This window comes from Leuresthes tenuis, unplaced genomic scaffold (genome assembly GCF_036924035.1).
Source record: "Leuresthes tenuis unplaced genomic scaffold, fLeuTen1.0.hap1 SCAF_12, whole genome shotgun sequence".
Classification (NCBI taxonomy): domain Eukaryota; kingdom Metazoa; phylum Chordata; class Actinopteri; order Atheriniformes; family Atherinopsidae; genus Leuresthes; species Leuresthes tenuis.
The window spans coordinates 15,756,370-15,900,548 of NW_027325366.1; the positions used below are offsets into that span (position 1 = coordinate 15,756,370).

Sequence of the window (144,179 nt, forward strand, 5' to 3'; positions counted from 1 at the left end):
ATACGACCCTGCATCTGTGTCCTGAGTCCCCTGGTAAACTGACAAGCGCTTCATCCAGCTCCTTCTGTCACATCATGAATAATAATTGGTGAACCAATTGCATTGCAGGTCATGCATGTCCATGACACTGGTTCAGTGTGTTTTGCAGACTATGTTGTGTGGCTAGCAAATTTTTACCTGCTGAAGATAACATATTGAATTATTTAAAAAGATGTTAAGGGGGTGATTTTATGTGCTAGACGATATTTAGTGGTAGAAAAAAAGCAATCAACAGAATTTTACACACATCATCAGCTGTCTTTTAACATAACTTGCAGACAACAGACATCCTTCATGGACCATTGCAGCCACATATTTACACACACCACTGATACTGACACTCCTTTTTCCAATATTTGATTTGATAATTGTTTTTTTTCTTTTAATCAGTGCTCATACATAGTATAATAATAATTCAAATAAATATGTATTCACAGAATACATATGATTATGAAACTGTAAACCGATATTCGATTTTTGTTGTGGCTCTCGAGGGTAGGCGGACCTAAAACAAATGTGCAATTGCAGTTCTTCAGATCAGTGTTTCATTCTCTTCTCTTTTTGGGCAAGTGTTTTTTGTCTTTTTTTTTGTGCTGATAAACCATATGCTCAGCTGGAACTTCCTCGCCAAAAAAACAAAAAATCTTTAGCCTAACTGCTGAAGGTAGATGTGTCAGAAGTTTTTCTACTGAGGCAAAAGTTGGCATTTGGTTGTTGGCTGTTCAGATTTGCATGTTCTAACCACATGGATTAAACATGAAAATATCTTCAATCACAACTGATGTACTGATGACATACACAACAAAGCAAAAAAAAAAAAATACTTGTGAGAAGAATCATCCTTGAAAGTCATTCTGAGCCCAAAACACTGAACAAACATGCTTCTTCTTGGGTAAATGGGAATTTCCCCTTTCCACTGTCACTCTGATATACGATTTACATGGAAACAGATGAAAACAAATGATGGATTATCAGAAATAAGTGTGATATAAATGTGGGGAAAGAACATTTTAACATTGGTAAAATACACCTCAACTGGACAAAGTTGGTTTAAAAAAAGTCAGAAGTAAGGTAAAAATCAGAAAAGCAACCAATAAAAAAAAAATCTATCTGGTTTCATGTAGGTAGCTGAAGCCACATCCTCTCGTCAGGGCACACATAACACACAATGTGTTGTATGAAACCTAGATTTTCATTTCCCCAGATCATTGCTTCACCCCTTATTGCTCAACACCCTTGGGACTAACTCAGTCTCAAAAGAAGATATACATCGAGACAGTTTGGTGTCACATAGCGTTTAATTGCCATTTGGGTGCAATCACTAGGTTTCGTAAAAAAGAGTCTGACGTGGGATAGAGCATTTGAAAATGTTTTGAAACAGTGAGAGGGGTAAACTGACACACACCCTCACGCACAGATAAAGAGAGAGAGAGCTACAACAGGATATTTTGTCACTATAGTTACTGGCAGCAGATACTGATCTTGATGTCTGAATGTCATGCTGTTTGCACACCAGGCAGCTTGACTGTTGGGCAGCTCTTGTGAGAGTGATCAGCTTTGGAATAACATTTCCACGTCCCCTGGATCAGCGTGATTCTGGTAGCTCTATAGAGCAGCATTTTCCATCAGTGAGGTAAGTGTGTTTTCCTTGCTGTATTTTTCAAGGTGTCTGTAACTCACTGTGTATTTGTCCTTTAATTTGCAACAAGATAACTGGTACAGCTGTCAGTTTGGCTCATAAGAAATGTGAAATATATAAATGGCACTCCAGAGTCAGGTAATAACTGACGAGACTGTTGCACAACTATTATGCGTGCACTGAATATCATTTTATGACACCTGAAAAAGTTGTATGTTTCTGTGTTTCTTAGGTTTGATTTAAAAATAATATTTGGTGTTTTTGCTTTAATATTGCAGATTTATATCTGACTGAAAATAATTCATTAAAGTTCCAATATTTTGTGGTTGTTTCTTGACATTAAGCACCAACGTATCCTCAAACTTCAAAATTCAGATTTTTTGAAGCGAAAGAAAGCATATGAAAAAATGGTCTTTGCATGTTTGCTCAATTTGTGCGGTCGCTTCTGTTAATAGGGCAGGAAGAGTGTTTCTCTGCTGCATTGTACACAAGCACATTAGTAAAGCCTGTTACGATTTTGTCTCAAACAATTGAACTTTCCAACAGCCCCATTCTTCGCTACAATACTCTGGGGAAGTAGGCTTCCTCAAACACAAGGCCATCTCTTAACACCTTTTTTTTTTTCTTTTTGCAAGCATTGAGAGTGCTGGCAGAATCACAGAAACATAATTGTTCATTGACTTCCTTTATGACATAGTTACAAACACACAGACACACGTATGCACAGTAATACATAATATGTACATCAGTGGTTACTACTAGTGTAGTATGTTCTGAAGGTCAGTCATTCAATCCTCTCTGATTCACCATTATTGTGCCAATTTCCCGGAAACTACATTAGAAAACAACCAAACTCAGATTGTGATATCAAAATGTTTGAACAGTCCTTATCTGTGACAATATAATATGAAGGGAAATGGACAACTTGATGAGCGAAAAGGTAGCTTCAGACACAGCAATTCATATCGATTGCATTTAGACTTTTTATTTTACTACATTTAGCTTTCACTTTGAAAAATTGGTTCCTTAAAAACCTCACTTGAGTGAGGTTTTGGTTAGGAAAAACCACAAGATGGCACTACACACCATGCAGATCATATGCACTGAAAAGAAATATATATGTATGTGTATATATCCATCCATTCATTTTCTGTACCCGCTTAATCCAACTCACACAGAGACAAATAACTATCCACACTCACACTCACTCCTAGGGTAAAGCTAGTTACCAACCAACCTAACATGCATTTTTTGGGGCGGTTGGAGGAAGCCCAGAGAACCCATAGAGAACCCATGCATACACGGGGAGAACATGCAAACTCCACAAACAAAGGCCCCGGACGGAATTCAAACCAGGAACCCTCTTGCTGTGAGGCAACAGTGCCAACCATATGTATATATGAATCATACTGTATGATTTTATAATTCTTTGTATTTTCGGAAAATGAGACCAGCTCTGTAATAACATGCAATGTCAACATTTTTAAGGTTTACCATTTCTTTTGCAACAAAAAAAAAATGAAGCAATCAGCAGGCAAGCATAAGTAAAACACAAATGCTTGTGGATTTGAGAAAAAGGAGTAATGAGAAATACAGCAGTCTCTTTTACTTCCTTTTTGAAAGCAAGGTGTTAATTTGGGTTGTACAGGACAAGAGTTTCATTTCATCATGCTTGTTCGGTGTGATTGAACAAGCAGAAAATGAAAAAAAAAAAAAAAGCAAACTGAATTTAACAAAGATCTTGTTTCCTTTTTGCAGTTATTGGTTCCTGAAATATCAACATGGCTTCTATCACTGTGCCTGTGACCCTCACTACCTCAGCCTCCAACAATGATTCGAATAAGATGAGCTGCGACACCCTATACGCCCATCGAGACTATGCCCGAGTCCTCATACCGCTTTTCTACTCCATTGTGTTTTTCGTGGGGTTGTTCGGTAACTGCCTCGCCCTCCATGTCATCCGTCCCAATCTGAAGAAGATCAACTCCACCACTTTGTACTCTCTCAACCTGGTCATCTCTGACATCCTCTTCACCCTCTCCCTGCCTCTGAGGATAGTTTACTATGCTAGAGGCTTCCACTGGCCTCTGGGTGAAGGACTGTGTAAGTTTTCAGGCCTCATCTTCTACATCAACACCTACGCAGGGGTCAACTTCATGACCTGCCTCAGTGTGGACCGTTTCATCGCTGTGGTCTTGCCTCTGCGCTTTGCACGACTCAGGAAAGTCAGTAACGTACGCTATATCTGTATTGGTGTGTGGGTGCTTGTTCTGGCACAGACGCTCCCTCTCCTTGGAATGCCTTTGACCCAGAGTGAGAATGATGGCTTCATCACCTGTATGGAATACCCCGGCTTTGAAAAGGTGGACCATATTGAAACTATACTGATCGGTGCTGTCTTCTTGGGTTATGTTCTCCCTGTGATCACCATCCTTGTGTGTTATTCTGTCTTATGCTCCAAACTCCGGCTAAAAGCAAAGACCAACCATTTGACAGAGAAGTCTGGCCGCAGTCGCAAGGCCATTGGTGTGATCTGCTGCGTAACTCTGGTGTTTGTTGTTTGTTTTAGCCCATATCACATTGACATTCTGCAGTACATGATCCGTAAGTTGGTGTCAGCTGACCTAAACTGCACTGACCTTACAGCCTTTCAGGTATCGCTGCACATCACAGTGTGTCTGATGAACTTAAACTCTTGCTTGGACCCATTTATCTATTTCTTTGCCTGTAAGGGCTACAAAAGGAAACTCCTTAAGCTGCTAAAGCTGCAGGTCAGCATGTCCTTCTCCAGTGCGGTGAGGACGTCACCCGAAGGCTCCTCAAAGGACTTCATTGATGGCAACAAGATAAAACTCAACAGTTCAGTTGTGGGTACCAGTGAGAGATTGACGGAAAGGAGATCACATCGATCACACGAGTGAACTTAACAACTGAGACAAGACGAGGGGACACTTAAGTCTCAGTGTGCTTCTTTTCACAGGGACAGTGAGTGAAATAAACTGGTAAAGGACTAAGTCGTGTCATCACGGACAGCAAGAAGCTACTCATCATTTCCATCTCCTGGAATTCAGCAGATTATATTCCACAATGAAGGAATTCTAAGATAAAACATATTCAAAATGTAATGAAAACTCAGCACGTCTTGTGTTTACATAGTTTATTTTTGATATTCCTAAATTGTGGGGAAAACCTGAATAGAAAATAAAAAATGGGGGGAAAATACCCGCAACGTGCCAGCAAACAGTAGCTGAGTAGGTAAAGTATGAGGCAGATCCTGTTGGGAGTGTACAGGCTACTAATTTCACCATCTGGTTGGAAAAGTAATGACAGTCTGGTACAAGTATGAGGGGAATTAATTTCCTTCAAGAAGTGCACACACTTGAAAAAGACATTTCTCACAGAAACATCACAGCATTTATCTAACAGTCTGATAGTGATTGCAGCCACTGAAATGTTAAAGCAGAAGTATCTCTGCTACTAGTTTCATTCTGATATGAAATCTGTCTGAGTCTTAGTTAACTTTCTTTGAATTTCATTTCAACTCGCATCCGATTTCTCAGAAAAACCCTTGGAAGTGCACAACTATCACTCTAACTTCCTGTGAAATTAATTCACCCTAATTGGTTGGAAAAGCAGCATCTATTGTTGTTGAGTCTAAAATTGAATTTCTTTTGTTTGGACAAGGATGCAATTTGATCCAGTAACTTGTAGATGACGTGCAATTCATCTGTAGAGAAACAGTAGAGTTGTATTGTTTGTTGTCGTTTCGTGTGATCAAAAATAATTGACATCCTGGGGAACTGTGTAATGTAACACCGTAGAGAACTAATTGATAAGGTAAAGGTTTGTGTTTAAGGAAATGAACATAAAGGATATTTTTGCATTTACAGGTGGCTCTCAGTCGTAGTCTGCCTTTCGATCTGTTCCCTGTCAGCACATATCATGGGAATCTAGTCATTAAACTGCTGACCAATATCAGGTTGTTGCAGTTTTCTGCAAAAGATTTTAGCACTTCAGATGTGTGGATGCATATAAGTCATTCTGTGAGGAGCATGATGACTGGTCCTTAATTCTATCCTCCTCATAGCAATGAGCCATAACACACAGCCAGTGTGATAAACCTCTGTCCTTTGCCTCAAGCAGAACACTCCTGCAAATGCTACCCTCTCCTCCAGAAATCACATACCTCAGGTGCACTGGCCCTCACAGTGTTCTGATTGTAAAAATCTGAAGTCTCTGAGACAGATTTTAATCCACAAAGGAACTGTGGCAAGTCCTGAAAGGTGCTCGGAACACCTTAAAATACTGGATGCAAGACTTTGTTGTTGTTGTTGTTGTTGTTGTTGTTGTTTTGTACGCTGAACTACTCAGTATACAAAGTTAGTTGATACACACAATTTTCCAAGGATTTTCATTATTTGTTTGTCATTAAAACTTTTGGGTGACACATTTGTAATTTGTGTAAATAATGAATCTAATTCTGGCTTTTGTTAAGCAATGTTTGAAAAGTATCTGAAATAAAAGGAAGGATTCTGAACCCCGGAGTCATTGTTATTATGTCTGTTTCCCCCTTTGCCCTATAACCTCTCTACTACCACTATCTGTCTGTCTGCAGTACTTTCCCTTTATTCCGACACATTGGTGCTTTTTCTTTTTACATTGTTAATGTGGAACAACAGCTTCATTATGATGTAGAATGTTACAAACATATTTTGAATACATAATCAGGGCTAAAACTCAGATGTCTTTGCTTTAACTGAACGTTTAACTGTTTAAGGCGAAGTGCTGCGATCAGTCCTAGTTGTTGTTATCTTGGGCGTTATTCAAAGATCAATTCTGGGGCTTCTGTCATCCATCACTTCCACTTCGGCAGGTCACCAGTCCATCATGTTTTTGGTCTGCGGGGGGAAGCCAGAGTACTCAGAGAGAACCTGCACATACAGGGAGAAAAAGGCTCCAGCCAAAATGCAAACCGGGAACTTTAATTCAATCTGTTCAATCCGTTACACCCTCACCTACCATCACTTCACAAAAAAGTGTCAATTTACAGTACGATAGCACCTACTATAACTGAACTGTTTTCTACTTTATTTTTTGCATTTAGGTGTTACATATTCAAATTCATAGATTCACTCTGAGCAATATCATTCAATTATTATTCATGTGCTTTACAAGGATGCCAATAACTCCTCCAACGGAAACAGTCTTATAGATCATTTGTTCATACCCTTCCATTCAACTTCTAATTGTGTGATAAATTACCACCTTTACAAGAAGGAGAAAGTAGGATTCATGACTCTTTCCACATCAGAGCAGAAGTAGCTCTCAAGACCTCATAAAAAGAATAAAGAAGAGGTCAAAAGTGTAAATCAGCGTAGAGTTTTCTACCATGGGCCCTTGCATGACATGAGATTGAGGCCAACATATGTTCTGTCAATAACAACACTTTACTAAAACACTCATTTCGTGGCTGGATTCACTCAATACCATTGCTTGATTGATCATGGTTGGGCTTAAAATACATTCTATTCACATTGCAACCATCACCATGGATGCAGTTATACTGGTTGCCTTAGTTACGTGTAAATGCAACATATTACGACAAAAATCTGTCACTTCAAGGTTGTCTTTAGGCAGCAGCATCACTTGGATAGGGTAAGAACACTTCCACTGTTAGGATTAAAATACATTCTTTATACAATGCAACCATCACTGCCATTTTTATCCTTCTCGTGCGGTTGCTCTTGCACAACCACCACATATTCTTTGAATGTAATTACTGGCTATAACTGCCTGAATAAGCAGATGCCACATGGACATGTTCTGGGCAGGACAGTCTCCAAGATCAAGTGAAGCAAATCACAAAATACACATAATGATTGGCTTCTCTCGTCCCTTACAACTGGACATATCTGACTTAGGTCAAAATTGCTATTTGAAACTACTGTGTTACAGTCGAAAACAGAGACTGAAGCGTGTCAATTGCAAGCAATAGATCCAGAAATTTGATGGCAGTTCTGGATTCTGACATTTCTATTTAGCATTGTTCTCTGTGGTCCAATATGGGTGGTTGATTTTCTGAGATTAAAGAAATATACTAATCTTTTGATAAAGTTGCAAAATCTACAGCCAGTAAGTACAAGAGTTTCTTATGTAATATTACATTACGGTGTGTGACAGATGGCACAGTGGCAAGACACAACTGAAAGTATAAAAAAGTACCATCTCAGCGTACAGCAACCACTGCACAGGCTTCAGCAAAACCACAAAGTAAAGCTATGCACCCACTACACAAAGAGTTTTACAGTAAGACGAGGGGTTATCATTATACTAAATTTATTTTTTCTCAATGCACATTCTTAGGCCTATGAAGGGAGAGACAAGTAAAGAAGCCAAAACAGTGTATATAGCATTTTGCTTATACGGCTTACTTCTTACTACCTCATTTACAACTTTTCCCATAAAGAAAACAAGATTTTTCCTGTTATCAGTTATCTTTGAACATTAAATGTTATAGATCATATTACATTGCTATGTTGAGATCTTAAATAATAATTCTGGGGGACTTATCTTCTTAGTTTATAGCCATATCATCATTGTGTAGCATCAGAGGATTAAAGAGAGATTAGAAGTAGTCATTAGAATCACAGCAGCAGACAGGAGAATCAGTTGTTTTGATGCTTTATGTACTTTCTGTTTATGGAGCAGATGTTGTCAGAGTTACCATGCACTAAACAGACTTGCTGTCGTCTGTTACCTTATTGTCAGATGTACTGACCTAAAGCTGGCATTTTACATTTGGCAGTTTCTGTGAAGTGCAGTCAAACGGCATGAGTCGCTGACTTGAAGTGAGGATTAAAAAAAAAAGAGGTCTTATCTGAGTCTGCTGCTGCACTGCACCCAAGTAAGAGCGGAAAGTAAGAGGTGATAAAGCTGTATCATGTGTGCCCTTGCATTGTGAGACAAAGGTTCAAAAAACAAACGATCAGTTCCAGGAACCTTGCTGGTGTAAATGATCTCAAAACACGAGGAAACAGGTTAAACCACAGCACAAATACTGAGAACAGGGACTGAATATTTATCAATAATGAATTATTATAAAAAAGGAGATTAAAAACATTTTTGTAGCCACAGCTTAACAGACTCTCATATGTCAAGGAAATTGCAGTTAGCATTGCATGCCAATAATTAGAAAAAGAAGACCTGAAAAAATAATCAATACTGAAATATTTAAAGCTGAAAGCTGCTGTTAGTTGGAGTATGAATGAGAAAATGCCTATTCATATCTAAAGTATTTGAACATGAGCTAATACTCTGTTTTTATGATGCCATTCTGTTTCTTGGCAAAGTAGACAAGTTCCAATTTATGCGTTATGGCTAACAAACGTAGTCCACTACCGAATAATTCAAGCAGTGTATCCAGACCTCAGAGTAAGTTTGAATTTTTTTTCCTTTTTTTTTTGCAAATCTAATTTCTCTGAAACACATCCCTTGCCGACGGTCTTGCTGTTTTGTTTCCAATAAACACTGTAATTGCCATCTGCTTTATTGCTTTCTTTCTATCGCTTAACGTCTTTGGGGAATTGCGCCTCTTTTTTGAAGGGGTGGGCTGAATCCACGAAGAACCCTAGCGCAGCAAAATATATAACATGCAGTTATGCTAGTTTGAATAATGTGATGGCAGTTTTATTCTCCTGGTGAGGGACGTTTTCTATGCTCATTTTAAGTTTACATGCAAGTAGCATGTGAGACCTTTGATTTAAATCAAAGTCACCTTCAGGTACCACCTTGAAACAGAAAAAAAGAAAACTATACCGAACAAAATAACTGAAAGAAGGACAAAAATCGGACATATATATGGTCAGGTGCATCCATCTATCATTTTTTAAATTCTTTTTATCCACTTTGTGGTGTTGTTTGTCATGGGAGGCTTGAGCATATCCAAGCTGACACTGGGTGGGAGGCAGAGAACACCCTGAGTAGGTTATTGGTCCATCACATAGATAAGAGAGACACCCAGTCGTGCTCGCATTCACTCCCAAAGGAAATTTAGACTTACTGTGTACCTAACACATAGAGAGGCCAAGGGCAACCGATGGGGTCCAAACACAGAACATATCCACAAAATAAAGGTTCTGACCCATGTACTACTCAGTCGCTCTAACAAATAAATATAAAGTGAGTCTGGAACACCTAGAAATAAGAAGAAATAATAACAATGTGTGATTTTTGTAGTGGTGGAAACGCTGTAATACTTCAAATTGGCCTCTAGAGGTCAGTGTAAAACAGGGTAAAGAGATGATGATAAACCAAGTAATAACTGGCACATTGATTTCATTGAGGACTTATATTCATCTTTTTATGAATAATTACCTTTTAACTATTTGACTGTTACCCAATATGAGATTTAGAATAAATTCCTTAAGGTAAGAAACAAAACATGCACAGCTGTTGTAGTCTAGATCTGTTTAGTGAGTGTAATATAACTGTATTCATCACACAGGTGAATTATGGTGAGTTTTTTGTCTAGAGTGGGATACTTTATAACCATAGCCACATGACAAGTATCAAAGAGAGGAAAACATCACACAGACTGTTGTCATAACAACATATTGCAATGAACACCAAGTACCATCTGGTCTGAGATTTTTGAGGCACATCAAGAGGATGAGCCGATGGATAATCATTTCTCAGGAATAAGAATTGAACTCAACGATACAAACACAGCTCTGAAAATGCAGCGATGAGATTCCTGCTGGGAGCTCAGAAAGAAGTTGAGCGCCGAAGCTGACAAGTTTGCACAATCAAACAATGCGTGAGACCACAGATGTGATATTTAATGGAGGTCAGATACAGCGGTCAGTCAGGAGGCAAAATCAGGAAGTCGTGGGTAAGTATGCTGTCTGTTTCATAAAATCTATAATAAGAATGGAAAGTAGCAGTTAGGATATGAGGGGGAGAAGTTTTTATTGCATAATGTGCTTTGAGCCAAATGTCCTAATTCATAGTTGTTAGCAGCTCACACTCACATTAATCACACACATTAATCTGTATTCAAGCCTGGTTCAGACTGACCTTGAGCGTTTCACCTGAGGTATGCGCTTTGCATCCATTAAGTTGATGTGGTGTAAAACCATCTCACAGCATCAGCGTGAAGTGTCTATTACCACCGTCTTATTTCCTGTTTATATGGCAACTGCCTCAACATCCTGTTTTTAATTACTTCTCTCCAGCAGCAGATGCTTCTCACAGCAACCTGCTGTGGATTACTCCCCTGAGAACTAATGTGCTGTGACAGACCCCACTTTTCCAATCAATAACTCGCCCTAAATCTGCCATCTCTCTGCCTGCCAAACACACTCCCACTTCTAATGGCACATCATTTTCTTTAAGGGGGTGTAATTGCAGACTGTGGAAAGCTGTAGCCCTTTTCGTTCCGACTACGCAGATACTGTAAATGAATCTAAAAGTACAGAAACTGCAACATACAGGAAGTGATGGGGGCTTTACACTCTCGCCACCATTGTCATCACAGTTGAGAAAACGTTCACTTCCCTGTTTTGGCTGTGAAAGCAGACACTTCTGATAAATCTCCATGACCTTACTTTTGCTTCATAAACCTGTTGGTGCAAGCGTGTCAAGATGTTTGTTTGATTTCTGGGGTAAGTGTGCCATTTTATTGTCCAGGCAAATCTACGGTGTCAGCTTTACATTTGAGTTAGCCGGAGAGCGTAATGCTGGCAGACATGTTTACAGCTGAATGTGTCGTTTGTTGCTGATTTACATGATTTATATGTGTCATTCCACACCGCTTTTGTTCCGTTACTGTTTTGTTTTACAACTTTTTTTAATATTTGGGAAGAATGCTATGTCTAAATTATGTTACATACAAAGTATGTGGAGAGTAAAAAAAGTTTAAAAAAAAAGAGTAAAAGTTAAAAAAAAATAATAATAATAATTCTTGCATTTAAAATACTGAAGTCACATGATTTCTCAAGAATACAGACCTCCAGTTCCTCATGAATACAAATTTCACTTTCACCAGAGTTATTTTAAACATTTACTTTTTATTAGTTTGTTTTCCTGTTATTTAATTTTTAACCAAAAACTATCTGTTGTTGAAAGCCACGTATAGACAGACACGGTCTGCTGCTCTTCCTTTTTCTTTCAGAGTACAGCTGCACAACTTTTAAAAATAAGTATTCAAATCACCAACAGCAGGCTCTGGAATCTGCAAAACATGCATCTGTCCAAATTTACAGGCAGCCTCTGGCTATTTCTGCCACACTGTTTCAGCTGGAGATCGGATTGGTCCAGACTATGTGTTCTGTTTACCACATTACCTGAGAGGAAAATCCAGATTTCTGTGGAATTTTATTCTTTGTTCTTTGTTTTTTCTTAGATTTCACTCATTTGGACCGATGCCGGATTATTTACTCATAAGTAAGTTGTCATCCGTTCCTCATCAGGTCATCTGAAATCTGACTGATTATATCAGTAATTATTTGTTGATTTATTTGTTGATTCTAGAATTGAATTGGAGAAAAAGATTTGTAAATCATTTAAATCCTACATTCACCTGGAGATGGTGCAGAGACAGCACATCAAATGTTGAAACTGAGAAATGGTATTGTTTAGAATATGTTGTCGTTAGGGCCGTGGCAGCAGAGTCAGTGATTAAAAAAGTTTCAACTTTTATTTGTGGATGCGGCAAACAAACAAACTGTGTTCAGAGTCTGTGGTTTAAGGATTGACATTGAATATAAAATCATATAGAATCACATAGTGCCATCAGATGCCAGATGCCACCAGACTTATCATCTGTTTAAAGAGGTTTTTCTGAATCACACCTCTTTCCAAAGAGCCCCCCCCCCCCCCCCCCCCCCCCCATCTTTTCTTCTTTTACTAAATCATGCTATAGGCCTCTTGTCAGCTAATCTAATCAGCAGTGAGATGTTCTGCCAGGATATTATTTTCTTTAGCATTACACAACTTTTCCAGTCTTTTCTTGCCTGATCCCATCATTTTTTAAACTTGCTGGCTGGCATAAAATTTTAAATAAACATATGTATTTCCCAACGCTTCGCAGTTTCAACAAGTCATCTGGTGACTCTGAACAATTTTCAATAACACCAAAGGTTTAAAAGGTTTGCAAACAATTTGATAATGTGTCTATTCATTTTTTACACAACATTATAACTTTAGAGGTTTACTCAGTTTCTTGTTGGTCACTCTTCAAATAGACATACAGTACATAATGGTCAAAATATGTCTTTCCACTTGCTACCTAGCAAGAGGCAAACCGGTATTTTCATATCGGCGTATTAGCAGGCCTTCAGCTTGTAAGAGAGGATATTTAAACCTAAAAGTTACATCAACTGTATAGAACAAATAACAGTGACTTGTTGTCATCTTTTTCAGTATGAGGGTGGATTTAAACTCCTCCAACATGTCTTTGGAATCCGGGACTATGAAGCCGGAGCAGGGGCCTATGGAGTACCGCATGGCAGGCCTGGTTTTCTACTGCTTCGTCTTCATCATAGGAGTCATAGTTAATCTCACTGCATTATGGGTGTTTTCCCTGACCACCAAGAAAAGGAACTCTGTCACTGTCTACATGATTAACGTGGCCATGGTGGACCTGATCTACATCGTGCTGCTCCCTTTCAGATTGGTTTATCTCCACCAAGACTACTGGCCTTTTGGCGATATTTTCTGCCGAATCACTGCGGCTCTCACAATCTTCTACCCCTGCATGGCTCTGTGGCTGTTCGCTTTGATCAGCGCTGACCGCTACATGGCCATTGTACAGCCAAAGCATGGCAAAGAGTTGAGGAACGTCCCAAAGGCTGTGATGGGTAGTTTGGGGGTGTGGCTCATGACTCTGGGCAGCACAGTGCCTGTGCTCTTCTCCGACGATGACCCTGATCGCAAATCCAACTTCACCACCTGCATCAAGATGCAAGATATCATCTTTTTGCGCCATGACAACCCTATCAACTTTGTGCGACTCATCTTCTTCTTCCTGGTGCCTATATGTATAATGATAGGCTGCTACTTTGTCATTGTCGATAATCTAATCCATGGCCGCACCTCTAAACTCAAACCTAAAGTGAAGCAGAAGTCTATCCGGATCATCATCACACTCATTATCCAAGTGTTGGTGTGTTTTGTGCCTTTTCATGTGTGCTTGGTGGTTCGACTGTTGGGGGATGGCAAAGATGGGGGGTTTAGCACATGGGCAGTCTTCACCACATTCCTGATGAATCTAAGCACAGTCCTGGATATAATCTTGTATTACATTGTCTCCAAGCAGTTCCAGGACAGGGTGATCAGTGTGATTCTGTACAGGAACTATCTGCGAAGCGTGAGGCGAAAGAGCAGGCACACACACACAGGAAGCGTCAGGTCAATGAGCAACCTGACTAGTGCGATGATATGAAACTTCACTTCAAACAGCTTGCCGCAATTGTACATACTGTGCATGCTTTGGCGCAATGTAACACTGAATGCATCACTGTGTACTTTACACAGTTAATTATCGAAAGGAACCAAATATTGCAATTAATTTTCAAAGTGTAATTTACACTCACAGTATGGGAGTGCTGCTGTTGTGGCAAAAACATCTGTGTTCAGAGATGATTGACTCACCCATGAGACTTGAAATGTTTTCCATGCATCTTTCCTCCCTCAGACAAAGCACTGGAGTCTGTGACTCAGGTGCGATACGCGCAGGTGAAAATAAAGCTCCTAATCATGTAAAACAGCTCACAGTATCTTAGTGCTTGTTTTGTTATGAACAAACACTGAAACTCTTGTCAACCTTCTCACTACGTCAAAAAGGGTCTCAGCAGCCTCCGCAGGAAACAGTGGTGGGTTCTCAAAGGTTGCTGCTTTCAATTGTTGACTTAACCACAGCTAAACTCAGCCTCTGTGACTCATCAGTCCTACACGGGCCAAGTGAGCAAACGTTGCATGACATCACGTTTAACTCCTGCCATTTCATGTTTGTGGAGCCTGGATTTAAGACCAAACACGGGACATAATTACAACTCGCATTGCAAGCCTCCTAAAAGTTGCTGTAAATGTACCGACCAGGTGATGGCAGCATGGCACAGCTAAATCCCATCCACCTGCCAGAGCTCCAAAACATTGTGCTTTTTAAAAAACTTTAGCAAAGTGGACGCCACAAGAATTTTGTCTCTACTTCTTCTCTTGATACTTTTTGTTTTTGTACTATTTTCTTTGATGTAAACTGTTTTTTTAAATTTCAAACTGGTTTCAGTTTTTCCGGTTAACAACAGCCTTAACAGCTTCCTCAACCAGGAATCTGACTAAAGTGTGTTTATGGTGCAATGTGAATAGTATTGATTAGATGTTAAATGATTCAGTTGCTTGGAGTGCATTTACAGTAACATGCTCAAGAGATGTCAGGGAGGCTATTCGCTAGATTTACTGCAACCTTAACCTTTAAACAGAAAACCTTTTCAGCGCAGGGACATTTCAGTGTCAGGCCTCTGCTGCAGGTATAAAATGCAATTTATTCTTAATGTGTTTCTTAGATTAGAGACAAGCAATAAGTCAGTGCTGATTGGTGGCAGTTGTGTCACAGAGAAGAGGAAAATTTCAAAAGCTTTAAATGTGGTGATTTCTTGCACAAACTTCATCCAAGCTAAGAGTTAATCTTTGTCTGCCAGACCACATCCAGCAGACCTGAGGTTAAAAAACAAGTAAACCAAAGAAAATGAAAGAGAATTAAATCAGAAAACGTGTAAATTTTGTCTGAAAACTCAAATAAATTGAGCAAATGTGAACAGACAAACGAAAAAAAACAAACACATTTTGTGAGACACAACAAAACAGAAACGATGATAAAATTTCGCAGACTATCTTTAGATAGCCCGAAAAAACAATAGACTGTAACTTCAGAGAACAATACATTTCACAAAAACCAAACAGCGCACAAGAAAACTTTGGGAAATGCCACTTTTCTCACAGGAAAGAGGCAAACACACCAAGTTGTATAATACAGCATAACTTCTGGATACAGAACACTTCACAAAAATACAGAATCAGTCGATAGTTTTCCATTTTGTTTTCTTTTTGTTTAAGTCATTGTTCTGTCTTCTGAACTGTACTTCCTGTGTGCTTTTGCTTTTGCTGTGTTTTGTCCAGTGTTGTATTTTTTTCACCTCAGAGCCACCATACAAACACAGACTAAACTCAGTGCAGCTGGGTTACTATGTGATGTTTCTCTTTAGTTAGACAACTCTTGACCCTGTGGCATTACGCCATGTAACATCGAAGTGCTCATAACTCGCTGATCAATGGCATAACGTAACATATAAAAAGCAAAATAAAAAAAAAATTTTTTAATCTATTATCATAGATATCTAAAGAAATTCAGTTCATCTGAGAGAGAACCACAAGCAAACCCAGTTTCACTGAAACAAGTGAATGTAACATGTTGGTGAAATTAGAGACACACAGTTTCACAGAGACTCCATATGGTGTTTGGCTGCTTTGTGCAGTATTCATAGGTGAAGACGTGGCCACTCCATGTGATATAGCGAGGGTAGATTTACACTGTGTTAAATAAGAGGAGGCAGACTACAAGATTTCCATCTCACATGGAATATTGGCAACTGCACTCTATCATATGGTGATAGGTTTATTTGCCGGTGGACTACAAGTGGATTTATAACCAACAGGCCAAAGGTCGAATGAAACATCAGAGGGTCGTCTATCTGTCCCACCTGTTAGACATCAAAGAAAAACCAGTCATGCTGCTCACCGCAACTGGCATTTAAAACAATTAAGTTTCCTGTCAAGTCCCTGTGATGAATTATCCGGAAGCTTTAGCCGCCGTAATTCCAAATCTTCCCAACAAGTGCCTTTGTTGTACAGAAATTAATGAAAACAAGATTGTCTTTCATAGGAGCTGATCTAACAGCGCGACAGCCAGCTGCTCTTCTTTGGGAAGAAAAAAAAAAGAGAAAAAAAACAGTCAGCATTAAACACAGCTCTCACAAAATACTTTTTTTTCCTTCCACTCGTGTGGAAAACAAATCAGGCGGCAGGCGCAGTGGCCATCTGTTTTGTTATTTGATATGTGTGAATACATGTTGTAATGACTTTGTTTGTGAATCACTCTGCGCGGCAGAACACACGAGAGCTCTCGAAGTGCTGGAGTGTTCAAAGCTAATCATATAATTGGACACAATAGTCGATGACAAATGGAGACGCTTGGAGCCAGCCAGCTGGGGAAGTGAATATGTAATCATTGTAAAATCATATCATTTTTGCATATTTGAAGACAGCTTAATAGAGTTTGCATGTCAGCTCACCATCAAATGATGATCAGAGACAGTGTTGCTGCGATTGTTTTCAAAATCGTACTTTGCAGGGCTATTTATCTAAGTCTTGATTAAAAGTGTTTCTCAAGTGTTTGTGTCTCATGTGTTCATCTATGCACAGTTATGTTATGCTGAAGCAGACTTGGGACAAATGACCCCTTTGGGTTTCGAAACTGGAGTGTGATATAGAAGTAAACAACTTGCAGTAATTATTCCCAAATCGGGGTAGCGTGGAGCTTATCGAATCAAAAAGATTGTAAAAAGGTATCCACAAACTGCAACATCTGGCTCATATCTCTTATAAGTGTAATCATGAGCGTAAGTAAGCACGTTTGCAAAAAAACCTCGAACAAAATGATCATAGATGCAAACCACCAAACCATCCGAAACATGCAGTTTAACCATATGGAAAAACATTGTAATAGCGATAAATAATTCAAATGAACAGAACAAACTGAATTTGCGGCAGTTTGGGTTAAAGCACTGTTCCCCACACTTCCACCATACCGTTACTCTTCATATTGTTCCCATTAGAGATCACAAGGACATGAAAGAGACCCTATAATGTTATATAGATACAATACATATCCAGCCTCAGCTGGGCCTCCTCGTCTACTGTACAGCATTAGCAGTAAGCAGCTGCCTGCATTTACATCATTTAGTGTTTCTCTCAGGGCACTTTAATACACCCAACCTCTCCCCTGGTAAACTTTACAATAGGATGTTGAAGGATACTTCTGGACTGCGATAGGAAATGAGAGGCACATGTGCATGGATGTAGCTTTGCAGCAGCGGGTTCCCCCCTGTGATGCCAAGCTTAAGGGCTGCACAATGAGACTAATGGATTCCTTTTGCAGACAAAACTAGGTTAAGCACATGAGCTATTGTTCTTATATGTGGTAGATGCACAGTGATGTCTTACAGGAACAGTGTGAGGTGTTCTTTCAGTGCACATAGTTCTCAGGCAATCTGCGCCTGCATTGTCCTTCATCTCCATTAAAAGGAGATAATCTACTGCAAGAGTTGCAAATGCTATTAAACTGATTCCAATTGACCCTGTATTTAGCAGAGGATGGGAGAGTAAAGAAAATGTATGGCTTTGATTACAGCTGGGCATCTATTTTAGCAGATAGTTCTGTTGCTGATTCATACACACAGCCAGCCACCATTAGCAGGTATGAATAATGTAAGGCCCTCATTTCTCCCCGTGTGTCTCTTTTTTTTCCCCAACTCTCTGCTCGGTTAAGTGCACGTATGAAAACCTTGGCCTCCTCCTTGCCATGTTCTCCATAGATCAGATTCATTTTAAGTGTGTATAGCCACGTGTTCTCGACAGTGCTCAGTACGTGTTGGGATGTTTTTAAATGTATCATGTGAAGGTGAATAGGAGCTCTGTCGGAGACTGTGTCAGGCTGAGTTAATATTTAATCCGCTCTCACTTCGGTTTCTTTATGATCCACAGCATTGTAAGAAAACAGAAAGAGAATGCAACATTACACCATGGGCAAAGAGAACAAACAAAGACATTGCTGCTCAGGATGTAGTTTTATAAAAAAAAAAGCTTGTTAGGTCACTATTATGAGATTCCACCTGTGTCTATCTGCTCTGCCAGATCCATTGTGCCAAGTTGCCTGTACAGTAAGAAAGACGATGGCAGCTAATGGTAATGCACTTATTTCAGCTGATGTGCGCATGTAAACAGATGAAGAGAGGATCTGTGTGTGTGTGTGGGTGTGGAGGAAGAGACAGAGGGAGAGGGAGGGAAGAGGAGACTGAATGAAGAAGGAATGCATGGAAGAATGAGAGAGGCCCTTGACTTCCTCTGTTTGCACATCACGTCTGCTCTGCCTGAGCTCAATTACAGGATTGATACTCGGAGAGGAAACTTCATCATGTTGTACAGATGTCTTCACTGGGAGAAAGAGGGAGACGACACGTGTTGTCATTTCACGTTACATAGTCTGTGTTCACTCAAAACAAATAAAATGTGAAACAGTTGGAATATAGGCTTTATGCAAACAACGAGGACGAGCATAGAAATAGACCAAACTTAATTAAAGTGTCACAGAGGTGCCAAAAACACAGTAAGAAAGTAAAAAATATATAAACTTAAACATTTTTTTACTAAATGCTACAACAAACATCTCCGAAAACATGACAAAACAGCAAGAGAACAGAAAGAACAACAAAATATCTGAAAATGGAAGAGCTTAACAAAATGGGATTTTTCAGAAAAAAAGGTGGCCAAATAGAACACGCAAGAACATTACTCAGAACATGATAGGACAAGAAAAACAACAAGAAAAATGTTACGATTTTGAAAGCACAACGGAAAACCCTCCACAAAAGAAAACTGGAGAATATTTCAGGCGAAAGTTTCCAGAAACAGAAACCAACCTTTCTGAAAACACAGTGACACAAAGTCTCTCCCTCACTAAAACTGAAATTCACACAGAAAAATCTGAATTATGAGAAAGAAAAACAAAGGACGTCTTTAATTTCTTTGAATGCACAACGACAATTAGAGTCAAAACATCTCAGTCAACTCAACATTTAAGAAAATACTTTTTATTTTTCTAATTCTCTAATTCACGACTTGTCAAATGTTCTTTTTTTGGCGTTTTTTGTTGTATTTTCTGTTTTGTGAAAGGTTCTCGTTTGTTCTAAGACTTCTGGTTTCCCACTGTGTTTACCGCCTCAGGGACGGGAGACCACTTACCCAATGAATTGGAGGTCAGCGTGCCCATCGGATGAAGAATTTAACAATTGTGCTGAGTAAATTAATCTGAAACCATAACTTGTAAACAATAATACTCTTTCAGTGAGCCATTCAGCTCCATCACAGTAAACATCTTTTATAACCCAGACAGCTCTATAAAGTGCTTTAGGCATCATTGGGCACAACCGTCATTAGTCAGTGCCTGTGTGTAAATCTGAATAAAGCCACTGTGTTGGTGATGCTGCGCAGACACAAGCCCATATCTATTTTACACTGTTTCATTTCAAACGTGACACGAGCAGAGAACACACTCCACAACAATGGCCATGTTTTGCTTTAATTTGATTAGGTTTTGTCTCAGCAAATGCCAAGTCCTGTTTTGCCTCAAGAACATATCTCTTAATCACGTTCCATCCAGGCTGTGTCTTTCATCTAAATCTCATAGCCGTGGCTCACACCCAACTTTATTTTGCTGAAAGGTGGGGGGAAAAAATAGAAAAAGAAAGCTCACACACACACACATATGCTACACACGAATGCTCACATCCAACAAGGGGGAATACGATGACAAAAGCCCAGCTCTCATCTCTGCTGTATGAAGTGATGTTTGGTGTTTAGCCATGTGCACTAAACGTGTGCACGCACACGTGTGTGTCTGTCTGCAGGGCTCAGATCCATGTTGTTTGGTTTGCTTCTCCATTAAGAGAGCTGTAAAGGAGAGGGAACAGATGGCTGCTGGCCCGCTCTGTCCTGCATCCTCTCACAACTGCCACACTTCCTGTGCGTCCATTAATCTTCTCTCACTAGTCCTGCAGCACAACTTTATTAAAACAATTCAGGAGAGAGCGAACAACAAGCCCGCGCAGCTGTCAGGAGCAAAAGACAGAACCATTCGTCCACAGAAGAACGGCCTCGGATTTCTAGACGCATCTGTAAAACAGCTAGAGTACAATCTGGATGGCTTTGAAGCAGACTCTGCAAAGCACTCGCTGTAGTCGAGGCACAATAAATGCTGATTAGAACACCTCTGGAGCTGCTGTTGATACTGCGTTCACGGGTATAGTTTGTCAAACTTAAACACTGGAGGCTCGAGCTGCTTGCCTGGGATAAACTACTGTTTCCTCCTGCTCCAGACGCTTCTGAGAAATGCTGCGTAACAGTGAAGTTTGGCCTTTGACTGCAGAGAATCCCATGAACATAAAGCCATTAGGATTTTTGACCTGTTTGAGAAGAAAATGAATGACCTTTTACACAAAACACTGCATGAATATGCAATGTTATAACTGCACAGGGCCTCATTTTGTTTCTCCTGCTTCACACAGGAGGAAATATATATGACTATTCAGATACCCCGCGCAAATTTACACGTTGCACTTTCATGACAAATATTCTAGGAACACAGCTCTATTTGGCCATGCACTCCGTGTCCATAACAGTCAGTGGGTAAATTGAAAAATCAATTCCAATTTAAATTATTGGAATAAAGAACTCCAGGAGCCAGAGATGAAAAAAAGAAAAAAAAAACCTTCTTCTTCTAGATCCCCTTTAATTGGAAAGTCATTTCTTCAGGGTATTCTAATGGTTCTGAGGGAAGATTGCAAAATAAAGTTGATGAGCTCGGGGGAGGGGGGTTTGATAGCGTGTGCTTGTGTTTGTGTGTGTTCTACTGACCCTGTGTGTTGTCTTTGCTCCACCACACAGCGCTCAGTCTTCCCCTCCCTTATGACAGAGGCACCAAATGAAGACTAATCCAGTGGGCTCACACACACTCAGACACACACTCCCTCATGCCTGTGGTCACTCGTCTCATCCATCTGCTATCTGGAGGAGTGTCGGGGGCTCTTGGGTCAAACTAAATTAACCATCCCTCGTCACAATTGTAAAAATGTAATTGGCTTAATATAACCAACCCTGGTGATTTGGATACTCGGGCTGTGAGTGATTTTGCAAAACCTTTCAGATGCCACTTCAGATATGAAGCGGCTTCAAAGTCTGATGTTGTTTTGATAGATCAGGACATTAAGTGGCTGCATAAAATGCTAAAGTAAGCTTTGTGGTTCTAATTAATTTAAAAAATGACAACAGTACTATTGTAAGAGTAGTGACTGATATTGGAATGTATCTTTAATTATTCAAATACCTTTACTTATGTTTGCTGGGATGACAGGCAATTAGATTAATGGTATTTTCCTCGCATAGTGTATTTTAAAAACGTATTCCTTGATATGAATGGAAGGAACCACTCCAAGGACTGTAATCAATTTTTCCATTAACAGTGGATGACACGGTTACTGGCACTACTGCTGGCTTTTAGTAATGAACTCACATAGAGCTGTTGTCCATCTCATGCAGACACTGCAGCTCTCCTCAGTTCAACTAAACTGGCAACTTTCATTCACGGCTTATGTTTGTCAGTATGCTACAATGGCTGTTTTGGTTCACTCTCACAGCTCCCATGGTCGTGTTCAGCAGAAAGCATCAAAAACCAAAATCAGAACTAGAACAGAGCAAACCTTGTAAGATGCTTCCATGTATTTCTGCAAAATCAGAACCATAATTGGTCAGCACTTCTGGCCTGAGCAGTCACCACCCACCATCAACTCTATGAATACATTTGAAAAATAGGTGTTTAAATGGGTGCAAAATTAGTGGGTTTGTCTTTTTATATAGTTTGGTGTAGATTCTCAGTCATCCAGGTCATGGTAATCCTAAGAGTTTGAATAAAGGCAACTGAAGAAGGATTACAAATTTGGATCATTAGACATCCTGCGTCTTCAGTCAATATGTGCTTTGAATTCACACGTTGTGTTTATTGGTGTATGACTATGGAATGTGCTCAATGTACGGAATAAAAAGTCCTGTGTGAATGAGTCAGTTTGGCTTACAACGAGGGTTACTTTAAATAGTCAACAAGACTAGAAAAAAGAATGCAGTCCTTTTAAAGTTCCCTTTATGTCGTTGTTTGGCCACATTAGGGGTGTCACAACATAATGGTACTGACTGTGATAACTGTGATATTAAAAGAATCAAATGTCGATGATGTGTTGATAATACACATATGATGATATTGTGATTGGTCACATCTGATAGAATCACATTACTCAATAAAGATTCTTGTACACTTTTTAAAGTTTTTGCCTTTCAATTCAATTGCCAAAGACAGGAGACAAAAACCTAAAAAAGAAAGCTCCACTGGTCTGGAAGCACTGTTTACCCAAATTCTGTATTGATATTGCAGTGGCATCATCAGTATGACTGCCTACGCCATGATATTCATGTACTGAAAATTGGACATTGTGTCAGCTCAGTGCCAGATACTGAAATACAGATGATGTGTAGTTCCAGATAGCTTAAGCTACCAAAATGTGTTGGTCTTATGGTTACAGCCCAGAAGTATTCATGAAAAAAAGTAACTTGGGTGCTGAAACTGAACCAGATCGTCATCAAATCCAAATTCAGGTCAACACCCAGGGTTCAGTGTTGGTCAATTCAAAGCTCCAAGTGGAATAAACCTCCACACCCAAAATCTCACCAAATTAGACAATAATCGTTGGCACAGAGCTGGCATGGCAAAAGTGAGCTGATGCCAGAACAGATACTTAGCCACAATGGGTCTGAATCAGTGGGCTCCCAGGGACTGTAAAGGACTTCAACAGCAAACCTGACTTCATGGGCACTCCTCAATGTGTTGTTTCCTGTGTTTTCTCCTATTGTCTGTACATGCTATGAAAGAAGTTTACAGTAACAATGTCATCAGAAATGTAAAAAAAAAAATTATCATTACTTCTTAAGTATTTTAATTGATGCGCGGTCAGAATTCGACACCATCTTCACTATGCCTTTAATAGATGCAAATATTTGTACAAAGCCCGTTATCACCTCCATGATTCCAGCTGTTAAACCATTAACACTTCAGTACAGCACAAGTGGAAGCTTTAAATGGGTATGTCACCCTCCACAGGGATGAGCACTGCCTGGATTAAAAACAAAAATCAGACTTTAGAAGTTGATACTGTCTTGCATTGTATCAAAAGGGTGAGGCACACTAGAAAATCTTGTGTAAATCAAACTAAGTCTCTTTCAGCTCCTCACATGCCAAGCTAGTCTGAGCCCTTTCTCAGTCGCCTTGTTGACATTAAGGAAGAGCTGTGCGGAGACATTTCCATTCAAGAAACTTGTTGACATAGTTATCAGACATCAAAAGAGCCTGGTGTCATTTTGAAAAGGCCTTATGAGCGTAATGGAGATGTTAAAGGGCGTGTTGGCCCCAAATATCACAAAAGGATCAGACGATATGAACGAGCTTTGACTGAAAGACTGAAAGGGGAGAAAGCGTGGAAGGGGGAAAAAAAGAAAAAAAAACACCTCTAAAACACATTCTCTGGAGACAGACGGGGAAGCGCTCGGCTCCATTTCCGCCCAAGAAGAGCGGAGTTAAAAGGTGGCCCCTGTACAAATGAAACTCAATTTCACGCCACATTATCCCTCCCTGTTCTCTTTCTTGGCTTTCATTTTCATTAAGACCAGAGACAATCATAAATTAATAATTACTGCCGAATGTCTAAGCACAGGCCGCAGTCCTACAGCCCTCCTCTTGCCTCTGTGGTCTTCCATGTTCATGCTTGCAAAATGTTAATTTAGATAATGTGGCCTGGCCCTTGTCAGATAAAACTGTTTTGTAGTTTCACTAATACGTAATGGTCTGTCTGATTAGGTGACATTAGTCCTATCTTTCAGACGATCATCCTGAACCTTCCTAATGTCTCTCCACAGACTCAGGGCACCACTCAGCTATCAAGAGACGCGCAATAGTGCTGCTTTTGCTAAATGGTCATCTCCTGGTTGCTACGATGAGCCAGGAATTAGCTCAGCTGGGGTTAACAGTGCAGTTGACAATATCCTGAAGTAGAAATACAAATGTGCTTCTCTTCTGTCAAACTTTCTTTGCTTTTTTTGTTGTCCCAAAAGCCGCGTTTCTTCAGCTGGTCAAGCAAGCACAAAGCAAACAGCAAATTGTGCAGTGTGACATTAGGCGTAGCAAAAGGAGTCAGGATCATGCGGAATAATCACATCTGGATGATGTCTTTACGAGCTCGTCTCCACGTGAAGCCAAGTAAATAAAACGCGCAGCTCACACGGCTTCGAATGCTTTGAATATGCAATCAGCAATGTGCTTTCCACACTGCAGAGAAGGAAGTGCAACGCAACAACACATCTATAATGCACATTTGGTATTTAAAGTCTTCGTGCCTCGTGGTCATATTTGTACTGAATCGAATTTATTACTAAATGTGCAGTGATATGAAACATGTAGCTGCGGGGCCTCTTCTTCTCCTCACATGCCAGTGCAGGAAAAGGCACCAGAAAGAGAAATAAACAGAATATGTGAGTAATAGCTGTAAACAGCCCACTTCTCACGAGCTCACTGGAGGTGAGCGGAGGGAATCTTTCACAGCGGCAAACGGGAGCGATCGAGTCATTAAACGGATGAAGCGATCGTGATGTCAGTTTCTTTCAGTCCGGAGTGAGCTGAAGTTTTCCGAGTGGAGCTGCGACAGTCAGCACGAGCCCGAGAAGAAGCACGGTCTGGTGATTGATTGCCCATTGTGTGTCATATTGTTCTTTCAAGGTTGATTGAAACTTTAACCTCATTTTTAATAAAAAAAAAAGAAGAAAAATCTTGAAATATTTCAGGCCTTGAATTTTTACAATGCAGCACTGAATTATGCAGCAATCAGTCAATTATTCATCTCTGTGGCCGTGTTATGGCCATGCTTTAAAAAGCATGCAAAATGGGAATGGGCCAGGCATGCTGTGTCAACACATTTCACTCAGAATTGCTTACAGAAGAAATCTGTCCCCCAATGTCGATTTCACATTTTGCATGTGTGCGTGCGTGTGTGTTCCAAGAGCCTGTACCTGTTCTGCAGCGATCCCCGAGGACCACTACTGTGTCTCTGGAGCAAAACATTTAACGTCACCAGAGAGAAGTTTGTACGCCTAATCATTCAAAACATGTGGCAGGAGCAACGCGGAATTAAAATAACAACTGGAGTGCTGCTTAAAGTGCATGTCGTGATGCATGACGCCTCAGCAAGTACAACTGGTGAAAGGAGGGCTTGTTTATTTTCTGGGCATATATCGTGAATTAGGGCCATACAAGTAGAAGTACACATGAAATAATTTATTTACAGTGAGCTTGGTCACACCCTCATTTACATATTTTGTCTAGGATTAGCCTATGCATTTAAAAAAAAAAAAAAAACACACTCTCACATGCAGGTCAAAGCGCGCACGCACACACACACACACACACACACACACACACACACACCCTCTCAGAAAAAGAAAGGAAAACGAACACAAGATATTCCATATGATTATGCGTACATTATTTTTTTACTGCTATACAAAGCGAAGAACAATATGCTCATTCATTTTTCTACAGTACAGAATACCTGCAATGTCTTTTTTTTTCTTCCTTTTTTTTTTTCTTTTTCGTTTGGGCATACATACATAGAAAAGGGTTAAAAGACTGAGGGCTGATTGTAAATGTCTCAAAAACACCAAAAAACACAACAGTGATTCGGAAAAAAAGGGGAGGGGGGGGGGGGGGGGGGGGGGGGTGGGTGGCGGCGGCCGCTGCCCCGAAACGCTTCCATCTCCAGCTGTTCCGTTTCGCCGCCTCCGTGGTGATGATCCACGCGTTTTGTTTTTTTTTTACGTGTTAGTGGTATCAATCTGCATCTGGAATGTTACGTCTCCCTCAAACCGCTCCACGGCAACAGAACCGGGCTCGGGCAACATACTCTATCATCAACATGTTAACTTTATTTGAGTTTGAAGTACAATGAAGAGATGTTTTCGAGAAGCTATATAAGTTATCAGTGACAACAGACCTAGACACTCCATTGAGAACAAAAGGAACAAACACATCGTGAACATGGGACACTCCACTCCTGGCGTTCTTGATTGTAACACATAAGGTCTAAACTGTTTTGTAGTTAAAGGACTGACATCAGCTCATGACTAGAGAATATACACAGGTGTTTCATCACCACAATTCCATCAGAATACCATGAAACACTATAAACCAAAACATGTACTCGTGTAGGTTAAACAGGGATTTTGAGCAGTGCCACCAAACGGTGCTTTAGTTTCCAAAAGTTGCATCCTGACTCGATTGTTTCTCAGACTGGCACAGCATGATAAGTAGATCGGACACTTTTAAGAAAAAAAAAGAAACTCCCCCCCACCACCACCCCCCAAAAAAAGCTTTGAGAGGTGCTTGTTTCAGAGCGTGTCTCGTGACAAAAAAAATGTACAGTAAAATTCCAAGAAATATTCATCTTTGTTACAAAGATTACAGTACTATCAACAGCAAAAGTCTTTTATTCTGAAAGTGAATTGTTTTAATAATGGTTTCAAAATCGCCTGGGCTCGAGTGAGTCAACCCTAGTATTTGTTCAGCACAATATAGGATTTATTAAATATCATAATTCCAGGACACACATTTACATGCCTGCATGCTTTCTCACCGAAAATGGCAGCTATAGGAAAGAATGATGGCTCAGAGATAGAACAAAACAAAACTGGAGGTTTATATAAATGGTGGTATTGTTTGCCTAATAGCTCTACTGCATACACAATACCTCTTAACGTTATATACACATACCTTATCAATCCACTCGGGCTGGGTAGAGTGGGTTTGCCTATCATTAGCATCAGATCTTGTATGTACAACAATGGTAGAAAGGAAACTTGATTGTATTATCATCTAATTTAGAAAACATCAAAACCAAACATCAGTCGTCTCTTCTGATGAACACGTGGACCGACACACACACACCCGCCCCGCCCCCCCCCCCCCCCCCCCCCCCCCCCACCCGCCCAAGGGTCGTTTTTAGCTTCTTAGAATTCAATTTGAAATACAAAACAAAACTTCAGTCGGTTTTTCTATTTTGAAGCTTTTTCGCTGGCTGAGATACAGTATAAAAAATCTTCAGTGCTGTGAATTTACGAGTTATTACCACAATGTACCATGGGTACATTTTTACTGTGCTCAGTATGTTTGTTTATCCTTCGCCTCGGCCAACCGGTCGCGTCAAAACCTGCTTTACCAAACTACTTTCGCGTCGGCCTCCGTGATGAAAAAAGACTTCTTTACTCTACATTCAGACTCAACCTCCTCCAGCATTTGGGGTGAACACAGCATTTCCACCTACAAGCAGCTCGACTTCCCTCCATCGCTAAATCGGGCCTGGATAAGGGCTCCTTCGAATCTTCATGGGTTTTGTCTTTTTTTCGAGATTTTTTTTCTTTTTCTTTTCTCCAGCTCCTTTTCGTGGGATTATCAGTACATCACTGTGGTTTTCAGGAACAGTCTTCCATCTGCAGCAGAGGACACACAAACACACACACAGAAGCCAGAGATTAGCCAACAGCTAACATCTCGCTGATGCAAAAATGCATTACTCAGGATGTGATTGTTGGTGCAACTTTGAAATGTTGCCCTCTGGTCTTTGGGTTTTCGGCGGAGTTTGCGATGAATTCATAAGCTGATTTAAGGATAAGATCGAGTTTGGCTGCCGTGACAAATATGATTAAATATCAGGCACAGTAATTAACTTTAGTACTTGGAAAGATACAAGAACATTCGAAGCAGCTAACGATGCATTGTGAGATCATATCCAGTACTTTAGTCAGGATATACAAACACAGTTCCACTGTTACCTTCGCATTTTATCATGAAATTTAAAAAAAACACGCAGCAATGATAACAGCATTGAAGCTAATAGAGCTAAAGATCACACATGTTTAAGACAGCGCTTCTGATCTGCTTCTTTGAGCATAATACTGCATTGAAGAAGTAAAGTGCTCCCTCCAACTGACATTTCCTGCAGGGAAATAATGTTTATTGAAACCGGCAGACATTCCTCTGCTCCGTTATCTCCAGACACCTCCAACCTAACGAGCTTTGTCCACTGCCAGGGAACGCTCTTGTCGGAGTGTTCGCCTGAGCGAGCAGCCGCTGCTCCGACACCGAGCTGGTAAAAGCATCTGTTAGGCGCAGCTCAGGAGCCTGCTTGACGTTTATTACCTTCGCATTTTCCACTGCCTGAGAACGCCACAGTAATGCCTTTAAGAAACATACCCCTCTATGGCAGTACGCCTGAATAATTCAACGGTAAAGAGAAACCCACACAAAGACATTTAGCAATGCGAGTTGTTGGACATGACACAAGCAGCGCAGGTGCCTGCCTGCTGGAGAATACACCTGGTTCCAATCTCCTGGAGTACATCTACTTCTGCTGGGAGTCATCTGAGCGGCGGCTTTTTTTTCTATTACTAAAGAGATGCCCCCCCCCCCCTATTCTATCAATCAGAATTCAAAACTTGTTCTTGTTCAAAGTCTTATCTATACTATTGCATGATAAATATTTGATGATTTAGTGCTGCTTAACCTTTCAGGCCGTGTTTTATGTATTGCGTACCGACTCAGGAGACAACAAAAGCTTGTTGGGTGCGCATGAGTGTGTGTACAGTGTGTGTGAGGAGGAGGAGGGTGGTGGTGGTGGGGGGGGGTGTACAAACACACAGGCTAATTACCCAGCACTGCCGTAGGTCTCAAAGGCATTGCACTCTGGCTGCCTCTCTTCAAGCAACAACCACGAGTTCTGTGTAAAAGTCATTACAGCATGAACGCGGCGGCGTGAGGAACGTAACGCCGAAGAGGGGGCCGGAGAACGCCGAGAGAAGGGCGGAGCGGGACGCACAACTCGACGCGCGCGAGCCTTCCGCGACGAGAGAGGACGAAACGTCGCCTCGCAGCCTGCCCGGCTTCACAGTTGTGGCAATTTATAGGGGGCGTTAATGAAAACAAAGGCAATTTGATGATTTGACGGATGATGAGGTTTAATGCATTGCGGAGAAGGCTGTTAAATATCGCAGCATTCGACTTCTAAGAGATGGAGTTATGGTGAGGCGGGGCTGATAAAGCCGGTCGCACCGATTCAAACAGCAATCAGCGGGCAATATGAGCGCAAATGTTGAAACATCTGCTTTACATACGCGACGGGGAGGGGGAAAAAAAAAAAAAAAGGTGTCTTGACACACTGTTTTATGAGAGACTCATTAAAATATGTGGAAAGTTTAGTATTTTTATATTCAAATCGAGATGAAAAGTTCATTAAAGAGAATAAATATTTCATTAGATGCTAAATAAAACAAAGGGAATTTTTGTCTTCTCTCAGCATAAAATTCCTTTGAAAGATTAATTAATACATGTAAATTATGCAAATTATGCCCATGCAAATATTTTATGAAGACAATTAGGGGATCCATTAATTACAGTCTTTTTTGCTTCAGTGACATTCATTCATTTAATTTTAATTTCACTTTAACTGTTCTGATGTTTAATCTTGCAACAAAGAACTTTATCTCTGCGCACAGGGTCGTGTAAACTTGCCGAACACGTCGAAGGGTTGACGGGGGGGTGGGGTGGGGGTGGGGGGGGGAGCGGCAGGGAACCAGAGAAGATACTGGGGGAAGATATTCGCACATGCACCGTTGCCAGGCAGTGCTGGCGAGGTACGGTCCCAGTCGCTCGCCTGCCTGTGAAAAGAGCCACGTTCCCACTTGGACCCGATTCAAAACACTGTAAAAGCAATTAATAAACACAGACTGTGTTAATATCGCAGAATTAGAGAAGTGTGACAAAAGACAAATAGAAATAATTAGTTCTCTAAAATTATGCCCTCATTATTTTTTCCCTCTCCCCTCTTTTCCATTCGCCTCCCTGAGTTTGGAGTCGAGAATGCACCCACACATTTCTCTTGGCTTTCATGCGGGTGATAGGCTTGTTTTTTTTCCCTTCCCCCCCCCCCCCCCTTCTGCTTGTGTAATTTATCAACATCATTTTTTGCCATTTGAGGTTAATTATACGGCGAAGCTTGCAGAGCAGAGTAGAGGAGACATGGGTGGCAGACAAATGCTTCTCTAATTGAACAAAACACAAAAGTGAAGCCTGCTATTCGGTTTCATTCCACTCTTCAAGGCAATGATCAGAAAGACCTAAAAAAGAATGATGTGCTCCGTGGTCACAGTGTACTGTTTTACAGGGATTACATCAAATATATATGTATAAACTGACTACACTTCATACAGGACAATGGCTGCTGTCATTGTACAGTAAGTGAGAAGCTTCAGCACATTTAATTTGGTACAATTTCACCACAAAGAGCCAGCTCTTCATAGCAGATTTACTAATTTGCTATGAAATAGGGGGCTATAATTAATCTGTATCTGGAAGGTATCTTTGTATTCAAATGATGACATATGGATTTCCTTTTTTTTGGTTGGACATCAAACTGTTTCAGATCCCCACAGTGACTGAATGACATTTAATTAAGGAAGAGCCATCATTTCTCTAGGTGCGGTTTTTTTTCTCCCCTTATTTTTTTTTTTTTTTTTTTGCCCTTTCACAAAATATCAGTTCAAGTAGACTAATCGCACATTAAACAGTTAACGGGGGCCCCGACTTACTCTCGCGTGCAAAGATGAATATTTTGCCGCGTTTCACAGCAAATTACATGCAGCATTTTGCCAGATAAATTGGGACCTCTCCCACTGATAAGGGGCGGCTCTGAGCAGACGCAGCTGAGGCGTATTAAAGCAAGACGTTGGAGTAATAATGAGGATATTCAACCTCTGCAAGGTGTCTTGCATCTGGGTAAACACAGATAGCAGACAGTCTACAGAGGTTATCACTACGGCGCCCTTCCCCAAACACAAACTGCACCCCCAAGGCTAACAAACAAACAAACCATTAAAAATGTACAAGGCTTATTCATAAAATGGATTGATTTACCCTGATTATTACTATCGAAGGAGAGATTGCACTGCTTTTTTTGCCGTTTTATGACTCATTAATGCTTCCTGAGTTGTAAATAAGCAACTTTTCTTTCGTCGTTTTAGCCGAATTGCTCCAGTGGTCTGCCGGCTGCAACGCATTTGTTCTGACAAAGAGCTGTCTCCGAAAAGCATCGCAAGCACTAAAAGTCAAGCAAAAGAATAATATTATTCCGACAGAAAAACCAATGATCTTGACCTAGTGCTGTGGCCCAGATGGTGGTGTATGTCTGAACAGCAGGCACAGAAACACTAATGTTCATAAACTGAAGCTGTGCGCGTGCGTGTGTGTGGGTGTGTGTGTGTGTGTGTCGGGAGTGGGGGGCAGAAAAAAAAAAAGAAAAAAAAAAGAGCAAAAGTGAGAGCCAGGGAAAAAAGAGAGAGATTTATTGTCTCATCTGAGCCCCTGTACCTTGTATTGTCCTTTCAGCATCTGTTCTTCCACTGCTGCGGTCACTCTCCATCTCAGGGGTCAGAGAGTCTGCGAGAAGAGAGGGATCACCGCCGTTAAACATGCCTGACATCCACCTATCACCGTGCCACTTTCGCAGCGCCGCTCGAGCCTTCGAGCTATATATCTGCCGAATGTATATACCCCAAAGTGAGTGCCGGGCGACATTGGGTCTGTCGCTGGAATTATCATCGGCGATTTTTAAATAAAATATAAGTAAATGAACTAATAATCCATCAAATCAGGGCCCGCCTCCGAATGTTTGCTCTCATAAAGCTTGATAAAGGCAGTCAAATGTTTTAACATGGGAAAATTGCCCTTGAACTTGAAACAAACAGTCGTATTTTGTAATTGGTCTAATAACTCTGCGCTGCACACTGCTGGTGGCAGACCAATGAACTGATGATGAAAGAGGCAATGAAAAGCTGAATCTGATGCGCCAGAGTGTGCGAATAATACAGCACGACAACAACTGGCTTTATTTCAGTTCAAATGCACGGAATGAATGCATTCTACAGCGTGGTCAAGCCTGGTTTTCTCCATAAACTCTGCAAGAGCGAGCTGAAGCCACTCTGAGCTCGTCAGAGCTGAAACGATCAGTTAATAAATCAAACGAATGAACTCAGAATCAATCTGATGACCGGTTGATCCAGTGAGCCATTTCTCCGTCATACCGGCTCGCTACATTTGTGTTATTGTCACCAGGGCGAAACATTTCAAGATCACTTTTTTGGGGGATTTTAGAGCGACTTCAAACGACTGAAACATATTCAGAAGATGAGATGATGACGAAAATAACAGGAAGTTGTACAGTTGCAGCGTTTCCAGGACGTTTGAGCTAAACAGTCAGTTCTATAAAGATAAAAAAAACACATCTTTGCTATTTGTTGTCCTGATTTCTGCCATCAGACTGAATGTTGTGGTGCAGCGTCTCACTGTGGAGTGTCTGACCGTTGAGAGAACGCATGCTGTCAGAGGGCGAGGGCTGCTTCAGAGTCTGCTCCGCCTGCTCTCTCCTTTTGGATTCGTACTCCAGAGCTTCTTGGAGTTTCCTCTTGGCCTTTTTCTCCTTCTTGAGACGCTTCTGGATGATTGCTGCGACAGGGGAAAGACCACAGTGACAAGAAGTGAGATCTGGGGCGAGGAAGCGGAGCGTTAGCGGTAACGCAGATCTGATTATAGCCATAATCTCACAGCCACAGATAACAGCCTCATTTTCAAAACTACCACGGCGTCGTGGAAAAGTGGAAATCAATTAAACCTACATATTTTATGATATATAAAGATCTAAAAGAGGAAATCTGCACAAATACTGGCTGAGACTTTGCAAAGTGCTACAGGGAATTTAAGCTAATTGAAAAAATTCATTGGGATATTTTTCCTGGATTTCTCTCATTAAACATAAACGACACAGTGAACGTGACTGGTGCATTTTGCATGAGACCGAGCGAGCGTTTGTATGGGATGTATACTTCCAATCATGTTAACACGCGGAGAACAGGAAAAGCAGAGCTGTCAGTGCTAATGCGGAACCAAAGAAGCGCACGGTGGCTGGTGTCTGTCTCAATCAGAGACATTAAACATACACAGAGAAATTGTGTAAGTACATTCAGGAGCTATCACGTCGACACGAGCACAGGCCTGTGAAGTCTGAACGTGAGAACACGGCACATACTTACACGCTTGCCTGCCCAACCACACACACACACACACACACATGCAGTGCCAGGTAGTCGTCAGGTAATACCTCTGTTCTTTTGCTCCATGGCGAGCTGCTTCTCCAGAGTCTCCCTGAGCTCCCGCTCTCTGAACAGCTCCATCTTCAGCTCTGTCTTCTCCAGCTGGACCTGCTTCTCCTGAGCTCGTGCGTTGTCAATTGCCACTTTGAGCAGACCCTTCACACACACACACACACACAAATAAATACATAGGTGAATACAAAAATATCTCTCTCTCTACATATATATATATATATAAATCAATGTGTATACATGAGCGAGAGCAGGGAGAAAGTGAGAGTGATGTGGGCTATTAAAGAGCTTTGAGATGAAGTGACAGTAAACCACACTGAAAGTGTGTCACAGTCGCTCTCCGCACGCCCCACAGTGGTGAAGCAGCTGGCTACTGCTATGTGGCACCTTTCAGTCCACCTGAACCGGCCTTTTAGTGCACGCCGCTGCGCCACAGCTTCAACGAGGCCGCGCACACGCATCTATCGCACGGCTCTGACACGTCAATACCGCTTTATTTCCAATAAAGACAGCCCATAGGAGAGCACTGGGGAAGTCTGACCCCTTTTGGCAACAACGGTTAAATGCAAGTGTTGACAAAGAAGGTGCCATGACGACGCTACCGGACCCAAACGCCACGGGGAAGAGAATCTGGGTAAAAAAAGAAAGGGAAATGAGCAGAATATATACCGCTCCGCTCCTTTGCTAACAGCTGAGATAAGGTGCTTAACAGACTCGATAGATAAAGAGCGGAAGACGTGCGGATCGATAATGTTCGCTCTTGAATTGCTTTAATGTTTATATTTCACAACTTCTCTAAAAAACGCCACTTTGCCACTGCCGACCGCCGTAACAGGAGGTAAATAGCTAAATAACATCACTGCCGGGCGTCTCATCATGCCTCAGATGCATCTTCTCGGTCCTACATTCCCATGTAAAGGCTGCACTGTAACGTGGCCATTTCCATCAACACGATTCCCCATCCACACGCAATTACATCAAATGCACTAGGCTATAGCTTACTAATTGTTGATTCCTCTAACCCCCATTTATTCTAAGTTGCTTTATCTTAATTTTCTGCTTGGTTTCATTTTGTTGATTTGTATATAAATATTCAAAGCGAGGATCATTATCAAAGATGACTTAGAGGAGTGTTGGGAGCTTGCGATGGCTTTACTTGTGGCTCCCTAATTACCACGGCGAGCCAAAGGAGAAGCAGGACTCGGATGCCAACGGTACGAGTGCAATGAGAAGGGCAGCAGGGCACACACATCATTACACCCAGACAGAAGGCGAATACATTCATCTTTCTGATTGAGGGGGTTTGAGCTGAAGCCTAAATAGCACTCTGAGTAGATGGGTGGTGTTGTTATACACTGAGTCTGTCTGTGGTGCCTGCATGCATGTTAAGTGAAAAAGAAAAAGAAAAAAAAGGATGAGAGGCTTTTAATGACAACCAAAATATTTGCTCTTACACTGCCTCAATCGAGACAGCGACTTGCAACACACGTGCTTCAGCGTTAAGAGCCTTCGATTGTGGAGAAACTATGACTAGACTGGAGCTATTAAAGAAGCTTTGGATCAGCCGCAATAACTGTTTTACTTTGTCATGGCCGAGAATCACAAGCTCCATGGAGCATTTTTATTGATTAGGCCCCATTTTTGACTTGTGGGTGTCCTTGCCTGTGGTAATAGTGAAGCTACGCTCGGGCCACTGAAAATACGGGGTCAAGTCAAAAGGCTTTCCAAATAGACAAAACCCCTTTAAACATTCAACATGCAAAGATATTTTAAGGAAGGCGCAATGGACCGTTAGCTACAGGAGGTTAAAGGTGCATTGCAAAGCCATACTAACTGTCCCAAAATGGACAGAACTGAAGTGGTTGGACAGTACCTGTATGTTGGTGAGCAGGGTCTCTATCGATGACAGACCGTCTGGGAAGAGAAACGGCGAGGGGAAACCAGGAGGCAGGGCCTGTCCGGCCAATGACAACCGCTCGTAGCTGTCTCTCGCTGTTGGAGTGCACATCAGGTTGTCATCTGCAAAGAAAAAAGTAAAAAAAACACAAAAAGATTAAAGATCCAGGGAAAAAAAGCAACATTCGTTCAACCTGGAAAGAGCAGAAGTGGTGGAATATGCCAGTAGCTTTTGGCCATGCTGTCACCAGCTGACCAGTAACAATGACTGGGCTTGGATTGATCTCCAGAAGCCAAAATCCCAGCTGTCCCCACCTCTCAGGGACAAAAAGTAGTCTGACACGTCCCTTGGATCCCTTCGTTTTGTTTCTTCTTGAGGCCTGATGGGTTAAAACAATATCAACAAGAACATAAATCCAGCTACTCCTATTTAAGAGATGGGATGTGGACTCCAAAATCAGGAGCAGGCCAGCAGTTTGACCCCAGAGAATCGGGCTTCCTTTGTGCATGCACGCACGGGGGCCTGTCAAACTTAAGATGACATCATCCTCCATTCATCACCAGCAGAAGGGTAAGGCTCTGCCATCTGCTGTCCAGCCTCTCCATTGGGCCTCAGAGGAGGGAAGAGGAGCAGAGGAGGGAGGGAGCGAAAAGCAGGATGCAAACCGGCCGACACATGTACAGCCTGGTTAAACTAAAACAGTGTGTCAGAGGCTGCCGTTTGTTGCCCCGTCTGATCTGACGCGTGTTTTTTGTCCGACGAGCTTTTATCGAGCCAAGAACAGTTTATTTAACACATCCAGTCTAAAAAGGTCTCCCCAGGAAGTCCACGGCATCAACGGTTTGATTGTCGATTGAGTGAAACGGGGGAAAAGTTTTATTTGTAACGTGGAGCCGTGGCAGGGTAGAGCGGCCCCTCTCTGCTCTCATCCACTATTCATATCTGTTTATGTGGCAGGCTGAATCTTGTACAAACAGCGAGCAGAGCTGAGCAGCCCTGCCTCTCCCTCCCATCAATATTCACCAACGCCAGCCAAGTGCTGGGAACAGCTGGTCTTACATTAATTAGTTTAAAGTATTTATTTCACCCATCCTCAGAGCAGATTGAGCAAAAACATTGGAGATTATTTCAAGCATCTGCAAATGCCCTGGAAACATCCCGGCGCCAAAAGTCGAGTGTTAGGATTCACAGTTTAGGTTTGTAATTTGGAGAACATTTTTTTTTCCTTTCTTTTTTTTCCCTCTGAACGGGGAAGATGGTGAAATATGCACCGCTGGTCCGTGGAGAGCGTAAACAACCTTTCTCCTCTTTCAGATGGAGTTCACTCCTGTTGATTAATTAGAATGGATGGTTGCCTAATGGATTAAAATTTGTTTATAATTTGACTTCATGAAAATAATGAATTGCCTACTTTTAAGAAGCCACTCCTGTGCTAATTCATTTTGTTTGCTGCAGTCCTGTCTGCATTTTCAGGTGGGCGTCTGGGTGGAGACGTGAAAATGCACTCTCCTCAAACAGAGGCGCAACATGAAAGTCTCATTTTATCTCAATAAAAGAAGTAATCAAAGATCAAAAGCATTACAGCTGGCTCCAGCTCAGGTTGATCTAGATGTATTGCATGCATTACATGCATGCATCACGCACCTCCAATAAAATCACAGTAACAACTAGAGACGTTAGTAGACCTCGGGGAAAGGTCTGCCGTTGTAGCTTTGTAATTGATTTGTACTGTAGGCACTTTGTCCCTTATTTAGTGTTGGCATTAATCATAAATCATTGCTTTAACAAACTCCGGCTTCCCACTCAGCAGGCCTCCCCTCCAACACAATGTTGGATCACAGAGAATATTTGATGGCTTTGTTGCGGGGGAAACAACCTGTCATGCTCTGGGAAAAGCAAACAGCGTGTTTTGTTCGACACACTCAAACTGCCGTACAGCACCTCTTGTCAGATAACATTTCCACCAGGAGCTGTGCATAAACACGGGCATTTCAGGAGTAAAAGGAAGGCGAAGCTAATAAGTGGCTAATTTAATCAATACGATCAAAGGGGCTTAATGAAACTAAATGTAATGTAGATCTTTGGTTTCTCTGCTTCGAGTGTTATTTGCCCACACCCCCCCCCTCCCTTTCTCCCTGTGCCTGGCTGCAAAAGCTGGCATGTGTTTGCATGTTTATTTCTCACCATCGCTCCAGAATCATTGACTTCAACTTAATTACAGCGACAGGCGTTGGAGTGATGGGGGCCGGTGGAACGGAGTGCTCTGTTTTCAGGTGATATTTCTGCACTAGCGAGGCTGCCAACAGCAGCTGTGACAGCCTCCCGTGCTCACCGTACGGTAAAGGTACAGCTAAGGCCCCGGCTATGAAATACTGTGTGGAAAAACACTCGCAGGTCACCCCTGTCACAAAGAACATTTCATGCACAACTGTTTCGGCGGATAATAGGAGCCACAAATAAAAATGGGACGCTGTAAATACAATGCATTCTGAATGAAATGCCATAATTTAAAAACAACGCCGCCACAACCCCCCTCCCACCTCACGTCCTCCTCCACCCTGCTCTCAATAGCTGCAGAGGGAGTCCTTGACAGTGTGCTAGCAATGATGAATCACCTATCCAGTTAATTTTCTCACTCCTCATGTGTTGTGCTGCTAAAACAGGGGCCAGGAATTGACTTGACAAACTATGAATGTAAAAAATATCACTTGGAGGGATCTGGGCTTATCTCCAATTTACATGTTATTAGATTTGTGTTGCGAGCACCACTTGGTCCTAGAAAAGCTGAGGCAAAAGGGAACAAAAAAAAAAAGAAAAGATGGGGCACATGATAACAAGAGATAAAACATCTCTAAAACCCACTTGAAAGCCTTTGAAATGTTTGATGGAAAGTCACTGGGAGCAGAGAGAAGCAGAGGAAAAGTGGCCTGATTTAAAATGTGACAGACACACATTGCAATCTGTGGTAAATCTAGAAGAAACCTTGGGAAATTTAGCTGCAATCTCTGGATAAATAGCTGTAATTGACCTTGGGAGTTGAAAATGTGCCATATGTTTCTGGTTCCTGTGTTTGAAACTGGGTCCCTCAGGACATTTCAGCTGAGTACTCACACGGAGGCAGGGAGGAGAAGAGGATACACAGGGAAAGAGAGCAAGAGAGGGGATGAGAAGAATGCCAGGAATGAGAGATAGATGGCTGAAGACAGAAGACAGATGGACAGATAGGAGAAACATAGTCTGAGGTGGAGGAGGATGGAATAGAATGGGTGTGCACAGAGTAAAAGAGTGACAGAGAAGAAGAGAAATAGGGGGGGAGAGGGGAATAGAGAAGGAGAGCAGAGGTACATTTGGCTGGCCAGTCAGTGTGATATATTGACAGGTGAAGCCTTTGTCCTTGCAAACCTGTGTTCCTCCCAGCAGGAGAACTGAATGCTAAACTTGGAGGTTGTCAGCAGAGCCAACACAAAGCAAGGCACAGCTTTTCACTGCACAATTACATTTGATTTGACCTGCCAGGGCTGCGGAGAAACCAGCCTCCTTCAAATGGAGCCGTTCTGACCTCTCGGACAGCCATTAGCAGCCAACGCAGCAATATTCTACCTGCACTTAAAGCACTGCATTTGGGAAAATCTTGTCTTCTGCTACAAATGCAGCGATGCAGAGCTGGGCAGAAAAAGCGGTTGCATGCAATTTGAGCACGTGAAAAAAACATGAGCTTAGCTGATCGTGCAAATGATGTCTGAAGGGACTGTCAGGCAAATGGGGAAAAAAAAGCAAGCTTTAAGCAAGCTCTACATGGTTTTAATAACTTTTGGTTATATTCTATCTCTTTCTCTCATTAAAGAGCTATAAAACGGAGTTTGTAAGTATTACTGCGAGTCAAATCTTGAACGAGATGGTTTATGCTCCGATACTGTGGGGTTAAGACCGGATTGTTTGTGACCTGCGGGATCCGTTCCGAGGAAAAGTGTATGGCGATCCATAAAAGACAGATTCCTTTGGAATGACTATCTCTCGCACATGCTGTGCATGTGTGTGTGCAATACATTGTATACGCTGTGAGGAAAGAGCAAACACACTCACTCAGACGTCTGCAAACCAAACAAAAAAGTCCAAATCATATACACAATGATTGCACACACACTAATGTGCCCTCATCACATTTAAGCTAATTTCCTTTTCATCACGGAGAGAGGAAAATGAGTGTTTGCCCCATCCCTGCTGAGGGACAAAGTCAAGAGCCCCGGTCGGTTTGGGCTAGATTAACAGGTAACATTTGGCTCCCACTCTCTTATCACAGCATGAAAATCAAACCGCGTGTTTTCCTCTATCGCTCTCTCTTTCTCCCCTCCCTAATGTTCCCTTCACTTAGAGATGAAATCGCTTGCTGCACAAACCCATTTGGAGAGAGGAGAGAAGGTGAGTGGGATAATCAGGCTGGCCACTGGGCCGTGTTTCCTAAATGCTCTCCAAAACATTACTGTGCACAGGCATAAAATTAGCGCTGGGACCTTAAAATGTTGACATTTAGCATGACTTTTTGGAGAGTGACACCCTCATATTTTCTTGTAGGATATCATTAAGTTTCAACTGCCCTATGGCTGTGCCTTTCCATTAATAACCAATTCAGTGTGTCACTTCTCCCTCTTTCGCTCACTCTCTCGCTTGCCACCTTTTTAAAGTAATGAGTCCATTGCTTTGCCTTAATAAATTGAATCGTATTCTCAAGGCCATATGAAGATAGAGCCACAGATGGACAGGATGCACGGAGGAAATAACCATAAATCCTTTACTGTCAGAGAGGCAGTCTGAGGTGACAAAAGGAGACAATCACAAACCTCAACAGGGATCATACGGAGAAAGGTTGATCCCCTTTGTTACGACAGTTTTCTGATAGCCCGTCGACACTGGTACTTTAAAACGGTGATGCCTGCTAATGATTGAATATAGGAATAATTCATGACAGTTAGAATGCTGACAGACGATTTCCTGCAACCGCCACAGAGGATAAGGCAAAGAATTTCATCCCGCGCTGATGCACTGATTGCGCGTTACACCAAAAGTGACGCTGCAATTAAACACAATGAAGACCGATGGGATGGTTTTGGTTTTTTTTTTACCTGTTAGCTTAGAAAAAGAGGGAGAGAAAAAAAGCGAAAAAAGCGAAACAGAGCGAGCGAGAGGCAAGGGAGAGCAAAATCTGTGTTGACTTCCATTCAGGAAGAAGATATCTTGTCTTTTTATGCGGCCCATGTCATATTTATTGCATAAAGGTCAGAGTGTTCATTTGTTCAAAGTCAGCGTTTTCCCTCTCTCCTCTCCTCCATGTAATAAATGCAGGGGCTATGTCATTATCGGACCTCTGAGGATTACAGGCTTGGCTGACTGTGATGACTGCATAAAAGCATACAGGACTTTTGTTTCTGCCAGCGCGCACCTTCAAATGAGCTCTTAAAGATAGCAGGAGTGGAGACAAAATGGCATTTTGTGGAGTGACGAGCCCAGTTAGAAATGGACGAGGCAGAGAGGAGCGAGCTGGCTCAGGTGAGAGACCACAGCGCTAAATCCGTGACCTTAGATTTAAATCAGATCAGTTGGGGGGGGGGGGGGCACTCGAGAGGAGCAAAATAAACTTGTGGCTCAGGGGAGAAACAGGCAGACTCGAATAGATTTCTGTAATTCGCCTATTGACTGCGAGCCAAAACTGTCAAGAAAATAATACCTGGAGAAGGACATCTCTGTCAGGAACTTTGAGGGTGTTCAGATAGTCTTTGCATTTTGACCTCCATTGTCCAGGTCCACTTATTGACAGAAGAATCCCAGAGATTAAATTGGCCTCGACTATTGATTGGGTATTTTGCCCGAATCATTCACCGTTTCAGAAGGGGCTCATTGGTACAGTACACCCCCGCTAATCTGTCTGACCCACTAATCATCGAGCCATTTATGCCTCTCTCTTTGTTTAGTTCTCCTTTGTTTAGCATCTATTAATTCATTAGAGCAACTTCTCCCGCAGCTTAACTTCCGACAGCGACTGGGGAGTCCTGCTTCTATCCGATAGCGACGTGCATTCCGGCGGAATACGGCAGCCGACATCACAAAACACACGGCAATTACATATTGATAATTAAGCATTCAAACAAACAAACAGAGAGGAAATCCCCCATAATCACCAGGTTTTAATAGAACAAGTAGTAGCTTGGTGTGGTTGGCCAGATAGCCTGCTGCTAGATCAGAGCTGGAAAGAGGCATTGAGGGGAGGGGGGGGGGGGGGGACATTGGTGTCATTGCCTGGCATTGCAATCCTACAGGGAGAGGCTGTGCTGTTCTGTTGCTGTCGAACGAGTGTCGACAAAGACTGGCGCTAATCCAGACTGGATATACTGAGCTGCTTTTAAACCGAGATGAAAGAAACAAAGGCGGAAACGGGAAATGTAAACTTTAAAAGGCCTGGCTTTGGAGCACTTGCTCCGCGGCTGCCCCGTAGCGCAGGAGCTCCGAAAAACTGATGCGAATCCATTAGCGGCCCTGTTTTTCACAGTCGTGAAAATACTTAAGGGGTTTAAATAGGGGAGACGTGTTAAACGTGTGGAAATCTGTTTTGATAACATTATTCATCACAGTGGCTTTGCGCTGTGTGAATTAATAACACTTAATTTACAGACGGAAGAAAGCTAGCATGGTATTTCCAGTTAAAGAGATTAATTTTTAAAGACCTAATTGACAGGCTGGGGTTAGGCAGGATAAGCAACAGACTATAAGGCTGCAGCTGCAAAGTCAAGGTGACTGCAATACTCACAGAAAGGCTTTCAAAAAGCAGAATAGAGAGTAGAGAGGGAGGGAGTGAAGAGAATTAGTCCTCAAGCACTTTTCCCTCCGCCCCCTATTCTTCCTCTCTTTATTAGGAATGATTTACTTTCTCAGTGAAAGGATATAAAAGCTCAAGTATAGCGGTGTAATTATCGCAGAGTGAAAATTTAAAGGTTTGACTCACAATGTCCTCAAGTCAGCCAGCAGACTGCCAGACGATAAGAGCGACTGCGTTCAACACTCGGCATCCAATTGGCTGTGTTTTATGGGCTTTGCCAAGGAAGAGCACACAAACAGCACTCGGCTCCGCGAGTCTGTAAACATGATGGACTGTGGCAAACTACTAGGGCTGGTGTTTACCTTGGCAGAGCCTGGCCCTGGCATGTCGGCAGCATCACTTAATTACTGTTTACATGCAAATATTAAATGATACAAACAACCTCGCGGAATGCCTCCGAAAAAATACAGAAATACATATTCAGGGTCAACCTTATCTGTCCGCAACAGTTGCCGGCCGCTCGCACGGAAATCGCTTTGAATCGCAAATTCGCAGCATTGTACATAATCGTCCTAATTGTTTAATGCTGTTGTCCAAGGGCATTCAGGTAAATGCGTTCCCACGATCTGCATAATAGCAGATGCTCGGATATGTAAAGTGCGACTTGGGGGGAAAGAAAAAAAAAAGGAGAAGAAGAAGAAAGAAGACGAAAGGAAAAAAAAAAGAGGGGAAGGTTATTGTTCAACGCAGCTTTGTCAGGATAAAGGGCCGTGCTCATCAATGTCTCCAGTCAAAACAGATAGATGACTGCTTTGATTACAGGCCTGCTGTCCTGACAGTCAAGAGGAGCACATATAGCAAAGCGCCGGTGCCTGCCGTGCATCTCTGGTACGGCTGAGTAAAGCACTTGTTCATTTGCAGTGAAGGGTAACATGAAACAGGCCTCAGCCCTCTGATGGACAGGGAGATTTCACCTTCGCCAGTGAATGATAATGCATTATTAAATTTGCCTCTCTGCTCACTAGATACACTTAGCTGACCACAGCATATTTATCTCCCCATCCGAGGCTCACGTCTTGGCAGGAGAAAGCATTCTGTCACTTTTGAGGCATTTCAAAGATTAAAAAGAACCTCTCTCTTTTCAACGTCCCTAAAAGCATCTCTCCCCCCCCCCCCCCCCCCCCTCTTCAGTGAAATGTGATTAGCAGGAGATGGTGTCACGCAATGGAACATTCATGAGGGGGAGAACAAATATCCAAATGAACTCCCATGTCCTCGAGGAATAGCCCCTCTCTGCACCATCAGCAATCTCTCTCACATGAGCAGGGGAAATTTGATTGATCCTCTATTGAATTATTTTTTTGCACTCTTTCATTTCAACAGGACGCACTGACAAGTTGTTTGATCATAAAGCATTATTGTCTGCCAAGTCACATTTCAGGGTTGTGATGGCTAATGATCTTGCCTCCTGACTTAGGGAAAGTCAGGTAGTCAGCATGCGTTTGAAGCTCGCAATGCCAAGGACATCGGGAGGACTGAGCAAAACACTGAGCATTAAAGGCAGAGAGATGAAGAGAAGGAGCTTACACCGAACATGTCAAACTTTTAATGATACTGTACCGAGATACCATCAACGTGGGTGAAATATTTACAGCGTAAAAAAAAAAAAGAGCAGCGAGCTCCGGCTGTAACTTTCGCCTGACCCAAAGTCCCCTACCGGCCTCTTTTTTTTGTGTGTTTCATCGCAAATGCATATGCAAAAAAAAAAAAAAAAGGGAACAGAACAAAGACTACAAAGGCTGGAAATCACTTTTTTTTTTTGTCTTTTTCATCTCTTTTTCAAACTACACCCACCCCATCACTCTCTACAGGAGCCCATCAGCATCCACAGGTCCGTGCTCAAAGTAGCCAAATGCTAATTGGCTACGATGCGGGTACCAGCACCACTTCATCGTTCAAACCCTGCACCGGGACTGCAGACGGTCCAAGAGCCTCCACTGGACGTCTGCAGGCAAAGAGACGGTGGGGCGGGGCGGGGCGGTCCATTGCAGTCGCGCCCGGCGTGAGAAGCATCAGCGGCTGCTCAGCTGATAGCAGGTAAGAAAGGATGCGCCTGGAGGTGACATAATACACCACCGCCTTCCATTTGTGCTTCGGAAGACATTATGAGTGCATCTCCTGTTGTGTCAACAAATATACATCGCATTTACCGGGGGAAGTGCAAATATCACGTACAAATGATCCATCCGCTTTTTAAAACATGCTTTACGGAATCAGCCTGCGTCTGACTGTGGCGTCAGGCCTTTTAGCTCAGTGTGAAAGAAGTGCTGTGCTGCCGGTGGCCAGAGTTGTTGTCGAGTGGAAAAAAAACGCTTTTACTGCCACACGTTTTGAAACTCTTGAACTTCAACATATATACGGTGCATATGGGCCGTGTTTCAAACCCCCACCCCGAGGAAACAAAACGATATCCAGTGTTTGATGTCCAACGTGAGTTTACAGCCAAAGGCTTCCGTACCTTTTCAAATTTCCCCTTGTTTGTCAGCTACCTGCTGTTTCACGAGACAGAGTCTTGTCGGAAGCTATCGCCACAGACTTTCTGTTTGAAGCAATTCAATTAGTCACATGTGAGGCAGCATTAAGCTTTCTACTTGCCCCTCCTCCCATCCCCCCCTCCAATTCGGACACCAAAAATATTCAACTTCAAACAACAAAACCCTCTCCAAAAAAAGGGAGAAAAAAATACCATCTGGTGACACAAATTTGGAAATGATCTTTTTTTTCTTTTTTTTCTCTCACACGACAACAAACAGCCTTTGTCCTCCATCACCAGAGACGACGTGCAAAAAGAAGAGACGTGCTCACAGGATATGAGTGATGAGACATTATAGCTGCCGTCTCTGAGGTGTCTGGCTATTTAAATAGTCTCCATATGAGCCGCGGCGCCGCATCCTTCCTCTGCACCCACTGAGCTCTCTGCTAAGAGAGCATAGGAGGAGATTAATTCAATGCTCTGCCAGGATCATAAAGATCAAACAAGTGGAGAGATATCATTAAACCATTGGAATGTTATCTCATTTATCTAAACAAACTGATGCGATGAACAAGCCTAATTATAAAGCTCACCATAAACAAAGCAGCCTTTTCCCTCTTTAACAATGCAACGCCTTTATTTTTATTAATCTAATGTATCGTGTATCATATCATTACAGTTCAATATTTCTATCATTAATTTTATTCCCTTCACTTAAAGCTTTTATTGGAATTACTTTGGTTATTAGTTGGTTCTAATGTATTGGTTACCTCTGTATCTTGCTGCTACAATCTCTCTTATCTCGCTGCATAAACCTGTGCATGTTATTCAAATTGCCTCATTTATTATGATAGCTTCCTCATGTAAATTGTGCTGACTGCTCGCCCTTGCACAGTCCTCATTAGACTAATGAAAACCTTCAAACGAAAAAACTAAACAACCTGCCAAATAAAGGTCTGGGGTTATTATGAAAATTACAACTGTGGGAGCCGGGAGAAGCTCTCTTCATTAATCATGCTCAGCAAATTGGTAACTAATTTAGTTGCACTCCTCTGCATTAATGGGTTATTTTATAAAAATGTTTTCCACAGCCCGAGACCTCTGGCGCACACTCTGGAGAGCTCGGAATCCTAATCAAGTCCGGTGACATATTAGGAATTGACAATCTCAAAGATAATGCAGGCTGTTTGCGTGGAGCCGTGCGCAGGTCAACTGGTTGGAACTGCCGCGGACTGCGAGGTCATTTGCTTTCTATTCTGGTCTTGCTAAGAAATTAGAGTCATTTATGTTGATTACCTGAGCACGGAGGTGGCACTTCAGCTTAGATTTGAGGAAACATTCAGCTGATTTATGCATGCGAATACCCGGTTAAACCTCCTTCCTCTTGATTTGTTTGCATTACTCTTTGTTCGCGTAAACCTGCTCCTTCTCTCTCTCTTTTTTTTTTTATCCTTTACGCACGCGCTTAAACACACTCACATAATCAAACAGAGGCATACACAGCGAGACGTTTGTGACCCATAAATTCAGCTCATGATCCTGCTAATTATTACTATTCACTGCTTCACACCCTGCGTGTGAAGGTCTAACACTGATCTTCACGTCAGCCTGGCCAACAGGGAGCATACGGCCCAATGATTTCCATAGTGGTTTTAATATCATTATCAGCCTCACCCCACCCTTTATCACCCAGAACAGCACAGCTCTGCTACAAAACCAACAGAGAGCACTACCAAAAAAATCTATTATTTGCTTCATTTCATGTTTAATCCACAATGCTTTCATTTCTGCGTGTGAATTGAATTGAATTTAAAACCAGGACAACAAAATGGACTAAAGAACACGAACAACGACAATTTGGTTGGAGATTTCTATTGTTTTCAAGAGTTAATGCGGAGAAAAAGCACATGTGGGCGAAATTCGTAGCTCGGCGCAACTATAAAAAAAAGGGCTCGTTATCTCGAAAAATCGCAGAGTCAACGCGGAATGGGCCAAAACGGGAAGAAATCTGATGTGAGTGCTGCAAAATCTGGCTATTAAGAACCCATTTCCAATGCCGGTCGTAATTCGTTTCGCTCTTCAGTGCGATTTGTAGCTAATTGCAGGAAAAGACCTCAAAGAGCATCGCTGAGGATCAGCGTAGTCTCTGCACATCCAGCGAGCTGTAAACCCACAACCAACAGAACACACACGTCCACACTTATTTTCACAAATCACATACACATTAAACTGAGAAGCTTAGATGTACTTCGCCATTCTGGTTTAGTACTTTCATCGTGACATATTATACAGCTGGAGGCAGGTAGACTAAATACTATATTTATAAAATAAAACAAAAAAAAAAACTACTTTTCAGACAGTTTTGACAATTTCACGATGAGTCAGGTTTGTTTTTTATTCATAGTTCATTTTCTGATGAATACAGTCCAGCTGTCATCTAAAGGGCCGTAGAGATGGTCCCAATTAGAGAGATTCAACTAAAAAGCCTGACGTTTTAAAGTCTCAAGTATGTTATTTGCTAACACATTTAAGTGGGTGAGGCATAGAAACATTTGACCTGTGTACAGAAAACATTTTTAAGGCTCTAAGCAGGTTTTTTTTCTGCTGTAAAGGGGAGGACAGAAACACGGACACTGAGATATGGCACTGACCTGGTCTGAAGTAAGCCCCCAAGTGGCCATTTAAGGAACTGCATTTTTTGACAGCTTCAGTGTTCAGCCTCAGACATCACTGCTCGATTGAAAGCTGATTGTGTAATTGGACCACTGTCCTTGTCTCGGTATACATGTATGGGGGGGGGGGGGGGGGGGGGGGGGGGGGGGGGGGGGGGGGGGGGGGTTTGTGTAATTGACCACAGTATGTTTAATGCTGCAACACTGCATGAGAAACTGTGCCACTTCTAACTTTCTGTGTGGGAGTCTAACTTACATCTTTGTATAGCTGAATTCAGTGCATGGGTGGAATTTTCAACCTACTTGAATGATGATTTTGTTTTAAATCGAGAATGTTTGAAGTGGCCGCGAAACTCTTTAAGGCTGCTTTTTAGTCCCAATTTCTGACTAAAGTAATGCAAAAAGGACCTTCATCCTGGAATTTGGCTGCGTGTTCACTATTTTGACAAAAAGGACGCAGAAAGATGGAACTTTTGAGCTTTTGTCCATTTGAGACAAAGCGAACGCCTACACGCAGCAGTGATGTGAGCCTCACACACCTTTTCCGGTGTCAGTCTGGCGGCGAGAGCTTCGGCTTCATACGATATTAGGCTGGACAAACATGTTTACATGCAGTTCCACGGTCCAACTTTAGTCTTTTTCTCGTGTCATCTGAACATGCTGATTAATAGAAAAATCTAACTAGTCAATGAGATCAAGCTTATTTGCTTCTGTTTAACAGATTAAATTCTCCTCTTATCTCCACTTGTAGCTTATCGCATCCTTCTTGTCGGTTCAGATTTGGTTGGCTTTCACTTTTTGGACCTTCCATTGAGTTTTTTCTTCTTTTGTTAGTGATGGAACTGGACTCACCTTTGTCGGTGTGCATCCTCTTTGCTTCGTGGCTCATGTCGTGGGCCAGGTCTCCTTCTTTAGGCCCAGGTGCGATGTTGGGAGACAGGCCTAGCAGGGCTTGGTTCATGGACAGGCCGTTGTGGTGTGCTGCTGCAGAAAGGATGGCAAAACCAGCACTGAGAAACATGCACAGTGTTTCTCTGCCTTCTACGCAGCTCATTTTGGCTTCTTTTTTCTTTTTTTTTTTTACCCGTGTCATTGATTGCATTGAAATAATGTAAAAACAACGTACGTATCCTGTCTGAGGAGCTTTCTGTGTGGGCCGGGGAGCTGGACACACTGCTGCTGCGGTGGGATGATGGGTGACTGCCTGGCCTCCTGTTGTCTTCTAAGGAAGGTGCAGGCGATGGACTGTCGAGCACACGTTCCTGCAACCCCAACAACCACAAATACAGACACACACACACACAATATAAATATCCAGTGTGGGCTGAAAAGGAAGCAGCATCCTTCAGGGCATCGAGTGTGATAACATTCCCTTCTTTCTGTTTTAAAATTTACCTTTATAACAGAGGTGACCATTCTGGAGGGCAGACTCTGGCCCTGTGCTGCAGCAGCCATGTTTGCAATGGTGCTGAGGTGATTCATCTGGCTCATCGCCATGGTGACAGAGGCTGGGGGCAGGCTGACTGGGATCAGGGGGTGTGGCATCATCATGAAAGGGAGTTCCAGGCCTGAGACACATGAAGAGGTTGTTGGTTACTCAATGATGCATATTATGAGTGAGATATTCACAGGGGAAACTTGTGAAGCTCTGTCTGATAACTCAAGACCTGCTGCCGTTAATTCAGCCGTCAGTTTATTCCCACCACTGAGATACCCTTTAACGCCGGCCTCCAATAACCCTAAAGGTTTACACTGCCGTCCATTAAGAAAAGAATGGAATCATTTCAATGAATAATTTCTTGGGAATATTTCCATGTTAACATAATACACATAAATATTTTACTACATATGTTAATAATAGATACTGCTGCAATAATAATAAAGAAAACGGGGATGATGACTATATACACAGTCGTTCGAAGACCAAAGTTTACGCTGCAATAAAGACACATCAATTATTCTGCGATGAATAAAAAAGGGGGCACATTATGGAGAGCGTCTCAGTATTTACACACGAAAAAATATCTGTAAAGAAAAAATAGAGAAAAGGAAAAAAAAACAAGGGCAATCTCCAAAGTCATTACCCAAATGACTAGTTAAATGTGCTAATGACAAACAAGTACCATTAGAGTACAGTGTGGCACTGACTTCAGGCTAATTATAGCAGTCTGTATTTCACCAGAGAACAAGATACCAGAAAGAGTTTCAGACCGCACAAAGATGGGATTTTCAATCTTTTCCTCCTCTGCCATATGCACACAAATTACTCCGTTACAACATCAGAGAAATCGTACAAATGTTTTGAATTATTCAATTGCTCCGTGGCAATGGTTTCCTAATTGGGAGAAGCGGAGACATTTAGCAGTCTGAAAATGGAAAGAATGTCTAATAAAGATACCATAGGGGGTGAGCAGCTTGTCAAACTTTGGCCCTGGACTGTGCTTTTAAATAGCTTAATGAAAACAAGGCAGCTTTCAAAGGACATGAGCGCAGAGAGAAGGTCAAAGCTAGGTGTCTGTGCCCCCCCCCCCACCCTCACACAACCATGCCACCCCTTCCTCCCCCCCTCTTGCTCTGTGGGGACTTTGAACTGGCAGGATCAAAAGTGAGTGGAAAGAGTTTTGGTCTCGTTCCTACGCCACTCAGATGCTTTTCCTCAAATGCTTTAAAGAAAGCCTCATAGACACTATTGGATCTGACTGAGCCTCTCTGTTGATGTTTCACTCCTGTTTCCCTCTCTTCCTTGGCAGCCCGGTTCAAGGTAAAGGAAAAAAAAAAAAGAAGGAGAGAAAGAAAGAAAAGCAAAGCTCTGTGAAAGAAAGCAGGTGGAAAAAAAAAAAGAAAAAAAAGATACCGCACTACAGAGCGCCATCCGCAAAACAACTCTTCTTTTTGACAAAACATCAGTAGCCAAAGGGCAAGGAGATCTGCATGGCGAAGCCTCTAAAGAGAAGGACACTGGTGGAAAATGAAAGGAGATGAGAAGTACTCCTTTCTGTCATTCCACCTCCTTCCAAAAGAAGCGTTGATTTCCATAAGAAAGATGGCATGCAGTTTCTCAGTGGCGAGTATTCCCAAACAATATAAAGCAGGGGAGATTAAAGAAAGGCGGAAGCCAAGCAGCACCTTGTATCAGCGCCTCTGCCGAAGCTCAGGCTGAATCAATTACCACTCAGCAGGCTAAGCTCAATTAAAAAACACCACAGAGGGCCTGATTGTGGGGGTACTTACTGTAGGACAACATGGAGAGGTCTAGGCTAGCTATCAGCCTTTCAAGGCCACTCAAGGGCCAGAGTGAAGAGACTTATTCTGCCTTTCAGGTGGATACATTACAAGCATTCAATCAAACGCAGCTACGCGTATTGAGACCGATTTTTCACAACATCAACAAGGTTTTGAGAAATGGACGAAAGGTCCTCGACTCGTCTCATTATTTCTCGCAGTTGTTGGTATATGAATTCCGCCACGGCCTGGTGCAAGAACACTGGACTTCTGTTCACTCTAAGAGGGTATTAGTCTCGCTTTCAGTGCCCGTCCAGCCCCTTTCATGTCACCCCCATCCCAAAGCAATGTTTCTCCCATAAAGAGCCATTCAGGTCGCCGTAGGGGAATGTGCCACAGAGCAACAAGGGGTCCACCAAATCCCTTTATTTGTCGCTGAAAGGAGCCAGGTGAGGAAGGATATTTATCTATTCAAGGAATCTGGCAGTTCTGCGAGTGTTTTCATGCCATTCATATTCAATTGCTTCCCCAATTTGTCTTGTTAACGAAGCGCATTGCCACGAACACTTTCGAACTTGGCTCTTACAAGCTGGGATTTGAGTGTTTTTCTTAAATAAATGAAAAAAGAAAATCAAGAAACATTAGTCAGACTCATTAATCTCCTGGATATTGTGTAGGTATTCCATGGGGGGGGGGGGGCAAACTGCTAAAAACGTATTTATCAGTTTCCGTTTATCTCTGATAGGGAAGTTCAGGCCTGATGAGAGGTGAATTCCCGCAAGCATCCGAGCTCTCCTGAAGGGCATAAACAATGCATTTGGAGTAATTTACCTGAAGTGAGCCGGGGGGACCTGCAAAGGTGAGCTCCTATTTACCATCATTAAAACTACAAATCGCTTAATACCAATATAAACAGCTCAGCTATTATGTTGAGCAGTGCTGGAGTTCACGCATGGATGAGCAAAGATCCGAATCGCAGAGGATGAATTGAATGAATTAAAACAGCCTTTGGTAACAACGTGATTAAAAAGCTGTTACATCAGGACCAGGCTGCGTGGCTGAGGCCCCCCCCCCCCCCCCCCCCCCCCCCCCCAACGTCACTTACAAAAATCACACCGAAAGAAAAAAGTGATCGAATGTTTAAAAATGATTAAAGAAAGAGAGCCGTAATTCATTTCGATGACCAAAATGATCACTCGCAGTGATTTGCGCCGCAGTTAATCTCCATCGGAAAACGTGGCCTCAGACGGCTAAATCTGCAGAGGAAGAATTAAGGAAAAAAAGAAAGAACCGAAGCCATCGGAAAGGGTATGAGAAAGCAGCCGGCCCCCTTTACTCTTAACTCTGTTGTGGACAGATTTCCCCTGACAAAAATTAAACTAGCTCCTACTTGGCACTTTATTATCTCTTCAACTGAATGATTTATTGTTTGTGGAGAGAAAGAACCCAAGAAAAGGGGAAAGATTACACTTCCAGCCAAAGCTCAGGCTTGATCTCGTTTTTTACTCCCTCTGTCCAGGAAAAAAAAAAAGCTCCCAACAAACAATAATGTCAGCTGTAATTGATCAGAGGTCGCTGGCTGGGCCTGCAGTAAAAGCGCACTATTTAAGCGACAATCGGCCCCTCGCTCTTCAGACGCTGGCTAATGAAGCTGTCTGTCTGGGCTATTTACCTTCTCTTAAATGGAAGGGGAAAGATGTACTGTAAGAGACAGGGCTGGAGAGGATCTGCCTCCCGCTCCTGTGAAATAGGACCTGCACATGCCTCGGGAATGTATAATTGGTTGGCGCAGCCAAAGCTGGGGATCCGGTGCTAATTAAATGACTTGTTTAAAGCCTATCTGTCTTTGTTTGGGAGGCTCTGGGCTTCAGAACAATGCATTGTAAATGCTGTTGTCAAACAAACATTCCTGGTTATCCTCTGATTGGAATGGAACAAGACAAAGGGCTGATTTGCTCGTGGCTAAGCCTTTGGTTTTCAAAGTGTGGAGATGTTTTTCTTTCTCTGATCTGTCAAAGTGAACAGAAACATTCCAGTCAAGCATCTAAATGGAGCGGACGCACCGCACAATGCATATGCAGTCCACCGCCGCAAAACAATCTCAGTTTTCCTGCTAATTGGACTTGTAAAAATGCCCCCACGTTGTGTATGCATTTCTTCTACAAAGGAGAGACGGAGGTGCGCGCGCACGGAGAGTCTTTGTTGTGGTCGTATCAAGGATTTGCACACCGGTCCCGAAAGGAAATGAATGGCTCGTGAAAAAGTGTCTGTCATGCCGCAAGACATTTAGAGGCCTCTCTGAAGCCCTAATCAGCGATTAATCTTTTCCATAACTGTTAATCTCCTCCAAAATCAGAGGCCCTGCATGTGAGGTGGAGGAATCCTTCCACCCATTAGATCAAACGGAAGACACGGCCTCCATAAACGCGGCGCCTGCCATCGCGGTACCACTTAAGACAACACGAGCGCATGCTCACACGTGCACAGAAACAGAAACTTCAGCACGGACGCACAAATGCAAGCAAGACACACACAGATGGCAGGTTCAGTCAAGGCTGGTGAGTCCTGTTTCTCATTAAAACGGGAGGGGTGGGGGGGGGGGAGTGAGGAAGGTACCGAGCTTTGATGTAGCCACCCACAGCCCTTCAGTGTCATTGAATGAAACTTTGAAGCTTTTTGTGTTTACGCAGTTAATGTTGATAATAAAGCAGACATCTTGTCTTTGTTAAATACCTGCTCTGGACTCGCCCACACAGAAAGGCACATGTGCGCAGGCAAGCAACGTAAAAACAAGACACATAAAAAGAATGCATCATGCGGCGACACAGAGAGGGGAAAACACACACTGGAGACCCGGCGATGCCGAGCAGACCGACGCACAAAGGTAGGAACGCACGGGGCGGCGAGACGCGCCAAAAAAACACATGCAAACAATATGCTTTACATTCCAAGAGATTGGCTGCATGTCAAGCTAATTCACATCAACAAGCACAATGTGTTTTGCATCCCAGGATAAAGATGTACAGCGATTCAGGTGGGCAACGGTTCCCAGCCAAAATGCCTGGTGTAATACAGGAGATGGCATGATAAGAAAACATTTCTGGTTTGATGAGGTAACATAATTGCTTTCCAACCCAAATCGCTGGAGTGTAACATGTGGTAGATATTATCAAGGAGACAGACAGAGGTGTTTGTCCTTTAAGTGTATAAAATTGAAGGCAGGCAACTTTTATTGGATAATTTAAATCCTCTGCTCTAATGGCACGCATTCCTTATGAAAATTGAAAGATCCATCATCTCTGAGACAGATCTGTTGTGGAAGAAGTTCTTCCTGTCTTTGAAGAGAAAATGCCAAACACGTTTCCCTGGCCCCTCCCGCACCGTCCGCCCACCCGCGCCGGTCCCAGTTTTTACTTGTCCATTTGTCTCTTTGCGGAAAATGTTAACGAACAGGGCAATAATCAGGCCATATGCTTGCATGTGGCAAATCTCATTACAGTAAATGACCTTTACCAGCCAATGCCAACATCCTCGCGCTTGATAACATGGGGCGTATGGAGCGGGCGGGGGGGGGGATGATGGTGGGTTCGGTTAACGCAATCGACTGGGGCGGATGGCCAAGAGAGCCAGGCCCTTCAGGACGCATTAGCAAACGGCGCTCGCCTCTGTAATTTGGGTCGGAACCGGGCTCGCTTTACATTTGTCACGCATCACTCTCGATAAACGCACAAGATCCACGCGAGAGCCTCGACACCCGAGCACTTCCATAAGCTGTGGCACCGAGAGAGGAGAGCAGGCGGAGAGGAGAGATATTGCTAGCAGCTGTTACTACTGCGGTGTGCAATATATTCAAGTCCAATCAATAAAGCTCCTGCAGACAGTGACACCCAAGCAGACAGAGGAATCATTTTCATCTGATACTTAGCAAAGGCTCCCCTTTTAAAAAGATTGCTTTCAGTCAATGACAACCAGTTGTCATTTGACTAAGGCCCCTGAAATGAAATATATTGACGAGTGTTATCAATCACGGCCCACTCTGCCGTCATATCGCGTTAGTGGGCGAAGTGTGTGTGTGTGTGTGTGTGGGGGGGGGTTTGGGAGTCAGTTTGCATGTGGTCATCAGATCCTCTGTTTTAATTGCAAAATTAGCATCGCTACCTCCTCACTTCATCTGTTTTAAAGGTGCGACGTGCGGTCCGAGGGCAGCACGTGGGACGTTTCTAACGTGGTGAGCTTTTGCCTTTCATTTTTCTAGTTGGCGTTTCACACACAATCAGTAAAGAATGCAAAAAGTTGTGCTGATGGTGCTGAATCCCTTAAAAAAAAACACTTTGCGCTCTCTCCTCCTTCGTCTTGGTCCCAGAGGAGAGGCTTTGCGGCGGATAGGACGCCCGGACCCTGTGTGGCTGTTGGCTCTATTTGGAGGAGGATTCCTGTGTCATAATTGAAAAAAACAAAAAAAAAAAAACACAAAATGCCTTTGCGGAACAGAACTGTTTACTCTTTCTATTTGAGCCCTGATTGCTGCATTGGCAGTCAATGGGACACTTTCCCACTGTAATCACAGGAAAAGAGATTTTCATTTTGTTGTTGTCATCACAGTGTCATTGCTGCTATTGTGTACACTGTTATATCATTACCCGATGCCAATGGTTCCTCTTACACATAATCAGAGCAAAATGAGAGCCCATGATATCTCGGCTCTAATGCTGCACCATCTTAGCCCTGCATGCGAAAACCGCTCCTATTCCCCGCAATTACACGCCGTGCATATTTCACATTATTGCGACCTGCGAAAGCTCATCATCACTGAAAGGTTGAATGTCATTTATTACACGTATCACATTTACACCAAGTGACATTGTCTTTTCAAATTGTGTTGATCTCTTCACTTTCAAAGGTCAGCCCCTTCCCTGGCTAAATTCAACCTGACAGAGAATAGTGAGGAGGGGACAGCCGAACACATGCATCACCCCCGCATCAAAGCGTTCCAAATTAATCTATCCAATTAATGAAGAACGAGGCCTAATGTTGATGAGGGATGACAACTCGACTGGTCAGTTGTTTTTTTATAGCTCTGCTCCTGTTATTGTGAACTAACCGCAAGAGACAATCAAACAAATATTTCCACGACACGTGATTTGTCTCGCGTGCTGCCGATCCTCGTGTCCCTTCAGCTCTATAACACCGCAACCCAGCTGCCACTCAAATACGATACGACTCGATACGGATCATTACGCAAATAATGTTTCATCAATTCCCCCAGTTATTGCAATCTAGTTCTGCAGTTGTCTGCGTTTTGTGTGTTTTGTCGCAACATCGCTGCGTCTCACAATTTCCCAATCATGCATATTCAAGTGTTACGCTGATGCCTGACAGCGGACGCAACTGGAATTAGAACGAGGACATTAGACTTCATTAAAGAGAGGAATGATTATCAGGTTTATCTTTTGAAATGTCTATTAAAATGTGTGTGTCGTTCTTCACTTATCTGTCACCTGGCTCCCATGAGCCTGGCAGACTAATAGAGAGATGGTGAGGGGCCAAAGCCCAAGAGAGAGACGGAGACCCATCAAGCTCTTCACTCAGACTGGAAGGCTGCCTGTCTGCTCTGCCACTCTCTGTCTAACTCCGTGTCTGATTCTGTTACAGCCATTAGTTTCCATTTCCCAAATGGTGGCGGCTCTAACCGCGAAAACCTTGATTTAGGAAAAAAAAAAAAAAAAAAAAAAGAAAATCAAAAACAAGCCAGACTTTGAACGTATAGAATTAGACAAAACAATATGTGTAGCAGTGAGAGAGGTGTTACGATATGTTCAACAACTGAGCTCTTTTCAGCCTATGGCAACAATCTAGTCACTCTATAGAGCTTTGGCTGACAAAAGCTCCCATAAGAGCGCTAGAGAGGAAGATGGATGAAGTTGCCCCTAGACACTCATATCAGGTCAGTGTGTGCTTTATCCCCTAATGGTTAAGGTTAGGATTGAGTAGGGGGTGATACCAGATCTGAGCCTTAGGGCCGGTGTTCCGTCTAGAAGAGCAGGAAGCTGCAGCCATCCTCCATCATGGCCCATATTCAGCTGTGCTGGGCCACCAGCACCAGCGCAGCTAGCAGGTTGGAGCGCGGAGCTAGCTTGCTGGATGTGTCCTTCCGCCCAGAGAGCTTTATTATTAGAAAGGACATAAACAGACTAATTAAATCGCAGCAGTGGAGCTGAGCTGACAGCTGGCGCAGAGAGTGTGACCAAACAGATCCCTATCAAAGTGCAGGAGTAGGGTGTCTATATGTGTTCTGCTTTTTTCCTGTGCAAGACTGTGTCTGTTCACATGCACGTCTATGAATTCTGTACACATGCATAGGTTTGTGTCATTTTACCCACTGTACACTTGTTTTCTGCTATAAGTCATTTTCCGCTGCGATTTCCTCCATTGATGCATCTTAATGTCTCACGAACGAGCCTATAATACAGCAACAGACTCACTTATAAGGGCCAAAATGTTACAAATGCTATCCAACTGAGCTGTAAGCACTCCGGTAATTAGTGCATGGTATCCAAGCTGACTTCATTCCGCTCTGCAACATGGCCAAGCACGGACCCCATATAGAGAGGAGCCTAGTTATGCATTGATCTCAGAAAATTAGGGCTAACGGCCCCCAGACTGCAGCGTCTTGATGTACCTTCTGGATGAGCAATGTACTGTACTTGTATTGTTTGTAGAGTAAACAGGAGGATTTTGACTTGCTGTGCTTTAAACCGAATGCACGCTGAATAATTAATGGCGCGGCCCGTAAAGCGTCGTTATCTGTGTGCACAAACGTAAAACCACTGATGATGAGAAAATATGGTTTTAACAAGTCAATAATGGTGAGTGCAACAAGAACAGCCTAATCAATGGGGCTGCAACGTTTGCAAACAAGGACCTGAATTATAATGCCAATAATTGATCTCTTCCATTTTTTCCTCTCTCCGTCTTGTGATGTCATTGTTTATTGATTGCTTCCTGCCAGTGAGGGATGATGGGAAGTTTCAGAGTTTGTTTTTGCTATGACTTTTGCCCCCCACCACCCCCCCCCCCCCCACCCCCCCAGCCTCCCACCATGCAACCCCCCTCCCTCCATTTGAAATTTGCAAGCTGTAGCACCAGCTTAACCAAAAAGGATTAAGTCCCATACCCAACTGAGAACACAGATAATGCTCAGTAATTGGTAAAAAATGAAGATGAATGGGACAGCTAGATAAGGACCAATTAGCTGCTGGGAGTGTACAGCTGTGGTCTCCTCACAGAGCGCTCTCAGGGGCCAAGGCCCCCGTCTATCTCGCTCACGCGAAACACGCACGCTCAGACACGCGTACGCACGCTCGCAAACGTGCGAGCGCGGGGGTAGGGTTGGCGAAATTAGCCTGATGACCCTGGGAAGCGAGAACGATGCTTCCTCGCCGCCTCACCCTGAACCTCCTCTCTCGACTCTCAGTCAGGCAACACTCCAGGTACCTGTCAGCACCCGTCCAACTTCAGCCTAGCGTGTGACTTTCCACTCCCCGTTGGGGCGCAGGCAGCCTGGACCGAAGCCACAAATGCGAGACAAAAGGCTCACTCTCGGGTCTTTTTAAGCGCCGCTGCAGAGCGCAACCGCTTTCCGCGGCCCGCGAGATGTTACAGGTGTGGGAGGGACTGAAAATGGACGCTGAAATGGGAAAGGAAGGAGCGACTGTTGAGCCCTCTCCTCCTCCTGCGGAGCTGTTTGGTCGGCATGTTGTGGCATCATCTGGCTGATGACAGTGGAATTCCCATATCTAATTACAAACAGGATTTCAGCTCCATTAGAGTTGCGTGGTGAGGGGTAAGATGAGTGGCAGGGCAGCACCCAGTGGCCAGAGAGAGACAGAGGGTGAAAGACAAGAGACGGAAATGAGACGGAGAAAAGAAGGACGAGGGTGAACTCGGACTTAGATTTTCATCCTGCTTCTTTTCTGCAGGTCGGGGGAAAAAAAAACAACCCACTATTTCCTTTCTGGGGATGAAATAAAAGCAATTCCTTCTCTTGAAATTGGCAGGTGTTTGTTAGTGGGCAGCTGACAATATTTTTTTTTCCCCCCAGTAATGAAGGTTGTGGCCGGGGTCAATGCGCTGGGAGGGAATGGCGGGCTGTTTATCCCCCTCAAGGCCAAGCGCCACACGTGTTTTGCTTGGTCTGTGATCTGTAATTGTGGCATTTCCTGAGAGGCGAAGGAACAATCCACAATGTGCTTTGAGAGGGCGCCCGACTAAAGAGTGTGAGGGGGAAAAAAATCAAAGAAAGACCTCCACCACACACACACACCCCTAATTTTACCCGTCCTCACAATCCTACGTCTCTCTGTCGTCATGACGCTACTTCTTCAGCGCTTCTTGGACTTTTTTCACTCTTTCTGGCGATGTTTGGTGACTTCGGCGGGGTTGAACTGGCTGTTTTTTTTTTCTCCACCATAATTAATAACACTGATGCAAACAGGAAGGTCTAATTGTGATGAATATTTAATGCGAGGGAGAAACATTAGCCTGTTCAATTTACATCAACACAAAGACAGCGGCGGGCAATCCAACTCTGCAAACAGCACGGAGTGTCCTTCACTGGCTGGCTCTGTTGTGCTTTGCTTTAAGCGCTTCACAATGCAAGATCAGCCTCAGACAAACACCGAGATGAGGCACCTGTATTTCAGCCTGAGGAGGATTTATTTATTTTTCTTTTGTCAATGAGCTTATGTAGTGGCTCCTTCTGATTAAATGGGTCTACATCCTTCGTGGCATTATCCGAAGCGTGCTCATTATCATATCAATTCCTGTCTTGGTTGGTAGCATAATTTGTTTAAGTAAACACATCCGTTTGCGTGGGTTTAGGCTGGATGATTATAAAATGCCAGTTCATTTCCGTAGAACAGCTGTGGTCTAAGTCTGCTAAAGAGAGAATGAAGTCATTCCCCAAGTCGGCTCTCTGAACAACAGTTAGTTCAGTCCCAAAGCTGCGGCCAAAAGAACATTTCCCCTTCTGCCCACTATTTGCTGTAACAGTCCAATGCTTTACACATTTGGATTGCTATTGGACAACAGGCATGGGAGCTGAACATATTAGATGCTCAGACTCATAAATCAGACCAGACTGAGGCCCTTTTGGAATGTTTAAATAATCCTGCAATCAAGCTTTCCTCGTCAGCCAGATCTTATGTTTGCAAAATTACAAAAATGCTTCCATTCAAAGGCCAGATGAAGGAAGACAGCATGCCGCTCGCTGTGCTCCATGACTCTCCGGCGCAGAGCAGGCCATATATCTGCAGCGTATTATCAGGATGACTCCTGCTGGCCACCCTGTCACAGGAGAGTGCTTGATATAAACAAGAGATTGCTGCGACACCCGGTAATCAATATTAGGATGGTTTCAGTACCAAACATCATTTGTCTCTGTGACCATTCCTTTGACCAAACGAAGCATTAATTCAAATCATAAATCTGAGCTGATTTAAATCCGAGGAGAGTGAGGGAGAGAAAGAGAGAGAGAGGGGCCCCTGTCTGACTGCCTGCCCCTAATGATTTATTTTCTACATTTCTGCGAGCGAGAGATTTGTCCATACTCACTGACAGGTCACCTTCAAACGCCAGTGGCAGACTGTTCATCACCATGCAGACGAGCATCTCATCGCTGCGAGTAAATATTAAAGGAAAAGAATCCAATTGATTGTGGATGGGGCCGAGAGGCGTCACTGCCATATATTTCACTCAGGGAGCTAATGCTGTGGCCCGTGCACCCGCACCTAGAACCGCTCCCCCCTTGCCAGAATTATGATTCTACAGAGAGCCCGTGTGGCTGCCTGCGGACCCAAGGTTACAATTTAAATTGTAAAAAGATAAAACAGTTTCTTATTAGCTCCATTGCCACAGCCTTGCTGTTGCTACTCACATTTATCTTTATTTCTGTGACCTCGCGAGCTCATATTCTCCTTTTTACACACTCCATTCTCTCAGAGCGGTGACCTCACACTTCATGCATTCTGCATTGTTAAATCTGCTTTGAAACACATCCTGTTTTCATCTCGCACGCCACAAGCTCCGCGGTGTCAAGTATTATCGGAGCAATGCATTCAGAAGTCCCCGCCGCTTATTCCAGTAAGTGAATCAAAACTTCCATTTAGCAACAAAAGCTACAGGGATTACATTTGCTTTGCAATTTGGAGCGGGCTCATGAATCCACACTAACATACATTATCGCTCTTTTTAATTCACTAAGTGCTTGTGTGATATTACAGAAGTCCTTCTCCGAATTCTAGGGCTAATAATTAATTGAAATGGCACATTGTGGAAAAGCAGTGGTCTCGCAGCGATTCAATTAGACCCTGTTAAAAAGCTGGTAAGCTTTGGGACACCGTGTTCACAGTTTTACTCAGCTGTCGAGCTTTTTTTACTTCCAACATCAAACACTTTTCAAACAGAGAAAACGCGGCTTCGGTTCTACTATCACTGTTAGCCTTCTCGGTGCATCCATGCTAAGCTAAATCAAGCGTTTGGCATTTCAAAAAGCTTCTGAAAAACAACACAGTGCCCAGTGAACGCTGCAAATCTTTGCTTGGAGTGGAGTTCTATGTGTGGGATTCGGATCTCGGGATTCGGGTTGAAATCTGCCGGGGAGTGAGCAAGTTGCTGAAAGAAAAGGTGGCCGTTTCGGGAGGGGTCTTGAGTCTATGTGAACCTATCAGAGCAAAATAAGCCCATTCCAGCTCAAACACAAGCTAAATCCCTGTAACTTCTGTGACTGAACGCAATGACATGCTCTCCAGTAGAAACCAAAGGGTGGATATCACTAATCATCTGCAAGTCCGCAAAAAACCAGGCTTGAGCTTCAGAGTACCGCCTTATAATCTGTAGCCTTGTAAGTGTGCCCAAATATACTGCAAATATCAACAGAAGCACATTTCTAGCACCCAGTCTGTCAAAACCCGACGCTCCAGAGTGTCTTTCGTGGAACTCGATGATTTGAAATGCTTTTAATTATGAATTGTAAGTTTTTTTGTAGGCTAATAGCCAAAACAAGCTTAATTCATAAGTCATGGCTGTTATCAGCCTTGTCTGCTGCACAAAATGAGCATTTTGGGATAATGGGGGATTAATATGTAGATTATACTGTAAATGTCTTAACATTTGTCTGTTCTTAGCTTACAGAGTTGCAGAGACATGGATGAGGCTGGAGTTCTAATTCATGTGTCCGTCTGCACGGTCCAGGTCATCTAACGGAGGTTACGGCTCGCTTTTGTCTTCCTTTAACATGAGTGTTTGTGGAAGTGCGTTTGTGTCTGTGAAGGGCATCCTCACCGACGCTGGAGCTGAGGTCTCCGTTCTCCCCGTCGGCTCCGTGGTGGTTGGCGTTGCCGTGGTAGCCGCTCATCGCCTCCAGCTTGATCTTCTTGACCTTCATGGCCTCTGCGATGGCCGCGTTGGCAGCTGCCGCCGCGGCTGCTGTCAGGCCTGGAGAGAGGAGGCAGAGGAGACAGCGCGCTTACAGACTGCTACACGTCGGCGGAGGCTGAGCCGCGGCACCTGCAAAAAAACCTTTCACAGACCTGCCGTGACGAATAAAGACAACAAAGCAAAGGAACTTCTGAAACGCTAAAACTATGAATAATTTCATACACGATGGGGAACAAGCTCCTATGAGATCATAACTTGGTTTTTCATCTTCTGACAGGGAATATCTTCACAGCAGGTTATCATGCTGATGAGATGGATTCCCGTGTGTGCGGCAGCTTATGATTTTTATGAATGTTTCGCAGACTCCAGCAATCCCCGCCTCTATATTGATGTATTTGTCCCTTGATGGGAGCAGATGCAGTCAAGATAATAGTACATGATGCAAGCGTTTTGTGTGTACAACTCATAATGCACAAGGCATGTGCGTATATATATATATATATATATATATATATATATAAGAGGCTTTGTGATACAGTGTGACATAGGACAGTTCACAGGGGCTTCGGCGTGAGCAAATCCATACGGAGAACTGTGTCTTCTGAAGCCTTGTTGGGGGAATTTCAATAATAACTTCTGACATATTCATCAGATCTAATAAACCCAGAATAATGCCCAACTGTGGTGTTCAAATCACTCGGAGAAACGCATTGTGATGCCTCATAATAAGAGCGTTTCTTCTGACCGTCGAGGCGAGTTTTCGAGTGGAAAATTCATCAAGGACTACTATCTATTAAAAAGACATAACGAGCCGGCGTGCTAAACGAAATACTGCATTAAGCCCCGCACTGCAGAGGTTAGAAACCACCCGACACTGGGCAAGAACCAGGGAAAGACATCACAAAAAACCGAGGATCAATCATGCCGTAATGTGGCACTTTTTATGCTAACGCTGCCCGTAAAAAACATGCAAAGCAGTCTTTAAACTCAAGTTAGCAAACTCCTGAAACATCCGGTAGCTTTGCTGCAGCGACAAACAACGCGTCATCAAGTATGCAGAAACGCTTGAGCATTTCAGGCAAAATGCCAAACGGCGTTGAGAATTCCGCGTGCGTGCGGCTCGAGCCCAAGGCGACGGTTTTTGAATAGGCTAAGTGACTATTGACACCCCGTTTTGAAATAATCATTCAAATTTCCACAGCAATCTCAAAACGTGCACATAAAAAAAAAAAAGAAAAGAAGAAGCTAAATGTGACACAGTCGTCCACATCAATCAAGCCGAACTCGATATGATTGATACAGTGAGTCGGAGATTATAGACAGACATATGCTCGGCACACTGCAGAGATCATAAAACACTGCTTTGTCATTGTGGTAGTTCCAGGGTTCCGGTGTATGGAACGTGACTGAAATCTTTATTCATGAGGCTGGTCTCAAACAGCAGGGACAGATAGCGCCAAAGCTCCTCTAGGCCCCCGGTGTGTCTCAGGAGAATCCCACGACTCCTCTTGCCAATCCCAGCAACAAAATCAAAGATGGATGGCTCGCACAAAGATATGCACCTATTACTGTTATAACTCACATCAACACCGGGTTGTAGCGGCTGCCCTTTTACAGCGGCTGCTGGCGCTTGATATGCAGGTTTGCATTACGTTTTCACGCAGGACAGAGCGGCGAATGCGTTTATCACGTCTCGGCGACGGGACTCCGAGCAGCTATTAGCCACGCATTTGAGACGAGGCACAAGTACAAGAGGAGGCAGAAATCAAACATGCGGCTGTAATAAATACATATGAGCTTCTGCCGGCACAAACGCACACTGACAAACATGCCCGGGAGAACACACCGGCCTCAACACCTTCTCCCCTCATCCCCAGCTGATAGGCAGATGGTGGGAGTCACTCTGAGCCACTGACATGGAGGTGCATATCATTTAAAGCCTTGTTTGCATCTTAAAATACACCAGTACCATATTGACGTACAGTATACATCATGTCACCGAGGGCCCTCTCATTTGCAGTGGGCCCTGGCTGCTGTTCCATATGCATAGGAAGGCCAGAGAAAAGAGCGAGAGAGAGACAGACAGAGAGAGAGAGAGAAAAGAAAAAAGAGCCACTGCTTCATAAGAAGGTGATACTTCTTCACATAATGAATGTGGCCTCTGCCCAGTCTGAAGGTCAGCCTTCATTTGTGTATAATGGGCAAGAGTCAACTGTTTTCCAAATGAGACGTATGCAGAACAGACTGCCGAGTAAATATTGAAATCACCTCTGGGCTGTTTGTGTGATAAATTCCCCCCACAAATCAGGTGCCGCTCAAAGGAGTGCCGCAGTGGAGCCCTCCGACGCTCTCTAACTTGTAGGAACAGCATGGTTTATTGCACTGCAGCCTGTCTGTCCTCACCGTCTATTTTTTCCTCTGTGGACTGGACTAAACCGCAGGAGCCGTGAAACAAATAAAAAGGGAAAGGAAACCACGTCGGAGAAGGAAGGTAACAGGTTTGGATCAAATGTGCATCGAGTAAACGAAGGCTGAGGAATTGATTTGTACTACTGCGAAACAGATGGAATGATCCCTTTTGTAGTTTTCATTCATCACTCAGCTGCGACCTCCCTTCTGTCTCAGACTAAGTGGCGCAGTTCACAGATCGAAATCACTGTCCTGATGATTGTTTCATTTCACAGGATCAATTGTCATATCCACGTAACACACGCCTCAGCACAACAGACGTCACAAGGAAGCCCGGGGAGATGCAGTCGTCCTCCAACAGGTCTATTAGCCACCAGAAGTCTGAGCGTCAACAAGGCCAAGCCTCCTCAGTGCTAATCTGCATTCATTACTATGCAAACAAAACAACCCGAGCCTCGTATATTCTTTCAAAGTCACCTTTAGATTCAGACACTTTTCTGATATGGGAGCACAGACATCTCCGAATCCTCCTGAGCATAAAACAAACAGCGCCTCAGAGTCACATGTGGAGAGTCACACCAGTGAGTGAACAGAAAAGGGAACATTTCAACAAATAGAGACTAGCATGGCACTGTCACATGGGGAGCACAAAACAGCAAATAACAGAGACAAGGTCTGATGGTAGCCCTTGGAGCAGCTGTCATATTAAATAATAATGAAGGATCTATTAATATGCAAAGGAAGCAGCAGCCGACTGGCTTAACGCTGTCATGCCTCTGCATATTGTCAGGATCTTCATCATTAATTAACATGCTAGCTGCCCCATACCTGCGCCAATGTCAGAACATTCTTACAACAAACACCCCAATGCCTGTGCCCTCCGCAACTAACTCGTATAATTGAATTAAAATCAGATTAACTTCACATCAGCACACAAAAGGCCCGACTTTTACGACTTTGTCGAGCACCGATTGAAAAAAGAAAAGAAAAACAAAAAAAACAGCCAAAAAACAAAACAACGAGAGCTTATCTGCCGCGTCTCTGTTGTTGTTGCCGCGCTAAGGAGCGCACCGTGGGCGACAATGAAAACACACGTTATTTACCGGGGGCCAGAGGGAGAAATGGAGGAGAGAGACGCTCTCCATTTGGTCGCCTAATTCTATGCAAGGGCTGGTGGTGGCACAGCGACGAGGAACGGGGGGGCGGGAGCGACGCCACTCTGAGGCACACTGAACCACTTGAACTGTGCCATCCACATCATGGCAAATTTAGTATCAATTACAGGGTGTGCTAACCTTACGACAAGCAGGCGAACGGAAAGAGGCGGGGCAGAGACACACGAGAGACACGAAATTACCTGGTGCACGCCGGCTCTATTTCGAACTCGCTTGAAGTGGCGACGGACAAGACGATCCACTCAGCGGCACAAAAATAACACGCTAATTGTACATGGGAAGAGAGAGAATATCGCAGCAGGTCTCATCTGACGGCATTAGCAAGAAGAACCAGCCCCCACATCCCGCTTTGCAGGGAAGCAAAGGCAGTGCTTTTCTTGGTAAAGGACAGGATGCACCCCTGGAAGAACTAGGTGACACTCATTTCTCTAATGGTGAACGCAGCGCTCGTGTGAGTTTTCTTAAAAGATTGAAGCCATATCCAGGACATAAATGAATTATATCAAAGCTGCTGCTTAAGAAGTGGCCGGAGTGTGAGCGGAGCCCCCCCCACCCACCCTCTCTCCACTTTGAAGGAGATGTCATCTCGGTGTGGTGTCAGTCCACAGCAAATAATCCGATTTGGGCGCCAATCTGCCTGTAATGCATCAGCAACTGGAAAGGCTCCAGCGTAACCCCCCCCCCACACACACCCCTCAGGGGCATGAACGCAAGCAGTCAGACACTCACACACACACACACACACACGTGTGCTTTCACACACATATGAAGGTATTTCCTTCAGAGGAAAACTAAGCATATTAGGATGTCCTTTCCTAAATGGATCCGGTATCAAGGGCAAAGATACATATGTTAACACTGTGTTTCACATCCAATCTCTGGTCCCGTTGAGTGTAAAGAAGACATCTTTCCACCGTTTCATCGGCACTGATATGAATCTGAAATGATTTGAGTGCACGTCTTCTGCCTGCCCAGTTGCAGTCGACTCTTAAGAAAAAGTTAGCCGACTGTAGTTTGCTGATGGGAAAACCACGGCGACATTAAAACAACCCAAACCTGAGAGGAGGAGCGCCGAATGCTGCTACCTGGACAAGTTCCTGGCTCTATCGAGAGATAAGACATTATCTTAGCTCCTCTTCGATGACTGACAACCACAGAAGCACCGGCATCGTGTGCTGCAGGGCAGAGTCGATATGTTATTTTGAACAAATCACTTCATGTAACTCAAACTGAACAACGCAGCTTTTTCTTTTTGTCCCGAAGAATCGGTGAAGCTTCCGGAAAAACCCAAAAAAAACGTCAGCCCGAGTCTCATCTGTGTGTGCAGGCGTTAGCTCAGCTGAAAAATGAACTAATCCGACATGACACAGTCGTGTAACTATTCAAGACAGTTCCTCAGTGTCGTTTTTTATCATCTTTCAGAACATTTGGACATGACGGGAAGATCAATTAGCCGCCCACTTAGATGCTAACTTATGTGTGGTCAATTATACTCGATTACTAATCTGTCACTATCTGTAACTTCCCGAGACGTTTAATGCTTAATAAAAAGCATCAAAACAATAAATGGTTTAATTACAACACAGAGAGTGGTGTAGAAGTTCAGTCTTCCCACAGTTTGGAGGCTTAAGGCAGTTATGAGAAGACCAAAAACCTCAATTACTTTATCTCTGCCCCCTGAATACCCTGACTAAATGTCAAGATCAGAGAGTCCCTCTGGGCTTTAAGGGGATGATATCAAAAGGCTTTTCTGTTGCTTTATGTTCCACTAAATAACACGTGTCTTTCTCATCATTGTTCTCCTTCTGTGTTCACTTCAGCCTTTAAGTTCGCCGTCTATAGTGCAGCGTCGATAGCCAGTGACCTCACCCCGATCCCAGAGTTCAAAGCGCTAGCCTGAGCTGTGAGGGTCCATTGTACTGAAACGCATGGATGGACCTTTTTTATGGACCTTTAATGGTATTCGTAGATGCCACTCTGTTGCTTCTTAGGCAAAAAGAGAAAAAAGAGTCTTTTTTTCCCCTTCTTTTCTTTTACAGAGACGGAATTCAAATGTGTCTGGTAATTCAGGCAATTCACAAATCTGCTTAAATTGTTATATATCAATATCAAAATGGAAATTCGGCTTTGGTGGCTTGTTTCTTTGTCAGTTAATAGCTGGGTTGGATACTGTGCACACTGTACACCGGAGGAGCATTCAAAGAGCTGCTTTCGACAGCACAATATCATTAAAGACATATCAAGAAGGACAGCGAAATATGCAAATCAGAGCACTTAGAGCCACCGACATCAAAGCACTCACAATGAAGCCAGCCACAAATAGAACAAAAGCATTAGTTGCAATAAGACTTGGCCCGGGGCTAAGTTAGGGCACAAACGGTTGTTGTTGATTCTTGTGGCGATAAGCTTGCTTTAGCATCACCACTGCCTATGTACATATACCAGTGGAGTGGATTTAATCGCACTAATTAGAATGCACTCAAGGCAAAATGCAACATCTACTGGAATAATCTGAGAGAAAGGATTTCCAGTCCAATTTAATCTCCCACCCCCACCCCCACCCCTCTTGGTTTCAGGGGGTTGAGCAGAGGATCTGTTTTTGGTAAACGAGTGAGCGGCTGGTGTCTGGTGGTTGGGTGCATGTGTCACTTTGGACTGGTTGCCATTTCGAGGACAAGCTGCAGGGAGGCCACTCGTAGGGAGGCTCCATGTGTGTGTGTGAGAGAGAGAAAGAACTACAAGAGATCCAGACAGAGTGAACCAGAGCCTTAGCAACAGTGGTAGTGCAACGCAGACCACACCATACCTGTGGGAGGGATCATGCCAGGAGACATGAGTCCAGGGACCGAGTGGGGCATGATGTGGGGGTTCTCTGGCGATGTCACGCTCTGGGTTCTCTTCGGGGGCCGGCCGGGTCTGGAGCTGAAAAGGAAGAAAGCGGTGAGACATAAGGAGGAGACTGGGACCTGGAGGAGGGGAGGAGTGGGCAGCGGTGGTGGAGGACGGGGGGGGGGGGGGGGGGGGGGGGGGGGGGGGGGGGTGTTAACGGTTGGAGCACTCCAGAATGCAATTCCATTCCAAAGGGCTACCATGTACTGTAAATACATTTCTTTTCAAGGACAGTTGCTTTCTGCAGCTCAACATAATAGACTTCCATAACTAATTAGATTACACGGTGAATTCATTTCCTTTATTGAAGATCAACCACTTTTTGATGCATAATTCATAACCTGTACCTCGTTACCTGTTCCTCCGTATTAATATCCCCACACTATTTGAATTGCCTCGTTTGCATATGCTAAAATCCAGTGCACGGCCCTCGGCCTGGAAATTACATGTTAACTTGTTATAATTATTGCAGTCAGGCCACTATTGATTTATGAGACTTTTAAAAACCAAATATGTGTAGTTCTGGTAATGAATGATATTTTAAGGTTCTTCAGGAAATTAAAAGGCAATGGCTGCCTTAGGAAATGTTCTGCTTGCTTGATTTAATGCGTGCCTTAGCTGGAAGGTGGTGTGACAGAGTGATTCAGACCTGTTGGACGATTCTGATGGGGGAGTTTTATTACACCAAACGAGGGGCACAGATCCAGCCGTGATAAATGACTGTGCCACCTCACTGTGGAGGAGAAAAGGCCTTCAAAGCAGATACACCCATGACTTTCCACACATCTTACTCATTCACTTATTAATACAGCTGCGAGTTTCAATCAATACCTACTTTGCTGGCTTATAGTTACAAACACACACACAAAAAAAGGAAAAAAAAAGCCTACAGGGTAGAAAAAAAAAAGAAAAGAAACACAATGAGGCCGAGATTCTGCGGAGGCATATTCTTTATGAAGCAGCGGCTGCATGTCTCAGCCGAAGATGAATTACGGTGACTTGACACAGGTGACATATTGGCTTCATACATTATTTCACATAGCAGTCCGTTTCAAGCTATACCTGGATACCGCGTGCTCTCTTAAATGAGTCAAATCTATCTTTAAAACACAGGAATGTTTTCTATAGATTGCTGCGAATGCCGTCAACACAAACGGGGAAGTGAATTTTTTCACAATTTTCTTCTTTTCTTTTCGTGTCTTCGTTTGATAGATTTCGAAGAGGGCAGGCGGGAAAGCAAACAGCCCACGAAACTTTCGTACAAATACATTCTAATAGGCGCTAATCATATAGCAGGCATCATGCGGCCAGAAGAATTACATTAAACAGTTTTCTATGTTAAACTTTTTGCATGTAAGGTTGCTTATTACTTAACCCCTTCCTCCCCGGGGCCTTTTCTACACAGTCTGGCTGTGTTTGTGATAGAAAATGCAACAAATGTCATTTTTAAAGCTTTCCAAGCAGGGTTAGGGTCTATCCAGCCTGCAGAGACTAAAATAGGTACAATGTATCCATTTTGAAACAATCTTTGAAACAGACTCACTCGGACTCAAATATTTTGGCGAGTCAACACTACCTTTAGCCCGCTGATGAGGAGACTTATTGAATTCCAGATTCCTCTCGAGCGTCTTTTATCAGCAGAGCCCAAAAAATGCCTCACAGCCGCGGAGCTGTCACAGGCTGAATCTGGCTTTTTCAGCTATAAAAATTGTTGGTTGTAACAGCATTTTAGATGCATCGAATTGTTACCCACTGATAAGTTCTTCTGATCTGACGATAATGTCTTACTCTGGACTTTATCAGCCGGTACAGTCTGTGAAACTGTTTGTGTTACAGTACATTTCCCTACATTTCCCAAAGGCAATGTGTAAAAGGGTGATGCCGTGTTTTACCTCACATGCTGCACAGCCTTAGTAGATGAATTTATCCAGCCATGTCTTTTGAGGTTTATTTACCTCACTGCTGCTAATAGAGTGCACTCAAGAGTCTGTCTGAATGTGCTGACTCTCTCATCTACCGGCTCTGGAGGTTTTTAGGGCTAAAAGCAGACTTTCACCCGACTGTGTCCCTTTGCAGGGGAAACACACGGGAGAGGTGAACGGCAGAAAAGCGAGAAGGGCACCGAGGAGGAGAGGGGCAGAAAGAGAAACGAGTGCTCGTTCAACCCAGGAAGGTCTGGAAACGTAATTCCTATTTCTATAGAGGCACCTCTTTGATCTTATGAGAGGGCGAGATCGCAGACAGTTTTGCTGTCATCACTTTCACTTGTACTCTGGCTGAATTATTTATGAAAGACCTCAATGGAGGATATGTGATGGGTAAAAAGGCTTTTTTTTTTTTTTTTTTTTTACTAACAATACTAAAAGCAAAAAGGCTCTAAAATGGACAAAAAAATGTCACATCTACCTTAGATCATGGCAGAAAGGATGTGAACCTCGGCACAAAGGCCCAGTTAAGTAAAAGGTAATGTTTAGATAGGCTGTAAGAGAACCTGTCTGTGTGTTTAAAGGGATAGCATTTCAACCACTCTCTGAACACAAATAACAATAGCCAGCCATGAAAGCAATACAGCAACTGAAGCAGAGCTTTGAACTGAGGAACCTCCAAGCAACAGGAAAGCCTCTCAGAAATGAATGCTCCTGTCTCCTTTCCTTATTGCTGAGCTGGTGTCTAAATTTGCAGAAATAGCATCCAATTTGTTACCGAGTGGAAGCAATGGCTATTTCCCTCTTTTTTTTAATTTAAAGTCTCATTAGTTACGTTCTGTATACATTAAGATCGTGTGGCCTTAAAGCTGAGGAGTGCAGACTAACATCCGAGCAGATCTGCAATGGTCAGGTCCATCCAGGCTAATAAAGCGGGTCCAGAGAGGAACTCAACCTGGCCTCGAACAAAAGAGCCAGGCTATTTATCAAGCAGCAGATGCCGATTCCCTAAATAGCTTGGCACAGAAACTGCTCCAAACTAGGCCATTATTGTACCAAAAAAAAAAAGACAGCACAACTGGATTCGTGTTTGGAATTTTGGGTATTTCTTACCCGCTGTTGTCCTTTCTAATCTTACTGGCCTTCTGTTTGTTTCCTCTGGTCTACTTTAAGACGTCTCAGAGAATAAGAACCTTAAATCGGGCCTGTTTGGACAATATTAGTTCTGTTCTGGAGGTCAGTCATGAAAGAATGTCATGTCATGCATTATTTACACTGATACTAAAGACATTAAGCCCCCCCACCCCCACCTATCTCTGGCTTCAATTAAGGAAAACAAAATAGACCTCACCAGCTTTGGGCTAAGGCCACAAATATGTTACACATCTATTCTCTCTTTCTTGTTATGGTGCCACGGTGAAAAGAAAATAGTGGTGAACTTTCCCTGAACCAGACTTCCTTTAATGGCCCGGCCGTGTGTTGACCCAGCAGAGTCGGCTGGAACCTGATACCATCCAACACACTACGCTGCACAGGCAATCAGATTACATGGGGCCCAACAATACACTCCGCACGAGTCCAATTTCTGCACTACAATGCAATAAAAGCGCAATAATTAAATTCACGTTCTCGCCCCATTTACAGGAAGCCAACGCGAGGTGATCAGTCTAATAAGAGGTATAATATCGCATGCGATATCAGGATGGTTTTTGATCTAATGGCAAAATTCTGACATCTCCCTATCAGACTGTTTTTTTTTTTTTCTGAAGACGGAAGCAGTGACTGAGATCTTATTACCCAGAAGGCTGTTAATGCAGTGATTATGATCTGTTATAAATCAATTGAAACCACAAATGCAATGTTTAGCCCAAGTGAGCGCACTCCCTTAGTGGATTTAGTTACACACACGAAAAAAAAATCATCCGCTCCCTCCATCTTCGGATATCTTTCGGAATTCAACCTGATTACGCCCACAGTGGTTCTAGTTTGCAGGCAAAGAGCATAATAGTATTTCCTGGTGGCCATGATTGAGCCATTAACCTTTTATCTCAGTCTTTTGTTTGACGTTTCTAAAAGGTAAGGATGAAGATATTTATTCCATTTCCGCCCAGTTGGCCAAAACAAGCGAGTGAATCATTCGTCTGGGGCTTATGTAAACAAAAGGCCTCCTCAGGTCTCTGCCAATCAGGCCTTATAAAATATTAACCCAATGTCATTGCCCTTTTAAAATCTCTCACCTAGAATTCCCTAATTGTTCCTTTTCTTTATCTCTCCTGTGCAGAGAGTAAATAAATTAACAAAATAGCTTTTATCGCCCTGAGTAACCTTTTAACTGAAGGATTATCTGGGGTTTATTTTTCATTTCTCACACCGCGATAGCAGAGCATGCCCCATTGATTGGTTTGCTGGGGTGGTGACCAGCCATGAAAACAAGGTCTTATTGATAAAACAAAGCAGCTTCTTACCTTTTAAGTGCCAGGTCAGGCAGAAATTCAGACACCCCCCTCACCACCACCACCACCACCACCCCCCAAACCATCAGGGGCCTGAATATGCTGAGCTTATAGTTTTTTTTTGTTGTTTTTTTTTATTTGATTCAATCAAAAGGGTTTATAAATATGCACACAACTCCCCAAGAGGTCAACTATGTTTGTTGAAAGACAGCGAGAACACGTCTGTGGTGTGTTCCTGCTCATTTAAAATCCCCACAGGTGAGATAACGGCTCTGATTGGAAGGGAGCGACTAATTTCTTCAACTTTAAATGCAGGGATGGGTTATCTGAGGAACAAGCTCTGCGATTTGTATTCTTTTCTCTAAAGAAACTGCAGGATTCACAGTAAAGTTACGCTTTAAACTTAAAAGTGTGAAGTTAAGAAAATAAATAAATAAAAAAACGAGCAAATGTTTTCCCCAAGTTGAATTTGTGATGATAACGGAATTGTCAAATGAATAATTAGCTGATTAGCACGTGGTGGGTTTTCTTTTGCTCCCAGCTTAAATCAGCTTCGGGTGATATTTAAGAGCAATGCGAGCATGGCCGTCTACGTAAATATTCGTCTACGTAAATATTCGTTCTTCACATTTTCTCTTTGCCTTTCCACAGAGCAGAGATCGCGGCCAGGATCCTGGGCTCGAAGAGAAAACTGAGAAAATGACAGGACCGTGTGCTGCCTTGGAAAGGTTAAAAAAGAAAGAAGATGATTTATATTTCCTGCTGACCTTGGCAGTCTATTCGTTGTGATGATCATAATCTCCGAGTCACAGTGTGATACATGAGAATGTATTCACTCATCCATCTTTTTCATGCATCCATCTATCCTTCCCTTCATCTTGTATCTGTATTTGCATTGAACCTATTCTTGGATTATCTCAATCAGTTTCCCCTTGCACCTGTCAAACACTGCCTCGCACAGGTAGCCGCATTACGCTTATCTGATCTAGATAGCTGGATTACAGCGAGTTTGTGAGTGTGAGAAGACGAAGAAAAAACAAAACACTTTTATTTATTAAGGTTCGGAACAGCTGCATCCGCCTGCAAACTGTGAACCTTTGTTACGGAACAATATATCACAGATCAAATGGTGTGAAATCAAAGGCGGGAGAGAGTTAGCATCAATCCCACTAAAACCCCTTTTAAAGTGCTGTCTGTGCTCTGATCCCCGGCTGGACTGATGTGCAGGGTTGAGATCAGCACTAGTTGGGAGTGTGGTTGCCTTCCTGGTGCCTTTGTCTGGGCTCAGGCGCGATTAGAACCACGCTGGGTCGGACCATCGCGGCGTCTGATGGTACGGGAGGTGGGGGGGGGGACTCCGAGCCTGTGTGTGGTGCAACTGCAGCCACACACTTCTGGCGCGAACCATTCCTACAGTGGCTACAAAGGGCTCAGTCTTGTAATCGCATTCTATTAAGAGCCGTTTGAAGCCTCTCATCTGTGAAATAGATTCTATAAAAGATCTGAAACATGATAAATTGCTGATTATTCCCATGCATCATTAATGTTAAAAGCTGATTTCATAATTGTATGTCCCATAACTACAGAGTCTCAGATTGTTTAGTATCACATCAACAGACTCTGATAATGAGTAAGCAGACTTCCTACATCACGGGAACTGATGAGGAAAGCCTAATTGGTTGACTTTTCCATGCCTAATGGATGGTTCTCTTAATTAAAAAGACACAGTACCAAATGCTAGAAATCAGATAGTGCTTAAAGTAAATGCAGTTAATCAAATGTATAAGAATGAGTAGTTCCAGGAAAGCCTAAATGAGATTGGTAGATATGATTTTGCTCCAGTATTTATTAATTGCAAGTGCCTTTGGTTAGCAAAACAGAACAGGTCTTATCTTCAAACTGTGAGGAAATTTCATCTCACCACTCTCACTGATCTCTCCCCTTTTTTTTCATGAACTGCGATGCATATGAAACAAGTCTTCAAAACAAGGCTTTAAAAACTTACCCAGTCAGGGTGCCTTTGAGGATATTTAATTAAAATCTAATCCTGCATTCATTAAGGCTCACATAAATTAAGCTGTCATTCATAAGATTTATGGATTCTCATTTGCATATTGCATACAATTCATCAATTACTCAAGTATGAAAGGAGCGCATTTCCCTTGGAGCTGCCTGCTAGCCTGCCAACATTTGAAATGAGAGAAAGAGCACAACTGTCAGGCATTCACTGCAAACTTTTCCCCACAATGTCTGTGCACTGATTAATCTCATTTTCTAGGCATCCCTTACAAGATTGTACACAGTCCAGCTGCACTTTTCAATTATTTCTCCTGTCCTCTCAACTAACTTTGAGAGCAGGACAGGCTAAATGTGGACTGGGGGCTACTTTAGTCTTTATGTATATAACATGTCTTTTTGCCGGGGTAATCATAAATTAGAGAGAGGGGTTTTAGAGATCCTAATGGAAGGGAACTGTAGTAATTTTATTGCAAATCCCATCAGGCAAATATTCTGCATGCTATAATAGCATATTTCCTGTCACATTTAGGGAAGAATACATCCAGCAGGCACTCTGACAGAGGGAGAAAGCTCAAGAAAGAGAGAGAGAACGAGAGAGAGGGGGGGGGGGTGGATGGATGAGAGTGAGAGTGGCAGAGAGAAAACAAAAGAGAGGGGGAGAATCTTAGTGCTAAACACATAAAAACTCCCTTTTTGGACATGAGGCGATGGGAAACACAGTATGGAGTAAGTGCTTAAACCAAGCGGAGCGTGAACGCATCTAAGATAAAAAGGTCAGGCAAAAACAAACAGACCACTTGCGAGGACGAATGGAATTAATTGACTCATTAATATGCATGGCTAATAAAGCCCAAAATCCTAAAACAAAAATCATTGTCAACCATTCCCTTTTAATGGCTCTTATTTTCAGCTTGAGAAGACCTAGTCTACAGGGTGTATCAATCTTAGGAGGGGTGGAGTTCCTCCACCAAACAGGCTTGGGGTAACCTCGGTGTTGTACGCTCATGTCCTCCCCAGCAGACAAAGGCAGAGTTGTTCTGGTGGAGGGATTAATTGAGAATTAATCCCAGTTTCTGGCAGTGGAACAGACCGGCAGTTAGAAGTGAAAGTCATCCTGAAGGGTAGTTAATTGGTTCCCCATAGCAAGAGCTTTGGAGAACAGAAATCAAGCTGCATTTTCATTAATCCTCCCCATTGTTTTGTGAAATTGTTGTGGAGAGTGACTTCAGATAGAGTCAACAGTTAAGGCTTTTAATTTGCTTTTAATTCTGCCAGTGGGGTGACAATTAACAAACCCCAAAGAACAATAGCTGTGAAAACGATGCGTTCGATTGACTCTAAATGACTCTGAAATCAAAAACCGATAAGCAATTAATAAACTGTACTTCACAAATGTAAATACCACAACCTGCTCGATCGGCTCCATCTCACTCCCCATATATGTATCTATAGGTTTATATACATATATGTACACGTATATCTATGTGAAACTCCTCACTACTCGTGTGTCTGAACTTAGGGAACAGCACCACCAGATTGTCAGCAGTGATTAATTTAAAATCCAAATGGACACAAAAGACAGAAAGAGTGATGTAATCATAACATGAGGAGACACAGTGACTAACAGCAGAGATGGAGGAGGAAGAGGGTGCAGAGAGAAAGAGAGGGAGGAGGGTGTAAGAAGAAGAGGGAGGAGAGAGGAAGAGAGACAGAGCAAAAGAGACAGCTCACAAACAGGCTCCGAGTTCAAGCAAAACAGGAAGACCGTGGTGATTAGCATTAATTGCACTGAGGATTGGAATCCTGTGTGAAACATTAAACAAAAATTATCTACTGTTTATTCATTTTTTTCCTCTCCTGTTTTTTTTTTTTAAATTTTTTTTTTTTTACCCCCTTTCTTTTTTCTTTTTTTTCAATAATTAATTAAATGTAAATACTTAGAGGAGTCCAAAAAAAAAAAAAAGATCTGGGGGAGGAAAGGAAATTGTTTACATAACGGGGGGAAATGTTCCCGTCCTCTTTCTCGCTCTCTCTGCATACACGGAAAGGTTAGGGCTCGGGCCTGTCCCCCCCCCCCCCCCTTCACCAGCAGAAGTAGCGGCGTCTGTTCCCCCGAGTGTCGGCTGCTCTCAGAGTGTTTGCATATTTAGATACAGGCGGCCCTGTTTATGCGGCCCCACTCTCGGCTGCTCGAGTTCACTCCAACGCAAGCCCTGATCAATTTGGCCAGCTGTGCTTTAAACGCTGTTTACAACAATAACATCCCGGCCTAACTGAGCAGAGCCTAGCGTGCAAACTCACACTCTTCCCAGAGAGGGAGAAGAAGAAGAAGACGAGAGAAAGAACTTCAGAGGGAGCCCCCGGCCTGCGCATTCCCAGACGAGCATTTGTACTGCGTTAAAGACGAATCAAAGCCCGACTCCACTGCGAGACACGGAAGAATTGGATTCCGTCTGCGTGCATCTCTGTGATCCTTCCGGAAAAGAATCTCTGACTGTAAGCAGAGAGAGGAAATAACAAGAGCTCAAACTAGCGTCCCACCCTGAAGCGGACCAGACTGGAGGTGGCAGTTACAAGCTTTATGCCTCATCAGTGATTGGCACCAAGTGCAAAATATAATGTCAGGCGCACAGACACATGACAATTGCTTCTGACAAGCTGCTGTGCATTTCGCAAATAACCCTGTTTGGGGGCGAGGCGCCGCATTCCTTTAGAGTTGAGATTTCTTTCTGAAGCTAAAACTCCATTTGAGCCTGGCAGCAGAGCAAATAGGCCTACTCAGCAGATAGCAGCGAAGCCGCCGGTGTGCTCCGGCTTGATGATATAATTCTTAATGTACAGCTTGACTAGACATAAATCTTACCCAAGCATCACCTCACCTGAATTCTTTTCTCTCCCTCTTTCTCTCCCCCTGCTCATGATGAATTGTTTGCTACATCTCGGAGACTAAAACCCTTCAACCTCTTCAAACCCGGGTTTCTAATAACGCGTAGGTGCTGGGGAGAGGTGACAGCATGATGAATATCACAACAGACAGCTCCAATATGGGACAATTTTACCAGATCGATATCTCACAGCAATATCAGAGAAAAGGAGCTGATATTAGTCTACACAGTGTATTACAGATGGGGTACATTTCTTCTCCCTGCACTCCCTGTGAACCTAGGCTATATTTCATCCATGTCGCCAATGGTTTACACACTCACAAACGCCCTGGAAACTAATCATAGCCTGGTAGCCATGCCAGATGCATCTGCTTAAAAATATCCACGTGCGATGCGCCCATAACCCCCTTGTTCAACACGGCAATGGACTTGCAAATAAACTGTGAATCATATCAGAAGATGTTACAGATCGTTATATCTGGTGAGAACAAATTCTAATAGAGATCACAGGCGTCACGTGGGAAATGCCGCTTTTAAGGGGAAGGTTGATGCAAAAAAAGCGGTTCTCGCACTTAAAACTCGTCCGCGGCAGGAGTTTCTTTCCCTGCAACTTTTCACCGAAACGGCGGCAAATCCAAATCAGGTCCGTGGGTAAAAGTGATGGCACGCTGCCGGCCAAAGTGTCACTTTGGTTTGGGCTGAAACAATAAAAGTTGATTACAACAAAGACGAAGGTTGAGGTTTTAAAAGAAGATGCCATCATCAGGCAGCATATTCCAGCCTTTTTTTTTTTAAATGAAAGAGATGTTCCCGTTCAGCCGTAACTATCAACAGTTGTGCTTCAACCAAGATTAGCAAATTCCCATCTTAAAGGAGAGCAGGACTGACAGAGATTGAAACTTCACAAACAACAAAACAACAAAAAAAGGAGTCTGACGACTGAAATCTTGGGTCACGTGACAGATAAGCTGATTCTGCTTCCCGCAAAAACAAAACTAGCCAACGACAGCTTACATAAGCCAAACATTTGCGAGGTGTCGCTCTCTCATTCGTGGCCAAGGCGACTGGCTCCTTCGACATTTTCCTTCATATTCCCAGACGTTTCGCCTTCTTCTCTGTTCATTGCAACCATGACAACCCACAGCGCCCCCCCCCCCCCCCCCCCCCCCCTCGATGACACCACACAGCCTTGCTAACACGGCCGAGTCGATTAGCTCCAAACACAGAAGTATTTCAAAAGTTATTGTTTCTTTTCCTAATCTAATGCTACATACATGCTTGTGTGCATATCTGTGATTAGGGGCCTGAGTTTAATTTGCCGTGAGAGTAAATTATGGTGCAGGGGACTCGTCGCGGTGCAAACATTTGTCGAGGCCCAGATGAAGAAATCAATCACAAATGGTCTCTGACAAATGAACTGACACGATATTCTTTGTGGAGCTCCGCGCTAAACAGCACGGTCAAGTAATGTGTGGATGAGGAAATGGAATGAGACACCTTTTACTTCCAAGGGAGACAGATGCATATAGGAGGGAGAGAGACAGAGAGAGTATGTAAAGGAATGGAAACGAGAGTGAAGGAGGGAGCGGAGACTTCCTAACGCTTAATATCTTCACCCTCCAGGGGGCCGGGGCTGAGGGCCCCGCTGCTGTCAGCTGCAATAGGACCAGTCTTTTTGTGAGTGCCCAAGGTTCGTTAAGGGCTATTAATGGAACACAGCATCCCTTGTGCAGGGAACTTGTCAGTGTTTCATTAGAGACTGATAAACATATAATACACGAGTGTCAAACAGAGTGTGTGCGCTGTGACATGGCGGCAGAGCAGAAAGAGGACTTTGGGATTGCAATGCCCCACACGGACAATATTTAGGATTCAATCAAGAGGGGGGGGGGGGGGGCACAGTGGTCTCTGACATCAGGACCTGTTGGCATTACAGACAGCAAGTCTGTAACAGCGCCGCAGCATCTTTCCCTCCACATCAAGCCAATGGAAGACAAGCTGCACGAGCCCCAAAAAGTACAAAACAAAAAGCCATCGTATTCGATTAAAGTTTCTCCACCACAACCGAACAAATCTGCCCACAGCTGGGACTCTGGCTTTAGTTCACAAAGTTCTTTTGATCATTTTGCGCAAGTAAGAGAGTTTGGAGTCCCATGGAGTACGGGACCAAGCTGATCTTATTATGATAATTGGGATACATCAACTTCAGATGGCCCTAATGGAGCGAGATTTCAGTGATCAAGAGCGCACATTCGACTGTAGAAGCGAGTTGGCTTTTTTCAGAAGGAGGCATTATGCAACGCGCTGGTTGCGTTCCCAGTGGGCAGCTACTGAGACTGCCGGCAACCAAAGTATGCTTTCAGCTTTGGTGTCGGAAGCAATGTTCCACTGTGTGACGTTCAGTGCTGAGGAGAAGTGTTGCTCCGTTGAAGTTGAATCCATTTCCCCGCGAGTGGGTAATTAGTTACCACGAGCATTAATCAGTTAATCTTCTCCTTTTTCTTTACCCCACCTCTCTTCAACAGAGAAATATCAGAGGTTCAATAATTAAAAACGTGTCAGGTGAAAGTCCAGCGTGCTTCCTCACACTGTATGTTCTCACATTCCCTGCTTTGTTCATCTTATTAACCTCCTCTCCGCTCGCCGCGCCTTTAAATGAAATCTTTAGCCCCTTACATGTGAAATTAAAACTGCCCTCCCTTGAGCGCTTTTAATTATTTTTCTTCAGGAGAAACTTCCACTTCCACTTTTGTTCAAGGCGGCCTTCTTTTCTTCCCAGTCGCCTTTCCTCACTCCCACTCGCTGCCCAGGTCTGTCATGCTTCACTCCTCCCTCCAGCGCCCCCCCACCCCCCTTTTTTTTTTCCCTTTTCTCTTCTTCTGCGGGTCTGTTTAATTCTCACCTTGCTCTGCCCTTGTCATCAAGCCATTGAAGCACAAAGCCAGGAGCAAGGGAGTGTTTACTCATTTCCCCACTACATTACCTCTCCTATTAATCACCGCATGGAAACTTCTGGACACTGAAGCATCTCTGCAGTCGCTGCCCCGGCTGCCCCCCCAGTGCTAACAGGGCAAACTCTACATAACTGCCATTCTCAAAGATGATGTTGTTTAATTTCAAAGTGCATTTACACTGAATACACCCAGATCGCCAAGTCACAACTTGTCTTCTTTAAGGAAACACCCTCAAGCTAAGGCTGTCATTATTTTTCGAAGGGGTCAGCACGTTAGATATCGAACATTTTTTTCTTTCTTTAATGATGCAAAATGGTGTCGCTGTTGAAAATAATCAGAATCGGCGATCTTATAAGATTTAACTTTGAGACCAAGCAGTGGGTAGAGACTGAAATGCAAGGCGCATTAGAGGTAAATAGAATGGGCAGAGGTCAGTGTCTCTAATTAATCGAATTTAATTGCATGTAAATTGTATTTCAAATGGAGATGAGGAGAACAACAAACAGCTCTTTTTGATGAGGCGAACGCACCCTCCTGTTGCTCCTCGCGACTTCAATTTGTAAGATCAGAGCAAAGAAAGCAAAGCGAGTCGTCATAAGTCTATCACCGCCGTCTAATATGGAGGCTTGTAGAAACGGGAGATTGTTAAAGACAAGAGAAAGAACATTTCTACGCGTCCCGGGAAAAAAAACAAGGTAAAGCTTGTTCAAAGGATCCTTCTGAAATTCAATTAACGCACCGACTCCTTTTCCTTTCTCTCCTGCCCTAATTCCCACATTCCCGCTGAAATGACTGCATTCCCGGCGATTATGCTAACCGCTTGGAGTGCACCATAAATTCACAGGTCTGGGAAAGGCTCTAACGAGAGCTCCTTAAACATGGGAAGGAGACGTTTGAGGAGATGGATCGCCGTGGGCTAGTGGTCGACCGGCAGTGGGCACGGGGAATGTGTTTGTGCAACACATGCTACTCGCTGCTACACCGCTTCTAATGAGGCTATGGACATAAGCAACATTATCATTAATGATTGAGCCCCTCCTTTTCCGGCTTTCTTTTCATGTTCTTTTTTTTTTTTTATCTCCTCTTCTGCCACAGACCCCTGTCCTTTTGCAATTACTGCTTTGCTGGCTGGCCCCCGAGGCGGCGGGCTGCATATGCGTCGGCTATATATGGCAAAGAGAAAGGACCCAAAATATTTGAAATGCAAATAAATGAGTAATGTAAATAGTTTTGCGAGAGTTTACTCAGGGAACAATGGCCCCTTATGAGGCACAAGCACAACAGAGGGAGAGGGAACGGGACTGGTGGTGTGGGGATGGGAGCGGTGGGGGTTGGAGGGATGATCCAACACAATGTGGCCCTTCTCCTAAAGCAACTTGTTATCAGGCGCTACGCAGAGCCCCCCATTCAATCTGCATTTAAATACATTTCAGTTCACTCTCTCATTTGCATTCATTTCTCCCATTATATTTGAAAATGGCCAAATGTCTAGCCAGCACAATGTGGGAGCCTATCACCAGCCAGGGGAAGCCCACACCTGATGCCAATTTAGCCTGCTTGGATCTATTCATTGCTACGGCCCGATCTGACAACTCCAGCTCTTCCCCGTCCAGGAGACTTTTCAATTGGATCTGCTTGTGGTGACAAAATTGTTTTGCTCAAGATTTTTATTTTCTTTTTTTCCTCTGTTACTGCCCCCCCCCCCCCCCCCCCCCCCACCCCCTCCCTTCCATCTTGCTCTCCCTCTCTCATCGTAGCTCCCTCTGTCTGTGTGTCTGGGTGTCTGTTTGGGAGCCATGGGAAAAGGAGAGGCAAATGATTCTCAGTGGCTTCTGATTTCCACTATTTGTTCAGCATTAGGCCCACTTATCTCTGAAAGAAAAAGCAACATGTGGGGAGAAAGTGACAGGCAGAAATTCAGCCTCGCTAACAGGCCTATTGTGTGCTGAAGATCTGCATTCAAACATGAGGGGCCCTCAAACTCTTTCTCCCTCTTTCACTCCCAGTCTCTCTCACTATAAAATGTGCACATACTTGTGCACAGACCCCTGTCACAGTCAATTACTGCTGCTAATCTGTCCTGCAATGGAGAGTAAATATTTCATTACTTTTTCAAATAAACAGTTGGTCTGAGCCCATGAAGTGTCATCTATCCTGTGAAAGGAGCTGTGACGCTCGCATTCAATTCCACCATAAAACCTCCAGGCTTCTGAAGTAGAGTTTTTGTGCTGAGAGCACACTAGTAAAACCATTAGACTTGGTAGCAACATCTTGAGATGAAAAGCCGAGTTGAGAGCCCACCATTTACATTACACCACCTTTTCTTTGGCGCCAACAAGGCCCACTGAGCGCTGCCCCTTGCCTCCCCATCCTCTTCCTCCACAATGCACTCGCTTTCAGGAAAAGTCGGTGTCCAGGCAGCTCGGCAGAGACACACAAGAACGTTTTTTTTTCCCCTCTGTAACATACTAACTAAGTCGTGTTGTGTGAGATTAGCAGATGAAATAATGCAAGGAGTGGGGAGGGCAGGGCAGGGAGAGGGGACTGGCGGGGGGTTGACAGAGAGATCCCAGAGTCTACTGCTCATTAATCACTGCAGCGTCTTTGACCTTTCATTTGCCAAGGGCACAAAGAGAGGAGGAGGAGGGCGGCCGCGGCAGCTAAGGCTGCCGAGGAAAGAGGGAAGGCGAAGGCTGGAGAAGAAGCACGGCCATGGCTGACCGAAAGGTTGTGTTTAAGTCAGAGAAGACCCCAGAACACTCTTAATAAAGAGTGAAATTAATCAGCTTCACGGCATTTCCCAGCCCCTTAGGTGGTATCAGCTGCTCAGCCCTTTTTGCCAGGCCCGATAAAGACCAATAGGCCCCTTTCCCATTTACACGTGTTAATAAAAGAATGACAAAGATGTCTGCTCGGCCTTCTCCCTTCACACCGGTCTGCTCTTTGGGAACCGGGTGCTGGAAGTGGCAGGGGGGTGTGACATTAGCGTCAGGCATATTTTTAGCATCTGGATGCTCAGCTCTTAGCTGCCAGGTGGGATGGGATGACTGATAGCAGCCAGGGACAAGTGGCGGTGAGGAAAGCTTGACACGCCACAGCTACTGAAGACAAGTGTCTGAGCTGAGCTGCGTGTGACCAAAAGAGAGCGTTGACCGAGAAACTCACTCCTTTGATTAGATAATGGCGTCTCAGTGTTTCACAATTAAAGTTGCCAAAACAATTAGGCAACAAATAAGCTCGAGAGAGGAAAAAAAAAATGATAACGGAAGCTAATCAAGTGAATATAATGCCACTTATGATGGGGAAAGGAGTGATGCAGGAGTCGTATGGTTGGGCATCAAATAAGCTGGGCAGTTCTTAATATACATTTAAGATTATTTTTAACTCAAATTGATGTTCAAGGTTAATCTAATCAGTCCAATTGTACCTCTGAAGAGCCTGCTCCAGTTTAATTGGCTATTTTTATTGCCTCAGTGCGATTTTAATTGAAACCAAAGGGGATCTAACAACAACTGTGACATGTTGATGTCTGGGGGATAGTTATAAATATATGACAAAATATGTGCATTATTAATGTGATTTCTTAATGTATTATTGTAATGCATCCCCAGAAACAGATATCACTTCACGCAACAACTAGGGCGGAGGGATGAAAACTCAATTCATCGTGAATGTGTCAACAAAATAACACAGAGACATTTCCCTTTGACTCACGGCTAATCAAGAGATTTAAATGAATAACATTTCTAAGGGGGGAAGAAATGGCCAAACAGAGTACTTGTAGCGCAAATCTGCTCTACGCTGAGCGTCTTGAGGCTTGCCAGAATGGAGTTCGTACATTTGAAATGTTGATTAAAGCGTTAACTCAGATGTCAGCACATTCAGAGCTTTTTTTTTTTTTTACGTGATTCGAGAATAATGTTACTACATACGCTGGAAAAACCGATGAGACCGTAGAAAAGAGCCATTGATCCAAAAGAAGAGATTACATTGTGTCTGACACAGGCGTGAACATTAGCATGAGACTCCTGGATCAAATTCTGCACGGAAGCAGTAGCCATTGATGATATCGATCAGAATCCCAGCTACTACGATTATACATCAGTTGGCACTTTAAATATGTGCTTCCTCTCTTCATAGACATTTGCAGAATTTTTTTTCTCTGTGCCCGTCTGAATGGCTCTTCAGTTTTCCCATTTGGCAGTCCTGTGATGTTGGAGATATAAAGCTTATTAATTGCATGCCTGCTTCCTGCTGACAGATCCAGTGAGAATTTAGAGGCACACAGGACTCAGCGCTGCTGGAGTGTTGTTATTTGTCCTCTAAGGGATGACAGTTACTCTTTAACAGTGCTTTAAATATCAGACCTATTTCCAGACTTGAAATGACAGAGGTTACGATAAGAGGAGATACAAGGAGTGGCAAACAGACCACGAGAAAGACTGAGAGGAAGGAAAATTTCGTGGTGTTCTGTCATCTGCGAATAAAACGAGAGTCTAAGGGGGCCAAAGTCCCACAGCAAGAGTGGAAAACACCACCTACTCAAGCCTGACATCTGTATAAAAACAAAAATAATCTGCTGTCAGCAGAATGTTCAATGACTCCTATCACCCGGGTGCTGATAAAGACTCTGACCACTGTAAGGATTGTGCTGTTATGCAAGGGGCTCAGTGGATCGGAATGCATGCTAATTGCCATCGAAAATATGTGGCGAGCTTTACAATTTCTGGCATTGCTCCACACCTTTGTGAAGGATATGCCAGAGGGGCTCTGGCAAAACAAAGATTAATGAACAGAGTTGAATCGCTGTAATGCCATGTCAACAGTACCTTAGATTTCATTACAGAGGTCAGCAGCGCCTCTGTGTTAATGCCATGAGAAAAATTTACAGCGTGCAACTCTTAGTCCTTCCAGCCATCTCAAAACAGAAGATAAATGTTCTACTTTTTGGATTACATTACGCCATCGATGGGATTACAAAGACCCCTTTACAGTGTCCAAATGCACATTTACGAAGCCCAAGGTATAAAAAGAGGGCAGTGAAAATGGATCAATTCAAAGCACCATCACAGAGAGGGCAAAAAAAATACATTCAACGTGTCAGTATAATCCGGCTTGTCAGTAAGACTTGACGCTCTAAACAGGAGCAAACCTCCCCTTTTAAATAATTGATATTTTCTGATTAAATGTGGCAGTTTGGAGATAATGAATTCTTTATAGTGTGCCTTGAGCAACTCAACAGCTTTGCCCTGCATGACAGCTTTATGGGGCGTCTCTTTGCCCAAATTTTTTGAAAGTTTAACCTATGTAGATCAATGTGCTTCCTTAAAAGAGTTTAATAAATTAAAGTGCAGGGGGCTTTTTTTTTTTTTTCCTCAGCGAGCAAAAAAAGCTGATGAGACAGGTTTAGTTTAATCTCAGGCAATAGAAGTCATTAACCATTCTCCCAGGAATTAAAATATAGCTTGCCCTTTTCTTCTCTCACTTATCATTAGCATCACTTTAATCTCCCCGCATTTCACACTGCTATTTTAATCATTACTTACTGCCTTTTGACAACTGAGGAACATGGCTTCTACCCGTTCAGGCAATATCCTGATTTTAGCTGACAAAATGTAGGACATCATTTAAAAATATCTAAATTTCCTCTTCCTTTTTATTCCTCTCACTTCCACTCTTTAAACCCCCAAATGTCTGTCTATTTATATCAAAGATGGCACAAAAGACGAAAGGAGATGGAGTGGACGACATTCAAAATGTCATTCCAGTTAGCTGCAAGGGTAGCAAAATGTATCAGAGTTTATTTGTGACTCTCGTGTCATTCTAATAGACGGTGAGTTTCACATAGTGTCTCTATGTGGGTCATGTGGGGTATTGGGGGTATATTTGTCTGCCCTTGAATCAATGAACATTTACAACAGGAACCGTGTATCTCCAGAGTGGAATATAAATAAAGTATTACGGCCAGCCTCTCAATGACAATGACAGATGTAGGGCAGACAATTTCTTCAACTTTTGTTTCTTTATTGTTTCTCATAATAGTAAAATTGAACAATAGAAGTGGATTTGGAGCATGATTAATTTGGAAATGGTGAAAAAAGGACAATGGCCTACAGCTAATAGTGCCTTATATTTCTAAATTTGGTATTGTGTGAAATTTGTAGTTTGAGGGCTTTATGATCTAAATTCAGGAAAGTTCATTTATTTTTATCATTGTCTTATTTTGTCATTTTCCAAAATGTTATATCAGTGTGGCTCTCACCCCCCCCCAAACATTCCCATGATTCAGTTATTTCCCACTAAGGAAGTGCCAAGCTTCATGTTTATGCAAATAGGCATATTTTTGCATCATTACATTTCATTTCCCTGATTTAACAGTAATCCATCTAAGCTAGTGTAGTTCTCCCCTAAAATACATGAAATTGAACTAATCTGCTTTTCCCTCAGCGACTCTCTCCTTCACTGCCTTTTTCTAAAACTGTGCCAAGATTAAAGGCATTACCAAAGAACAGAAACCTCAAGTCTTTTAGATTAGTGTTCAATTACTTAATCCTTTAATAGAATTTGACTTTTGTCCAAAACAACAAAGTACCTAAAATGCACATTATTACTGCAGTCAAAGGCAACAAGCTGATTAAGTGTAACTGTTACAGGATGGCGGAATTCTTCAGATTCTGCCCACGTGCAACTCTTTTACAAGTAGGAAAGCTGATATAATGATCATTTCGTGAAACATATGGATGGCATATTGGAGCTTGAGACTGTAAAGTAACTTGAAGACTGCGTCTAAGAACTCTCCTCTACTAAAGAGAATTGTTTTGCTGTCCTCGTCACTGGGTGCACGTGAACATTAAATCAGCCCCTTCCCTCTTTTCTTCCCCCCAAATCCTCCCTCCCTTTCTCCTGCCACAATTCAAAAATCAACACGAACTTGTTCGCTAAACGGTTGGGAGCAGTTTATGAACATTTCAACGGCAAAATCCCCTCCTCCGACATCAAAAAGAAGCTCGATTCATTTCTGATCTCGATCCAAGTTCAAAGGCTAAGTTAAAGTGATACTTCAAAGAAGCGTGTAATCAAAGACATGCAGCTGTTAAAACAATCTTTTGTTAGTTCATTGTCTTCAAAACCAGACTCTTCACAAAATCCCCAAACGAAGGGAAGCAGAATCAAATAAGTTACATTCAATCATTCTGAGCAGGAGGCTTTGGTGTCGTGCTAGAATAAATGCAACAGTAAAGATTTACTACTATTTACAGCAGCTGAGGCAGTACAATAAGGCTGGTATCCTGCCGCAGGAAAAACTAGCATGGTTCTCTTAAATATGCCAAGGGCTCCAGGCACAGTAAAATATGCCCTAGACAAAAGTGAGGCATTTTGACAAATTAAGCACCTAGTTATGAAGGCTACGTTGTTATGTTTGATGCCTTGCCTCCCTACTGCAAGGCTCTACGGGTGTCTGTAAGCAGTATAATGTCCTCTTGGTCGTTTCTCCGTGGCCTGCTGCACTGTGTCATTTGATTTGCTTCACAAGGGCAAGTTGCAACTGTATTAACAAGTCCCTATCACTACTTTATGCCATTGAATTTTAATGCCAGACCATCCAAAAGGAGGTACAATGAAAACAGAGGAGGAAAAAAAAAAAAGCCTTTAAAAAATGGGAGCTTTGCCAGTCCACTGGCTTGGCTTAATTTTTTAATATGCGTTAGCACCTTGCTTTAATCCGACTCTAATGTACATCGTCAGGGGTTACTGTTGAGATAGAGAAAGGGGCTGTCAATCAAAGCTTGGTCAAATTATACCCAGACTCCATTAGGTTTAAAATAGAGCGATGAGGTCTAGCGTGAGTCAATCAAATCATTTAAGGATGGCTGTTACACTTATTACATTCTACTTGTTATGGAACCTGCTCTTACCTTTATTACCATCAATGGCAAGTGAAAGTGAACGATCACTGAAATGCACCTGTTGTGTTCACAATAAAATGTGTAATGTGACAAAAACGTGTTAATTTCCCTGGAACTCAGCTTTAAAGAAACCATTATGGAGACAAAAAAAAATTCAAATGTCAGTCATGAGCCACACAAACATTCAGGGAATATATGTATTACATGAGAAGATTAAAAAGAGTTACTTATTTAAATAAAGCATGCAGAAACAGGTAGACAGTTTGAGTTACATGAAGTGGCAGAATATGTCAAATCTGCAGCTCAATTTGTTTTAAAGCAATGAATAATTTCTTTGAAAAGACAAAATAATAACACGAGGGGTGGTTTCTGGCAGGTGTAATTAGGTGGATATTTTTTTTTGCATTTTGGTAATTCAAAGACTACTAACCTGTACATCAAAAGATCCAAACAGGGACAGAACGGGGCACCACATGTAAAAGGAGAAAGAAAAAAAGAAAGACAAATTAGAAAAATAACAAAAGAGTCCTGTTTTCTCACAGTATGACATGATAACTCCACATGTGCTTAGTTAATAATCGTGTTTGTTTTCTCATCCCCATAAACAAAAAAAACTATCTGACACACTTTCAAGGCAGACCTCCTTAGATTAGTGTAACAGCCAAATAAAAACAAGTCAGATGCATCTGACTCTGTGAGGCATCCAAAAATGACAATATGCAAGAAATGAGAATACTGTTGTTAAAGATTCCCATTTGGACAGACTGTAAACATAGCATGAGCTGTGTAACTGCCTGGCAGCTCTTTACAACCACATTTCCAACTAAACAGAAAAGTAAGGGAAGACAAATTGCCAGAAATGACATTATCATCTCTGTATATGTCACAAGGAGAGCAGATCTACGTCAAGAGGAAAGTGTGTGAACCTGCCTGTGAGTATGCGGCTGTGCGTGTATGTGTGTGCTTATGTGTGTGTGCTTATGTGTGTGTGTGTGTGTGTGTGTGTGCATCCCTGTATATGTTAGTGAGCCTGTGTGAGTCTGACCTGCTCCATCTGGAGGATTCAAGCACTCGGGGGCTGTCACACAATAGGGAGACGAAAGCCCGCTGAAGGATAACAAATGACTTCATGGCAAAACAGCCATTGAAATTCTTTCAGTATGTGGCATTAAAAACAACTGAACAAATAGAGATAAGAAGGTGTGTAGGATTTGAAATTAGATTTTTTTTCTTTTGCTCTCCCCTCTCCCTTCCTCTCTCCCTCAGCTTAAAAGCTAAACAAAACAAATGGAGCTTATTACTGCAGATTACCTTACACTGGACAGATTCACCGCATGAGGCCTAGTGTAAACAGTGTCTTTCTCTCCGTGTACTAACTATGTGCCATTTATAACAGTGAGCAATCATATCCACGGCACCCACAGATAAAGCTAAATTCATCCTGGCCAGCAGTTTTAAAAATACAATTGTTCAAGGGGCTGTATCCATGAAGGTTACCATAGCAAACACTGATAAATCAATTACACTCTTGTATTACTGCTTATTTTACCGCTGCATCAACAGCGGCTGCTACAGGAGACTGACCGGTTGTCTGAGTCAAGGGGAAAAGCTGAGCCCTCCACCCCTCTAACAGTGTTGGTCACAAGACGTCAGAATGTGTAGCTGGCATTGCCAAAAACATTTTCCCATTTCCATTTACGAAACAATCTGCTTAAAAAAAAGAAAAAGAAAAGTTGATTGCATTAAATGTACTGCGTCGCCCTCTAAAAGCACTTTTTTCTGTTATGGCTCGAGGCAAGTCCCTGTTCAAATTTGCTTCACAAACTTCCAGAGACATTTCAAGGGGAAAAACACCAAGTCGCACCTATTTCTGGCCAACCCTATGAAACGAATGGTTCAAGTAAACAGCTATTGCCACAAATTCTTCCGAATATAAAGATGGACGCCAGGGTCTAAAAATTTAAGTGGTTTAAACCTGTGTCATTCTTCATGGCTGGCAAGGGGTGACTCTTCTTCCAACTCTTCTTGTTGGTAAAGGCAAGCTGGTTTTATAGAGGTGTGTAAAGAACAACCATGTTTTTCACTTTCTTTTACCTCGGCAAAAATTTTTCCCAATGTAATTTCATTGTTCCTGACAAGAAGGGCTGTCGCTCTCTCTTTAAACCTGGTGAAAATCACCGCTACCTCGTTCCAATTAGATAAATCACAGTCTGTAAGTTGTTGAGCTCATGGGCTCTAAAGAACACAACATTGGATTTTTTTTTTACACTGCTTAACGCCTGGCGTGTGCGTTACTCAAGCTTTGATGAGCTGTTGAGGAAGCTGGTGAGCGATGGCAAGAAAATAAAATGACATGAAATAATCAAAGAAGTAGCCTTTGGAAATATTTTTGATATTATACCATAACTGTTATGATAGCTAAGAGATAAAATACTGTTTGTCAACCACTGTCTTACTCTAGAACAAGTAAGATCTTAGCTTGCCACCCCAGCAAGGCAGCAAAGGAACCACATAGTCGTCTGACTGCCTGCTATTTGGCACAGTCAGCTACAGCCACCTTAGACAATGATTTGTGTGTCTGTCTGTGTCTGAATGCATTTGCGCACAATTGCGTGTTCATATCATATTTGTTCACACGCAATTTTTAAATAGACGATGCCATATGAAGACCGCCAATGATCCATACATCCATCGATCATAAGCTGTCTATGTTTGAGTGCCATGTACTTGCAAAGCCAGCCAGCATAACAAGCTGCAGTTATAAGACCCAGTCAAACCTCTAATGCAGGGGTCGGGAACCTTTTTGGCTGAGAGAGCTATGAAAGCCGCATATTTTAAAATAAATTTCGATAAAATTCATGTATAAATGTTTGGCATACTCGCCATTTGTGAATGGCTTTCCGTTCCTCACTATTGCTAAGGAACCAGCAAAGCTAGCCTGGTCCATACACGGAGTTGCTGCTGACTAACTTGCACTCTGCACAGTAGCTCTTGGGATGCCTTCTTCCTGCTGTCCCCCGCTGAATATTTCCATGCAAATGTAGGATGGCGTGTGTCGAAGTGGCGCATTATATTTGACCGTTTCATCAATGAAATTTTATCACTGCATATTAGACACGCCGCAGAACCGTCTCTCTCCACAAATGCGAATTCTTCTGTCCTTTCATGCTGAAATGTACGGTACACCTCATCTTTTTTTCTTTTCGCCATCTTCCTTGACAAAAGGTTTTGCACTGTATAAATTAGCTAGCTGACTATTTACTTAAAAGGAGGGAAGTTTACTTCTTGACCTCACAACGACCCATGTAGGCTACGGCATTAACCAATAAAAATTGAGTTTTGGTGTCGGACCCTCCTGTACCCCGAAGGACAGCTGGGATTGGCTTCAGCCACCTGCAGCACTGATCAGGAGCGGTAGAAAATAAATGTATGGATTAAAACGCGTAAGAATGTTTTCTGTTTTGAACGTTATTTTTAACACTGTGATTTCTGTAATGTTTAACTTTAAAATGTCAACGTTATTTTTCCATTATCGTGTTAAGAAATGTCAGCTAAGATTTATCTGCGAGCCAGATGCAGTCATCAAAAGAGCCACATCTGGCTCGCGAGCCATAGGTTGCCGACCCCTGCTCTAATGCAACCTTGTCTACGGAACAAGTGATGAAAGTATAGTTGTCACCCAGGTGACAATAAGACTTTCAGTCTACCCATGTTCTTGCTACATGATTACGTTCAGCTGCTATGTGTCACTGCATAACGACAGCGTGCACGTGCCGCGTCTCGATACATGACAACGCAAACTTTACACACTGTTTGTTCTTTATGAAGCAGAGAGGAGGTGACAAGTATTTACGGTCTGTTGACTCTCATGGAAGGAATCACTGGTTCAAGCCTTTCACTTTTTTCCTTTCCTTTTACACTTGCGTTTAGGGTTTCATAGGAAACAGTTACTGTTAGAATTAAACTACAAATCTGGGTTTAGATGTTAAAAAAAGCACATGGTTATGGCAAGAAAAGTAAACACTGTTACGGGTTTATGCATTTTAATATTCACGGGTCGTGACTGACGTTGACGCTACCCTAAACAGCACAACAGCCGAGCAAAATGTCGCCATCTCCCATGGAGATTTGTAACCATGGATCGTGGCACTACTACATTTTGGACACATGGGCAAATATACCTATTGCATGGTTTCTGGTGTCACTGGGCTGACAATGGAGATTTCTACATATGCAAGACCAATATTGCGAAAGGGTCAACGGGCATTTTAGGACAACCATAATCACGTAGTTTAGATTCCTAAACCTAACCAAGTATGTTTTCTACCTGACCAAACAGAATGTGAGAGCAAAAGGAAAAACCGAAAGTAAAACATAATGTTTTAAAAGTGCTTGTCGGCACAGATGACAACCCCGTATCATCCCTTCTTGTCTCTTAATGTTGACTCTTTTGCTCGTTCACATGAAACAATCCTGCATAAAGAAAATTCATGTTAAAGAACACGTAATCACTAGATTTTGTTACACGACTCTGCTGTAAAAGTACGGTTAGCTTTTTTTCAACTTCGAGCGGTCCCATTCCCCTTTTTGGTCCTCACAGATCTGGTATTTTGGTCTGCCACAATTTTTTTTGTCTCTTCACTGGAGCAGAGGCATCAATGAACAATCAAGTCCCGTGCCTCATGAGTGGCGTAAATTGTTCATTAATTCATATTCAAAGTCTTTTTTCGTTGTACTTTCTTGCAACTTCCTTATTCATAGACAATTTTTTTTTTCCCCAATTCAGTTCAGCTAAGAGAGCCGAGCAACTTTCCACGGGTCGGACTTATTTTTGGAAGGGTATGAAAAGAGGGGTGTGGAAGCACGTCACGACTGACCATCTTTGATGCAAAAGGTGAACACTGTAAGGTGCACTTCCCCAGCATCTTTTTAAGGCTGATACATCCATAGGCTGCAAATAGTCAAAGCACTGGAGTTTAAAGGCAGAATTAATCAAGTCAGGAACAGGGGGCAGCAAACACACAACTAGTGCAAAGAAACGACTTGCTCAGAATTTATCATGTGACCTAGTCGGCCTAACAATCAGGCGTTAAAGAGAACAAAAGCCCATTCCAAATAAATTCCCACTGTATTTGTGCTGGGATTTGATTTACTGGCCTGTGGGGAGGCACCATTTGGTAGCACAAGAAGAGGCGGGGAGTGGTAGGTGGTGTCTGCGAGTGTGTTGCCTGCCTGTGTGTGTGTGTGTGAGTGTGTGTGTGTGTGCGCAGGGGCTGGGCACCAGGGGATGGTGGGTAGGGGGAGTGCTCAAGTGCCAGAAGTGTTTATTGTGTCATGGTGATTTATTGAGTGAGCTTCATTTCACTGAATGTTCTCAGATATTTATTTCCCTAAAGGCCCTACAAAGATATGAACAGGCCTGCATCCACATATGTCATCATTGCCCATTTTACAGCGTCAGGAGATTTCTCTCAAAGTAAGAGGGGGAAGAAAAAGAGAGAAGTAGAGAAACAGCTAGTGGCGATCAGGGCACCTCTCCATCAAAGCCCTGTAAACAATGGTACCTCAGCAACACGGAAATGGCATTTCGGAATATGGCTGACGACTTTTCGGCGTTCATCCTTTTACTCTTTCCTCTCTTTCCTGCCAAATACATACTTACAGAGCATACATAATTTAAATCAAGACGTCAAAGGCCCACTCAGCAATGTTTAAGAACTACTTCAAGCTCAAAGTTGTACTAACTGAGGTGTACTTATGACTCAGACTACTTTAATATATGTACAAGAAAGCAAAGAATCAAAAGAGCCACGTGGGAAACGTGCTAATTATCGGTCAATCTATATTCTTTACTGTCACGATGAGCTTGTCCTATGCTTTACTTAAATATGCAGCGTTGATCTGCTCTCCGTGCAGATGTGAGGCAGAAAGTGAAGGTTTGGCTACAGGGTGAGCATCCCTTGGTTTTCAGGTGCGGCGTTAACACGCGATGGCTTGAAGATGTGAGGCTCATGTCTGATGTCTTGCTTTTAATCTCCGCCACCTTTCCCTGTGTTTGCTGAAATGCTTCTTCTTTAACCGCAGTGCAGTTCCTCCTGACATTTTTTTTTTTTTGTTTGTTTTTTTGTCCCCCCCCCCCCACCAAAAGGCCAATAAGTGTTATGGCAATGCACTGTCTGGTTGATTCTTATTCTGTTGGGGTAGAGAGTGGGTGAGGCTGCCAGATGGTAGGAGTCTTTGATTCTCCAGATGGCTGTTCTGTGTGGTGCTCAGTGACACTGGGCAGGCTCATTGACATGCTGCCTCCCTCCCCTCCATCTCTTTGCCTCCTCTTCCTTCACCTCCTCCTCCAACACAGCCACTGTTACGAAGATGGATACCAGCCCCCTGGCCTCTAGCTGCAGATCTTGAGAGGGTGGGATGGGGCTTTCCATTCAGCCCAACAAAGAAAATACCAGTGTTTGGGATCATACTGATGACACCCATTTGCCACTGTCAAATCAACATAACGTGTCTATAAGAGGTGGCTGTTATCGAAAACCAAAGTGACGCGGAGGATGAGCAAGCACTGATTTAGGGTCACAGGAAGTCTGAGATATTATCTAAATACAGGTCTCAATTGGCAAACATTTGAACGAACTTGTCCAGCCTTTTCTATCAAATCTATGACCTCAATTTGACGATTATGTGATTAATAATTATGCGACAGTTAAAATGCAAAACATTTTGTCTCTACTTTTAATTCTGACCATCACATGATTATCACTAAGTCGTCCTGTCAGTGTGTTTAAATCGTTATATCAGGCGTCGACTGCTGACATAGAGAAAAATTGTCATCTTGACCCTCATCATTATTTTTACCATGGGAGGGAGGGGAGGGGGAGGGGGGGGGTGACAGCCGCCATATTCACTGTTGGAAATGAATCTACATTCATGCACATCTAAATTAGCCGGTTAAGCAAATCGTGGCCTAATTTGAATTGGACCAGCTAAGACAGTATTTCTGCAGATCAGCCGAGCTCAGGCATTAAACACTCCCTGCTTTTATTCCCTGACCCCTGGTGCACCTCTCCTTTTGGGGTCATATCATCATTACCATAGTGCAAGCTCAGAGACTGTGTTTCTGTGTGCCTTAATTAATGTGTGTTTATGGAGGGCCACGGGAGTGAGTGCACTTAATGAAACATTGCTACGGTAGCCTCCGGGGTCCAGAAGAGACATCTCCTCTATTGTGCTGCTGAATCTTACAGGCTGTAAACACTTAATTGATCTGAGGAGCACATTTCACTTTGCGTTCTGCAGAGATCCTTCTTTTTTTTTTGGTCTTTCTTTTTCCAAATCGGGACCGTTCGTGATTACTTTTTAACTTCTCTTTCAGGCAGTTGGAAGAAAAGAACTTGAGAGTCTGTTTATCTTAATTAATGGCAACGGAAAACAAAAGAAAGGGAGTGAAAGAATAGAAAATAAATAAAATCAAGAGAAAGAATGCATGTCTTTTTGAGTGTCGAGTGTGTGTGTTTGAGTGTGTATGTTTGTGCGTGGGGTGATGATACCACTGAAAACGATCTCTGGCTGTTGTGATGTCACGTCTGGGAGTCTGGGGTGGGGGGGGGGAGTACTGGTGCTATAAAAAGGCCTGGAGGTCCCTCTCTTGTGGTGGATTGCTTTCCTCTCGCACAGAGTGATCCCGTGTCGGTGTGTGCGTGTCTGCATGCGTGTCTGTGTGTGCACTGGGGCCGATGACAGGGGCCATGGCCTCCACACCCGGGGGACCGCCAATGAGAAAGAAGCATTTCCTCTAACATTCCATGGGTCACAAAAACAATTTGCCCAGGGAAAAGTGGCTAAACAGCCACAATGCAACTCGGTGGAACGAGGAGGAAAAGCTCAAGTGAACTGCTCTGCTTTCTTTCGCTCTTCACCTTTAATGGGAAGAAGTGTGCAATACCAGACAATTAGCCAGATAAAGCGTGACAGTATTTAAAAATGATATTCGGCTGTCTCGATATTGCTGCATAATTAATACGTTTGCCGTGTGTGTTAGAAAACTGTTTTGCATTGGAAGAAACAAATCCATTTTTCATGCTTCAACGGCTTTGTGATTACTGTTAATCGAGAACACAGAATGATTCCCTACTTCATTACCCTGTACACATACCATGACTGCTGCCAAAGAAGTATCTATGTGGCGAACCCTTCTGAAGTGTTCACACCCGGACATTTGCTGTTCCTAATATGTCCACTTCAGACCCTCATCTAAATATAAAACATGTACGATCAACAGTTATTAGCAATTATCCGCCGTCCTTTCATCAGCAGAGTCGGGACCCCGAGAGAATTTTCATGGTGACATTACATCATGTCAAGTGAAACAGGGAGCGGGAATGCCCAGCTAAGCCTGACACGAGTAAAGCGTAGATGATTGAGACGCTGCTGGAGCACGCAGACCATGTTCTCCTCCTCGCTCACAACCTACATGGGCTGACTTCTGGGACAGGTGCAGAGAACAGAGCGGGCATTCCTCAAAATACTCCCGATCTAGGACAACTGAAAAAGAGACAATGACAAGTGGCTGCTACGGTGTTACTAGGGCAGTAATCTAAGGACAGGAAAGGAAAGGCCAAGAAGAAGAAGAAGAAGAAGAAAAAAAGCAACCTTTTGTCACATGACCGTGACACTGATTTTGGAGAAACAGCTTATCTTTTCACTCATCCAGATGAAGTTGGAGAGAGCGTGGAGCCCCCTCGCTGGCTGAGTATGAAAATGTGTTTAGCAGCAGTCTTAAGAGGAGTTGATTGGGGGTGGAGGATTCTCCCTGAACACAGTGCTTTCCCTGGGAGAGTGAGGCCAGGTAGTTAATAGGGGTCAGAGCCAGGGCTGAAGTGTAAATTGGCAGGGGTGCATCAATTAGAAGGTGGCAGAGGCTAGGATAAGGAGAGAGGTAGAGAAGAGCTCGATGGAGCAGGAGACAAGAATATAATCTTTATCACCGCGGCAAGATGCTGCAGGAGGTCTGTCAGAAGGAGAAAAAAAAAAAACAAGAAAGCTACAATATCGGGCAAATTAACGAGACAAAGCAACTGCTTTGTATTCGTGTCCAGAATGAGATTTAGCTAATCACCGAAATGCAAAGAGCCAAAGAAACAGCTCGCCGGATTTGACGTTATGCTTCGGTACATGTTGTATAATTCTCAGAGAAAGACACAATCGCGGTTTTCCTGCTTTTTACGAGCGTCTGAGTGTATTTGCATGACGAGGACAGGAGCCGACACCTGGTTCCATCGGGCCAAGATGCACCTCAACGTTGGCAGTTACTCCTGAACAGAGCAACCACGTGGATTTCCGCTCATGCATGTGGACCCTCATGTCTGCTAGCATGCGTGTCCTTGTGCCCATGTGCAGGAGTTTATTCAAAAGGAGGGATATTTAATTATATTGTGCTCACCTATCCGAGTGATCAAAATGATTTGAACAGGGAGCATTGGGGCAGACGGCCACTACAGAGCTTACATTTGCAATCTTATACCGTTTAAGTGTATATTGGAAAAAAAGACAATCTCGCTTATTGAACACATTCACCCTGGAGGGCAAACTGCTACGGTAATGAACACCACACTCTCAGAGAATTACAGTGTCCTTTATCCCGCTGTAGTGGAGGATGAAAAAGGATCTGGCCGACACATACACTTAGACACACAGAGAAGGAGGGAGAGGTGAGAGAGACGAAAGGAAGAGGAAAGGGAGCAAACATGCATTTCAAGACCCCCATAAACCTGTAAACAAAATCCGTGGAGCAGATAAATTATAAACGCCACAATGCAATTAAAGCCAAATTCAATTTGAGCACACACTGTCCATCTGTCACGGTGAAACAAAAGCCGAGAACCTCCATTATTACCAAATCCCTGCTCTGGTTAATTTGCTTGCTGGGAGATTTTTAGTTTCTGGGAGCAAGCCGGACTTAAATGCCAGAGCAGCTCACTCAGGGCTATGTCCTCTGAAAAACAGCCTCCAGATGCTCCCAATCAGCCTTCATCAAACTGCCACCTTTTTTCTCTCAGAAAAGGACTTTTTTGAAATGTTTCTCTCTGATCTTAATGAGGTGTGTGTGTGTGTGTGTGTGTTTGTCTCTCGTGCAGCAAAGCAGGGATACCTCTGGAGAGGAGCACCACAAGCCATGCTCCCCACCGAGGTGGGACAACCATTTAGAAATCTTCAAATTTTCCACTGGAGTGTGCTTTTTAAAAAAATACCTTTGATCACACACCAGCATGTCTTCCAGAGGATGCCTGAAAGCCCCCATCGAACAGGTGAGGAAACAACAGCTGATGCAGTCAGCGTGCATCTAAGATCTTTAGTCAAGCTCTGGTGAATTGTGAATTGTGTGCGCCTCCTTGGTCCTGGTGAAACAAAAGCGCTCCTCTGCTTAATCCTGTTTGGGCCACTTTAGAGGCGAGAGATAGAGATCTGCGCCCCCAGAATCTGAGAGTGGGGTTCAAGGGACTGAGCTTTCGCTGCTTTATGCCGGAAAGGAGGGGGGGTGGGAAGAAAAAGAAAGCATCATCTTCAAAGGTGGAGGAGTGTGTCAATTTAAAATCAGAAATGTATCTGGCATCTTTATGCCTCTTAAGCTACAATACATCTCTGCTGATTAAAGAACATCAAAGGCGGCTTATTCATTCCTCAGAGCAATGAGGGGAGACTTTAATTGCAAAATGTTAAACCTCACAATTAAAGGCTTTCTGCTACTCAGAACTAACCCAAACACAACCATTAAGGACACCATACAAATTAGCCTTAACACGAATGAGACTCAGGGACAAGGACGGTGCTAAGAAGAGTGCTGCGCAAATGATAATCTTCCATCAGAATCATCTCAAGGCACCAAACATGCTATTAGAGAGCGAGGATACAGCTGGAGATGGGATTTTCATGATCTCTGCTTTTGCTGGCAGGTAGGGACGAGCCCGCTAACGAAAGGAGGGAATAAGAAGAAATCGCTTTCCCTTAGACAAACACGTTTTGATACGATTCACGTCGATCTGTCCGCAAACAAAATAAAGTACATGCAGTGGAAACATTCAGACAATTACCCCGACGTAGGTGTGCACACGCAAACAATCTCACACACACACACACACACACGCATACCACCGAGGTGTCAGTGTGTCAGAAAGGGCTGTGGCTGCCATGATAAGGGCCTGACAATGATACTGTACAGCTATTAGGCTGCAAATAGCCAGCCAATACAAACATCTGTCGGGCCAACCCATTGTCAGGATGTGGATTTACAGAGAAGCCAGAAGAATTTAGTCAACTGCACTTTTGTAGGTAGTTTCCTGTACCTATTCAAAAGGCTGCTTTCCTTCAAAATACTGGAACATTAATAAGGAAAAATAAACACGCTGGAAAGGTGTGACACTAAGTGAATGCACAAAGCGTGCAGTTACACACACACACACACACACACACACAATGCACACACATGCCTCCTTGTAACAAGCACAGAGCCCCCTTTTACAAGCCCTTAGAGTAACAACCGTGTCTAATTAAAATTCACATTTCCACCAAAAAAAAAAAGAAAGGAAAACAAGCCATCTTTGAACAATCCCGTCCGTCCTCGCCCCGGTCATGAATTTCAGATAAACACTGCGATACACAGAGAGCAACTGCCACATTAATTAAAAGCCTTGATGGACGCGGCTTCCATCTAACAGACCTATCAGGAATTAAATTTGTATCGGCGGCAGAAAGAGCAGTGGAGGGGTCCCTCAAGGGGATTAATGAAACAGACTTTCATAGCGGAGTCATCAGAGCCCTGGGCTGAAGCGAGGAGGCAGGGAAGAAAAGGCCAGCAGCGGGGTGTCGTGTGTGGGACCGACGCGTCACTGACCTCTCGTTTCATACTTTAATAAAGTCGCACCCAGGTGTCCTTGATGCCTTCCAGTTGCCTGGGGCTCTGGGAAAAGCTAAACAGGAGGCAGCCATAACATAATTCCGAATGCCCCCCCCCCCTCCGTGGTGTGGTGTTATACATCCATGGGCATGCACACACAAGCGCACAGCAGGCACATACAAACATACGTTGGAGAGGCTTTGTGTTATCTTGATGGTACAGATTTCAGGCCTTTTATCCTCATGAAACTATGCTTTGGTTGAGAAATGTGGGGCTCTTGCTTCACGTAAGTATTTAACTCGAGTATTCTACTTGTGCAACACAAAGTCACCATGTTACATCAGGCCCGAGCCAAACCTCAAGCGCTGTGGAGTTTGTGCAGCCTTTGCCGTGACACTTCAGCTTCATGATTTACTATCATGTGCAGTTGGTTACAGGAAATTGGAGCAGTGCTGACTTGCTTTTGAATTGCGGTCGAGACAGTTTTCTGTCGAAAACAGAAGCAGATTATCTCGATGAGGAGGCAGCAGATTTAGAGATGTACAGTGTGCAATATGTTATCACGGCGCAGTCGGGCCAGACAGCTGCTATCTGTCATAAACTCTGGCTATTGTTGGCCACACTACACAGCAACATGTGACCTAATCTAGATGAGCAGCCGCTGAGCAAATACAGAGTGGAATGGTGTCATTTTTAATAAAGCTGTTTTATGGACTCCAGTCAACAGAGCCAGAGGAACAGGCTGAAACTTCCTTGTGCAAATGATATGGCAGTAGGAGTTTCATAACTTCCTCTGCTCAGACAAGCCTGTGGCAAGTCTCCTTACAGAGAGCGGCGCAGTAGTCAGAGAGATGGCGAAAGGGAGGAAAAAAATAACCTCAGCCTTATCGAGATGCTTCAGAGACGTTTCTTTAATTAGTTTCCATATTTCTTGTTTAGATAATGTCCGCCAATTGATTTGTTCCCAAACGGAACAGGAAGGAGCACGCGGCTGATCGAAAAGATTGCTTTTTTTTTTTGTTTTGTTTGAAATGCATGTGCATACTTTGGACAGGCATCAAATACCTTTTGCATGCACAAACTTTTAGTGGCGATCTTATCGCTAATGTCTGCATGGCATCACATTGCAGCATTTGTTGAAATTGGGAGCGCGCGCCGCTGGAGAAGAAAGGCAGCTATCTCGGAAACGTTAATTGCGCAAACATGCTCTCTGTGCTCTCGGGTTACGTGCTCTATTTGCTGCCTGGACGTGAGCAGCTCTCGCTGGCGACCGGAGCGGTGATGGAAAAATAATTAGCGTCGCTGAGGAAAAGTTTCCTCTCTCTGAGATCTCAGACAAACACGCAGGACCTCGGCCGCCGCCCCCCCCCCCCAAAAAAAAACAATGTTGATCAAAGCACGTAAACATCTGGAGCGCTGAGACTCCTGCCTCTGGAACAAAGATATCTATTTTTATTTTTCCAAGATCCCCCACTAACGATAACCTAACTGCACGCATTAGGGAGCACTTAGAATGGCAAACATTTAGACTGCGATACTGTAGCCTACCTGCATATCCCCCCCACCTGTCTCTCCTCTAATCTTTTGTTTTTTCACAGACCTCACTCCCACATTAACACATTCTCAGGCTTTTGTACTCATGTCGCCTCTCCCTAACCACCTATCTCTGCCCCCCCCTTTCCCTCCCTCTCATCTGCACACACCTTTTCTCTTCACGGGGCAGCAGGTGTTGAGTGGTTGTGTTTATTCCCCCCCACTTGCCTCCCTCCAACCCTTCCCTCTCGCTGAGCCTCTCTTCCCTTTCTCTCTCTTTCGTTCTGCAAGTGTCTCTCTCTGGCAGCTGGTAGGAGGAGGGAGGAGGCTATAACAGCTGCACATGAGGGCGGATGGAAAAAAAAAAGAAGAAGAAGAAGAAGAAGAAAAAAAAAAGCACACTAGGAAAACAGCTCCAATCCCCTCAGGGTTGTCAGCTTCAATCCCCCCCTCCGCCAACCTCTGGCGGTTTTTACCCAGGCAAACAGAGGAAAAACTGTTGCAGTCTGAAGACATCATGGTCCCCAATCTATCAGCCCTACCTGGTTACCACAGCTGCAGAGAGCGGAGTTTACGCCATAAGAGAGTCTCTGTGCAGCAGCCTCCACAAGAAGCATCCACTTAAATCTGCTTCCTACCATTTTATCTTTTACAGTGTGTAAATCATGTCACTTCTACATGGAGATTCTGCTGGAGGTGCGTACATCTGTTGGAGAAAAACACAATGCCGGACACCGCCGGGGTGCTTATTTTCAAGCCCTCTCAAAGTCTGGACCGTGTGTGTGTGTGTGTGTGTGTGTGTGTGTGGTTTTTCACAAACAGCATCAAAATACATGAGATCAGCTCTCGAAGCTTTGTTTGGCCCTGGCAAGGTTAGGCCAGCCTCATTCCAAATTTCCTGAGGGGCTACAGAGAGAGAAAAACGATTCCATGCAGATAAATCACTCTCACAGATCAAAAGACAAATCAGTGGCAAAGACAAAAGATGCTGACTTGCAGAGAACAATGGAGACGAGGAGATGTAGGTATCAGAGGAGTTGGCCCTAAGATCCCCGGCACCGCTCAATCAAACCTGCTAACCAGGGTGCGCGCGCGAGGTCAAACAAACTCTGCCTCTGCAAGAGAGAAAGTGGATTTAAGCCCATCTCACTGAGATAGTTTGTTTTTGGGGGGGGGGGCGCTGTTGAGTTCTGAGTGTTTAGTTTCAGAGAAGCACAAATAGGATTGAGTTTCTGTCTCTGCAAACTCATCCTCCAAGTTTGATTTAACGGCCACCCTGGGAGTGGGAGATGCCCTGTTTTGAAAAGAAAAATGGGGAATAAAAAGAACGAGACGGGGTGAGCCATCTAATAGAAAGAGCCGGCGTGTGTGTGTGTGGGTAGTTGTGTACTCGCACGTCGGTGTGGTTTGATGTATGTGCTCAGCCTGGATTTCTACGGTTGGGCTTCTAAGACAAGAAGTCCCGTCCCATGCAGCCCTTCACGCGTCGCCGCCCACAGTCTTCTATTAACTCCTTCAATAAGAGCAATAAATAAACATACACAATCCCCAACTCTTTGCTGATCCGCTCGTCCCTTCCGAGGAACCCAAGCGCCACGCAGAAAAGAGTCCTCTGGGAAGCAAGACAGGAAGCAGCGGCGCGCTCGCTGATATCACCTTTTTGATCAAAAAGTGCTTCAGAGGAAGCAGCCCGTCCCGCTTTCAAAAAAAAAAACCCAAAACAAGTCTCAAAGGGAAGGGTCATGTGAAAAGCACCTTGTGACTTCACTTTAAAGCACATCCTATAATGCAGAGGACTAAATCGCGTTCAGAACCACCACAGTTCGCCGTGCACCACTGACAGCGATTATGTGATCCCCTCCTCCGAGATTCGCCTGCGATAACACATCAATTTAGATTAAGGTGATATGAAAGAGAAATGTAAAATAGGCTTCAAGAGGGAGGAGCCGGCGTATTTGAGACGAATAAAGCGATGTCAAAATTAACACGTTGAGCTCCGTCACAGCCACAATTGACCTGTGAAGTGTGCTTAAGAGGAAAATATCTTAAAGTGAAGCGCTGACTGCAGACGGATTGCAACAACTGCCCGTGAAATCTGCCGATTACGTCAAAAGATGTCACCCAGAGTCTTGACATTAGGCTTTATTCGAATCCAGAGTGGAGATCGATGAGGTCAGAGGATTTTTTCCTAATAGATTTGTATAGAGGGTTAGAGCACCGCTCAGGTGCCCCGAGGAAGATTAGCAGGAAACTATAACTGGAGCCGGGTCGAGCCCCCTGGTGAAACTCGCCCATGTTCCAGACACTATTTGCTATCTCCAGTCCAAACATGTAAGATTTGATACTGCTGCTACGGCCTGGAACAGAGGGAAAAAACAAGCCCACTGCCACAACAAAGACAGGAAATTCAGCATAGATTCCTACTTCTCTCTTTTCTCCTGCCTCTCTGTACCTAACAATGCTGGTAATGGAGGGAGAACAGTGCCCGGAGCTGGCAGAGACACCTGCGACATATTTTCTCCCCCACACGCCACTCACCCTCCCCGCCAGCATCCCCCACCCCCCCCATCCACCCTCCCACTCTTCCCACCCCCTCGACATTAAAGTCCTTCACAGAAATCAGAATTTAATAAATCACCCCAGAGCCTGACAGAGTTTATCTCCGGGGGTCGCCTCCACTGTGCAGAGACTCACAGACAGACAAAGCGGGGCCCGATAAGATGTGAAATTAAATACAGTTAGCAGTTTGAGACAAAGGAGGGAGAGTGTCAAACCGAGCTCCGTACCACGTAAACGGCTGGCTGCCGGTCGGGGCACACGCTCACACGCACGCACAAACGCCAAAGACACGGCGGGGTGATTCATTTCAGGTTTCCTCTCACATTTAGCCTCATTTGCATCATCCACTGTCAACATATCGCCTCGCCCAGATATGTTCAAGAGCTTTCATTAGACGTCCAGGGGATGACATCCCTTTTACCCAGATGCACCGTTATTAATCACTAGCTCCACTCCTATGTGGACTCATCTCCATCACGGATCAAACGCTATCTGCCTGTTTCCTTTCATTCAGCAGACATCCCTGACACCACCCATCACTGCAGCTAAAGGAGACTTATGAGAGCTCGCCGGGGCTCAGACGACCTTATGAATGTGGTACATAAGCATTTAGTGCTGAGGATATAAATGTGTGGATTTGTTCGACACCCGTAGGATCTGTCAGCTACCCTCCTGCCGTCTCCGGCTCACGCTGTACAGCACACCGACCGGAGGGCTCTGCGAAACAATTAGCGGCGGTCTGAAAAACGAAATCGCTGTGCGACGTTATAAAGAAGCGTGATTGCAATATCTCCATACGAGTATACAGTAATAATGTTCTTTTCAATTAACCGAGGTCTCCAGTTCACATCAGGATATGACGACCTCAGCTGTTCAAAGCTGATCCCCCCCCCCAACTCGGTAGTTAAGAGAAAGCACAGTCAGGTTTCCAGGAAGAAGGAGTGTGGGCTGTTTAATGGGCTGAGCCTGGTCGTTGGACCTGACCTTTCCCTTTGACAATACCGGGGCCGTCGGGCGCGGGCCTGCTCTGGGAACACAATGACCCTTGGGCGAAGCCTAATCTTCTCCAGCTCCATTCTCTCCGCTGACCAGACAGCCCTCATTCACAGCCTCTCTGTTGCTCCAACTGATGTCTTCCTGCTGAGACAACAGTGCCAAGGAACTGTCAACAGGCCTGGTCCAGAAGGCTCTGACCGGGTCTCACACACAGAGCCCTGCGGGATCCACAGGCTCCGACACTCTATCCTCAGGCTGCGAGCGCTCCTCGGCAGAATGTCGAGAATGACAGGAATGCCGGGTGCCATCGCGAATCCCGATAACATTCAACATCTAATGATTAGCGCTCTCTGTAATCAGCCCGTCTATGGATGTGATTTTTAAAAAAAACGGGCTCCTGGACAGTGTAGGCCTGTCAGTACGGGGGCGTTGGCTCATGGTTTTAAGACTTGGTCCTGAACCTTCCAGATCAGGCCCAGAGTCACCAGCAACACATTGAGAAAACAGGGAAAGTGCAGGTGAGTTGCAGAAGAATGGAGAAGTTGCAGCCACATCTCCTTTTCATCTCAACCTTTGTCATTCTGCGGCGTTTTGGTGAGCACCAATGGAACAAAGTCAGTCTCCCCAACATGATAACAGCAGGAAAAACAAATGGCACCGCTATCAGTGGCTAATGAAGGCGAAAGCAAACAGTTCTGGAAATGCATGCATGCACAGATGCAAACAAATGCAGACACACTGAGCCTTGCTCTGGCAAGATATGTCAGCTCTAAAGAGAGAAAAAGTTATCTACTGTAATGATGCATTACTTCTGACTTTGAGAGCGTTTGATCTGCGCGGTTGATTCAAGGAAGATAGTTGCTCTCCAAATATTCTTTTTTTCCCCCCATTTGTCCATGTACAGATGATGTACTGCGAAAGGTTGTTTCTTTCTTCTCCCGGCAAGTAAACTACACAAAGAGGTGTTTGATCTCCGAAATCCGATCTGTATTTCTAGCATTGTCTCCAGTTCTAACTGTGGCATCTTAAAGGTCAGGAGTGAAAGGCCATTTGATAACTACAGAAAGACCTTTTCGGGCTTTATTACACTGCCTTTCATCTCCTTTCCTGCTGAGGTTAAAACAAAGCATTGCATCCTTTGAAAAAGAGAGGATAAAATGGATCGCTTTGGAGCCTCGAGCCTTTTTCTTTTTTTTTCTTCTTCTTTTTTTTTTGTTCGGTCACTGGGGGAAGTCTGGCATCCAGTGTACAAGGAAAACTCTAGAGGGACATGTTTCTGAGAGAAAAGTCTTCGCAGGCACAATTAGCATATGTCCTCTCAACCTTCTGCCGAACCTCTCTGTGAGACCCTGAAATCCTATTGAGAAATTACAACCACTCAAACAAGGCATTATGTGAAACATCTGCACACACAGGTGCACAAACGCAGAAAAACACACACACACACACACAATCACAGCTCAATGACACCCACTTCCCACTGAATATGCCTTTCTTTTTAATGGTAACCTTGGGAGACGGGCCGCACCGGCGCGACACTTAACAGCCACTAGTCTGAGAAAAATGTTTTTGATATGCTCGTGTCATTTAATCATCCACATTCTGCCGAGGCCGCGCAGGACAATTTTGCAGGATATTAACTCCCAACTAAACCCTGGCTTGTATCATTTGTGGGGCCAGTCAAGCAGGAGTCCCAGGAGGAGCAGAGACTTCCTCCTCGCAGTCGTAGTAATCTAAGCTCGACTGGGCGCACTCAGACACCCGCGCAACCGCACGCAGGCAAACACACAACTAATAGACAGGTAGAATGAACCATAGAGGAATAAAGGAATCGGGGAAATGTGTGGCACCAGAATGAAGTCTTCTGCTGACAGTTACAACGGTATTTAGAGGATTTGCGGTGTGAGTGATCAAAGCAAGAAAAATAACACGGCACAGTAAGCAGTGGTACAAAATGGTTTGGTGCTTCCTGAAGACACACACACACACACACACACACATATATATATATATAGAAAAATATTCATCCTTTTCTTTTTACGCCCACACCAAAGTTAGAGATTGAAGAGCATTCGTAAAAGATGTCACTTTAACTACGATCCATTTGGACAGCTCACATTGCTTAATGGGGTAGGAAATTCATTTTTTCAGACACAGTGGATGATGTGATTCTATGCAAAATATATGAAGCTATTACTCGAAAAAAATGCACGAGTTTCAATAGTTGGAAGGTTGGAAGGGTCCGGGGGGGGGGGGGGTATTTAGCCTCTCAATGCACGGAGGCTATCCCTATTCTTTACCAGGGAGCGTCACAAGCATGCACACAATGCAAAAGAAAGCAAAGGCAACTGATGAAAACCATTTTTGTTCCATCACAAAGAACTAGGTCACCCTCTCATAATTGTCAATCATGCAATAAATCTCTCTGTGGCACAAATGAATACAGCATTGGAAATGAGACAAAGCTTATTGGCATGCTATGTCAGCTTGACTCAATTCATCCTCCTTTTCACACAGGACCATTCATATGTGAACTTGTGTGAGGGCGTCTCTCTCTCTCTCTCTCTCTCTCTCTCTCTCTCTCTCTCTCTCTGTATCCTTCACACTCTCTCTCTCGACCCGAGCAGGATCACTATGAGTCCCTCATGTTAAAGTTCCACAAGCTTAACGCAGGTGGACAGAGCATTTCAGCCAGAGGCTGCTTTTATTAACGTAACCAACCTTTATTTCCATAGAGGCCGCCTGTCACTGTATTTTCTGCACTGCTGTGGAATTATCAGGGAACACGCTCGAGTAACTGAGGAACAAATGCTTTCGCTGCCTTAGAGTTCGACCATTTCAGTGATCGCATGTAAACTTTTTGTTTATTTCTACTGTGACCTTTTTTTTATCTGCAGTCATCAATCTGGCAAAGCAGTGTTTGTGATTTCACCGTGTGAGACCAAACTGTCCTGACTCCTAACTTTTACGCCAGCCTCATAGCTTACCAGGTGCACAGCGATCCGTTTCCTGCTATCTGATTGGCTGGGAGCATCGGCTTGACACAGCACTACAGCTCCATCCACCGAGGTTTGTGTCACGTCTCCGAGGACCCGACTGTCACTCTTTAAGAGGAGGGTAATAATAGCCAGGCGCCACAGCAAGTGGTGGCACAGGCGATTTTAAAGAAACATCAGGGAGACGGTGACATTTGAGTCTACGAGGAGAGAAACCTAAGCGCTGCAACCAATAAAGACTCCCGCCGACATTCTCACTGGGCTCACAGAGAGAGACACAGAGGCAGGGAGAGAGGGTAAAAGGCAAAGAGAGATGTCAGTGTTAGATGAAAATGTGTTGACCTGGTGATATTGATACCCCGTTCATAACCTCTACAGGTGTGCAGTGGCATCAGGAAGCAGCTCAGAGTCGCTGTGGGGAGATGGAAGAAGGGCGGACCTTATCTGTTCAGAGCTGGCCTGGTTCACGAATGGCTCCGAATGAAGCTAAAACCCATCCAATCGCAGCTGTGAAGCTGTAATTAAGCTGCCTCTGCATGTCACAGCCACGACACATCAAGCCCAGTACACAGCCACAGCTGATCAGCAGATCCTCTTCACGACTTCATCATTCTTTCACATTTTCAGCCCAGATATTTCCACCATCTTCACGCTGGGTTTTTAAGACTTTCTCCGTTTACTCCTCTTTTGATTTGCTCATCTGAGAATGACTTTTAAGATTAATGACTAAAATTCTGATGGAGATTTGGCTGGCTAAACTATGACCAGCCCCCCCCCCCTCTTTTCCTCTCACATGTTTGAAAGACAGATCTAGAACAAGCCGCCAATCAGTGTCATACTTCAAATGCTGTTATTAGATATGTTGTCCAGATTTGACCTATATATATGCATATAAATATATATCAAATTAAGGAAATCTTCATTAATATGTCATCTGTGGCATTTGGAATTAAAACATACTGATCTTAAAAAAAAATGCCATAAACCATCTTCAATTTTCTATAATCCAACAACATTAGTTCATAATTCAACTATCATTTGGGAGATTTTCTAACTTCAGCCCCATTCACACAGGAGAGCTGTTTGGTTCCTCGCCTGCTGCTTCCACAGCCGCTGATTTCAGGCACAATCCAAAGCAGCACATTTACCGCACATAGAGTGTTGTGCAAGTGAATTCCGATTCACAATAAATAGCTGTGGGGCTGTTTTCTCAGCGTTTTCATCAGAAGACGCGGACTCGAGCAGATGCCGTTCGTCTCGAGTGTCATTAGCTTGGGGGCTTTTTCCGGCTCGCGCCAGGTAAAGATTAGATAACAATCATCCAGTTTAACGGATACCGTTGGGGGGCGCCGGGCCGCTCCCGCGCTGCGTCGTCCACCTGAAGCCAGCAGCAGAAGAAGAAAGGGGGCCAACAGATGTCACTTCCTCCCTGTTTTCTTTTCGGGGAGGTACCCCCCCCCCGAGCCCCGTGAGGAATTGTTAAATCGCATTTCACTGCTGGCCCATGCAAGTGTCAATGTGCAGTGGGATCCTACAAGGACTAGAGAGCATTTATTCAATAATAAATTGCATTATACTGCACATGAATTCAGTAAGACAGATATGTTGGTAGTTGTCGGTTATTCTAATAAGGATTCTAAATGATTTACCTGCCGTAAACTCAGTTATACTCTTTCTTTTTACATAAAAAATGTCATCTAACGTTGATTCCTTACTTTGATGGGGGGGGGTTAAAAAAAAGGAAGAATAAGTCCTTTAATATGACATGCTTTACTCCTTGAAATTCCAAAAGTACAAAGGGCTTTTTGTTGCACAACATTCCGTTCGTAAGATCCCTCAATTATTAAGGAGGAGCCCTTTTGTATTGAGCAAAGAGCTCCAAAAACATTGACACTGGCGGAATAACATCTGCATGTTTACTCAGGAGAAGATTCATCCCTGATAGGCTGCACGAAAGCGAAGAGGGGGAGAGAAAACAAGAAGAGGAAATTTGTGGAATCCCATCTGAGATTGCTTCCCTAATGGATTCCTTTTCCTGTCAGCTCAGACGAGAAATGAAGCTGGGGAAAATTAACTCCTGATACAGCTACGCTGAATTAGACAGAGAGGAGAGGAGTGAGGTGGAGGGGGGGGTAAGAACGCAACACACTTTTTAAGGATTCCAGCCTTGTCATTTTCAATTTTCTGCTCTTTGGACATGCTTGTATTCAGATTCCCCAACATCTATTCGCCATATCAATCCTAATTAGACAATCTGGGCCCACGAAGGATGGGAGCGGAGTTATTTGCATAATTTAATCATAAATACTCAGTGATACATATTTCCAAATGCATTTGTACAATTATCTTTTCATCCTTGGGGCAAAAGTATTAATATGATTAGGCAATAATTCTTTTCTTTTTTTTTAAAAAAAAGGGAGGAAAAATAGGAAACCAGCAAGTATGCACTCTTTTTTTTTTAAACTCCAGCTTTGGGCTATATGAAAAATTAATTAATTTCTGAGGAAAATCAATTTCTCTATGTGACCATATTAGAGCCTGGCAAGGGCCTGCATTCCTTCGCCAATCAGGAAATCTCATCTGCTCCCACTAACTTCTGTCAGTAGCGTTTAACATCCTGGTACAAGCATCGGTGACTTCCGCCGCGCTCCCTAAGTGTGCTGTAATATGAAAGAGCCCGCAAGTAAAGACAAGCGCCGTCTGAGAGAAGGGGGGAGAAAGGAGAGGCTTCTGCTGGCATGTCAGGGAATCATCGCTCTCAAAGGTTAAATCGGAAGATTCTCAACAGCTTCGGCCCGTTGTCCGTAAAAGTCTTTTTTTGGTGTAACTTTGTGAAAATTCATTCTCAAAGCGCTGGTCAGCGGAGATAGAATCTGTGTTGATGTGTGATTTTTAAACAGGGGAAAATGAGGGGAAAACAAGAACAAATTGGCAATTCAGTGTCTGCTGCAGCTCCAGTGAAGGCATGCAAATAAGTGGCGTGGCCAGCTAATGCATCCAACAGGCAAATTAACAACACAGGCCTCTACGCCATGCAAATAGCCTCTAAATCCACAAATGACGACAGACAGTGTCAGACAAAAGCCTCTTTAACGAGTGAAATCTGCAGGGTTTTTTTTTTTTAAAACAATCTCGGCTCAGCTTCATTTTAAGCTGAAGAAATCTGATCCCAAAAGAAATGGAGAAATGAAACGCGTTTGGTTAACTGAGCCACTCGGTGGACTTTTCTTCTTCTTCTTCTTCTGCTTAAAAAAAAAAACCCTTTTAATTTGCTCCTGTTCCAACTCGGTGAATGTCGAGTCAATAAAGCAATTCTGATTTTCAAGGAGACTATTTGTTCGCAAAGAAAAAAACAAAAAAAACACCTTGCCGCCATCTGCCAACTGCACAGTTGACTTGAGCACATGTACTGTACCTAATCAAATTTAGCAGATCCCCACAGAAGGATTAAAATGTGGGCAAAAATTTGAAAAAAAAACCCCAACATAAAATGCTTTCCTTTCTTACTTCAATGAAGGAACAACACACAACGTGAGGGCCAATTTGGCTTTCGAGAAAGTACTTCAATAGATTTGGGTTTTAAACAGCTTTGTATACCATTATCTCTCGCCCTCTCTTCTTCTCTATCTCTGCCTCTCCCCCTCTCCTTCTACTTCTCTAATCAGGCATCTGTCACTCTGTTTTTTGAAGTTATTATCGCCCGAGCTCCCTCTTGGATGTGGTTGCTGGGTGACGGGGGGGGTATCTTAGCACCCACTCTGACTGGGAATGATTTGAATGGAATCCAGAAATCTCCCATGAGTACCTGTAAACACATCCGCGCCTTGTAGAAAACAAATATATTATAAGAGCGCTCGGGCGGAGGAGAGGAGGGAGAGAGACAAGCTGGCACCCACGGTGGCAGCTCACACTGAGCGCTAAACAAAACAATTACCGTCATTTGCAAATATGTGTATTTAGGCATAAACACACTTGAAATAGGAGCGAGAGAGGTGATAGCTCTCATAACGCTTCCTGTCAAATCAGTATCAATTACGTGTGTTCGTTAAAGGAAAAAAGTGGCTTCACTGTGACCCGTCATGTGCAACATTTCAGAGGGAGATCTGTTTGACTGAAACGAGCCGGGGAAAATCTATTTAAGAAGGGCATGTAAGTGAAAAGCCAACCCATTCCCAGTGGTGGGACATTGTCTAGGGCGTGTGGTTAACCTTCAGGGGTAGACAATGATTGTCAATTAACTGCTGTATTTCTGCGCCCCAGCATCGGATAGCCTGCCTCCACAAAGCAGACCAATGAGATATGCGATATCTCTGCACCCCCCACCCACCCACCGTGTTATAATAACCTTTCAGAGAGTTCAAGTGTCACGCAGCAATAAGAACCTTTTTTCATCCCACCGCGGGGAAAATGAAAAGGAAAACAAGTAGCTGAAACACACAGGGCTCCTGGAGGGCTCCTGGAGGGCCAGAGTCATAATGTAGGGGAGATTACTGAACCTGGATCAGTGTGGGAGCAAATGTGGACGAAAAAAAAAGAAAAGCGTGAGTGTCCTTAAGAACACGAAAGGGTCGAGAACGATTATCTCTGGTATTTTTAAAGATGAACCATAATTAATAGGTGCAGCGCTGAGAAACGCAGTTCAAACCCTCGGCAAAACCGTGCGAAAGACATTTCTCAAGAGGAATTTTAATTGTCTTCTTTTTTTCTTTTTTTTTTTAATCAACGGCGGAAATTCGCACAAATCGAGAAAAACAGGTGGGGAAAAAAATGAAATGACAAACATGCCACCTGAACGCTGCCGGTTGACTGTGCTCAAAGTAAAGTGGGGGAACCATTCGGTCCGAGCTCGTTTGTGTCCACATCAAAACCGAAACAGCAGGTCGCAGCAGTGCTCCGAGGTGCCATTCACATTCACACTGTGTGCAAAATGGGGAGTAGTGTTGTCTGAGCACAATAGAATGCAGGGAGGGGGGGGGGGGTGCATGTGAAATAGTGAGAGCCATTGTACAGCAGTATTATTCACTTCATTGTTATCACTCTGCCACTGTATAAAAAAAAGAGCGGTGACACTGTGGCAAGAGGGCCAGATGAAAAGCTAAACTATCCCAGGCAGCAGGCTGTTGTTGTGTAACCTGAGCGGGTTAACCGGTGAACTCGGATACTTCTGATCCGACTGTAAGTCGGTGAGACAAAAAAACAAAAAAAAACAAAAAAAAAAGCGGAGTGCCGACTTTGGAGAGGGAACTCGTTTTCACCTACAGGGCAACCTGTGTCCTGTTTACTCAAAGTGATCATTTTGTCAGCAGCACTTCAATGACAGGCTGAGTAAAGCACACATCCCCGCAAATAAAATCAACTCTTTGTAAGTAACAGAAGCCTTTTATCCTGCGGATGCCTCGCTGTTCCATGATGTAATTCTCCAAATGGGGCAGGCAGGCAGGCAGGCAGGCCGGGTCTGAGTGATTGATTTCAGCCCAGCACCGGGAGAACCTGGCTGCTTTCAGAGACAATTACAGTCCTGTCCGTGTGCCCGTAATAGCCCAGCACTTTAGCGTCATTAAAGCGACGCGAGGCACTGCATTATCCTTTAACCCCATCGCTGGCCATCCCCCCATTGACAACCCAGAGAGTTCAACCACATACTTTGTCACCTGAAGCTCCTCGCCGGGCTCGAGAGGAGAGTCACCGCACCGTGCATGTCTGGCTATGGAAGGAGAGGAGGGAGGGGGGGGGGCTTCATCTCCCTTGATGCTTTATGTAAATGACACTTAAGCACCAAAGTGCGCAGGTAAGTTGTTGAGACGACTGCTCCTGGAATGGAGGCTTTTACACGCGTGTGAGGCCAGTCGCTTTTCCAAGCAGGCGTGGAGCCCTCGCCACGGCGAACCGTGTCCGCTGCAAGCCATACTGAAGGTATCAATGAGTGAACCACATGGAAAACAGCTACAGATTAGAATAAAAATGCTTCCAAGTGCTGCCAAAATGCCGTGTAAGTTTTGGGGATTTTTTTTCTTCTTCTTACCAGGCCTGACTGCCACAGATCTTAATGACCCAAAATGGTACAGAAAAAAAACCCCACAACTTGTGTCTGTCGTGTGTCTGTGTGTGCCCCGACACACAGCTATAACTCAAGAGCCAACTGTGATCTCGCACTGTTAATTCTGCAAAAAGGGAGCACGCTTTGAAACTGAGACTCCAAAGTGACTCCGAGTGTTTATTGCTATTCCCCACTGACGCGTGCTTTTCCATCATATTTGCATTTCCAGCTCATTTCTGGCCAGCAGATCAATACGGAATCAATCACAGTGACAGGTAAGATGGTAAATTTGACCAGGCTGAACCATCCTGAGAGACTTGAGCGATACATCAAAGACAGGAGCAACAGGACAATAAAAATGGCTTTTAATCAAATATTGATCTCTGCCTAAGTCACTCCATTTTTAAATAAAGCTGAACATGTCCCCATTTGCTAACATGGCTTAATGCGTCAGCTTCCACACAAGCAGCATTTCTCCAACTCCAATGGAAATTCATTTATTTGTTTTATGGCAAACAAGGGTGTTCCATTCACCCAGGTTCATCTCTTCAGGCACTCTTTTTTTTTTCAGGAGTGTGCCAGACACTTTCAAAAATGTCATTTTCAAACTACCAAAAAATAAATAAAAAAGACAAAATACAAATAAAAGAAATGGCAAATGTAAAGGCATTCCTTCTGCTCGTCTGGGTCTGCCTTGTTTTATTTTCTGAGAATCACCGAAATCATATCGCCCCTGTGGCAAGGACACATCAACAGAGCCATAGCCTAGTTTTTATTCCTGTCATTAAAGCGTCAAATTGACAAAAAAAAAAAGTTTCAAACAAGCAAAGAGAAACTGCAGTTCAAAAAGAAAAGAAAAAAAGGGGAGATTTCAGCCTCTTATTTGAGGGATCGTCCTTTAGTGGCAGCTCCACATCTCCACTTTATTCTAAAGCAACGTGAAACTCAACCGAGGTGTATCCTACGTTATCGATTTATTTGTTCAGAGCCAGACAGGCTATCCATCACGGCTCAGCTTTGTCCCGCACGTGCGAAAAAACTTTCACTTAACTTTTCTTCTTTTTTTTCCTTTCTTTTTTCTTTTTTTTTTTGGAACCGGTGAAACGCGCTCGTCTCTTCCTTCCCAACACACAACTGCGAGCACCGTCCTTCGACGTTTGGACGGAGCTCGACACACACCTCAAATACTGCAACCTACACACACACACACACACACACTCGATAACAATTATCAAATTAATAATTACAGCTCTCGGACCAGACGCTCTAAAAAGGAAAAAAAAAACCGTCTCCCCCTTTTCTCGCTCTTGCGCCTTTACGCACGGATGTCTGTGAGGAAATTTCAGCCAAAAGAAAGAAAAAAAACGCACAAGAGAGCTCTCCACTAACCTCGCGTTCGTGCAGTCGTTGTACAAAGTCTCGAAGTCTTTTCTGGAGATGAGTTTGCAGCGGTTCACCCCGGGCTGGATGGCGCCGAGTCCTCTGAGGATGCGGACCTGCTCCACGTTGCACACCACCGGCGTGATCTCAAGCCGCTTCAGCTTGGTGTAGACAGTATGCAGTCCGCCGACCAGGTGCTTCAGGAACAGGTCGAAAGCCTGAGGAAGGCAGATGAGCTCGCAGCCGTCCACGGTGAAAGAGGCCACTTTTGCACCGCGCAACTCGACCATCTTGCACTCGTTGTTTTGCGGTATGTTCTCAACAGGCGACGGGGTCGAGTAGACGGGTTTGCTGGGGTTTAGAGCCGCGTTTGGAGTCTGGATGCCCGGACTGCTGGTCGCGAGGAGATCTGATCTGAACAGGTTCTGTCCGGGTCCGGATGGGGGGCCCAGGGATGGAGATGGTGATGAAGTTGTCGACGGCGGAGACGTCGTCGCGGAGGGATTCGCGATCGGAGGCTGTGGGATCAGAGGAGTTGGTGGGATCAGAGCAGCCGGTACGGCCATGGTCACCTACAAGAGGGGAAGAGAGTCGCCGAAGTTCAAAGTATAAAACCCAGCCTGCCGAGGCACCCCTAAATGAAAGAATCCACGAGAGTTTAGCTCCTCGGATAAGTTGGGAAGTAAAAAGAGCTACCGAAGAAAAGGCGTGCTGAGTGAGGGTTTCTTGGGGGGTCGAGCGGCGGGACAATGATCAAAGATAGGAGGAGGAATGACAGGAGGAAAATGAGCTGAAAAGTGCAGCTCCGCTCTGTGGATGAGTTGTTATTGTCACACGGTACAGAGAGGGAGGAGCTAGGGGACAGTGGAAGCCTTTGAAGAACATATAACTGGTCTGTAGTTAACTGAAATGTTTCAGGTCTGTTTCAATAACACATTCTTAATTACACGTTTTAGACATCCCGGTTATTTAAGATCAGATTCCGTCTCAGTTTTCTTTGTGTGTGTGTGTTTGTTTGCCTTATTTCGGCCAAAAGTCATTTCTGGTTGCAGCTACATTTTAACAACAATGTAGGTTACTGATGCTGTGTCCAACATTTAGGAAAGCCTACTTCAGAGGTCTTAAGCCAGAGAGGTGCACCACAATGTCAAAAAAATTAAATAAAAATCTCTCGCCTACATTCTGGGACTGGGTGATCAGGTTCTGCCATACTTTTTCCAATCCTGACGTCACATTTGTTATATTCTCTGACTGATCTTGCCTGTATGAGTCACCCTATCTTCCAGAGAGGATAACATGTCTCATTTCCCAGCCAAAGTTGAAGCATTCTCCCATTTAAAAGCATCATAACACAACTGGAAACAGAAGTGGTTTCCCATGAGATGTACCATCCTTACCAGGTCTTAAAATGAGGTTCGTGTTACCTCAGATGAACGGCATCACATGACCAACTGGATCATGCCATCATTGTTATTTTTCTTTCATTAAGAAAAGAACTAAGGAAAATTCAGTCCAACCATTACTGCAAAGGCAGAAGTTTTGGCAGCCTGGAGCATTCAGGTGTGCTTTAACACAATGCAGAGGAAGAGAGACATCGGCAATGATATCGAGCAACCATTTCTGCTGCCCATCCATCTGGGAAGGGTTATAAGGCCATTACAGTACAATTAGAAAAAATATGGCTTGCTCATAAGGGTTGACAGGAGAACGTCTCTTTTCTCTAAAAAAGAACATGACAGCATGGCTTAGGTTTTCAAAGTTGCATCTGAACAAGCCACAAGACTTCTGAAACAATTTCCTTTGAACAGACGAGACAGTATGGGGATGTTTGGTAATAGCACCACATTTCATGAAAACCAAAAGCAGCAAATGAGCACAAACACCTCACACCAACTGTCCTGTGGAGGGCTGATGATTTCAGCTCGTTTCACAGCCCGAGGACCTGAACACCTTGCACTCATTGAGTCGACCAGTGTAGAAGAAAGTGTTCTTAAGTCAGTTGTGAGCCCATCTATCTGACAGCAAAAGCTTGGCCAAATATAGGTCGTGCAACAGGACAATGAACCCAAGGTCACAACAACATGGCTGAAGAACAGAATCGAGACGTTGCAATGCCCCCGAATAGAGCTGTGCAGACATGAATGCCTGCAAACCTCAATAAACTGAAGCAATGCTGTCAAGAAGAGTGGGCCAAAATTCCACCACAGTGATGAGAGAGACTGATAACATCATACAGAAAATGGCTACTGCCAGTTATTACTGCTAAAGGTGGTTTTGCGAGCTGTCGAATCGTGCAGTGCTCTTTGTTTGTCACACAATTTCTTCTTTTTGGATCCGGTTTCTGTTGACACAGCTAATGACCCAGTGTAATATGAGGTTTTATTCGTGTAATTTCAGGCTAAAAACATATTAGAGTACAACATGTGTTCAACAGGCATATTGTGAGATAATGTGAATGTGAAGTTACTAATTAAGGTTGGATTGTAATAGTTAATCTCCAACAGACTGCTTTGGAAAAGTTCCATCATCCTAGAGTTCCAGTGCTTCAAGTCTGTAGTTGTTTCATTTACTGCCCATCTGAAAATGTTGACAGCAAACTGTTTTATTGTGGAGGAAATTCGTGTGTGAGCTGAAAACTGTGTAAAGTTAAAAAGCTGAACACAACGTATTTGGTAGCGCATAAGAGGCAAACTTAAAGTGATCGGGGGAAGTTAAAGCCCTAAAAAAGGAAAAAAAAAAACATTAAGCATCAGATACAAATTATAGATTTGCTTTCCAAGGGTCTCACACACAGTGCACGCTCTCCAGAAAAAGACTTGTTCAACTTTATGAAGCTGATTATCGAACCAAGCTTTTCCGAGCCAGACCATTGAACTTTCAAACATTCCTTTAATATCAATCTCAGACGGGACAGGAAAGAGGGATAAAGACTTGGAGGGGAAAACTGAGCACTGTGTAATGGGATAAGGTCAAGTCCATGTACAAGTGCATTACTGCAGCTCAAATGGAGTTAACATGTGTAACCAACCACAGGTACATCATGACGTAGACTGTCTCACTTTCTGCCTTTCATAACTTTTGTAAACATTAATCACTTCTAAGTGGACATGACATCATGACATTGCGTGTATTTATAGATTTTTGATGAGCTTTACATTTTTAACTTTTCCCACTCATAAACTCTGAGATTCTTTACCCTCTTCCCCCCGATTAGTTATGCTTCTTTTCTGAGCTTTCCAAATAAATTGCCAATATTGAGATGCATCAAACAACATCGTATGTCCCAGTTCCTTTAGTTTCCTGTAAAGTTTTCATTTGCCTTTCAATGCGTTTTTAATAGTCCTGTTTTGGAAAGCGTTTCGGTCGATCTCGCGTTTTCTCGTTATGTGGAATCAGAGCGGCGTACGTCTATGAGAGCGTCGCTTATCCACCTGCATTTGAGGCAATTCGGTGTATTCCTGGTGTCCTGTTGTGTCAGATAAGCTTTAAGATAAGCAGTGTGCCATTTCAAAATTATCATTCAGGAAAGAGGTAGCTTGTAGTGTAAAATCAATAGCTGCTTAAAATTCATTGCCAGGCAATCCATTTGCCCTTTATGTTGCTAACCTTTCACTTAAATATGCACCATATTAAGATTTCATTATATACAATGAATGTCACAACAGTTTGCCTACTATTTTTCTTGTTTGCATGGGTTAACTGCAAATCATTGCGCTTGTAATGTCTGAAAAATGACTTTCATTAATATCGTGCGAGAAAAAAAGAGAAATATATGAGCCAAAGCGGCCTAATAGGTATGAAAAGGCAACACAGGATATGTATGATGTTTGAGATACACTTTCAGCAGACTGGGTGGGCTGCATGTGTCTGACCCAAGTTATGAAAACACAGCATAACAGAAAAGAAAAAAAGACGTGCAGTCTGTAGACCACAATGCCTTGCTGAAATAATTCAGCACAAATGTAAAATCATTACAGCGCTTTTTCAAAGGAAAAGGAGGAAAACTTCAAATGCTAAAATCGCTGCAAATTAGTTCCACGGACGAAGTTCCCAGCGTGACTGAACACACAGTTAAGTAAGTAACATAAACAGTTCATATACTTTCCAAAAAATTGCACCGAGGTACACTACATGTGGATGAGATTGTGGTAAACAAATGACCATGTCAAAATGTAATCACCCGGCATGATGTATGGCATTGGGAAAGTGTTTGAAAATGTATGGATACGGGACAGGACTTGTGTATGATCAATGACACAGTATATTGTTTGATGTAATAATTTATTCACCCCATAAAGCTTTGATAAAACAATGTTGAAAAGCAATTTAAATTGAATTCATTTAAATGTCAATTCTCATGGTTTGGATTTTTCTATAATTGGCTATTTAATTAAAATAATTTTCATAGTCATTAATACAGCCAGAAACTTGTAGCGTGCTGACGTGTTTTAATTACATGGTATTAACAAAATTGATATGCTTTAGAAAGCATGGTGAATAAGAAATAATTAGACCAATCATACATCATCCTCTTATGGACATTAAGTGTATCACAATATAATTGATGAACTTAAAAAAATGAGGGAGATAAATAACTTTAATTGTACAGAGTTGGTGTACAGAGCTTGGAACAAAGAATCATACTCACGATGTATTATATTTCAGTGGCAATTCATTATCTGTAACATCACTTAGCTCTCTGAGCCCAGCACTCTCCTCTAACCTATGATTACATGACATTTGAAAGCAGTGATATTGTGTAGTCTTTTAAAATGTCCCTTTACCTTGTCTGCATAAATCTTCAAAATGCTTTTCTAAGCAGGCAAATGAGTGGAACAAAAGTAGCTTCAGACATAAGAATCATTTAAATGCTTGGAATAAAGCACATATTGATCATGAATATTTGTTTCTCCAAGGTTATTCTGCCTTGACCCCATCTCTCCTTAGACAGCCAACACAAACATGCCACTTTGGGTGAAGGGGAGATGACAGAGAGCACACTGACGGTGGAGGGAGAGTGATTAGATTCTATACTTTCTACATCAGTGGCTTTCATGTTGAAAAGTACAGCCTTCCACTCTCAATATTAAGTTACCGGGCATTTCGTGATGGTTCCAGTTTTCTTCTGATCAAAATCAATAGCTTTTCGCTCACAGTATGAAATAAGATGCTGTGAATCTTTTACTTATACAAATTTTGTTGCCAAAATAATACATTTAGCAAATAGTAAGCCAGTCCGTCTGCAATCAGTTTGAATAATTATCAATTTCTACAATTTTAGACCTTTTGCCACTGAGTTCTGGCTGCACTTATGTGTACAAAGTGAAGTTCAGCATACTCTTGTCTGGAGAACATTTCAGGGCAATGTGTGTAAATCACCATAAAAGTTTACACCCACAGTTTCTTTGAGAGCAATGCCATAAAATGAGATAACTTAGTGCGGGAAGATGTGCACAGACGTACTCTGATTGTCCACCGAGTATTATAACTATTGCAGATGCACTGTTTTCCACCTCTTGATTAAGTTGTTAGAAACAGATCTTGAACTCAACTTAACCGACGTGAGTGCTCCTTCACACAAAGTATGCAAAATAGCATCTTTCTGGTACTGCTCAAAGGCGGTCAAATGGAGCTCAATTTGTTTCAAAAGAGTCAGCCTCCCCAATACTCCCACAATTAGAGCAGTCACGGCCCACATCCTTCAGTACTTCATTTGATGCCGCGCAGCTTCCAATATAACTGGGGTGCAAAGAAACACAGAGATTTGTGGATATCTAAATTGCTAAAGCAGAAACCTGTATAAACAGCGGTAATTACTGGGCCATTGACAGTCTCTCAGTGTTGTGCTCATTCTGCCACAGCCGCAGTGATTAAAATGAATCCTCATCGACTTCTCCATTAAAGCGCTGGCAGGAGCGATCCCGTGACCTTTCCCCATTGATTGAACATAACAATCACAATTCAATTGTAATGCAAAGAGAACATTTGTTATAATGTACATGAGATGCATGAGCCATTTCCTGGGAGCGGAGAAGGGTAATCAATGGAGTGACTCTTGGCGTGATGCAAGGAGAATGAGGCTGTTTGCAGGCCCTAATTCATACAGCCTGCAGTGTATGATGGAAAGCAATGATATGCATGTAAACACCCTGATTTCTCTCTGCTCGTTGGTCAATAGGATAACAACAAATCTTGACTTCTGTATCTATATAATCTAACAGCACAATGCCACTGTGACTGGCTGTGATACACAAGTACGCACAGCCTGGCACACTTATTAGATCAAAGTTTGAGACATATATCATGTCACATAGAGATATTGCCTCCAAGTTATCTGCCATGACTTAAAGTAACATGACTTCAGAAACAATAGCCTGTTGCTAAGACAGTCAAAGAACTACTAATCAGAGGAATGAGTAACCACATAAACTATATGCTAGAGCAGTAGATATATTATATGTGATTTCATGTCCGTATGGTACACTACAGCAAAGCAAGGACAAGCTTGTAAAAGCACAATAACAGATGATTAGCTTAATACAAGGAAGCGAAACGACAACTTCCACAATCCATGTCCTGATGAAAAGAAAAGCATGATAGGCAGAAACACCCAACGTTCTATCCCCCCTTAAAAGCTGCACTCCATCATGTCTTTCAAAAACTGTCTTATGAAGAGTGTACGCGAATGATGTCCTCGAGGGATTTCTTTTTAGAATCAGGAGATTATAGTTTACACGGACATTAAACAGATTAAACCAGCCAGCTCTCTAAAGGCAGTTTATCTAATGGAGAAAATGTGGTATGCTAATTGAGAAATTCCGATGGTAAAATTATATTTAAACCCCTCTCTCACACCCGCATGCTCTCTTTCTGCTGGAGGATTTTTACTTTGGCTTGATGAAATCAAATGGCTAATCAGAGCCATAAGCTGTGAGACATTAGCTGAGTGAAGCAGTGTTTGCCATGCTAAAAGGTAATTGTCTCGGAAAACTTCGTCGATGACAGATTCAATTCCATTTAGCAAATGTTTAATAAATGTTGTACAAACAGGCAGGCCTATCTCGCTGTGCTTAGAAAACAAAGGGAAACTTTAATTGCTTTAATCATCCCCAGCTTTGACGTTGTTATTGGCCTTAAAAATAGCAGTTAACAGAAACTGTCCTGCAGAGGAAATTGAACCACATTTGGAAAACGATCCGTAATTAAGATAGGGGCATCCCGAGCAGCCATGTCCCAGCAAACTGTTGTGACTAGGAAAAACATTCCAAGTCATACAAAGCTATTCAATTAACAGAAGGACCCTAGGAAAACAACCTCCCTATTATGTATCACTTACTTTAATCAGATTGAAAGCAATTGTATCCCTTTTGAAAATCCTATAACACAAACATGTTAATTAACAGATAGGAAAGTGGAAAGATGTATTTTTCATTAGTGGCTAAAATAATGTTCCCCTTTAACATCAAGGAAAATCAACTGCTTACTGCAGTTAAACCAGTCAGCGGTGTAAATTCCCTGCCAGCATTTTTATTTAAAACCTCATTAATGTGTTTCAACCCAGCATAGCTGTACCTTTAATCTGCACTAAAAGGAAATAATGCGTTTCCTGCTTTATTTACCAGCCTTACTTAACAAGTGTTCCTGTACAATTAGAATTGTTAATAGATCTGGAAACAAAAGGACTTTGAAGGTGGGAAAGTGCTGACATTATTTCACGGGGGAAAAACACTCTTGAGAAAAAAAAAAAGATCTGCTGTAAACGTAGTTTCCTGGAACACAGGCATACTGCAATGTTGGTCTCTCTCATTAGAAATGCCATGCACAGGACATAAATCAAGGCCAGTAAAACATTTCATTGCCACACAACACTAAATTACACACTTGCTGGTTTGCCACGCTGATTGTGTTTAAACATTGTAATTTTACTTTATTCCCATTAAATCTATGCAGACTTTTACAATCCATAAACTGAGTATCTGTAATAAACGTTAATAAATGTCAGAATTTGCATTTGGAAGAAGAAAAAAACCACCCCTGCTACATTTTTTGCAAATATCAATCTATGAACCTTTCAACATTTCGTCAAACAAAATGCTAATTGTACCTTTAGGAATTTAGGAGACAAGTGACAAGAAATGAGATGCAATGTCCTTTGGAATCAGGACATCAGCTGAGCTGGAATACATTAAATGTGAGACCAAAGCAAAGTGGACAAGCACTGTGGAGGCAGAGAACAAAAGACAATGAAAGGATATACAGGTTGTTCATGTAATGATTTGTAATTCTGTGCCGATTTTATATATCCAGATGTAATTTGATGTAATCGAAATCGTGAAAAAAAAAGCCTGTTTGCACATTTAACTCTGAATTTTGAGCAAGCTTTCCTCCTCACTTTCCTAGATGCGTGAAATTATTTGTGGTGGTGCCACACATGAGATTGCATATCAATAAATTTCAAGTTGAATCTGACTTTTAATGACATTATCCAGCAATGTTAATTATAGCTTATTAATTAATCACAGCATTAATGGATTGACAGTTGTAAATGTAAATTTACGCTGCCGTGATAATTAAAACATGATTCATGCCTTTGTGCTACCTACAGTGTGCCTCTGTATCTTAAGCCATTGCTACATATTAGTCGTGCATGCATCTCTGCAGAAATGTAATTACGTATCACACCAATGCAGACTGCAACAACTGCTACACAAACCCAGTCTCCATGACAATTTGTTGATATTTCTAAGTTTCTGGAAACCACAAACATGTGAAAAGTGTACTTTGCGTGTGTACAGTGGATATTTACTTCTGCAAATGGGACATTATCTAATGCTAAGCCATGTACTCTTTAACTCTAACCAGGCATTGGAGTTTGTAAACCTAACCAAGTGACCTAGCACAAATTTAACAGTTATATTAAAGGAGACGAAGGATTCCCTGCTGGAGCCGAGCACAAGTCTATCAGTTGAAAGCACATGTGCTCGACCGACGAGAGCCATATTCTGAATATGGCCCCGCTTGTTGGTTGATGACGCCAATGTTTGCCTGTGACCTCAATGTCAATTGTGTGTGTCACAAAAGTTCAAAAGAAACATAGAATAGGTAAATAAGGCATGTAGAGATTGAGTGTATGCTTTCAAAAAAATATATGGAATAGCTACATGTGAAATGTACACGATGTACACACAAAAATAGCATTTTCCTGGCAACTGGGTTGGTTTAAACAACACTTATGTAAAACTAAAACCTCGCATGTTGGGTGCAACATAATAAACAGTCATCAGCTGGTGTAGCCCATTGGCTCATAGCTGAAACAAAATACGAAGCATAAAGTTCCGAGTTAAAGAAATCTTGGGGCCATGTCTGAAAATGTCCCCATGGAAGAGAATTTTGCAAAGTAAGCTCTTAAATGATGATGCTTCAGGAAATCTGGGGAAAACATTTGACAAATTACATTGGATGAAAGCAAGCATTTGGTTTTACTCAACCGCTCGAACCAAGTTAGTTACCAAGGTAGTTGTACTGTACGTTGGTGTTTCTGCTCATGTGTGATATAGTCATGGTTCAAATGAAAAGTTTTGCACCAAATTCTAATTATGTATATATAGGAGCTAAAAAGTTTAGAAATTTTGATTAAAACCATTTTTAATCATTATTTAAGTCCCTTTTTGTTAAAAAAAAAAAGCAAAATTTCACAATAATGTCTTTAAGAAATTGTGAATGATCTTCTTTTTATTCATTTTGTCCATTTAGAGGTAAGTTTAAGTTTGAGTTTAGACCTCTGAAGTATAACAAACCAAACATTCATTTAATTATGGTATGTAGCAGCTGGGTCCCACGTCCATAAGTTACATATTTTAGCACATCTTTTGTAATTACATCAGTATCATAGTTATATACCTTTTCAGCCTTTTCCAGTACATTTGGTTGTTTCAGTATGGGAAGAGTCACTGACCCCTATAATGACTGATTCCAACTGGAATACCAATCTTTATGGAATACTAATCCATAATCAAAGTTTTAATTTATGAGCATATTAGACAACAGGTACACAGATGCAGTGAACACTATAATGTGTAAAGAAATATAGCCATACTTATTTTCTTAGCTATTCCAAGTGAAAGATTTTGGGATTGTCAATATTCATTTACATTATGTGTAATTATTAGCACTGAAACTCAAGTCTGAATTTCAAGTTAGTCCAATAGCATCAACTGGCTGTACTCATGTAAGGAATCATTCATGTCTTTGTTTATCATTATCACCATTAATGGTTATATTATGGTGCACAATATGAGAAAATAATAATAATAATAATTTGTGCATTAGTAGAGTAACTCATTCATCTTTTTAGCATCCAGGCTGCAATATAATACATCAAAAAGTCTTGGCAGGGCAGCACCATGTGCTATAATATCTCTCAGTTTGCAGTAGGTCACTATGCTCTGCTGACTTTATAAACTATGCATCAAACAACAATGATTATTCATGTCATTCTTCAAAGGTCCTTGAGAGGAGCTTGATGCAGTAGCAATTCAACCTTTCGTATTAATTCAAGCTTGAGTAAGATTGTACCATCTGGGTCCTTGTATTTCATGATTAATGCCAAAGAGTTGATTCATATATGCAACTGGAGTTTAATAAACAAGGATTTCAGAGCTAAATGGCACAAACAAATGCTTGGGATGAACTCATTCATATTATCTCATTTGTGTTCTAGTTAATAAAGCCAGCGCATAATTGCTCACTACAATCATCTCCCAGATTCACAAATATTAGGATTTTGTGATTAACATAATGTGTTTCTTCCACAGCGGAAATAATCCTACAACTCTAAGATGCCTTCAGACAAATGTACATAAGGATCTTTGGTCCAAATTAACTCACCAGTGTTAGAGTGTGATTAACACTGTCAGAAAAATAATTACTGATCATCGCTGCACAGCTTAAGCACTCACAAACTTTTCCTCTTTAAAACAATGCTGTTTGTATTAGACATTACAGCTTGGCAAGAGACATTGCTTTGTAATCCTTGTCTCGCTCACATTCTCTGTATTTGCCTCAATGTCACAGGTCTTTCTGCAAACTTGAAAAGGGAATGTATTAGGGCTGGTGATAGTATCCCAATATTTGGAAAAAGGCACCACCCAACAGTGACCTCTACAGGAACTCAGAAGCCATCAACAAAATTGTGGTTCTTGTTCACTGTAATACTTTTAGGTATGTCTTTGAGTGTCTTGCATGATCTAGGGTCACGGAACCCAAAAATGGGCATGTTATTAAGACATATAGTATCTGTTATACAAAATTAAAAGTCTGAATAAATGGGGTCTTGTTGCTGAGCTTACTGATTTTTAATAACATATTATCATCTGCGATAGTTATCCTTACAAATGCTTTATCTTTAAACTGTGCCTTGCGCAAGGTGATAATGAAATTACATCGAGTTTTTACGAAGGATTCTCTTGGATCTGGCTGAACGATCAAGTAAGACGAATGAACTATTAAAAACAGCCAGGTGCAATGCAAACAGGCAAGGCTGCTGTATATCAACAAGTAATGCACCCATAAACCCCAATCGCTCTGCTTTTTGTTGGAGACAAAGAACAGTGTAGACCAGTGTCTTTAGTGGTGTAGAGGAAGAATGGGTTGGTGCCAAGCCACAAAGACCACAGCCAAGTGCAGGATCACAGGGGAGGAATGAATGATGCTCAGATAAGGGACAAAGTGAAGGGGGCAGACCAAACAGGAAAACTAAGAAGGGAGAATGTGCGGGGCGTTGCCTGTCTGAGCAGGAGAATATGTTGATACGAGCAAGTTGCATACCTCATGCTTTTTGTTGTGTTGTGTAATTTGGTGCCATAAGTATTTTTTTTAATCTTAAATAAGTAATCACAAAAGACATCCAAGTTTGCTACGCAAATACATCATTAAAGGAATAAGGAGTGTCATTAAGTAAAATTACATTCAAACATCTTAAAGGACTGCAAAGGAATTTGGTCTGTTTCAAGAGGATCCTATTTTGGGAAACACTATATCCAAAGCACTACCTAATCCTCTGCTCCACTGGCCAAGGCCAATCTGTTGAGATTTTGAATGACGTGGCAGAAACATTCAACTTCATCAGTGAAATCGATAAATCTGTGCGACTGTAATATCTGTGAAACAGATTTGTGCAGTGAAAATGAACACTTTGATCAGAAATAAATTAACTACCACTGCAGCACAAAACATCTGACAGCAAAATGCATGTGGTATGTGGGGGTTAAACATTCTATTCTTGAACTATTGTACAGATGGCACAATTGTAAATCCTGAAATGCACAATTAGTAATTGCGAACAATGAGAGAACAGATAAAGCAATACATAGGCCAATCTGCTGCTTTTCCCACACAAGGGACCAGGAGAACACAGACTATGTTGTAACCCCCCTTTCCTTCTTACCAGAATACTCCTTTATATATTCAAATCCACTTCAGCAGCATAAAATTCTCCCAAGAGACACCATTGTCCTCCTGCTTGTCCCTTGGGCTTCCCATCTCTCAGCAACATCTCTTCACTCCACATAATTTTGCCCTACACCTAGAAGACAGACTGCTTCCACAGTACCCTCTTTATAAATAGTTCAATGCAATTTAATGAAAATTAATCAAAACGTCTTTAAAGGCAGGCACAGAATACGTGGAAGGTTTAAAGGCTTAATGGAAATCATTCCAGTTCTCTCTCTCTTTTTTTTTTTAATCGGACAGTCTGAAACAAGTGCAGTGAATAGCCTTTCAGTGGTTTAAAACCCTGAATAATAATCTTGCTTGTTATTATGTGTGAAAACAAAGAGTACACACATTTTTTTCCCCCTCTCTGTCTCGTTGCATTCAGTAAACGTAGAATGGCAAATTTTACACCGATGGCTGAGTCGCAATTCCAGTCACAAATGTACGAACACTATACTTTCATAATAACGCGGCCCAAATGTTTCAAAAGGCGCGTAGGTCTGCTCTAGTGAACTTGAATGTGTGGTTCTTGGTGCATAAAGTAAGCATAAGGCCAACTCTGCAGCAATGAGGCTGTACTGAATGAAATGAAAAGCCTAAGGCATCAGAGTTAATACATTAACACAGGGAAGGACCCACTGACAAGAAACAAGAAAGTATAGTAGTGAAATAAAGATTATTATGCTTTATTTTTAAAATAATCTTTCGCAAAGAAGTGGTGAACATAATCTGTAATGTTTTACATGAATGGAGATTAATCTAAAACAGCATGGTGGACTGATATCGGGAGGAATTCTAGGCTTTGAGCACAAAAAAGGGGAAAAAAATCATCACATAAAACCACTTTTGTGGGAGTGATTCTATCATTCTATAAAGTATCACAATATTATCATATCTATTCACTGCTAGCATGATGCAAATAGGCTCAATGGCATGCTTTCCGCTACAAAACTCTCCCACAGGGTTCTAATAAAACAGTACAATTTCCCACTCTCCACTCTCCCTCAGAAACGTACCAGTCTGCAGCCTTGTGATCTGCAACAGACAAAATGAGACGCAGCAGCCGCAACAGAACTGAGTCGCAGTCAGAGTATTCCCTGCGCTCCTTGAATAGATAATGCTTTCCTTCACATTCCTTTATTCGTTCAAAAAGAATGCATCAGAGGCCAAATATTAATTCTTCTCGTCATATGGAGGAGCTACACAAGTGGCATACCAGGATGGGCTTTTGAATGATTAAGGGAACACATAAAGGGTTTCTTGTGGCGCTTTGAACTTTCTGCAGAGTTCTGAGCGCTCTCAACTTATTCCCTACTCTGCAGGAGACTTGATGTTAAAAGACAACATTAATGAAAGCTCTGTAACAGGTAGAGACAGAGGGATTAATGCAATCTAAACACAGCAAGCCTCTCAGAACTGGCAACAGCTAGCTGCTGAATGGGGAAACACTTTTCCTCACTTTTCCTCTTTCCTCCCACCATGAATCTCCTTTAAAGAAATGCCAATAGTTCTGATTGCCTAATTCTCTATTCCCTCCCTACTTCCCTTGGCCCATAAAGATGCATGTGTGGGGGAATCACTTCAAGGAATGACATTGACTGGGGAAGTGCTGACTTGCACCACTGTTTGTCTTTTGATGTGAGAGATCAAATCAATGTACACGCCGTTCTCCGAGCAACGTGCAGGCAGATTAGCATTGGCCCGAAGGTGCCGGCTTGCCCTCAATCATTAGCGTTTACGTCTGACTCTCCAAATAAGCGGGATTTACTTGCACTACATTGATAGGTGCAAAAAGAAGCATAACATTTGGAGTTGAGGGAAGTGCAAGGTTGTCATAATGAGACTAACACCTACATAAGCCAGACACTGCCTGACACTGACATTTTTTATTGGTGTGAGCTGCGTTATTTGTCACTGGTCTTGTGTGCAATGGTGCCTTCACATGGAAAATACCACGATGAAATCTCCTGAGTACTTAAGTCAGATGGATTGAATGCTCCTGAACACTGATAAAGGTTGATTTCAGGTTGTGCCAACATTATTGTGGCCAAACTAATGCAGAATAATTATCATATTTTGTCCTGTCAAAACCCGGAACAATGACATATTTAACACTCTCCAGCGTGCTTTTGCATCATAAGCAAGAAACATAAGCAATGAGTTCATATTTGAGCATCTAGATTGTTATGTTTGTATACTTGTATGATGTGAAAAAAAAAGCTATCAAGGGGCGAAACTTTGAGATTAAAAGGGCATAAAGATCTTGGCAGTCCATTTCTGCTCCATCTGAATTCACACTGTTTGCCTGTAACTTCATGCTAATGATCAAAGTTGAGGGGGGGATTCTCCAGAGTGCAAGTTATGAAGATGAGATGAGGAGAGAGAGGGGGAATGGAAGAGGGAGGGGGGAGGCTGCTTTGCTGCCCTGCTTTGAACACTTTTACACTTTCCAACAAGCTTTGTTTTTTAATTGGCTGAAATTAATCTTAGGGATGTAGATGCCTGATTTGCATTCATTAAAACCCAACCAAAAGAAGTCATGCTTAATTCCAATCAAATTTGCTTAATTATGCATGGCGAGATATTCCCAAATGAGCTGTGGATTTTTGTTAGACCCTTTTTTTGTTTCCTATAGCAAATAAAATGTAATGAAGCTGTCTTTTTTTGTTTTAGTGAATGTTGAGGAGCATATGAGGAGCACCTTGAGCCTGGGCTGAAAACAATATTACTGCTAAAGTAATTATAAGAATCTGCATTTTTCATTGTTAATTGTGGATGTCAGCATCATTAATTTTAATTTACGGCAGGCAATAAAATTAAGAATACTTTGTGCTGATGTTTTAAATCATGCCTGTGAAGGGGACACATAATGCAACTTAAATCTCAAGTAGATATTGATTGGGGTGGATGGTCTTTTCTATGAATCTTAAATAGGCAGACGCTGAGAATCTGCTTGAGACTTCACTTTTACGAGTTAACTCCAGCAGCAGATAGCACAAGTGCAATACAATTAAAGAAGTGTCAGTTTATGCACACACGCATATGTGCACGTTCACACGCTCCTAATCAGCTAACTGCCTAACAAAGGAGAAATGTTGAACCAGATAACTTCAGTCAGAAAGAAATTGATGGAAAAACAGCATAACTTTACCACAACTAAGTTCTTCATGAGGAACTTAAGAAGACGTCTTAATTTCTATCTAGCTGCAGACTTCTCAATAACAGTTGGTTTTGACAATCATATTAATAAAATTGTTGGCCATTGTCAGACTCTAAAGATGGAATAAAAGCAGAATGGAAGACTTTGAGGTGCAGGACTGTACTGAACTTGGTCTGTGGGGGATGACATTATGTGTTTCTGCTCCAACACTTGATTTATAGCTTCATTTGGACCGTGCCTGTATGAAACACATCCTGCTGCTGCAGGAGCTTTAGTGCACTGTAGTTTGAAAACAAAGGAAGAATAAAATTGATCTTTCTGGACACACACAAAATCAATGAATGGCTATTTCCTGTTCCATGGCATGTTAGTCCAACTGACTTGCTCAATCCTTGAACTTTCCTTGTGTCCTCATTGCTGGAGAGGAAAGGTCCCCAGAGTTCAGTGGAAACTTAAGATGATGTCATCTCAGATGCCTTGGATCACACACTTTTTGTTTTAACACTTTCCTTGACCCTAAAAAGAAAATACAGAAAGGTCCTTAAGTTAATTTCTTTGTTACCATTTGCTGACTTTAACTAACAAGCTGTTCAGTGTTTTATCTTTTCTTTATGCTTACTTTCAAGGCAAGAATGATTTAACCTTCCTCTGAATGAAATGAAAATGAACGCTGGCCTCATTTGTTTAAATTCCACATGTTCACCTTTTATTTCAGAGGATGTGTTTGTACCTGTTGTACAATGCATTGTGTTCTCCTTCAGGGTGATTATGTTTCCAGCACAGAAAGACTCCACAGTGATGCTCAATTGTTCTCCTAAAGGCTGGCTGTTAGCCAGCAACTCCTTCATGACACATGGAGCTAGTGCTTTCGGCTCCCCTCTCCTCTTCCTGCCTGCTTTCCTGTCGGTGACTGAGGCAAGTCACTCTAATGCAACAATGATGGTGATTTCACTCTGCTTATCGAAGCAAGTAAGTACTTAAGCAGCTGCTTGTACTTTGATCCAATTTACTTCCTGAATGTGTGTTTCCTCATGCACAGTAAACAAGCCTGCCTAAGTTGTCATTAGTTCAAAGCCAAGGCAAATAGTTCACAAGATTATTGTTTGCTCTTGCTTTTTTAATTTTTTTTTGTGCCGGAGCGAGTTAACAAAGGTGAGTCAAAAGCAAGTGGCAGGCCCTTTAAATATAGAGCCTATTTCATACATCAATTTGTATGTTATGGCAATGCTTCTAATTCAATATTGTCAGCAGAGTTCTGGAGGTTGAATAGGAAAGCCATAAGCTGAATACCACAACCTTTAACATCACTGTGTGCTTGACTCATCCCCAAGGACAGGACATATAAAAGATGATCAGTAAGAAAATTGATAGCACTGATTTAATAAACATCCTCAAAATGATCTCTGTGACCTGCAGGTAGTGCGGCAGTCACTCGCACTTCGCCTGGGTTAAAGAATCAAGTAAGATGATTCATTTGAGTGACTGAGGTAGTTGAGTTTGATGGATCATTCCTAAAAGCATCATTGCTAATCTTCAGCAGCTCTTTTTTAGGTTATTCACAGATCAGTAAGTTTTCCGGCTAATCCCAGACCTGACGCTGCTCTTGTCTGTGTACATGGTATTCATCATACTCTGACAGGGAGAGTCCTTCAGACGACAAATAACCTTCAGAGAGAGGAGGCAGGCAAGCAGTAGGTGTGCAGTTATTTTGGATACATTTCACAGTGGAGTAGGAAAGCTGCATGGGGAGATGTATGGTGTCCTTGTTGGTTGCGAAGAGATGGACCCCTCTGTGTTTCCTAGCATAATCATTCTGAGCCTCAGCCATGCCTTCGACAACTCAATCAGACAGCCCTCTACCTGTAAAGTGGCTGGGTTGATTTGATTGCCATTTTTATTGGATCTTGGTCACATAAATCAAACCAATGGGGACGGCTGTACAGACGTGACCACTCGTCATTCGCTAGTAGCCTTGGAAACATTGTTTCGGGGCCGCGTGGCTGTCATCAGAGGTAAATCAGGGGTCTGAAGTTTCTTTCCTCCAACACAGGAGCATGAAGTTAAATCATCTTGAAAATTGATGTCACTGCGCCCAAGTGTTTTCACCTATCCCTTAGATAGAGTCCCATCAACTGGTGACAATGTCAGCACTTTCACCCCTCTCCCAAAGAAAGGATGTTTCCTGTCTTCAGGCCTGCAGGCCTGTTGTGACTGATAAGAGCCGTTGAAGCTTTTGCTTTTTTTTTTCGGAGCAGATGTTTATTTATCTGAGATCTAAGAAATGGGTCGCTGCTCTATTGATCAAGTAGAAACTTCAAAACTTAACTGACAGGTAAACTAGTGTCTCACTTCTATCTTAGTAACAATCACTTGGGCCCATTCGTTCTGCCAGAATATCCTGTAAGATAAAGTGGGGCAACTAAGGTGGTAAACTCAGAGACCATGTCTTTGCAAGTTAATACATTGTTCATTGCCAAGCACTGTCTGGTAAGCATTTTGATTCAGTGTGAAATGATTAAGTCTATCATGTCCACCAGCGCTTACAGTGGGAACATATTAGATTAAATACAGGTAGCTAATTTCCTCCTCTGCATGGGTGAGTGGGAGTATGAATGAAAGTGATGTAAAATTAATTTAGACCTCTAAAATTTTGATCACGCCGAGGCTATTTTTGCTCTCATGATGACAAGTAATAGGGAGTTGTTGCTTTCTAACTTCACAATATTAACCGCGTTTGCCTTTAGGGCTTTCAGGATCAGTTTCATTCAGCATAAACATCACTTGATCTGTAAAACAAATTAGAAATAATAAAAGCCATAAAAATGCACCCGAGCTCTATTGAGATGTCCCTTCTAGCCATGTGTCAAGACTGAAGACATTAATGATACAGGGAGGAGAGAAAATTACCATCTAGGATACGTCTGAACCAGTAAACTGGTAAACAAGCTGGCCGTTAGGAGTGGGGATGATTTGAATCAACAAGGGTGAACAGATATGGATACTCGACGCATTAGTGTTAATAGGAATAGATTATGGAGGGATTTCGTGGAGTGACCTTCAGTGCACTAATTGAAATAGTATTCCGAGTCAGCAGTGAAGTAATCAACTTAAACACAGAATCATAAATCATCATGAATAGTGCTGTCACAACCAAGCCATTAGCCTCGTGTTTTTTCCCCAGCAACCTCATGAAAATATCTGCCACACCGATCTGTAGGTTAATAGGAACAGAAATGGCATTTAGAGTCTATTTGGATCAAATGTACTGTGAGCTTGAAAGTAGAACTTTGCTAATTTGCAGGTAATGTGAATTGATGTAGTAAGGGTTGAAGATAGTTCAGGCAACGAGTCAACACAATAACTGGGTGGAAAAAACGGAGAGCTTAATAAAGCCTTGATCACAACACTGCTTTTTTGACAAGTCCTTTCTCTGTGTGACCAAGAGGCTCAGCAGTGGCTAGATATGTTATCAGGCAGGGGTTAGGTAATCATGCTGGCTTACAATGACCTTTGTCTTTTGTTATTAATTATGGCTGACAAAAACGCAATAAATTGCAAGACCGAAGAGCTGTACTTCGTCACTCCTGGGATGTGTGGTGAGAGTGAGGGTGATCGTTGCACAATTCACAAAGTCACTGTGACTATATGTGTAAGATACTGTTAGAGTGTTAGTAACAACACTCTGCATTAGTTACAATCCACATAATGCAAGTTTATTGACTCAATATTGCTTAATGCCACATTTATTTCCAGTATCGACACAAAGTGCTTTGTCAAAGTTAACAACATCTATATTAGCATCAACAAGTGGTCTTGCAGTAAATAGCTTTTTAATTGCGACTAAAGTGCACGAATTAGATACTAAACAGTCGCTTAGCGTCAGTAAAATGTCTTTCACACAACAATACCCAGCAAACTTGTCAGAAATGCTGATAAGAGGGCCGATCCTGAGCGCTTACACTGCATTAATCAAATAGCAGGTCTAATTAAAAGCGCTTTAAACAAAGATTTTTTTCTAAATGTTGCTCAGGTATGGCAATAATTTTTGATCAGCCAAGCCTGGAAGACAAATAATTAGAACTGCCACAGCGGCCTGATGAGTGATGTCAGCATCTCCGAGTGACCTTCCCCTGCTAATTAATTTTCATTCCAGGGAAAAAAGACCCCGTTGTTGCACATTATTAATTGAGTTCATGAAAAGATGCACCTGATTAATTTTTGTTGATAATACTTGTCATTCTGGCCGCCGTTCGTAATCATTTTATGGGTTTTCATTTTAGTGTTTTTCAAAGTTGATCTAAGTCATCTTTACTGGAAATTAATTCATCCAAAGTAGTTACCCTGTCCCAAAAGACAGCAGGGCCTCACTGTATCTCACTTAGACGCTAAGTGAACACGTGGTTTTTCTTTGTCAGCCTTTGTTTATTCACATTTTCCCTCACACATTTACAGCACATTGTGAGACTAAGAAAGAATAATTCACCGAAATAATTGATGATTAACTTTTATTATGACACCATGTTTTGTCTTGATAGATCTGCCTTTACGAGTCCAACCCATGGCCAGACACTTTTTTTTTAATCAGTTGTGATATGCAGAACAGTTTATCTCAAACTGAACTGGAATGAACTGTAACTTAAAGGGGTGCAGTGTATTACTGACCAAAAAAGAAAAAAAAGTACAACTATAAACTAATATGTACACATAAAGAGTCAGGCAGATCATCTTAACTCACCTAGGAGGCTGCTGCTTAGAATTTCTTTATATTTCACATTTCATGCATTGAAGAAGAAACTTTGAATTGAAGGAATGTCTTATATTTCTTACAGGTGAAATGACAAAGTTCACCCCAACTTGCAGAAAAGTTAAAGAGCTAACGCCATGTTTTTTATGGATCAATCTTTCACACAAAGCCCTTAGCTTAGTAGAAACATGATCAAATCAATTAAGCTGATGGTGTTGTTTTCTGTAGCAGAAAAACTATACGCTTATTTGATCTGATAACGAGCATTTTCATACCTTCCGGTGGCCTTGTCATGTCATTTCGTGGATCTCTAAAAGTTTCAAAATTTTCTTGAAGCCATTAGGAGGTAATGGACTGTACTATCAAGATTCTGCTGGCTCTTTGCTTATTAAAATCCCAAACACAGCAAATTCAAAGCAAGTGCTCCCATTAAGCTGATAATATTTACAATAAAACATACAGACCTGTACACGCATAAACTCAATAATGGCTGTATTTTCATTTACTTTGCTCACCATTGATACCACCGGCGGTAATCAGAACTTTGAATTTTTAAGAAAAACAAATGCCTACAAGCATGTCCATTATTATAAAAAAAGAAAACCAAAATACAGCTGTCATCCACAGAGGTAAGGGTGAATACATTTCAGTTACCAGTAATAACACAAATGAACAATGAGAAAATCCAGAGGATTCAAATCAGTCGTCGTAGACACGATCAATACAAAACTTCCAAGTCTATCTTAAACAATACAAGTTACAGTGACCTCAGCTTGAGGTTGTTGTGGCACATTAGCTGAAACAATTGCAAAAGTGCAAAAGATTTCCTTTTCATTGATACCTTTGAGTTTTTTAGAAACACTGGACAGTTGACGACATTTGTGTCGCACAGTTCAGCCCAAGGTTGTTCGCAAGGGGTGTAATTTCAGCTTTACCAGATCTGACTCATTTGAGTCAGTGTTACAGGTGTAGAAAACTAAATAATTACTCAACTACTCCTCGTCTAATTCAACTTTATCTAACTTAAACAGTTATCTATTAATTAGCATGATAGTACAATGCCACACTAACTTTTACTGATAACATGCCACTGTACTATCATGGATGTCCTATTATCACCTACTGAGTTGATGATGAAGAAGTGGATGTTAATGTTGTTTCGCTGCTTCCGCAGAAAATGGCTTGATCCAATAAAGTATGATATGTTATCAGTCAACACCAATTACTATATGAGCAGGTATATGGCTATGACTTTCACCCAACAATACAACTTCAAACACATCAGTGGTAACTGATACACTAATAGATTTAAGATGCATCACCATGTAACTTAGGTGTAACTTTTCAGCTAACGCTAGCCTCATTCACCTTGAATAAGCATTCAGTGCGTCTATCCATATGTCCAAAATGTAGTAGTGTCAACAAAGGCACAGAAATTGCGAGATGGTAATTTTTTTCATTTCCTGTTTTATACGAGGAAGCGTTCAGGTGACATGATGCAAAGTTATAAGCACGTATTTATCAATGCGTAAGCTAACCACGTGGGCTTTATCCATTGCTCTGATCATATTTTTACTCATATGTAAATTTAATCACGTATTTTCTGTGCAAAACACCAACTGTGACTGAAATAAAGTTGTCAAACAAAAAGTTGTTTGACAGTATTGGCACTTCAGCTTTGTTCTCTTGCTTTTTGGTCAGTGGTGTAACGCTACCATCCACCCCTTCCTGTCATTTTGGAAGCATTATAGAACACAATTATAGTAATTGTGAAACATCGCATTTGTGACAGTTTGATGTCACAAAATCTATAATCAATTACAATTTATAAAGGGAAACATAGGCATGTATTGCTTTTGGAGCCTTGAAAATATAATATTTTTACAATTTGCAATTTTGTAATACAAAACATGTATCGAATTTGAAAGGCAGACTCCTGATTTCTCTGAATTTTCTAACACAACTTTGCCTTTGTATAGGGACCTTAAGACAAAAGTTTTGTCCATGCGAGGCATGTCAAGTTTTTACCCATATAATTATTTATTATTTAACAAGATTATTTATTGTGTCCCCTTGTCTGCTGACTGGGTTTGCTTTGGGCACACATGAATAACTTTGTCTGGAGATGTTGCTCTCCTGAAAAGCAATTCTCCATGCAAATACTATAGGAAAAACTACAGGTTCCTGTTGAAAGCACTTGACTGTAAACCCTAATCACTCACTACACATTACTCACTTTGACACATAGTGCTTGTGTGTCCCTATCATCTCTGGTAGTGTGCATGGAACACTCTGCTTTATGTCGTTTGCCTTTCCTGCATTTGCCTCGTGAATGAAAATCTTTTCACTTTTGCATTGAATTTAAAAGAGAAAGATTGGAAAAATTAGCGAATAGAATAACAGACCATTCACAGCAGATAGTAACTGTAATACTTTGGTCTGTTAACATAAGGGGGACAAAGTCATTACTTTGAAACCTTAATTCTGGCATTTTGTTCATCTCTATTTTTTGGGAGCTGAAGGTTATAAAATTTGGTCAAGAATATGGAGCTGAACAGTGATATTTGTATGTTGACAGGTGGATATCACTGAGGACCAACATCTATTGCAATATTCCATTATTTTCAGAAGGACCCAAAGTACACTGAGGAGCTTACTGACTTACTCACAATGACTTGTGAGAAAAAATTCTTGACTAAGCATTTTATTAGAGAAGTTGACTTCTATCAAATGAGAATCAGCAGCCACGTCTGCATTGGCTTCACATCTTACAGTCTAACCGCTTTAATTTTTCTACACCAGATGAATTTACATGTCTTTTAACAACATATTTCACAAAACTGACTCCACACCTGTCAGAATAACATCTTAACTTACTTCTTTGTAATTATTGGTCCCAATTTTTTTGTATAAAACTGGAGAGAAATAAACAAATTGATCAATTATGTTTGATCCAGTGGAAATCCAGTGGTTATTGAATATACAACAGTAAAGTGATGGGGGCTTCCACCCTGTGAGAAACATGGGCAACTCGTTGAATAATTAAACAAGAACTTTCTCAGTGTGGAATTGCCAAAAATGTAGGCATGCCATCATAAGCACTAAAGTTAAAAAGAATCTGGACTAACCTCTTACAAGGGTCAATGTTGTAAACTAATCCTGAATGGCAATGATCTTCAGGCTTTTTATGTCATGGTTCTGAAGTGGCAATCACTGTATGGGCCTCTGAATGCTTTTGCCGCATCCACAAGTGCAAGTATTCAAATATAGTATGTATTTTCTATGCACAGACAGAAAAAACACAATCAGTTTACAACAACAATCCAGCTTATTGAAGACAGACTGAGGAGTGGTTGAAAAACCAGCCCAGTTTCACTCCAGAATGTGTAATTGCTGTATTTGTCCACAGCACCAAAACAGTGTCAACGTTTTAAGTTGCCTTAGTTTTGTATAAGGCAGCATTCATGTGATGTGATGTCAAAGCCTCAACCACGTTATTTCAATTTGTAAACTTAAATGTGCATATTTTATGCCTAAACCTAACCATATAGTTTTATATGTAAATCTACCCATTTACATTTTTAATACCATGTATTTTTATCTATGTGATTTAATACTAACCGTATATTTTCAATGCGTAACCAAACAAACTGCACCTGACAGCAAAGTAGAAAAGTGAAAGAACTTTGAAAAAGGTTTGCTCAGATGTGCCTTGAACTTTGGCCTATTGCACAAAATTCTGCGGGTTAATGTCACCAGTGATCCCCTCCCACCTCCTTACAGGTCTTTTTGTAGATGTTAAAAGTGTCAAATTTTAGGTTTGTGATGATTTCACGTAATGCAAAAAGAAAGCATGTTACAATTTCCATCCATTCATCAATTTTCTATACCCGCTTAATCTGTCGGTCATTTGTCATCGGACGAGAGGCGGGGTACAACCTGGATAGGTCCATGTTACAATTTTTAAAGTCAAATCTGCGTATGTAATTATTCAAAATCCTTTTCAAAATTGAAGAGGGCTGCATCCTTGGATGTACCCTTAAGAGGAGAGTGATGTCTGCATACTTCACTAGTATGTAAGTATATAAGTGCACTTGGCATGTGTGGTGACCTGCAGTCCAGCCTGTCGCTTGTTGAGAGCATTTAAAACATTCTGAAAGGCAGAATACTTTAATGGAAGCCTTGAACTGTTCAGCAGGTGAAATCATCTGTCAAGAAGGACAACCATTTGCTTCAAAACCTACAGTGACTGGTCTCCTCGGTTCTAAAATACTTACACAAGAGGTGATGCAACACTGCTGCTTAAAACTGAGTCCTGTAGAGCACCAACCCAACAAAAGGGCCGCTGGGAATTACGACCCATAAACGCATTTCCATATCAGGGCAGATGTCATTCTGCCAAGTCTGTCACTTAAGAAGCCAAAAAGTCTTCACAAGGAGGAAGAAGGGGTGGTTGGATTGTGTAGCTATTAGACCTTTGTATGTGATAGAGACCAACATTTGTTCTGTCAATAGCATGGCAGAGCTTTATGGTTTGGGTTGTCATCACCTGATGGGTCATGAAAAGATTATACTAAGATGTATCACCTGGTGGATACCATTTAGCTGGCTGTCTTGGTTACATGTTACAACAAAACTTTGTCAGTCTCTGGTTGGATTGAGAAAATGACATCTCTTTGAAATCAGAACTACAGGGGCAGGTTTAGAAAACAGTCATGGTTAGGGCTAAAAAACATTCTTTTCACAAAGTGGCCATATTGTCAAGGCAACCATTGTTTTTCTCCCCATGTACCAGAGGTCGCATATTTTTTTTGTACTCAGTTATTGGCCATATCTTCCTGCTTGAACAAATGTCACAAGCACATTTTGGAGAGAACAATCTTGATTTTAATTAAATAATTTGCTTGTATCAAAGTCAAAATAAGCACTCGTTAAAAAGAGAAAAACAGCTTTTTCTCTCTTTCAACATTTAATGTTATGCTTGTGTTAATTACAGTTTAATACAGGGTTTGCACATAATTTCATCCTGTTTTAGTGACATTTTACACAGTGTACAAACTTTTTTTTAAGGCAAAGCCACATGTCTGTTTAAAGGAAACATCCATCACCTTTTATTACATGTAAACGTGTTGACAGTGTAAATACACAATATTACAATATGATGATAATTTTACTTTCAAAGGATCACTGTTGATTATCAGAAGACCATCTTGGATTTTCTTTGTTCTAGTGCCAATACCCTGGTGTACAGCAGGAGGTCAGCATTCTAGAGCAAGCACCAGAATTGCTTAAGGAGGGTTTTTTTTAAGACCTCCTTAGGAAAATGTGAATAAGAAAAAGTAAATGGAAACAATTCATATTGAAAATGTCAGGTTTGAAGAGGATTTGGTGCAGAATTTGGGGAATTGAAACAACTTTTCAAATTACCTGGCAAAGATTAAAATGACGTGACTTACAGGCTGTTTTCGGTCTACTCTGGCAAGCAATAAAGTCCCATGACTGACTGACACCTTCCCACATTTTCTATAATATCCCAGATATTCTCAGAGATTAAAGCAATTCCTCAAGAAGAAGCTCTCTCCATTTTCCTCTTGTGGATGTCCACTGCAGTATGTGTTGTTTGTCCGTTTCCCCTCAGGACAACAACTTCGTCGACTGTAGCAGCGGTGGTATAGGCTATTAGCACCACCCTTTGGTAACACTATGCAGCCCTATTTTACTTGCTTCCTGACACCAGTGAATGTAATGTGTCTGATTCACATTTCTGTCAAGGTTACTTCAGATTTACTTTGACAAGGAATGGAAAACCCAGCTTTTGACATCAATAACAAAAGATATCAATATATCGAAATGCAGCTTTATGATATATTGAATATACATTTAACAAAAGTAGCAACATTTCTAAGTAGCAAAATGTTTTTTTTTTATCTTTTAAGTCTGAATACAAAATCCTTGATCTGTCATTGCTGGCTTTTATTATACCACTTTTGTCCTAATTGAAAATACCTTCACAGCCACAAAAGCTTGCTATTGTGCGATAAGCTGCAAATGTGGAGAGGTGTCTGAGAATCCATTTAGAACTAATATTGCTAAAACCATTCTTGCAAATGAAAATTTGTAATTTATCTGAAGAGGCTTGCAGTTGTATTTGAAATGTGAGATTGTCACTAAACTGACATAAATGCAGGTTTTAATGGATACGCTGACAGCACTGCGTATTGTCCTTGACAGAAGAAAATTGTGAGAATAGTGCTGCTTGTCATTGTTGTGAAAGTAATAATAGATCTGTAATTATGGTGGGCAAAATGTTGATTTTTTTTCTGTGGTATTTGATATGCTCAGCACAATGAGGAGATGAATTAGGACTAATAAACAGGTCTCATGATTCTTTCTCTAATTGGAGGATCATTATGTCTCTTCCAGAGGGATGCCCACAGCTAAAGCCTTTAACAGCACTATTTCAAACAAGACACAAAGGCCTTAATGAATACTCCTGTGACTTCACAATATCTCTCACAAAGGGAAGATCATATACTGTTTTTTATCTTATACATATTTTTCCACAGTTGTTGGATTGAGGTGCTAGGTCAATCGTTCTTCTACTGAAAATCCTACTCATTAAATTGGGGTTTTATTTCAAGTTACAAAGCTCAGGGATCATTTGATAATGTGTTAGAAACTTAAAATGTCCGTGTAATCATATTCTATGTGCCTCAATATAAGCCCGATGTGTTTAAAAAAGTTAATTTCGGAACAGAAAAATCTGATGCAACGTTAAATGTTGTACAAAGTGCATACATGCATACTTACACATTACCATTACAAGACGATAACGAAAACACATTGAGCAAATATAATGCATGCTCCGAGAATGTGTTCAAATCTCTTGGTGCTATTTGTTCCCATCAGTGTGGCTGATAGAGTCATTATGGAGCTGCAGCTACTCGGCTCTGGGGTCCCTCTCCTGTAAATGGCTCTGCTGGAACAACCTTCACATGGTTCTGTGGCCTCACAGCAATCCACAAAAGCTAATAGGTCATAGCTGTAGAGGTGGGTGACAAAAGAATAAGTGTTAACAATGGATAATGTGCAAATGGCATGTAGTTATCTGGTGTCTTTTGTGGTTCAGAATTCAAGGTATTTTACATTGCATCAAGTGAATTTTAAATGTAGGGCATATACAGTACATATAAGCCGTATTTACATATATATATATATTTGTAAATATATATGTGTGTATATATGCCTTCTTTATATATTAGCGACTAATGTGACGTGATTAGCGACCCTTGGACAGCTGGAAAACTAAAAGTGCTGAAATCGTCTAAATGACGACC

At 42.6% G+C, this 144,179-nt stretch overlaps 3 protein-coding genes across 9 annotated transcripts; 2 read left to right on the forward strand and 1 right to left on the reverse strand.

Annotated features, from left to right (window-relative positions):
• Positions 1-1,223: 1,223 nt before the first annotated feature.
• Positions 1,224-6,201, forward strand: gpr183a (G protein-coupled receptor 183a). The gene is made up of 2 exons (XM_072396611.1): positions 1,224-1,672; positions 3,437-6,201. Exon 2 carries the CDS (start codon positions 3,460-3,462, stop codon positions 4,597-4,599), a length of 1,140 nt encoding a protein of 379 aa, XP_072252712.1. The 5' UTR covers positions 1,224-1,672; positions 3,437-3,459; the 3' UTR covers positions 4,600-6,201.
• A 4,969-nt stretch (positions 6,202-11,170) lies between these two features.
• Positions 11,171-14,683, forward strand: gpr18 (G protein-coupled receptor 18). 2 transcript variants are annotated; one of them, XM_072396613.1, is made up of 3 exons: positions 11,172-11,340; positions 12,081-12,121; positions 13,100-14,683. In XM_072396613.1, the coding sequence occupies exon 3, from the start codon at positions 13,101-13,103 to the stop codon at positions 14,118-14,120; it is 1,020 nt and encodes a 339-aa protein (XP_072252714.1). In that variant the 5' UTR covers positions 11,172-11,340; positions 12,081-12,121; position 13,100; the 3' UTR covers positions 14,121-14,683. The 2 variants fall into 2 exon arrangements, with proteins under 2 accessions (XP_072252715.1, XP_072252714.1); XM_072396614.1 differs by lacking the exon at positions 12,081-12,121 and having other exon boundaries at positions 11,171-11,340.
• A 12,949-nt stretch (positions 14,684-27,632) lies between these two features.
• On the reverse strand, positions 27,633-117,282 carry dachd (dachshund d). 6 transcript variants are annotated; one of them, XM_072396623.1, is made up of 12 exons: positions 116,456-117,282; positions 68,824-68,939; positions 62,338-62,490; positions 56,999-57,160; positions 49,171-49,343; positions 48,902-49,037; positions 48,628-48,756; positions 35,739-35,884; positions 33,862-34,009; positions 33,051-33,209; positions 32,076-32,144; positions 27,633-28,144 (listed from the first exon to the last, which is right to left on the reverse strand). In XM_072396623.1, exons 1-12 carry the CDS (start codon positions 117,010-117,012, stop codon positions 28,107-28,109), a joined length of 1,986 nt encoding a protein of 661 aa, XP_072252724.1. In that variant the 5' UTR covers positions 117,013-117,282; the 3' UTR covers positions 27,633-28,106. The 6 variants fall into 6 exon arrangements, with proteins under 6 accessions (XP_072252724.1, XP_072252723.1, XP_072252725.1 ...); XM_072396622.1 differs by having other exon boundaries at positions 48,628-48,759; positions 116,456-117,281; XM_072396624.1 differs by having other exon boundaries at positions 33,066-33,209; positions 48,628-48,759; positions 116,456-117,278.
• Positions 117,283-144,179: the final 26,897 nt, after the last annotated feature.

Coding starts and splice junctions, on each gene's coding strand:
- gpr183a (XM_072396611.1), top strand. CDS start 3,460: ATGGCTTCTATCACTGTGCCTGTGACCCTCACTACCTCAGCCTCCAAC.
- gpr18 (XM_072396614.1), top strand. CDS start 13,101: ATGAGGGTGGATTTAAACTCCTCCAACATGTCTTTGGAATCCGGGACT.
- dachd (XM_072396622.1), bottom strand. CDS start 117,012: ATGGCCGTACCGGCTGCTCTGATCCCACCAACTCCTCTGATCCCACAG. Junction 49,038..49,170: donor TGGTCACCTCTGTTATAAAG/GTAAATTTTAAA, acceptor TTGGGGTTGCAG/GAACGTGTGCTCGACAGTCC. Junction 34,010..35,738: donor CCCTGCTCACCAACATACAG/GTACTGTCCAAC, acceptor GTGTGTGTGAAG/GGTCTGCTCAAAGTGGCAAT.